Consider the following 144,179-nt stretch of genomic DNA (forward strand, 5'->3'; position numbering starts at 1 on the left):
GCCCCTACCCGTCCCCTGAGGACCGGAGAGGAGCATGGAGGGCGCCGGCGACGGCAGATGCAAGATTAGAGGTCGGTAAGAGAGTGAACTAGGATGTTACCATCAAGGTTGGCTGCAGTAGGCGCCCCAGGGCACAAAGGCTGAAAGTGGCCGGTTGAGGAGAGGGGCGATGGTTCGTTGGATGATCCGGAGGGAGGCGACAGCTGGAGGACCTGCAGCAACTTGGGGCTCACCTGGATCGGGCGCCGTTCCAGAAGACCGATCGCGTAGACAGAACATGAGTTTGAAAATGGCGGCAAAACCTGACAGCGCATGCATGAAGTCTCCATGGACCATTTTAATGCAATTTGTACTAATTGGGGATTGTGCCTAGTTATGCTTTACACAACTGCATGCAACACATTAAAATGTCAATGCACGTCTGTACATGTGATTATAAAGAGCCAGTACATGGTTGTTCCTTCACTGGGACAAAATCCTGCAGATCTCTCCCCAACGCAATGGAGAATAAATGCTTTCTTTATATTTAACATGGCCCAAGAAATGCTATTGTACCATAGAATCCCATGGTGTGATCCATGTGATCTACGTTTCATGATCTCCCCAGGACCTCCAGGAATACCCACTGCTGCTCTGCTGAAAGTGTATGGGACAATAGCAAAGCCAAACCAGCAACCACTCCTCCTGACTTCCATTTACCACAGTGGAAGCTGCCTTCTCCCAAGGTATGGTGACACTGGAGAGATGGTAAGTGACTGAACAGCATAGGTTAAACCATGGTAAACAGGTTCCTTATCCTCCACATAAGGAACTGCAGATGCTAGAATCTTGAGTGGAACACAATAGTTGAGAGGGATGTGGGTCAAACACAGGCAGGTGGGACTAGGGTAGATGGGGCATCTTGGTTGACATGGGCAAGTGGGCCGAAGGGTCTGTTTCTGTGCTGCATGAGTCTATGACAAAGTGCTGGAATTACTCTGAGGATCAGGCTGCATCTCTGAAGGACATAGATAGGCAATGCTTTGGTATGGGGGACTCTTTTTGTCAGAGGGGACTGGATGTGAGGGGGGAGGGGGCGGAGAGAACACCTTTGAGAACACCTTTTACTGATCAAGAACCTATCAATTTCCGCTTTAAAAATACTCAATGCCTCGGCCTCCACATTCATCTGTGGCAATGAATTCCACAGATTCACCATCCTCTGGGTGCAAAAATTCTCATCTCCTTTCCAAAGGTACGTCACTCAATTCTGAGGCTGTGGCCCCAAGTCCTGGATTCGCCTATTACTGGAAACATCCTCTCCATACCCACATCACCCAGTTAGCTCCACAGCACATGCAATGAACACACTCGGACACAACCTTCCCTGTATATTCTTCTTCACTCTACCTACCGTAGTACCTGAGTTTGGCGTGATTGTATTATCTGATCTGTTTGGATAGTATACAAAACAAACTTTTCACAGTACCTTGGTACATGTGATAATAATAAGCCTAACAGAAACGTTGCTACCTATCCCTGAATAATGTGTGCCATACACAAAGGTTTATAGTGTTCCTTAGAAATGATTCTCGATGCTGAATTATCTAATGATGTGAACATAGAACAGTACAGCACAAGACCAGGCCCTTCGGACCACATTGTTTGTGCCGAAAGCGATGCTAAGACCATCACTTATTTGCCTGCACGTAATCCATATTCCTCCATTCCCTACATATCTACGTGCCTATCCTAAAGTCTCTCAAAAGCTACAATCATATCTGCATCCACCATCATCCCCAGTAGCATGTTCCAGGCACTCACCACCCTCTGTTTAAAAACAAAAATTGCCCTGCGCACCTCTTTTAACCTTTGCTCCTTTCACCTTAAAGCTACTCACTTGGCTCATTATGAGCCCATGGCTATGGATTACCATGGGTGTAATTTCACCATCCTCGAGTCTAAGCTATCAGGATAACTAGGGATGGGCATAAAGGCCAATGATACCTACACCTCAAGTCCCAGTCACATGCCAGCTAGTTTAGTTGAGAGGTACACGTGGAAACACAGCCCTTTGGCCCACCGAGTCCATGCTGACCAGCGATCTTCCCTTACACTTGCACTGTCGTACATACTAAGGACAATTTACACAAACCAATTAACCTACAAACCTGCACGTTTTTGGAATGTGGGAGGAAACCAGAGCCGCTGGCCAAAACCCATGAGGTCATGGGGGAATGTATAAACTCCGTACAGACAATACCGAGAGTTAAGATCAAACCCGAGTCTCTGGTGATAAAAGGCAGCAACTCTACTGCTGTGCCACTCGTTCAAAGGGAGAGTGTAATGTGCTGGATAATCAAACTCCTCAAGCACAAAGGATGCAAAGATACAGAAGCTTGAAAGCGCGCACCACCAGACTCGGGAACAGCTTTTTCCCCTCTGTCATCAAGCTTCTAAACAGTACTTACATAAGCTAAGGTATTGTCCGATTCACCTCCATTGCAGACATTGGACTTTGTCTCTGGAACAGATGAGCTAAAATACTGAGAACTATATTCTGCACTCTGTATCTTCCCCTTTGCTCAACCTATTGTACTCGAGTTACACTTGATTGTATTTTGGTATAGTATTTAGCTGATCTGATTGGATAGCATTCAAAATGTTTCTCACTGTATCTCTGTACACGTGACAATAATAAACCTAAACCTAAAATAAATCTTTCAACTGGGAGAGCTGAGACATTAGAGTGAAATACACAATATAAGGTATTAGGCAAGGAATGCGTTTATTTTGTGCTTCTCATGAAATCAGTCAGGGACATTTCAAAAATCAAATGACATAACTGTGCAGTTCTTAAAATGAGACTTGGTCCATATGGTGCAGGAAGTACCAATAAAACAGGTGGTTTTAAGGTAAGACTTGCACATCTTTCGCACGTTGGAGATCATAAATAAATAAGCACAACAGTCAGTGATTTCGTTCGACCATTAAACACCAGCTGGAATCACGAGAGCCATGTGGAGCAGACCTAGCTTGCTCAGGTTTATGGAGAAATGAAGAACTGCATTTGCTGGTTTATACCAAAGATAGACTCAAAGTGCTGGAGTAACTCAGCGGATCAGGCAGCATCTCTGGAGAAAAAGAATGAGTTTTGGGTCGGTCCCTTTATACTCTTTTTAGTATGGAGAAGGGTTGCAGTGAAGTGAAGTCTTAATTGAAACGTCATCAATCCTTTTTCTCAACAATCATTCAACATCTGAAATGTCACCCAAACCTTTGCTCCAGAGATGCTGCCTGACCCACTGTGTTCCACCTGCGCTTTATGTCTGTCTTTGGTCAGCTTTATACCGGGCTAATCTCTTTCTTCTCCATTCATGCAACCCCTATTTGCACAGATTACATGTTTCAGGTGCCCAGGTGGGGGAATCACCTTGTGGATCAGGGTTTAGTAGGGAAAGAGGAGAGAGCCACATGGCAAATAACATCAGGAACAAGTCATGCCGCTGTCAAACTGGCCAGAACTACACCGACCCCTTGTGTCCATCTGCGGTTTGAATTCTGATGTGTGGTGCAAAGAGCAATGCCGTTCCAGTTTTGAGACATAATGTATTACAGAAACAGTCTTTATAAATGCTTTGAATATTCAATTATTACGGAGCGCACAAAAAGACTTCACTACACATAAAAACAAAACATCCCACAAAATAGAAATGGACAAAACCAGGCTGGAACTCAATGGAATCTAACTGTCAGCTAGGTACAACATGATCATGCCTAGTTGAGCCTGAGGGCTTGAAATAAAAAGGCAACCTTTTGCAAGAACCCAAAAGGCCAGGACTCACGGGTACTGAAGTGTCAGGGAGGGTCGCAGGCTGTTTAACAGTTCATCAAAGCGAAACCTTCAAGTATAGGCAATAATACGGCTGGGAGCCGCTAACTGTGGAATTTGGACTAAACTGGGTGTTTCTAACAATGTGGGTTACGGGCACTATCGCCAGAAAGGCAAAGAGCTGTCCCCACGCACTATGTACCTATTGACTGCTCGATAAAAACGACAACCATGGGATTTTACACATCGACTAACACGCTACGTTAAGAGAACCAGCATCACAACCAGCCACTTGTCATTCTTTGCCGAGTCCTCGGACTAATCTGTGAACTTCCTTTATCCATGATTAATTACCAGTGGTTTGAGGGAAAAGGGTCACCAATACTAAATGTTATTCCTAATTTTTTTTCTCAACTGGTTTTATCCATTAATTCTTGCATAAGAGATTAAAGTTCTAAAAAACCCATTCAATTCAAACTCTGAGTTATTTTCCAATAGGAAGCGCAGTTTTCGTCCATGTGCTCCATTTACAAGTCTTTCTTTTCTGCACCATTCCTCTCTGTCCAGACAGCAGGCACCATTGCATCCTACTGCAGTAGGTTCTGCAGCATGGCTGTGGCGTAGGTGGGTCGGGCTTGCTTGTTCTCAATGGCGTTGCGTAGGTAGGTCACGCCGCCGCATCGCTCCCACACCTCCTCGAACTGCCGCGGCAGTATCTCGGCGCCCCGCTTCCGTGTGAGGCCTGTCTCGTCGAGGCTAAGCTCACACATCTCCATGTCGTCCTTGCCTGACACGGAACATGTAAAACATAATGGGTTCAACATAGAACAGTACTGCACAAGAACAGGCCCTTCGGCCCACAGTGCTCGTGCCGAACATGATGCTAAGTTACATAGAACTTTACAGCAAGAACAAGCCCATGCCTAACATGATGCCAAGAACAACTTATCTACCTGCACATAATCCATATTCCTCCATTCCATGCATAACCATGTACCTAACAAAAAGGATTTGGACATGGATTGGAAAGATCTAGAGGAATATGAACCTAACGTGGGTAAATGGGACTGGCTTAGATGGGGCAACTTGCCCACGCCGACCAAGATGCCCCATCAACATTGGTTTCACCTGCCCCTGTTTTGTCCATATTCGTCTCAGCCTTTCCTATCCATGTTCCCTTCCAAATGTCTTTAAATATTGGTATAGAACCTGCCTCAACTACCTCCTCACGGCTTGTTCCATCTATCCATCGAGAATCATTTCTAAGGAACACTATAAACCTTTGTGTATGTCACACATTATTCAAGGATAGGTAGCAACGTTTCTGTTAGGCTTATTATTATCACATGTACCAAGGTACTGTGAAAAGTTTGTTTTGTATACTATCCAAACAGATCAGATAATACTATACAAAAATACAATCACGCCAAACTCAGGTACTCTGTGAAAAACTTGCCCTTCAGGTTCATATTAAATCTTTATCATCTCAAACCTTTGTACGCTGTTTCTCAATTCCCCTGCTCTGGGTAAATGACTGAGCATTCACATAACTATTCCCCTCATATACACCACTATAAGATCATCCTTCATCCTCTCGCGCTCCAAGGAATAAAGTCCAAGCCTGCCCAACCTCCCCTTATAGCTCAGGCCCTCATGTCCTGGCAACATCCTCATGAATCTTTTCTGCATCCTTTCCAGCTTAACAACATCCTTCCTAGAGCAGGGTGACATAATACTCCAAATGTGGCCTCACCAACGACTTGTACAACTGGAACATAACATCCCAACTTCTGTACTCAATATGTGTAAGAAATAACTGCAGTTGCTGGTTTCAACCGAAGATAGACACAAATAGCTGGCGAAACTCAGCGGGACAGGCAGCATATCTGGAGAGAAGGAATGGGTGACATTTCCGGTCGAGACCCTTCTTCAGACTGGTTAGGGATAAGGGAAACGAGAGATATAGATCGTGATGTGGAGAGATAAAGAACAATGAATGAAAGATATGCAAAAAGGTAACGATGATAAAGGAGACAGGAGCTGTTTGTCGGGTGAAAATGAGAAGCTAGTGCGACTTGGATGGGGGAGGGATAGAGAGAGAGAGAATGCCGGGACTACCTGAAGTGAGAGAAATCAATATTCATACCACTGGGCTGCAGCTGCACAAGCAAAAAATGAGATGCTGTTCCTTCAATTTGCGTTCATACCACTGCCTCTCATATATTTTGCTTGGGCAGCTTACAGCCCAGTGGTATGAATATTGATTTCTCTCACATCCGGTAGCCCTGGCATTCCCTCTCTCTCTATCCCTCCCCCACCCAAGGGGCAATAGCTTCTCATTTTCAAGCCTGATTCCTTTATCATCGTTACTTTTTTGCATATCTTTCATTCATTGTTCTTTATATCTCCACATCACTGTCTATATCTCTCATTTCCCTTATCCCTAACCAGTCTGAAGAATGGTCTCGACCTGAAACGTCACTCATTCCTTTTCTCCAGAGATGCTGCCTGTCCCGCTGAGTTTCTCCAGCTCTTTGTGTTTATCTTCTGTACTCAATACCCTGGCTGATGAAGGCCATTGTACCAAAAACCTCTTGACCATCTTACCTACCTGTGACGCCACTTTCAACCTCGCCTGCTCTACAACATTCCCCAAGGCCCTGTCATTCACTGCAAATGACATTCAGTGTTTAACATTTCCGCCATTCATAAAAGGTTCTGATTGCCTACCCTATCAATGACTTTCATAATGTTATATACTTGTATCAGGTCTCCCCTCAGTCTCTGATCCTCCAGAGGAAACAATGCAAGGTTGTCCAACCTCTCATTGTAGCTAATACCCTGATATCCAGGCAGCAATCTGGTAAATCTCTTCTGCACTCTCTACAAAGCCGCCACATCCTTCCTGTGATGGGGTAGCTATTACCCGAGTGTATGCTGTTCAAAGCAAGACCAGGAGGTTGATGCATGACGGGGAGGTCAAAGCAAGACGGGGCAATGCTGCCGTGCGTGGGTTTTGCCCACTGTCCACCTACCAGCTACCAACAGTATGGGTGCCTTGTCTGGGTGCAGCTCCATCTGACGTGCGATCCAAGGCCCATCGAAATGGGCGTACCACCAGCCCTTCTTCTTGTTCTGGGGATCCTTGTACTGGTCGGCTGGCCGGATGAAAGGGATACGGAAGTAACGCTGTGTCCGATTCTGAGTGATCTCCTGCTGCCGACTGTGCAACTGGGGAGGGTTCTGTTCAGCTGTTGGGACCAAACAAAGCACTGAATTAAAGCCCAGATTTCAACTCTAAACGGCACGATGACTGGGGCGATGAAACGATTAACATCAGACACCTGGGTTCAATCCTGACCACGGGTGCTGTAAGTACAGGGTTTATATGTTCTCCCCGTGACTGCGTGGGTTTTCTCCAGGTGCTCCGGTTTCCTCCTACACTCCAAAGACATGCAGGTTTGTAGATTGGTTTTGGTAAAATCGTAGCTAGTGTGTAGAATAGTACTACAGTACGGGAATCACTGGTCAGCATGGACTCGGTGGGACGAAGGGCTTGTTTCTGTGCTGTAGATAAACTAAACTAGAATGAAGTCACCCATAAGAAGTCCCCAGCATCATTCATTGAGCAGGCGAGGACATCATCCCTTGGAGCACAGGAGACTGAGGGGTGATCTTACAGGGGTGTGTAAAATCCTGAGGGGAATTGGTAGAGTGAATACACAGAGTCTTTTGCCCAGTGTAAGAGAATCAAGAACCAGAGGACATAGGCTTAAGGTGAGAGGGGAAAGAGTCACAGGAACCTAAGGGGCAGCTTTATCACTCAGTGATGGGTGGTGGGTGTATGGAACGAGCTGCAGGAGGAGGTAGTTGAGGCGGGTACTGAAACAACATTTGCAAGGCAATTGGACAGATACAAGAATAGGAACATTTTAGAAGGATATGGGCCAAATTCGGGTAAACGGAATAGCTTAGATGTGGGATTTTGGTCCGCATGGACAAATTGGGCCGAAGGGGCTGTTTCCGTGCTATGAATCTATGACCCTGCTGATCAGAGAAAAGGGGACCAGGATAATCAACATCGACAGGGTTTCCATGTGAACAGTTACCACAAGGAGGGAAAAGCACCCTTCGCAACCTCAGGGAGACAGAAAGTGGTTTGCAACCAACGTGCTTCATCCAAATGATGATAAATTGCAGCAGCTGAACTGTGCACGGATAGTTTAGAGGTGGCACGGCTAGTAGGGAGCTGCTCGCTGCCTTAAGGTGCCAGACACTCGGCTTTAATCCTGACCTTGGGTAATGTCTGTACAGAGTGTGTACCCTGGGTTTTCTCCGGGTGCTCCAGTTTCCTCCAAAATCCCAAAGATTTGCGTGTTTGCAGTTAAATTGGCCCAATGTCAATTGCTCCCTCGGGAGAGGGTGAGTAGTAATTCTGGAGAGAGTGAATGGATGTTTTGTGAGACTAACACATTAGTGTAGGATTCGTGTAAATGGGTGTTGATGATCGGTATGGCCTTGGTGGGCCGAAGGGCCTGTTTCTGTGCTGTATCTCTATGTAACTCCCACAACAGGAATGTGACTGAGCAGATAAGTTGTTCTCTTTATGTGACAACACCTTTCTTCTGGAACATCAGAGATTTAGTGGAGACAATAGAAGTATATAAAATGATGCGAGGCGTGGACAGTCAGAACCTTTCCCCCCAAGGTTTACATGTCCAACACTAGAGGGCACAGCTCTAAGGTGAGAGGGTAAAGTTTGATGACGATGTTTCAGGCAAGTTTTTGTTTTCACACAGGGTTTTGGAAGCCTAGAACATATTGTCGCGGGCAGTGGGCGGAAGCAGATATGATAGTGGCGTTTCAGAGACTTTTGGATTGGCACATGGAAGTGCAGGGAATAGAGGGATATGGATCATGTACAGGCAGATGAGATCAGTTTAACTTGGCATCATGTCGGCACAGACATTGTGGGCTGAAGGGCCCATTCCTGTGCTGTACTGTTCTATGTGCAGAAATTATCTTGTTTTTGGTCTAACATAGGAGCATTAGGAGTCAGAGGGAACTCAACAATAGGGGGAGATAGCTTGGAACTAAGATGTAAAAATTGGTGATCACAAGAACACGGTAAGTGCATTCAATTGCCTTTTTTAATGTGGTGCTTACCGTAGTCGGTGATGGACTTTGGTGCCCGCTGCTCAGCCTCAGTGTTGCGCTTTTTGTTCTTGGACTTCCAAGCGTGGTAAACCTTCAGCCTCCGGTGGAACTCTTCCCGGCAGGCTGCCAGGAGCTCGATATCTGCAAGGGCACAACAACCAGTTGCCATAGGCATTAATAGGACACACAAGGAACAGCAGATGCCAAGAAATCTATGAGATAAGATTTTTTTAATGTACAAATAGAGCACATTAAGATCTGGTGTCCCACCAAGTCAAAGGGTGGTGGTCAGGTTCAAGAGCAAATTTCAAAAGGAAACTTGATCGCTAATTTAAAGACTAAGTTTTCAGGATATGGAAAAAAAGACAGGGGGTCAAATTGTGAAAATAATTGGCGCAGCACTAATTGCTGGTTTAAACTGAAGATAAGACACAAAATGCTGGAGTAATTCAGCAAGCATCTCTGGAGAGGAATGGGTGACGTTTCGGGTCGAGACCCTTCTTCAGACTGATGTCTGGGGAGAGAGAGATACATAGATTGGTATGGAGTTTGTGGTTGTTATGGAGAGCCTGCGCCGTGTAGCCGAGGTTTGAGTTTGAGTTTAGTTTATTGTCACATGTAACGAGGTACAGTGAAAAGCTTGTGTTGCGTGCTAACCGGTCAGTGGAAAATCAATACATGATTACAATCAAGCCATCCATACGGTACAGAGATTTAAACGAGTGGAGCGATTATAATTTGTAATTGCAGATCCACTTCTGTGACGAGCACACAAAGTCGCCTGGGTTGGGCGCCATCTTGGATCACTTTGGTCACATATCGACTTCTTACCACAGGAGGTGTTGATGGCATCCCGCAGTTCGGCGTATTTCCATTTGCTGAGGTCGTGTTTCTTGATGCCAGCGGCGGCCTTGGTTGCCTGGACCTGTGGACTTCTGTGGAGAGGAGGAGGAGGAGGCAGGGCAGTGAGACAACATGACAGAGGGACAAACACAATACCAGTCATCAGTAGGAAACCCACAGGCAGGAGGGGCGGGGGGGGACTTGTCTCGGAGAGCGACCAACCAGGTAACAAAGTACCTGAGGCAAGAAAGCACGATTCAAACCTTCAATGAAACGATCAAAGCAGGAGAAAGCGTCAGGCCAACGGGTTAGGTAGGTGGAATGTTGATTTAGCACTGGTGAAACCTTAGTGCCAGAGACCACAGGTGCTGTCTGTGTGTGGAGTTTGCACGTTCTTCCTGTGACCGCGGAGGTTTCCTCCCACATCCCAAAGCCTTGCAGGTTGGTAAGTTAATTGGCCGCCTGTAAAAAATATTGGCTAGTGTGTAGGGAGCGGATGAGAAAGTGGGATATTGCGGAACGAGTGATGGATGGCCGGCATGGACTCGGTGGGCCTGTTTCCAAGCTGCATCTTTAAAAAATATTAAAACCGGAAGTAGGGGGAGAATTTTGTTAAATAAAAACAAAACAAATATATCAGTTATACTCTTTAGACATTTAGGGTTTAACTAACAAACATTGTACACAGCGAGATGTAGACACAGATGCTGGTTTACGCAGTGAAGCAGCTGTATCAGCTTGAGGGTGGCACAGTGGTGTAGCGGTAAAGTTGGTGTCTCATAGCGCCAGAGATCAGGGTTCAATCCCGACCTTGGTCGCTGTCTTTGTGGAGTTTGCACGTTCTCCCTGTGATTTTCTCCTGATGCTTCGTTTCCCCCCCACACTCCAAAGACGTACAGGTTTGTAGGTGAATTGGCTTCGGTGATGATTTTAAATTGTCCCTAGTGTGTAGGATAGTGCTGATGTACAGGTGATCGCTGATCTATGCGGACTTGCTGGGCCGAAGGGCCTGTTTCCGCGGCGTATCTTTAAAACTAAACCAGAAACAAGAAAACTAAAACCAAATAAATCAGTTTCACTACACGAGGCTAAGAAACAACCTCCAAATCCAGAAGGAAGGGATGCCAAGATAAACCCAGCATTTCCAGCAGGACGAGAGCCGGAGAGGCAGAGCAAACTGGAGCTGTACCAAAAGGGAGCACTTGGAGGCAAATGAGCCCATAGTGAACAGTTAAAGATGGGCCCTAGTGCAATTCCAAGCAAAAGGCAGCTTTCAAAAGCAATTCATCAGTTGTTCAAATGTAATTTAAATTGATTGACAGATTCTTGCTTAGTACGGGTGTCAGGGATTATGGGAAGAAGGCAGGAGAATGGGGTTGAGATGGAAAGATAGATCAACCATGATTGAATGGTGGAGTAGACTTGATGGGCCAAATGGCCTCATTCTGCTCCTAGAATTTATGAATAAGCTATCGTTCTGATATTGTTGGATTTTGGAGCGTTATTGGCATGGGTTTAACAGTGAAGATTAAGATACATCAAACTGCCCCCACTCTCTTGCTTGCACACAGTGGAACAGAACACAAGCATGAGGGCCTTGTCCCGTGCTGTATGACGCGATAACTACATTTTTCTCCGACTTTGCATCCACCCACATCAGCTTCCTTCACCTCTGATTTGAGACAAAACCCTTCGCAGCAGACTGGCAAAGATCTGAACGTTAGCAAAGTTAGTGTGTAAATGGTGAGAGTTGTGTGAAGGGATTAACATAACATTAAAGGCCCCAAAGAAGATCTCAATCTGTCAACTGAAAGATCCGGTTAAAAAGGAAGCAATGGCACATGTAACGTTCTCTCATCAGAGGAGAACCATTATAAAGTACTGCAGGCACAAATAACTAACCCACGATCCCCGCCCTCACCTTTTCTCCACTGTGCTCTTCACGCTGCCTCACCTGGATGCACACCTGTTTCTCCCACAATCTTGCCTCCTTTCCCCATTCCATTCCACCTACATCCCCTACTCTGCCCTCACAATTCACATTTCCTTTCTCCGTATCTCACAGCCTTTAGTTTATTTTTCGTCTCTGGCCATTGTCCACCCATCTGCTATTCACCCCCCCCCCCCCCCTCACCTGTATCGACCTATTAGTCTGAAGTAGGGTCCCAAACTGAAACTGTACACCTATCCATGCTCTCCAGAGATGCCGCCTGACCCACTGAGTTAGTCCAGCACCTTGTCTCTTTTCTTTCCACCTATCACTTGCCAGGCTTTGTTCACCTGACCCTTCAAACTTATTCTCCCCAACTACAATCAGCCCGAAAACAGGTCCAAACCCAAAACCTATTCATGTTCCCCTCAGATGCTGTCAAACCCCGCTGAGTTACTCCAGCACTTTGTGTCTTTTTGTATAAAGTATCGCAAATGTCTCAGGAATATCACACACAAGTTCATTGTTCCTTGAAAGTGGCATCACAGTATTGTGGTCTGTTTTGGTCACCCTATTATAGGAAAGATGGTGTCAAGCTGGGAAGAGTGCAGAGGATTTACGAGGATGTTGTCAGGACTTGAGGGCCTGAGCTACAGGAAGAGGTTGAGCAGGCTAGGACTTTATTCCTTGGACGATGTGGGGTGATCTTATAGAGGTAAATCTTTTACCCAGGATATCGGGAATCAAGAACCACACAGGTTTAAGGTGAATGGGAAAAGATTTAGTTAGCTTATTTTATTGTCACATGTACAGAGGTGCAGTGAAGCACTTTTGTTGTGTGTTACCCAGGTAGAATCTAAGGTGCGATATTTGTGTACAAAGAGTAATGAGTATATGGAACAAGCTGCCAGAGGAGGTGGTTGAGGCAGGTAATATAATTATGTTTAAAAAAAACATTTGGACAGGTACATAGAGAGGATAGGTTTTGAGGGACATGGCCAAACACAGGCAGGTGGGACTAGTGTAGATGGGGCATGTTGGTCGGCGTGGGAAAGTTGGGCTGAAGGGCCTGTTTCCATGCTCTTTGACTCTAAGGGAGTTACTGTGTGGGAACACTAATTTTCCACATGGTCAGTGAGACAGAAGGTTCATTATTCCAGCTCTGGAGCAGTGGTTTGGTGGACATTCCTCGTCCCTCCACTTCCTCTCCGCTTTACTGCTAAGCTGCGGTGTGTTTGCTTGGACACGGATCACAAAAACACAACACACGGAGCTTTTGGAGACGTCCACACAAGTTTAACTAGCAGCACTGACAATAAGGAAATGTGATGTTACAGAGATCATCCCATCCAAACCCTCATCTACTTAAGTCCAAAGGAGTTAAAGAGATATACCAAAAGAGATGGGGGAGATATTGAACAGTTTCTTTTCTTCGGTATTCACCAAGGAGAAGGATATTGAATTATGTGAGGTAAGGGAAACAAGTAGAGTAGCTATGGAAACTATGAGGATCAAAGAAGAGGAAGTACTGACACTCTTGATAAATATAAAAGTGGATAAGTCTCCAGGTCCGGACAGGATATTCCCTAGGACATTGAGGGAAGTTAGTGTAGAAATAGCAGGGGCTATGGCAGAAATATTTCAAATGTCATTAGAAACGGGAATAGTGCCGGAGGATTGGCGTACTGCGCATGTTGTTCCATTGTTTAAAAAGGGGTCTAAGAGTAAACCTAGCAATTATAGACCTGTTAGTTTGACGTCAGTGGTGGGCAAATTAATGGAAAGAATACTTAGAGTAATATATATAAGCATCTGGATAAACAGGGTCTGATTAGGAACAGTCAACATGGATTTGTGCCTGGAAGGTCATGTTTAACTAATCTTCTTGAATTTTTTGAAGATGTTACTCGGGAAATTGATGAGGGTAAAGCAGTGGATGTTGTGTATATGGACTTCAGTAAGGCCTTTGACAAGGTTCCTCATGGAAGGTTGGTTAAGAAGGGTCAATGGTTGGGTATTAATGGTGGAGTAGCAAGATGGATTCAACAGTGGCTGAATGGGAGATGCCAGAGGGTAATGGTGGATGGTTGTTTGTCAGGTTGGAGGCCAGTGACGAGTGGGGTGCCACAGGGATCTGTGTTGGGTCCACTGTTGTTTGTCATGTACATCAATGATCTGGACGATGGTGTGGTAAATTGGATTAGTAAGTATGCAGATGATACTAAGATAGGTGGGGTTGCGGGTAATGAAGTAGAGTTTCAAAGTCTACAGAGAGATTTATGCCAGTTGGAAGAGTGGGCTGAAAGATGGCAGATGGAGTTTAATGCTGATAAGTGTGAGGTGCTACATCTTGGCAGGACAAATCAAAATAGGACGTACATGGTAAATGGTAGGGAATTGAAGAATGTAGGTGAACAGAGGGATCTGGGAATAACTGTGCACAGTTCCCTGAAAGTGGAATCTCATGTAGATAGGGTGGTAAAGAAAGCTTTTGGTGTGCTGGCCTTTATAAATCAGAGCATTGAGTATAGAAGTTGGGATGTAATGTTAAAATTGTACAAGGCATTGGTGAGGCCAATTCTGGAGTATGGTGTACCATTTTGGTCGCCTAATTATAGGAAGGATGTCAACAAAATAGAGAGTACAGAGGAGATTTACTAGAATGTTGCCTGGGTTTCAGCAACTAAGTTACAGAGAAAGGTTGAACAAGTTAGGGCTTTATTCTTTGGAGCGCAGAAGGTTAAGGGGGGACTTGATAGAGGTTTTTAAAATGATGAGAGGGATAGACAGAGTTGACGTGGAAAAGCTTTTCCCACTGAGAGTAGGGAAGATTCAAACAAGGGGAAATGACTTGAGAATTAAGGGACTGAAGTTTAGGGGTAACATGAGGGGGAACTTCTTTACTCAGAGAGTGGTAGCTGTGTGGAATGAGCTTCCAGTGAAGGTGGTGGAGGCAGGTTCGTTTTTATCATTTAAAAATAAATTGGATAGTTATATGGATGGGAAAGGAATGGAGGGTTATGGTCTGAGCGCAGGTATATGGGACTAGGGGAGATTATGTGTTCGGCACGGACTAGAAGGGTCGAGATGGCCTGTTTCCGTGCTGTAATTGTTATATGGTTATATGGTTATTTACTTAAATTAACTAATCTTCAACGTCGCGTCTTGTTCAAGGTGTCCCAGCCTATTAACTCTCCTTCTGGTCACTGCAGTAACCCAGCTGACAGATCTGCCTCCCGAGGCTAGGCCCGAGAACTGTGGATCAGTTATCTCCACTGCAACAGCACACCAGGAAAATGTGTCATCCTACAGTACACGCACTTGAATGAGGTGGCGATAATGCATATGTTCATAAATTATAGGAGCAGAAATAGGCCATTCGGCCCACCGAGTCGACTCCGCCATTCAATCATGGCTGATCTATCTTTCCCTCTCAACCACATTCTCCTGCCTTCTTCACATAACCCCTGACACCCTTACTAATCAAGAATCTGTCAGTCTGCGCCTTAAAAATACCCAATGACTTAGTATCCACAGCCGTCTGTGGCAATGAATTCCACAGATTCACCACCCCCTGACGAAAGAAATTCCTCCTCATCTCCTTTCTAAAGCTGCATCGTTTTGTTCTGAGGCTGTGCCCTCTGGTTCTAGACTCTCGTACTAATCAGTCGTACTAATTAGTTCACATTTCAAGTCTCGATGTAATACCTACCTAGCCAGATAATCTGACATTTCTTTGGCCATTTCCTCCCTGCGGCATAAACGAGACTGGGTGTCAATAATCCGTAAATGATTCAACGTGTGTTCATGCATCAAGTAGTTCACCGTTAACAAGCAAAAGCAAAAGACAATGATTGATCTGCACAGATGGCTCCCTGGAATCACCCAGTACACCAGAACCCCTGCACCGAGATCCCAGAAAGTGGCAAACCTATTGAATTAGCAGCAGAGCTATGTTTGAAGCCAAAAGCTGGTGGCAGAGCTGTTTGTATTTCAGAAGCACTTCAGCAAGTGTAGAAATGGTAGAGAAAGTGAAAGAGCGAGGCCCGAGAACTGTGGATCAGTTATCTCCACTGCAATAGCACATCCATACCCGCTGACATCCCAAACTGCGTCAGCCATTACCGCTTGTTTAGAGCACTTCATGTGGCTTCTAAACTCTGGGTGACAAATCGCAAGAGTTTGCACAAAAACGATGTCATGCAGATATAAAGATTTTGTTAAGGCGGAAAGGCTGCAGAGGAGATGTCCGAGGATGTTGTCAGTACTCGAGTGCCTGAGCTATAGGGAGAGGTTGAGAAAGCTAGGAATTTAATTCTTAGAGTGCAGGAGGCCGAGGGGTGATCTTATAGAGGTGCATAAAATGATGAAGGGGATAGGGCGAATGCAGAGATTATTTTACCCAGAGGAGGGGAATCAAGAACATGGGGACATAGGTTTAAGGTGAGAGGGGAAAGATTCAATAGGGATTTGAAGTGCAACTTTATCACTCAGAGGGTGGTGGGTATATGGAATGAGCTACCAGAAGAGATAGTTGAGGCAAATACTTATAACAACATTTTAAATACATTTTAGGTAGAAGGACAGGAAACATTTACAGGGATAAGGGCCAAATGCGGGTAAGTGGGACTAGATGGGGACTTGACTGGCATTTGCAAGTTGGCCAAAGGGTCTGTTTCCGTGCTGCATACTCTAAATATATATTCAGATTGGAGCTGGATTGAGTGTTGCAATTATATACATAGTTCTTTGTTCCAAAATGCGTTTCAATTAACCAAGTCACAACTCTAATCCATGTCTGACCCTCTTCTAAAAATTGCCTGCAAAGTTTTTTAATAACATTGAAATGTTGTAATAAAGGATGAAAGTGATTAAATAAATGCAGTAAATAAAGAATCAACAACCACAACTTCCCGATTGACTTGTATGACAATATTGTGTTTGCATGTAACTTAATATTCACAGCCAGGGAGTTTAATTGGAGCAAGTTGCTTTTACAAACAAATTAAAGGTAGATTGAAAGAGAAGCTCCACAAAAGTATAATTAATATGCAATAGATTAAAAATGTGCAATAGATTCAAAAATAAATATAATCGGATTTAGTAGGAATCTGACGGGCAGCTTATTCACATAGAGGGTATGTGGAACGAGCTGCCGGGGAGGTAGTTGCGGCAGGTACTTGGGGTTGCACAGTAATCCAGAGGTAGAATGGTTGCCTTACAGGGCTAGATCCAGATTAGATCCTGACTACGGGTGCTGTCTGTATGGAGTTTGTATGTTCACTCTGTGACCACACGGGTTTCCTCCCACTTCCCAAAGACGTGCAGGTTTGTAGGTTAGTTGGCTTCTGTAAATTGCCTCTAGTGTGTAGGATAGAACTAGTGTACGGGTGATCCTGTTGGTGCAAACCCGGTGGGCTGAAGGGGCGTGTTTCCATGCTGTATCTCCAAACTAAAAACTATTATAACCACATTTAACAGACATTTGGACAGTTACATGGATAGGAAAGGTTTAGAGGGATATGGGCAAAACGCAGGCAGATGGGACTAGTGTAGTTGGGTTGACATGGAAGAGTTGGGCCCAAGGGCTTGTTATCGCGCTGTATGACTATGATTGCTGGCAAGCAGCTGTCAGTGAAAGTGTACTTGTTATGCAAGTCAAGCCAAGAGTATTAGAGTGTTAACTTTGTGCCTTTTTGTTTGCAGAAGTGAAGATGCAGAGAACCATATCATCCCCTCAAACATCACCCACGTCCGCCCCATCACCAACACCCAACAGTGCAAGTGGAACAAACAAGGGAAAACTCATACATTGTCATTTTGGATTCTGGACGGGCAGATCTGAAAGCAGAACAAATGTTGGTTAGATTCTGCTAAACACACAAACCGCACACCTTCCCTCAAGCAAGACGCCTCAATGCAATTTAGCGGATTAACTTTAAAATGGAGTTCCTATTTCTTCAGATAGTCGTTTGCTGACAGGATAGCACGGAGCTGTACACGTGATAATAATAAACTGAACTGAAACTAAATATTGTCCAAATGCATGCAAAAATCATGATGATCAGGTCACCCCATTCATAAGGTTATTTTGATTCGTTAATCACCCCGATTCTTTGCTAGGGGCCAAACGGTGAAGGAATTCTGCAATTAAGGGAGCATGATTAATGCGCAAGGATGTGATTTATTAAATACATGAGATGTTAGTGCAGGGTACATATCCATACTTGGCAGCAGCAGCAACAGGTTGGACGCGTTTCACTTCAACGCTGTGGAAAAGAAAACATTCTTTGTTAATCTTCTGACATGAACACAGAAGGAATCAGGGGAAGGGGGAGGGCTGTGGAGAGGGTATGAAACGTTTATAACACCCACCTCTTTATCCCGGTGTCCATCGGGGCTTCATCGGCGATTAGATCGGACTCGCTGCGCGCGATCCTCATGGCCAGCTCGCGATCTCGCCGCTCCTGCTCCATCAGAGTCTGTTTAAGAACATCCTCCTCACGATCAGCCGTGATCTGCAACTCCAGCTCAGCCTGACAAACACAAGGAGCTAGCTCCATTAGGCTGCACACACAGGTGGGCAATACGGGTCACACTTAACACGACTAGTCACTGGCCTTAACTTTCCTAAACCCCAGTCACTGGTTTCTATCCAGTTACTATCTTTCACTGCGGGTGTCTGTCTACTCCATCCACATACGTTGTCTGACTCACTGAGGTCCTCTGCTACTTTGTGTTTGCTCAAAATTCAAGTTTAACCTAGTAAGGAAAACAAAGGGATAAATGAGGAGGGGGAAGACATGGCTAATAAGTTAGGGCAGGAACAATTTTCAACAATGGAGGCACATTCTAGATGCCATTGACAGGCCATTCAAATGAGACAGATAAACTCAAAAGGCAACCGGACTTGACGCCAGTAACAAAATTACTTGAAGGAAGTCAGGAGTCATTTCACGAATGGAGACGACACTGTGAAGCACCCGGAGGAAAGTCACACAGTTACAGGGGTGGACGTGCAAACTCCACACAGCACCTGTAGTCAGGATCGAACCCGGGTCTCTAGTGCTGTAAGGCAGCAACTCTAGTGCTGTAAAGCAGCAACTCTACCACTGTGCCAATGTGCCACCTGATAGAGATTTATAAAATTATGAGAGGCATAGATAAGGTAGACAGTCAGAACCTTTAGATAGGCACATGGAAATGCAGGGAATGGATATGGATCACGTGCAGGCATGAAAACAGGCCCGTCAGCCCACACCGCCATTGATCACCCATTCTCAGCACATAAGGATGTACCTTTAGAAAGGAGGAGGAGAAATGTATTTAGTCAGAGGGCAGTGAATCTGTGGAATTCATTGCCATAGATGGCTGTGGAGGCCAAGTCGTGTATTTTTAGGGCAGAAATGAACAGGTACTTGATGAGTAAGGGTGTCATGGGTTATGAGAAGGCAGGAGAGTGCAGTTGAGAGGGAAAGATAGATTATGAAAGGAGCAGGAATGCAGCCACAGTCAATGTTCGTCAGATTTAAGTCTTGCAAAGGACATAAATGAGCTCCTGAGGCAGGAACTTGCCTGTATAAAGGAAGCATTGAAGAAATCAAACTTTGATAAAGTGTAATTGCTGCAAGAAATAAAGAAGCTCAATCCTGAATGAGAATATTCTTGTCAATGCCATGGTGGAGTAGACTCGCTGGGCCAAACAGCCTGCTTCTACTCCCTAGACTTATGAGCTGCACAGTAGTACTATGTCATCTCATTTTCCTGCAGGGGATGGAGGGATATGGATCACGTGCAGGCTGAGGAGATTAGTTGAAATGGGAGTCAATTGCGGCGAGGACATCGTGGGCTGAAGAGCCTGCTCCTGTGCTGCACTGTTCGATGTTTTACATTCTGAGGAGCAGCGGTTTCATATCTCGACAGGAGTCCACACCTGCAAACGGCGTTCCTCTTCCTCTTGTTTCTTCCTCTCCACCTCCTCCTGTTTCCGCTTCATCTCCATCTCTGCTTTCCTGGTGAAAACATAAGGCCAGTTCAGCAAGTTGCAACTGAGAGGTATTGTGTGGTGTGAGAGGTTAGCGTGAGATCAAGTCAGTACTGTGTGGCAAAGCTCCTGGGATCAGCGCTAGTGATTTGTAATCGGGACAAATTTATGTGAGCACACCTGAAATCCCCCCCTGGATGACCCCCCGAAAATATGGTGCCTAGGCCGGGTGAGTAGGAGAATCGAGAACCAGAGGACATAGGTTTAAGGTAATGTGGGAAAGATTTAATAGGAACTGGAGGCGTAAAGGGTCTGTCCCACGAGCATGCGAGTGCATGTGACAAGCGCGACCAAACCGGAAGCGGGGGCCGCGCGGAGGTCGAGTGATCCCCGTACAGGGTCTGTCCCACCAGCATGCGACTGCATGTGGCAAGCGCGACCAAACCGGAAGCGGGGGCCGCGCGTAGGTCGAGTGATCCCGTACGAGTTGACATGAAGTTCGAGCGAAGTCCGCGGGAAGTTCCTGCTAGGCGTTCGCCGTCAAGACGCTGCGTACGCCGTCGAGACGCTGCGCACACTCGTTGAGGCGGTGCGTACGGCCTTAATGCGGCTGCGGGCCGGCAGGCCGTTGCCGCGCGGAAGTTTTGGACAGTGTCAGTTTTTCGGAGCCCTGCGCGATGTCGGGTCCAGCTCCGCACAACTCCATACGGCTCCGGTGAGCGAAGTGGGACCGGCCTCACTAAGCCGTACGGCTCAAGCGAACACGTTAGGTCGCGCTTGCCGCATGCAGTCGCATGCACGTGGAACAGGCCCTTAACTTTATTTTACCCAAAGGGTGGTGGGTGTATGGAATGAGCTGCCGGAGGAGGTAGTTGAGGCAGGTACTATCGCAACATTTAAGAAACATTTAGACAGGTACATGGATAGCATAGGATTATCGGGATACAGTCAATACACAGGCAGGTGGGACTAGTGTAGATGGGGCATGTTGGTCGACGTGAGTAAGTTGGGTCAACAGGCCTGTTTCCATGTTGTATGACTCTACATGGGCAAATATCTGAAGAAGGGTCTCGACAAGTACTCTTGCAAGTAAGAATTTCATTGTTCTATCTGGGACATATGACAATAAAACACTCTTGACCTGAAACCCATTCACTCATTCCTCCTAACCAGAGATGCTGCCTGTCCCGCTGAGTTACTCCAGCATTTTGTGTCTATAATCATTATACAGTATTTAATAGGAACGTGCTCTGTACTTATAACAAATGTGCCTAATATTCACTGAACACATCAATATTCAATATCATTCTGAGAATCTAATCACATCTCCTCAGGGTATATTTTGTCATGTTGAGGTATATTTTACCCAACCAAACATCTGAGGTTTGATTTACAAGAAAGTAAAATATACCCTTTAATGATTAAGGTAATCCTTGATGATTGACATTTATGTTTCATTTATTGCCTTAAATATTGAGTGGAATGAAACACTTGTGTGTGGGAAGGAACTACAGAAGCCGGCTTATACTGAAGATAGGCACAAAGTAATTCAGAGGGTCAGGCAGCATCTCTGGCGAATAGGATAGGTGACTCTGTTACTCACAATCGCCGGTCCTCCTCCTCCTGCTTGTGATGCCTCTCCTCCTCCTCGCGCCTACTGTGCTCCCGCTCCATCTCCTGCTGGATGGCCCGCAGTCTCTCCGCTTCCTCTTCCTCCTGCTTCTTCTTCTGGAGGCCACTGAGCAGCTGCTCGGAGCGTCGCACCAGGCCCGCGTACTCTTTATCGATCTCCACACGGGTCATGATCGTGCACTGAGGAAGACAAGCAGAAGGAAAAGACTGTTCATAAGCTCATAAGTGATAGGAGAAGAATTAGGCCATTTGGCCCATCAAGTCTACTCTACCATTCAATTATGGCTGATCTATATCTCCCTCCTAACCCTATTCTCCTGCCTTGTCCCCATAACCCCTGACAGCAGTCACCTGTTTGGGGCGAGTCTCACTCAGTAAAGGCAACCTGGCAAGAGTCAAGTCAAATAAGACAAGGTGCTAGAGTAACTCAGTGGGTCAGGAGAACATGGATAGGTAATGTCTCGGGTCGGGACCTTTCCTCAACACTTCAGCATTTTATGTCTTTCTTTGGTATAAATCAGCAACTTGGTTCTTGGTTCTTCTTGGTTTCTTGGTCCTCCAAAATATTCCAAATGGAATTTAAACTGGAGGTGGTGAAGGGAGGGCTTAAGCCAGAAAGGGTTATTGGGAAGAAAGAGCTACTTTAAATTTAGTTGCATCTGGTTGGGTAACTAAAGTTGGGTGGAGATTATTCCATGATTTAATTGTGCGGGGGAAGAACGAATTGCTGTACACATCTGTCTTTGTAGTTGAGATCACAAATTGGATCGAATGCCCTCGTCTGCTCCTAATTGGTTTAATAATAATTAAGTCCATTATTATGTTCACAAGTTCCAGGAACAATAATAGGCCCATTAATAATAGGCCCATTAGCCCATCAATAATAGGCCCATTAGCCATCAATAATAGGCCCATTAGCCCATCAATAATAGGCCCATTAGCCCATCAATAATAGGCCCATTAGCCCATCAATAATAGGCCCATTAGCCATCAATAATAGGCCCATTAGCCCATCAATAATAGGCCCATTAGCCCATCAATAATAGGCCCATTAGCCCATCAATAATAGGCCCATTAGCCCATCAATAATAGGCCCATTAGCCCATCAATAATAGGCCCATTAGCCCATCAATAATAGGCCCATTAGCCATCAATAATAGGCCCATTAGCCCATCAATAATAGGCCCGTCAGTAATAGGCCCGTCAGTAATAGGCCCATCAGTAATAGGCCCATCAGTAATAGGCCCATCAGTAATAGGCCCATCAGTAATAGGCCCATCAGTAATAGGCCCATCAATAATAGGCCATTAGCCCATCAAGTCTACTCCGCCATTCAATTATGGCTGATCTATCTTTCCTTATCAGCCCCACTCCCCATAACCCCTGATACCCATACTAATCAAGGATCTGTCAATCTCCACCTTAAAAATATCCATTGAGTTGTCCACTGCCTTCCATGGCACTGAATTCCACAGATTACCCGCTGACTAAAGAAAATCCTCCTCAACTCCTTTCTAAACATACGTTCATCTATTCTGAGATTGTGTACTCTGGTCCGAGACTCTCCCACTAGTGGAAATATTCTCTCCACAACCAGGCCTTTCACTATTTGGTAAGTATGTCACTATATGACTCTGTTTACCTTGATTTTGTTCATGAAATAATCTATCGATGAATCCAGATCCTGGACCTGTTTGTTCATTTCAGCTTTCCCCTCTTTTAGGGCCTTCACCACCTCAATCATCCTGTTGACTCGCTGTTTCAACGACTTTCCCTTTACCAACCCAGCAATGCTGCATGGAAGAAAACACCATTACTGCCAGCAATTCCATCCACAATAGAACATAGAACAGTACATGACAGGAACTGGCCCTTCAGCCCATGATGTCCGCGCCAAAACACAATGCCAAGTTAAACTAATTTGAGGCTCCACAGTTGCGTAGCTGTAGAGTCCTCGCCTCACAGCACCAGAGACCCAGGTTCGATCCTGACTATGGGTGTTGTCTTTGCGGAGATTGTTCGTTCTCCCTGTGAGGCGTGGGTTTTCCCCGGCTGCTCCAGTTTCCTCACACATTCCAAAGACGTACAGGTTGTAGGTTAATTTGCTTCAGTAAATTGTCCCTCGTTGTAGGATAAAACTAGTGCACGGGGTTGACTGGTCAGCACAGACTCGGTTGGCCGAAGGCCCTGAACCAAGCTGTATCTCTAAACTACATTAAACTAATCCCCTCTGCCTGAACATAATCCAAATCCCTCCATTCCCTGCACGTGCCTTTCAAAACGCATCTTAAAGGACACCATTGTATCAGCCTCCACCACCAATCCTCGCAGCGGATTCCAGGCACCCACCACTCTCTATAAAAATAATTGTTCCACACATCTCCTTTGAACTTTGCGCCCCTCACCTTAAAGCTATAGTCTTTGACACTTCAAAAGATCTTAAGATACAGGAGCAGCATTAGGCCACTTGGTCCATCGAGTCAGCTCCCCCATTCGAACATGGATGATCTATTTCTCCCTCTCAAACCCATTCTCCTGCCTTCTCCCCTTAACCTTTGACATTTCCACCCTGGGAAACAGGTTCTGACAGTCTACCCTATCTATGCATCTCATAATTTTACATACTTCTGTCAGGTCTCTCCCTCAACCTCTGACATTCCAGAGAAAACAATCCAAATCTGTCCAACCTTACAGTTAATGCCCTCTAATCCAGGCGTCATTCCGGTAACCTTCTTCTGTACCCTCTCCAAAACCTCCACATCATTCCTGTAAGGTTGCGACCAAAACTGCAATGCTCCAAATGCGGCCTGACAAAGGTCCTACAAAGCTGCAATATGACTTCCTGACTCTTATACTCAATGCCACGAACTATGAAGACATGCATACCATACGCCTTCTTTACCACTCTATCTGCTTAGGAGCTATGGAGTTTAACTTCCCAAAACGTAGCACCTGCACTTGTTTAGTTTAGATACACAATGTGCAAACAGGCCCTTCAGCCCACAGAGTCCACGCTGACCAACAATGACCCATTGACACTATTTTTATCCCACACACTAGGGATAAATTACAGAAGTCAATTAACCGACAAACCTGCACGTCTTTGGAGTGTGGTAGAAAATCGGAGTACCAGGAGAAAAGCTACGCGGTCACAGGCAGAACGTACAAACTCCGTTCAGACAGCACCCGCGGTCAGGATTGAACTCGGGTCTCAGGCACTGTAAGGTAGCAACTCTACCGCTGCGCCACTGTGCCACCCAAATATAGAAACAACTCCAGCCCCAGTGCACAAATATTTAGAGATGAAGAAATCTCACTATGTTAGGCCGTTTATGAAGTGAATCACTCACCGAGGCTTATGCTTCCTTTTACATAACCACATGCGAACAGTCTTCTGCATCTTAATGCAAGCAAGGGCTCGGTAACTCATCTTGTTCTTTACTGTAGTAATAAATTGAGGAAGAATCTGTTCATAAATTATGCACAATTCCATGCTCACATTTGCTCTTTATATCAACATGAAATAACATTCGATTGAACCCGAGTATGAATTGAATTTAATCCAATTTTAATCAGTCTAAATAATGGAGACACTAGAAATTGCCGATGCTGGTTTACAAAATAAAGTTACTCCATAGTGCTGGAGTAACTCAGCGGGTCAGGCAGCATCTCTGGTGAATACGGACAGGTGACGTATCGGGTTGGGACGCTTCTTCAGACTGGTTATGGGGAGCGGGGAGAGGGGCGTAAGCTAGAAGAGAGGAGGGGCAAGACAACACGCGGCAGGTAATAGGTGAACACCAGCGATGCGGATTCGATGGGCAGATGGTTGGACAAAGGCCAGAGATGAATAGACAGATGGAGTGAGACAGGATTGAAGGCAGGTACAATAACAGCATTTAAAAGACATTTGGGCAGGCATGGATAGGAAAAGTTTAGTGGGATATGAGCCAAATGCTGCCAGGTGGGGCGAGCGTAGATGGGGCATCTTGGTGGGCATGGGCAGGTCGGGTCAAAGGGCCTGTATCCATGCTGTATGATTGGGATTCTAAACAGTGGAAACACACACCAGAATGTAAATAGGGAATGTGCCTGATTCCCACTCATTCATGTAAATTCACAGAATTATTTTGCATGACCACATTTAGAAACATATATACAACGTGTGGCAGTTGTGGTGTGCAGCCGTGTTAATGTAATGTGAGGACAGTCACAATGGAACGCTGCACCTACATTTGATGACAGACAGTGAACACCATTGAACCTTCTTCCAACGACTGCATATGAGCCAGTGATTCACCCGTTTCACCAGCACTGCCAGGTGCTCCGGGTCAGACTTCATGATCTGATCGAACTCTGCAAACTGAGCAAAGACAATTCAGTGAAGCCAGCCTCCAAGACAAAACATATAGAACAGGTCGAAACAACAAGCCTTGGCCTACACGATCTCCTGGTTTCCAACCACTTTAACTCCCCTTCCCATTTCCATTCTGACCTTTCTGTCCTGGGCCTCCTCCACTGGCAGTTTACAACCCAGCGGTATGAATATTGATTTCTTCAATTTCAAGTAACCCTTGCATTCCCTCTCTCTCCGTCCCTTCCCCACCCTAGACGTGCTAGTTTCACTGTTGTCCTGCTTAGTTTCACTGTTTGTATCCACTCCTTTTCACCTTCTCCACGGCCAACAATGGACCATTGTGGGCTTCACCTTTCCTTGATCATCATTGCTGGCTCTGGTTGGTCCTTTTGGATACCTCCCATTCATTTGTTTTTCATACCTTTTCTATTTTCCCTTTCCCCTGACTCTCAGTCTGAAGAAGGGTCTTGACCGAAACGTCCCCTATTCTCTTTCTCCAGAGGTGCTGCTTGACCCGCTGAATTACTCCAGCATATTGTGTCTAACCCCTCTCAATATCAGCAAGACAAAGGAGATAGTGATCGATTTCAGAAAGCAAAGCAGTACACATAACCCTGTTTGCATTGATGGTGTCAAAGTAGCGATGGTTGAAAGCTTCACGTTCCTAGGAGTAAATATCACCAGCAACTTGTCCACCCATGTTTAAACATGGCTAAGAAAGCACATCAACACCTCTACTTCCTTAGAAGGCTTAGGAGGTTCGACATGTCCCCAACAACTCTCACCAACTTCTACAGATGCACCGTGGAAAGCATTTTATCGGGATTCATCGCATCTCCCTTCAGCTTTGCTGGTCTGTGTAAAAGACTTGCTCCTCACACCTTCTTTAAACATTGCCCACCACCCTCTTGTGTAAAAAATCTTACCCCCTGCACATCTCCCTTAAACTTTACCCCTCTCACCTTAAACCAGCCATTACATTAAAAAATAGACTATAAAAGCTGACAATTCAGAACAAATGTCAGGTAAAAGGTTTTATTACCTTGCCAGGACGGAAGAAGACCTTGGTTAGACCAAACTTGTAATCATTTTCATTGAGACCCAAGGCTTTGAACAGTGCCTAAGAAAATGAATGCGAAACATAAGACGTCAAGCAATGTTTACATTGATTGGCTGCAATGGCTGCCAAAGTATGGTACATCTGACCTGTTTGGAAAGCATGCAAAACAAAGTCTTTCACAGAACCTCGGTGCACGGGACAATAATAAACCAAACCCGCCATAGACACCAACAGCAAGGAACGATTTGTGTACCGAGGTCTCTGGAAAAACACTGGCTTACTCTTTCATGGAACTACCAGAGTGAACTTCAAAGCTGCATTTTGATCAATACCTTGCAAAAGAGTCTGGGGTCCAGTCTCGTGAGCTTTGCAGGCATGTAATTCTTGTACATGTTGTAAAGTTCATGGAACGGAGCACGTGATGGGAATCCTCCTTGCATCAGGTCCAAAACGGACACCATACCTACACGACGGAGAGAACAGTACAGATTTAGTTTAGTTTGAGATACAGCGTGGAAACAGGCCCTTCGGCCCACCGAGTCCCCACCAACCAGCGATCCCCCCGTAAACTAGCACGAACCTACACACTGGGAACAATTTACAGTTTTACTGAAGCCAATCAACCTATAAACCTGCACAACCGGAGCACCCGGAGAAAATCAATGTGGTCACGGGGAGAATGTACAAACTCCGTACAGATAGCACCCGCAGTCAGGGTCACACCCGGTTATCTGGTGTTGTAAGGCAGCAACTCTACCGCTGTCCCACCGTGCTGCCCGTAATTCACACCATCCTTTTTCTCCAGAGATGCTGCCTTACCTGCTGCATTACTCCAGCACTTTGTGCCTATCTTTGGGGAAAAGAGCAATGGATCGCTCCCGCCTGAAACTGTTCCTCACCTGAACACTGGAGCTGAGAGAGGATTTGTGCCCCTTCGAACTGATGGCTTGTCATTTTAAGGTTGGGCTTGATGCATCGAATGAAGCTGGAACCCTGGTTGTAAAACAAGGTGAGTGGTGTACATCATTGCATGCTTCATTCTAGCAATTTCTCCTCGGTATTGAGAACAAGCCCGAAGCATCATTCCCCCCCACCAGTAACTATCTCCCCCCACAACACGATGGGCCATGGCTCTCTCCAACCCCCTGCTGTCCCTCTGCACCCCAACCAGGGGCTCTCTCCCACCCTACACAAGGAGAATAGACTGGGTGAAAGCACAGTCATAGTCATAGAGTTTCACAGCGTGGAAATAGGCCCTTTGGCCCAACATGCCCACACCGGCCAACATGTTCCATCTACACGAGCCATCTGCCTGCATTTGGCCAATGCCGCTCTAAACGTGTCCTATCCATGTCCTGTCGTATCCATGTACGTGTCTAAATGTTTCTTAAATGGTGCGATAGTCCCAGCCTCGACTACCTCCGCTGACAGCTCGCTCCATACACCCACCACCCTTTGCGTGAAAACGTTACCCCACAGGTTCCTATTAAATCTTATCCTACTCATCTTAAACCTATGTCCTCTGTTTCTTGAATTCCCCTACTCTGGGCAAGAGACTGTGCGTCTACCCAATCTATTCCTCTCATGATTTTGTACCCTATTCCTCTCATGATTTTGTACCCTATTCCTCTCATGATTTTGTACAGAGTCTTTTACCAAGAGTCATAGAGTGATACAGTGTGGAAACGATAGACAATAGACAATAGGTGCAGGAGTAGACCATTCGGCCCTTCGAGCCAGCACCGCCATTCAATGTGATCATGGCTGATCATCCACAATCAGTACCCCATTCCAGCCTTCTCACCATCTATCTATATAATATTAAAACTCAGTGGCTGGCTGGCTGGCTGGCTGGCTGTGTGTGCTTCTGACTTGTGGCTGCCAGCCTTTGATTCGTTGCTACGCCAACGTCAGACCCAAAAACGCCGAGTTTTTTTCCATTTCGGTAGAGATTTCACTTTTCATTCCAAGTATCCACTCCTCATTAAATTTTGTCATGTTTATGTACACATTTTTAATAAAATCCTTCTCCCACCCCCCCCCCCCCACACTCATTTTGTCGCCTCCTGCTGGCCAGTGACCATAACGGCTGCTGGCGCCCGCATCTCGCCTCAAAGACGCTATTTAAAAACAGCCGCACTGCTGATTCCTGAGCCGCTTGAGTTGGAGGACCACGTCTCCCGTGGGGGCTACGGGTAGGGTACGGCTGCGTTGGGGGAGCAGACCCAACTGCACTTGGTCTAGTATCCCTTAACTCCGCTATCTCTAAGAGCTCTATCTAACTCTCTCTTGAAAGCATCCAGAGAACCAGCCTCCACCGCCCTCTGAGGCAGAGAATTCCACACACTCACAACTCTGTGTGAAAATGAAACAGGCCCTTTGGTCCAACTTGCCCACACCAGCCAACATGTCCCAGCTACACTAGTCCCACCTGCCTGCGCTTGGTCCATATCTCTCCAAACCTGTCATATCCATGTACCTGTCTAACTGTTTCTTAAACGATGGGATGGTCCCAACCCCAACTACCTCCTCTGGCAGCTTGTTCCATGCACCTACCACCCTTTGTGTGAAAAAGTTACCCCTCGGATTCCTATGAAATCTTTTCCCCTTCACCTCGAACCTGTCCTCTGGTCCTCAATTCCCCTAGGGGAATCAAAAACCAGAGGACGCAAGTTTAAGGTAAGAGGGAAAAGATTTAATAGGAACCTAAGCAACAACTTTTTCACTCAGCGGGTGATGGGTGTATGGAACGAGCGACCTAATTCTACTCCTGTGACTAATGAACTCATGAACTTATAAACATGTGTTCACGTGTTCAGAAAATGAAATAATGTTTAACGTTTTAGAAGAAATGACTCATATATTGGTGAAACAATGGGGTTGCCTGAAATAAATATTTGTACCAGCATGTACCGTCACAGTAAAAGCACTGTGATCGACAGCATGGCCTCGGTGGGCCGAAGGGCCTCTTTTCATACTGCATCTTTCATTCAATCGATCACTGGTCGCCAACTAGGAAACAAATGCCCTGACCATAAATCACGACCCGTTATCCCCATTTTAAGCAACAGATTAATACATGCACAAATAAATACTCACTGTGCTGCGCAACTTTTCCAGCAACAGGTTCAACTGAGTCTGTGAAATATCAAGGCAAAAGAAAAATTTAGCAATGCACATTTCTGTGGAAAATGGGGTCAACTGTGCTTCATAATGGGTGAAACTTCTGGTTCAAATAATCTTTGCATTTTATTCTTTAGCACCATGTTCAAATAGGTTTTATTTGAAGATGGTGTAAACTGGATTGGCAAAGCATTAAGTTTGCAGAGCTCAAAGCATTAAAATGGCCTTCCACGATTTACAATGTGCAGTGAAGCTCGGTGACAATAAACCTCTTCATAATCGTGTTGTGATGGGACATGCAGCGAAATCGCGTTGGAAATGGAACAAGCGGCTGGACATTCTACACACGGTTACAGAACGGCCGTGAATGACGTGACGACTAACAGAAGCCAAGCATGGCAAGGCCAGACATTAACCCTCTCCACACCAGCTTCACCAGCCTGTCGGTTGGCCACAGCAATGGTCTGGGTGCGTTAGAAACCTTTCCCTTTCCCGCACCCCAACCCAAGAAAGGGCATCATAGAGTTACACAGCACGGAAATGGGCCCTTCAGCCCAACTTGCCTATGCCAACCAAGATGGCCCATCTACAACTTGCCCACGTTTGGCCCATATCCCTCTAAACCATTCCTATCCATGTACCTGTCCACATGTCTTATAAATGCTATTATTGTACCTGTCTCAACTACCTTCTCTGGCAGCTCGTTCCATACACCCACCACCTTCTGTGTGAAAATATTGCCCCCCAGGTTCCTATTAAATCTTTCCCCTTTTACTTTGAAACCATGTTGTTTGGTTCTCGATTCCGCTACTCGGGTTAAAAGAGTACATTTACCCTGCACTCCTAAATCCCTCCGCTCTACAACACTTCCCAGAGCCCTACCATTCACTGTGTAGGTCCTGCCCATGTTAGACTTTCCAAAATGCAAAACTTGACATTTCTCTGTTTTAAACTCCAACCATTCCTCAGCCCATTTGGCCAACCGATCAAGATCCTGCTGCAATCTTTCACAACCATCATCACCATCTGCAATACTGCCCACTTTTGTGTCATCTGCAAACTTGCTAATCTTGCCATGTATGTTCTCATCCAAATCATTGATATAGATGACAAATAGTAATGGGCCCAGAACAGAACCCTGAGGTACACCACTAGTCACAGACCTCCAGTCTGAGAAGCAACCTTCCACCATCATCCTCTGCTTCCTTCCATGAAGCCAATTTTCTATCCATTCAGTTATCTCTCATTGGATCCCATGCGATCAAACCTTCTAGAGCAACCTACCATGTGGAACCTAGTTGAATGCTTTGCTGAAGTCCAAATACACATTCCCAGCTCTGCCCTCATCAACCTTTTTGGTCACATCTTCAAAAAACTAAATCAGATCATGGTTTTGCAACAAGCCATGCAGAGCAATGACTCCCAAACTCCATGCAGAGCAGAGGGACGGACACAGTTACCTATGATTCCCTGGACGTGGAGTGGGGTGGGATGGGGATGGGGACGCAGAACATCACCACGTTTTCCTGCCCAGCGACCCCAACTGGAAGAGCGAGCGAAGAAAGCATTGCCTTCAGATGTGATCATCCCGACACCTCACCCACTGTCAGCACCCAGGGCAAGGCAAGAGAAATGGCCAATTAATTCAGATTTAGTTTAGTTTGGAGATACTGCATGGAAACTGACCCTTCAGCCCACCCGAGTCCACAACGACCAAGTGGACTGAGTTCACACTAGTTCTATGTTATCCCACTTTCCCATCCACTCCCTACATTCCAAGGCCAATTAACCTGCTTGTCTTTGGGATGTGGGAGGAAACCAGAGCACCGAATGGAAACCCACGCGGTCACAGGGAGAATGTGTAAACTCCACACAGACCACAGCCGGGGTCAGGATTGAACCCGGGTCTCTGGCACTGTGAGGCAGCAGCTCTATTGGCTGCATCAGTGTGATGGGATTGCTCAGAAAATTGGCAGAGACCTGAGGGCAAATGTTTTTTTTTTTCCTTCTGTGTGTTGGCGTATGAGAAATAGGCCTATTACCAGTAATTAACAAGAGATTAGGAAGGGGGCAGAGACTGAAAATACTTTACAAACATGCAAAAGCCTTGAGCTTTCTGCAGCACAGTTCAATCTTATCAGTCAGTTGATTTCAACACATTTTTGCATTAGTGTTTCTGTCCCAAGCGAGAACATTTTACTGCAATCGTAAATAACACGGGTGAGGAAAATAAACACTCAGGTGGAATAACTGTTTGCAGCTAAATTAATAAATGAAATATCTTGCAAAAGAATATGATGCTAAGTTACACCTATCTCCTTGCCTGCAAATGATCCATATCCATTTGCTTATGTAAAAGCCCCTCTCGTAACTGGTAAACCTCCTCTGCACCCTCTTCAAAGCCTCCACATCCTTCCTGTAATGGGATGACCAGAACCACACACACAATGCTCCAAATGCGGCCAAACCTTAGCCCGATAAAGCTGCATCATGACTTCCTCACTCTTGTACTCAATGCCACGACCAGTGAAGGCAAGCATATCATATGCCTTCTTCACCGCTCTATCTACTTGTGTTGCCACTTTCAGGGAGCTATGGACAAGAACCCAAAGTACATCAATGCTTTTCAGGGTCTTGCCATTAATTGTATGCATTCCATTACATTTCACCTCTCAAATTTCAACATCTCGCACTTGCCCAGATTATTAAGTCTGCCATTTCCCTGCCCATATCTGTAACTAATCGATATTCTGCTGTATACTTTTGCAGCCTTATTCACCATCTGCAACTCCATCTATTTTTAATGGCATCTGCAAATTTACAATCCAACTCATCTACATTTTCATCCGTCCAACGACAGAGTTTCCACATGTCTAATAGCAGTCAAAGAGCTAGTGTTTTTTCTTGGATTTTACAAATTATAATTGCAAGCAACTTTGAGCCCCATATCAGAGGAGGGATGTGCTGGCGTTGGAGAGGGCCCAGAGGAGGTTTACGAGAATGATCCCTGGAATGATTGGGTTAACGTACGTTGAGCGTTTGACAGCTCTGGGACTGTAATCGCTGGAGTTTAGAAGGATGAGGGGGACCTCATTGAAACTTACCAAATACTGGAAGGCCTAGATAGAGTGGGTGTGGAGAGGATGTTTCCACTAATGGGAGAGTCTAGGAGCAGAGGGCATAGCCTCAGAATAAAAGGGCATATCTTTAGAATGGAGATGAGGAGGAATTTATTTAGTCAGGGGCTGGTGAATCTATGGTGGCCAAGTCGTTATGTATTTTTAAGGCGCTGATTGACAGATTCTTGATTAGTAAGGGTGTCAAAGGTTACGGGGAGAAGGCAGGAGAATGGGGTTGAGAGCACTTAGACACTCAGATAAACATCTCAGATACAGTACGTGTATAGCGTATGTTCAGAAGTTATAGGAGCAGAATTAGGCCATTCGGCTCATCAAGTCTACTCCGCCATTCAATCATGGCTGATCTATCTTTCCCTCTCAACCCCATTTTCTTTCCTTCTCCCTATAACCCTTGACACTCGTACTAATGAGAATCTATCAATTTCCACCTTTAAAATAGCCACTGACGGCCTCCACAGCCTTGAATGAATTCCACAGATTCACCACCCTGACAGCTGAAATTCCTCCTCATCTCGTTTCTACAGGTATGCCCTTTTATTCTGAGGCTATGGCCTCTGGTCCTAGATTCTTGCTCTAGTGGAAACATCCTCTCCATTTCCACTCTATCCAGGTCTTTCACTATTCGCTATAGCAGTAGTACACTGAGACAGTGTACAGTCGCCAGGTTATTGCGCCCTTTTCAAATCCCAGTTTCTACTCATATGACCTATGAACTTCTCACTGTAGAATTTTACAAGGCATGAGTTTTCCAAACAATCTCACCTTGAACTTATTCCCAACGCTGATGAAGCTGAGTTTTCCGGCTTTCTGCTTCGTGTCCTTCATGTTGTTGGTTCCTTCGAAGAGCTTCCGCACAAAGGGGTCCTTCGATTCTGACACCAGGGACTCCAAGGACATGTGCAAGGCATCATTATTCTTCTCCACAAACTTTGACTGTCCGGAGAAGGGGGAAAACAATAAATCAAAATGAGAATTTCAAGTACTATTGCAATTTTTAAGCATTTAGACAGATACATGGAAAGTTCATTAGGAGCGGAATTAGGCCATTCAGCCCATCAAGTCTACTCTGCTATTCAATCATGGCTCCTGCCTTTGCCCCATACTCTTCTTGCCCAGAGTAGGTCCCAGATCCTCCCTCTAGTGGAAGCATTCTCTCCACATCCACTCTATCCAGGATTTCATTATCCGGTATGTTTCAATGAGGTGTACCCCTCATCCTTCTAACCCCAACGAGTACATGCCCAGAACCAGCAAAAGCTCATCATATGTTAACCCATTCATTCCTGGTATCCTCTCGTAAACCTCCTCTGGACCCTCTCCACACCAGCACATCCCTTCTCAGAGATGGGGCCCAAACCAGCTCACAATACTCCAAATGCGGTCTGATCAGCTTCCAAAAGAGGTTTGCACTGACAAGAGATTACAATGTTGGGCTTGCATATTGACAGATTGGACAAATATTGACAAATATTCAGAGTGTGAAGAGGCCCGTATACACATATATTGAAAATGATCAGAAATAACTCAAATAACATCCTGCTTTTTCACGTCTAGGACATGAGAACAGAAATTGGATAGAATTTATGTTCTAGCTGGACAAATCACAGAGAGTCTACATTTGATTTGTGTGTAGAAACAAGGAATTGCAGATGCTGGTTTATAAAAAAAAGACACAAGTTCTGGAGTAAGTCTAAGATAATGGATAACGGTACAAAGGTAAGGCCATTGTTGAGGACTGACTGTTTTGTCTGAATAAGGGTCCCGACCTATAAGCCACCTATCCATGTTCTCCAGGGATGCTGTGTTTCTCCAGCACTTAGTGTCTTTTTTATTCTGCATCTTCAGTTTGGACAAGGCACACAGGACTTGCTTTCTGTGCGACAGCACTAAATGACTACAAAATGTATTTCATTTAAAAGCTCACAGTTTCATAGCAGACGGCGCCGGCAAAGTGCCTGACGATAAACCCCTCATCATCACGGATGTTCCTGTGAACCGTCAGTTTGGACTTCCTGGGGATCTGAGCGATGAAGAAACGTGCGTTACATATATTGCAACAGTGTTTAGAATTTAGTTTAGAGATGCATGTGCCCTTTGGCCCACAGAGTCCGCGCCAGCCAGCGATCACCCAGTACACCAGCACTATCCTACACGATAGGGACAACTTACAATTTTTACCAAAGCCAATTAATCGACAAAACTGAACACTTTTGGAGTGTGGGAGGCCACCAGGGCACCTGGAGAAAACCCACGTGGGCACAGGGACAGACAGCGCCCGTAGTCAGGATTGAACCCTGTAAGGCAGCAACTCTACCACTGCACCACTAAACCCCCCCCCCCCCAAACTGGTGACCGCAAATACTCCCACGACCCTAACCCCCCAACCCCACACGAGGGAAGTAACAGCACACTGGCTGGCTCTGGCGGGGGGGGGGGGGGGGGGGGGTTGCTAGTCCCGGTGCAAGAGAGGGGCAGCGGCCCTCCTGCTGAGTAACTCACGGTCAGTCGGAAGTGATCCTTGTGCTTCTGGTGAACTGCCGACGTGAAATGCTGGTCGCTGGTCTGAGGGAGGCGGTTTTCTTCATCCAGGATATCCAGAATCCCCACTAATTTAGCTTCAATCAAATCTGTTTATTGGCAGAATTTTACAAAATCTGTAAATGGAGTAGTCAAGTCCCCGGCATCACACGCGTTGAGATTTTTGAAATCAAGTACAGAGCTAAACTGAGGGCCAATACACTAAAGGACACAAACATGCTGGAGTGACTCAGTGGGTCAGGCAGCTTCTCTGGAGAACATGGGTAAGTGACATTTCAGATGGAGACCCTTCTTCAGATCCAAAAGGTCATCTATCCATGTTCTTCAGAGATGCTGCCTGACCTGCTGAGTCACTCCAGTGCTTTGTGTCTTTTTATATCGCAACCAGCGTTTGCAGATCCTTGATTCTTCATGGGAAACACTGGTGCTCACCATCCTGTATCTTGGTCAATACTCGTGGAGCCTTCTGACTTTCCCTCTCCGCTGGACCTCCCCAAATCTCAAACCCATCATTCTGAGTATACAACTACTTAGTTTAGTTTAAGTTAGTGTCACATGTACCGAGGTACAGTGCAAAGCTAATCTGGTGCGTTCTTCAGAAACGCGTCATCCCTTCCTGAATGTAAATTGGACTCGAGTTTTATCAGATCTCACTTTAATTGCAAAAATGTCACAATTTGGGATGGAGGCTTTGGAGAAGGTCCAAAGGAGGTTTATCCCAAGGATGATTGGTTAACATATGATGGCATTTGATGGCTCTGGGCAAGTACTCGCTGGTTGAGTTGCATTGTTTAAGTTTAGTTTATTGTCACGTGTACCGACGTACAGTGAAAGGCTTTTTTTGCGTGCTAACCAGTTAAGTATCAAGATAATACATGATTACAATCAAGCAATCCCATTTAGAAGGATAAGGCGTGACCTCATTGATACTTAACGAATAGTGAAAGGCCTGGATCGCGTGGATGTGGAGAGGATGTTTCCAGTAGTGGGAGAGTCTAGGACCAGAGGGTACAGCCTCAGAATAAAAGGACATACCTTTGGAATGGAGATAATGGAATTTCTTTAGCCAGAGGGTAGTGAATCTGTGGAATTCATTGCCCCAGATGGCTGTGGAGGCCAAGACATTGGGTATTTTGAAAGCAGAGATTGATAGGTTCTCTGATAGTAGTTACGGGGCAAAGGCAGGAGAATGGGGTTGGGAGGGAAAAATAGATCAAACATGATCGAATTGCAGATTAGATTTGATAGGACGAATGGCCTAGTTCTGCTCCGATGACATGATAATTACACCCAAAGCATTCATTGGAAACTGACATGGGCAGAATGAATTTCGCTACCCACATCAACTCAGTACATACCAATGCAGTCTTGGTACATACCAGGTCAATTTGACGTACCAATACTTACCAATACAGTCTTGATTGTCAACATAGTACACCTCATTCACACCAAGCCCTTCCTTCTGATACAGCTCTTGTTCCTGAAAGTGGAGAGTTCAGATCAGTGTTGCCTTATTAATCTCAGGATCTCCAGCATAAAGTACAAAAGATTGAAAGCATGCATTATTAGACTTAGGAACATTGTCTTGCCCTCCTTATATCAGGCTTGTGGACAGTCCTTCCAAAAGCTAGGGTACTGTCAGATTCACCTCTATCCCATTGACGACATTGGACTTTGTCTCTGGAACTGGTGTGCTACAACGTTGCGGCACAGTGGCGCAGCAGTAGAGTTGCTGCATTACAGCGCCAGAGACATGGTTTCGATCCTGACTACTGGTCCCGGCTGTACTGAGTTTGCAAGTTCTCCCTGTGACCACGCGGGTTTTCTTCGGATGTTCTCCAGTTTCCTTCCGCATTCAAAAGACGTGTGTTTGTAGGTTAATTGGCCTCTGTAAATTGTCCCTAGTGTGTAGGATAGGACGAGTGTACGAGTAATGGTGGATCGGCGCGGACTCGGTGGGCCGAAGGACCTTGTTCCATGCTGTATCTTTAAACTATATTCTGCACTCTGCATCTTCCTTTGATCTAACTCTTGTACTCAAGTTGGTCTTGATGGTGTCTACATATGGTATATCTAATCTGTTTGGATAGCATGCAAAACAATGCCTTTCACACGTGACTTATAACCTAAACCTAATCGGGGCCCCTATTTAAAACAATACTCAGCAGCTGTTGACCTAGTTATTCAATATACAAATAATTACTTTTGCTGTTAAGTTGTCTAATAGAGCAAATCTAATTGCACGTGTTGCCTATCTGTCTACTGCAACCATCTGTCCCAAATTAAAAGTACGTTAACTTCTCATTGAATCCACATTGAGGCCACATTCAGAGTATTGGGTTCAGTTTTGGACACCCTGCTATGGAAAAGGTGTCATTAAGCTGGAGAGAGTGCAGAGAGAAGATTTCCTATGATGGTGCCAGGACTTGAGGGCCTGAGCTATAGGGAGAGATAGGACTTTATTCCTTGCAGGAGGATGGGTGATAATATAGAGGTGTATATGATCATGAGAGGAATAGATAGGGTAAATTTACACAGCGTAGGGGAATCGAGAACCAGAGGACATAGGTTTAAGGTGAGAGGGGAAAGATTTAATAGGAACCTGAGGGACAAAATTCTCACACAGGGGGTGCTGGTAATATGTAACGAGCTGCCCAAAGAAGTGGTTCAGGCAGGTACAATAATAACGTTTCAAAGATGTTTGTACAGGTACATGGAGATGAAATGTCTGTTAAAGATGAAGCAGAGTCTGGCCTAGTTCCCAGCAGTGAGGCCCGACACTTTTAGTCAATATATTTTGCACGTCTCCAAAACAGTCTTTAGGACCACAACCAACCACTTATTGGCCTGTCTGGAATCATCGAACACAACGAACGCCATCAATAAAATAAATGTTTAGTGCTCGTAACCAGAAACATTCCAGATATCTACTGCCCTCAGGAGCCTTGACAAATAACATCAGCACACAATAATCAATACATTCCCATTTTCTGCCGCAGGTATCAACCAGCTTCTGTTGATAGCCATCCCTTGAGTGCACGCCTGAAATATAAATTGTTATTTTTTATTTTTAGGGATGGCAGGGTGGCACAGCAATAGTGTTGATGCCTTACAGCACCAAAGACCCGGGTGCTGACTGTGCGGAGTATGCACGTTCTCCCAGTGACCTCATGGGTTTCCTCAGGGTGCTTCAGTTTCCTCCCACATTCCAAAGACATGCGGGGTTTGTAGGTTGACACAAAACGCTGGAGTAACTCAGCGGGACAGCCAACATCTCTGAAAAGAAGGAATGGGTGGCGTTTCGGGTCGAGACCCTTCTTCAGATTCATGTCTGAGTCTGAAGAAGGGTCTCGACCCGAAACAAACGTTACCCATTCCTTCTCTACAGAGATGCTGCCAGTCCCACTTTTTTTCCAGCATTTTGTGCCTATTTTTGGTTTAAACCAACATCTGTAGTTCCTTCATATACATTGGGTTTGTAGGTTAATTGGCTTCTGTAAACTGTCCCTAGACTGAGAGGGGGCGTTGTCCTGTACGGCTGGCAGTCCTGCAGCCGTCCGTTTTTTTCACTTCTTTTTTATTATTTTTAGTACATTAAAGTGTGTAGTTGGGGGTCTAATCTTTTTATGTGTGGGGGGTGGGGAGGGGGGAAGGGGGAAATCGCTTTTTCAAGTCTCTACCTGGTCGGAGAGGCTGCCTTCCTCCGAGCAGCACCTTCGACCCATCCTCGCGGCCTACCAGCAAGGCCTGGAGCCGCGTTTCCTGAGGGGACTTGGCCAGAACCTCGGCTTCGGCGGCGGCACAGCGCTGGAGCGCTATCGCAAAGCCTTGCCTGGGTCGCCGCGCTGGAACTCCGGTATGCTGGGATCTGCCGATTAAACATCGCGGAGCTGCGGGTCTGTGGAGCGGCCAGCCGCGGGCAGCAGCGCTGAACTTTACATCGGGAGCCTGGGATCTCGTGCCGAGATGACTGGTGGTGGAGCTCTGTCTCGCAAACGCATGTTGGCTTCGGAAGCCGTGGTCTCCGATAAGGAGGCGGCTGTTCCAGGCATCCCAAGCCGCTGAGAGGGTTCTCCGTAGCGGCGACTGTGGAGGCCTCAATAGGCCCAACTATGGGTGGACAAGAGGATGGGGACTGGACTTTGTGCCTTCCCTCACAGTGGGAACCATTGTGGGGGGATGTTTTTATGTTTTAATGTTAAACATCTTCTTTAATGCTATGTTGTACTTTTATTAGTGTGGTGCAAGGACATCTGAAAAGTATTTATTATTATTATTATTATTATTAGTGTGTAGCATAGAACTAATGTATGGGTGATCGTTGGTTGGCACGGACACGATGGGCTGAAGGGCCTGTTTCCACGCTGTTGCAACTAAACAATTCAACAGGTCTCAATGTGCTGCCATTATAAACTGCAGTAACCACATTGCAATGGAATTTGTCAATGGGAAACCACACTACAACTGTATAATCTGATTGCCAAATGCACATTTTAAAAGCAAAACAGAAAGTGCTGGATTTGATGTATATTATTGGTACACTAATAAGCTGTGTTTTACATGCTATCCAAACAGATCAGATATACCATACATGGATACAATCAGTTCAAACGCAAGTACAATGGACTGGCAGCATCTCTGGAGAGAAGGAATGGGTGACGTTTCAGGTTGAGACCATTCTTCAGACTGGTTAGGGATAAGGGAAACGAGAGATATAGACGGTGATGTGGAGAGATAAATAACAATGAATGAAAAATATGCAAAAAAGTAACGATGATAAAGGAAACAGGCCAATGTTAGCTGTTTGTCGGGTGAAAATGAGGCTGGTGCGACTTGGGTGGGGGAGGGATAGAGGGAGAGGGAATGCCAGGGCTACCTGAAGTGAGAGAAATCAATATTCATCCCACTGGGGTGCAGCAGCCCAAGCAAAATATGAGATGCTGTTCCTCCAATTTGCGTTTAGCCTCACTCTGACAATGGAGGAGACCGAGGACAGAAAGGTCTGTGTAGGAATGGGAAGGGGAATTAAAGTGTCCAGCAACCAGGAGATCGGGTAGGTTCAGGCGAGCTGAGCGAAGGTGTTCTGCGAAACGATCGCCCAGTCTGCATTTGGTCTCGCTGATGTACAAGAGTCCAGAGAGCATGTAACAAGTAGAATGGATAAGGGAGAGCCAGTGGATGTGGTATATCTGGACTTTCAAAAAGGCTTTGACAAGTTCCCACACAAGAGATTAGTGTGCAAATTGAGAGCACATGGTATTGGGGGTAGGGTATTGACATGGATAGAGAACTGGTTGGCAGACAGGAAGCAAAGAATAGGAATTAACGGGACCTTTTCAGGATGGCAGGCAGTGACGTGGGGTGCCGCAAGGCTCAGTTCTGTTTACAATCATATACATTAAAAGTCTGATCTTGTACGTGTATATATGTCTATGTGTGTGTAGACAAAAATGCTGGAGAAACTCAGTGGGTGCAGCAGCACCTATGGAGCGAAGGAAATAGTCAACGTTTCGGGCCGAAACCTTTCTTCAGACTGATGTAGGGTGGGGAGAAGAAAGGAAAAAGGAAGAGGAGGAGCCCGGGGGCTGAGGGAGAGCTGAGAAGGGGAGGAGACAGCAAGGGCTACCGGAAATTGGAGAATTCAATGTTTATGCCTCTAGGGTGCAGACTGCCCAAGCGGAATATGAGGTGCTGCTCCTCCAATTTCCGGTGGTGCTCACTCTGGCCATGGAGGAGGCCCAGGACAGAAAGGTCGGATTTGGAATGGGAGGGGGAGTTGAAGTGCTGAGCCACCGGGAGATCAGGTTGGTTATTGCGGACCGAGCGGAGGTGTTCGGCGAAACGATCGCCAAGCCTACGCTTGGTCTCACCGATGTAGATCAGCTGACATCTAGAGCAGCGGATGCAATAGATGAGGTTGGATATGCAGGTGAACCTCTATCGCACCTGGAACGACTGCTTGGGTCCTTGAATGGAGTCGAGTGGGGAGGTAAAACGACAAGTGTAGCATCTCTTGCGGTTGCAAGGGAAAGTGCCCGGGGAGGGGGTGGTGCGGGAGGGAAGGGAAGAATTGACCAAGGAGTTACGGAGGGAGCGGATTTTACGGAAAGCAGACAGGGGGGGAGATGGGAAGATGTAGCGAGTGGTGGGGTCACGTTGGAGGTGGCGAAAATGGCGGAGGATTATCTGTTGTATGTGATGTCTGGTGGGGTGGAAGGTGAGGACTAGGGGGACTCTGCCCTTGTTACGAGTGGGGGTATGGGGAGAGGGAGCAGTGTTACGGGGTATGGTGAGAGCCTCATCTATAGTAGGGGAGGGGAACCCCCGTTCCCTGAAGAATTAGGACATTTCCGATGCCCTGGTGTGAAACACCTCATCCTGGGAGCAGATGCGGCGTAGACGGAGGAATTGGGAGTAGGGGATGGAGACATTACAGGAAGCAGGCTGGGAAGAAGAGTAGTCTAGATAGCCATGGGAGTCAGTGGGTTTATAGTGGATGTCAGTCAGAAGTCTATCACCTGCGATGGAGATAGTGAGGTCAAGAAATGGTAGGGAAGTGTCGGAAATGGTCCAGGTGTATTTGAGTGCCGGATGGAAGTTAGTGGTGAAGCGGATGAAGTCAGTCAGTTGTGTGTGGGTGCAGGAGGTAGCACCAAAGCAATTGTCGATGTAGCGGAGGTAGAGGTCGGGGATGGGGCCCTGGTACGCCTCGAACAAGGATTGTGTGTGTATATGTGGTTGTCTATATCTTCGCAAAAACACTACGCGGTAATGATTACATTTTTACATATTCTGATTTACATTTTTCCCCTCTAGGCAGAGAACACCTTCACTGAACATTTTATGCTTTTTTTCTCGACATTACTGATTAAAGTTTAAAAAAATCAAAATACTTTGAATTTAGAATGACCAGCTTCAACTGATTACGTCACAATAGCTCGGCTAGCAGTAACGACACAGGAACACTCGGAACTTTTCATCTCAGAGGAGGGGGAGGGCGAATTGCTATTTCAACACGCAGGGGAAATTGTAATTTTTTTTAAAGTTTACTGCTCAGGGAGGCAGGGGAATGCTGGAATCTTACGTTCGGGAATGGCTTGAGTTGGAGGACCACACCTCGCGTAGGGGCTACGGGTAGGGAACGGGTGCGTTGGGGAGCTGCATTTGGTTTAGTACTTATTAAAAGTCTGATCTTGTACGTGTGGGGGCTGGGGAATGGACAGAGGCCGAGGCAAGGTCTGGTGGTGGAGTGATGGTGGGTATAGTTGCATATTGTTAAAAGTTGCATTTATACAGATTTAAAGGAGGCAATTTTTTTCCCCGTAAACTCCATTAACAGCAACCTGAAGGAGAGCTCTGCAACAGCTCAATCAGAGATCAATGTAATATTGGTTTCCATGGTAACATACGACCCTCATCTTCCCTTGCATCGATTTTAGTCTAGGTTAAGCACAAATGTAATAAAGGTGTCTTACCTCTTTGAGGATTCTCTCATTGAAAAACTGCTGCAGCTTCTCATTGCAATAGTTAATGCAGAACTGCTCAAAGCTATTGTGTTCAAAGTATTCTGTGGAGCACAAAACAGAGGAAACACTGAACTGCCGGTAAACAACAACTCTTTCTACAGTCAGACGAGACTTGCAATAACTGATGGAAGTGGAAGATGGTTCGAGTGGAAGCTGCTGGGAGTATCTAAGGTACAGGCAGGTCTTCCAAATCCCTCTGCCCCATTAAATTACAAGCAAGTGTCACAGAGTCACAGAGTCACGGAGTCACATAGCGTGGAAACAGGCCCTTCAGCCAAACCTGCCGACACCGAACAACTTCCCCACATACACCAGCCATACCTGCCCACGTTTGGCCCATATCCCTCTAAACCTATCCTATCCATGTACCTGTACAAATGTCTCTTAAAGTACATGGTAGTACTTCCCTCCACTGCCTCCTCCGGCAGCTCGTTCCACACACCCACCACCCTTTGTGTAAAAAAGTAATCCCTCAGGTTCCTATTAAATCTTCCTACCTCCCTCCCACCACCTTAAAATGCGTGTGAATTCTGGAGTAACAACACCTCATATTGCTCTTGGGTACATACAACCCAATGGTACAAACATTGAATTCTGCCATTTTCGGTAAGTGCACAACCCTCCCCCTCTCCCTTCCATATACACCCCCCACCTGGACACTCAGCAATTTCTCCCCTCCCCTTCCACCTACAATTCTTCCTCCAGCTTCACCACACACAACTCTTAAATCTTTTTATCTCACACCATCTGTCTTTTCATCTCTGTCCTTTGTCCAACCATCTGCCTGTCAAAATGTCTGAAGAATGTCTCTCTCTCTCCAGTTCTGGTTAATTCAAATGATGTTAGTGTATGTCTCCAAAGCAGAATTCTGACATGACGAATTCCTAGCACGCGTTTAGTTTTATCGCTACCATTGGGCTGTAATAGCTATAATGAATAAAACCACAAAATGCAAAGGATCATTAGCAGCTCAAATGTAGACAAAAAAGCTGGAGAAACTGAGCGGGTGAGGCAGCATCTATGGAGCGAAGGAATAAGTGGCGTTTCGGGTCGAGACGCTTCTTCAGACTGATGTGGGGGTGAGGGGGGGGGGGTGAGGGGGGGGGGGGTGGGAAGAGGAAAGGAAGAGGCGGAGACAGTAGGCTGTGGGAGAGCTGGGAAGGGGAGTGGAAGGAGGGAGAAAGCAAGGACTACCTGAAATTGGAGGTCAATGTTCATACCGCTGGGGTGGAAACTACCCAAGCGAAATATGAGCGAAATCCCTCCTTCCCCTCCCCTTCCCAGCTCTCCCATTGCCTACTATCTCCGCCTCGTCTTTCCTCTTCCCGCACACCCCCCCACCCATCAGTCTGAAGAAGGGTCTCAACCCGAAACGTCACCTATTCCTTCGCTCCATAGATGCTGTATCACCCGCTGAGTTTCTCCAGCATTTTTCTATCTTCGATTTTTCCCGCATCTGCAGTTCTTTCTTAAACATTAGTAGCTCATTGTTAGCTTCAGTTACAAACTCTGTTGCAAATAACTCGAGAATTTCTGCCCCAAACAGGGAGAGGACCGAGAGTGTGGAGAGGGGGGGGGGGGGGGGGGGGGGGGGGGGGGGGGGGGAGGGGGGCAGCGAGGTAAGCAGAGAGGGATGGGAGAGAGGGAGATTGTGAAGGGGAGAGGAGATTGAGAGGTAGGACAGAAAGTGAGATGTTATCCCTGAACTGACACAGTTCGCTGCAGCTAAACCCTATAATGTGTAACTATAATATCTCATTTTTATTAACCACAGATATGATTACCTAAACGACCTGCTGTTTCCTTGTGTGTTTTCAACCCTGCACTCTGTGACACTTATTATTATATTTGCAATAATTGATGATTCTGAATAATTTATAAGGATAATAATTTATAAACAGATTTACAACTAATCCCTGCTCAGGAATCTCACCATTATTCCAGAAAGTCGCTAATCTTTAATTTAAAAATTATAGCCTCTGATGACAGGAAACCGATTTTGCAGACATTTTAATGACAGGTAATCTGATGTGTGCTGGCTAGGAGCCTTAATTCAGTAAAAGTTGATTCATTTATTCGATAATTCAAGGTTGTGTTAAATGTTGAATTCCCTTTTCACATGGCCTCGAACAAATTGTAGGATAATTTAAAATTAATTGTATTAAAAATATCATAGGCAGATTGCACCATGGTCAAATAAGCCACGTTTCAGTTAGGCCCTGGAGCGAAGGTGATTGTAAAAGTGGTGAACACTGCCCAGTCCATCACAGGTTTGGACCTCCCCGCGATTGAAGAGGCACCTCAAAACAGGAGCCAGCAGCATCAGAGACCCACACAATCCTGGCCACACTCTGATTTCATTCCTGCCAAGAGCCTGAAAATTGTAACATTCAGAAATAGCTTCTTCCCTGCAACCACCAAGATATGTCCTCTAGTACATTTGGGAGATTGTTTGTGTCTTCCTTAGTGAAGACAGAACCAAAGTACCTGTTTAACCCTTCTGTCATTTCCATGTTCCCCATAATGATTTCACCTGTTTCTGTCTTCAAGAGACCAACATTTGTTATTACTAATCTTTTTCTCTTAACATACCTGAAGAATCGTTTACCTTCCTTCTTTATATTCTTGGCCAGCTTACCCTCGTACTTCATCTTTTTACCCCGTATTGCCCTTTGTAACCATCTGTTGTCCATTGAAAGTTTACCAATCCTCTGGCTTCCCTCTACACTTTGCTAAGTTATACACCTTTTTTTTTTAGTTTTATTCCATCCTTAACTTCCCTTGTCAGCCACGGTTGCCTCTTACTCCCCTTAGAATCTTTCTTCCTCTTTGGAATTAAATGATCCTGCATCTTCTGAAATTCCTGCCATAGCTGTTCCACTGTCATTCCTGCTAGGATCCTTTTCCAGTCGATCTTGACCAGCTCCTCTCTCATGCCTTCATAGTCCCATTTGTTCAACTGCAACACTGACACTTCTAATTTAACCTTCTCCCTCTCAAATTGTAGATTAAAACTTATCATATTATGGTCACAACCTCCTAGCGGTTCCTTTACCTTGAGTTCCCTTATTAAATCTGGTTCATTAGACAACACTAAATCCAGAATTGCCTTCTCTCTGGTAGGCTCCAGTACAAGCTGCTCTAAGAATCCATCTCGAAGGCACTCTACAAACTCCCTTTCTTGGGGTCCTGAACCAACCTGATTTTCCCAGTTTACCTGCATATTGAAATCTCCCATAATCACAGTGGCATTACCTTTGTTACATGCCAATTTTAACTCCTGCTACAACTTGCACCCTATATCCAGGCTACTGTTTGGGGGCCTGTAGATAATTCCCATTAGTGTCTTCTTACCGTTACAATTCCTCAATTCTATCCACTGCGACTCTACCTCGTCAGTCCCTATGTCACCCCTTGCAAGGGACTGAATTTCATCCCTCACCAACAGAGCTACCCCACCTCCTCTGCCCACCTGCCCGTCCTTTCTATAGGATGTATAACCCTGAATATTCAGTTCCCAGTCCCGATCCTCCTGCAGCCATGTCTCTGTAATCCCCACAGTGTCATATCTACCAATCTCCAAGCCTCAAGCTTTACTTCTTATACTTCGCTCATTCACATATAATATTCATATATAATCCATTACTCACCTCAACTTTCACACCGATTCCTATTTCACTTGGCCATACTCTCCCATCCCTTCGTGAGCTTTCTGCCCCACTAATTCTGGTGTCTTTCTTAACTTTTCCTATACTCTCTTTCTCTTGAACTCCATCCTTGTATTTCCAATTTGTCTCCCCCCCCATTATTTAGTGTAAACCCATCTGTGTAACAGTGGTAAACCTGCCTGCCAGTATGCTGGTCCCCCGCCTGTAAGCTGCAACCCGTCCCTTTTGTACAATTCACCCTTACCCCAAAACAGATCCCAGTGGTCTAAGAATCTAAATCCTTGCCCCCTGCACCAGCTCCTCAGCCACATGCAGATCCCCTATCACCATGTTCCTGCCCTCACCAGCACAAGGAACTGGAAGCAAACTGGAGATAACCACCCTGGGAGGTCCTGCTTTTCAGCCTTCTTCCGAGCTCTCTGAAGTGACGCTGCAGAATCTCTTTCCTCTTCTTCCCGACGTCATTTGTGCCGACATGCACTACCACTTCCGCTGCTCACCTTCACCCTTGAGGATGCCCTGCAATTGGTCCATGACGTCCTGGATCCTGGCACCAGGGAGGCAACACACCATCCTTGAATCCCGCCTGTTGCCGCAGAAACCCTTGTCTGTACCTCCCACGATGGAGTCCCTGACTACCACGGCTCTGCCTGACGTCTGTCTCTTCGGCTTTGCTTCAGCGCCACGTTTTGACTCGCAGCCTGCCCGCCGCTCAGAATGGCAGTGCCTTCTGTCCCGACAGCTTCCAAGAGAGTGAACCTGTTTTCAAGAGGTACATCCCCCGGGGTTTCCTGTACCCCAAGCTTCCTTCCTTCCCTTCCTCATCGTCACCCACCTTCTCTCGTATCTTTGGTGTGACGATCTCGCTGTAGGTCCTGTCCAGGAAACTCACGTTTTCCCGGATGATCCTGAGGTCATCCAGTTGCTTTCCAGTGTCCCAACACGGTCCTTCAGGAACTGAACCTGGACACACTTTCCACAGTTGTAGCAGCCAGAGGCACCATCAGTGTCCCTGACCTCCCATGTCCTTCAAGCATCACACCGACTCAGCTTAACTGTCATTTCTTCACTGCATCTCACCTTCTCAAAATTTTGGAGTAGTTTCCTCCCTCAGCCTCCTCGCTGAAGAACATGATACATTGTAAAATCCATAAAACTCAGATGTATACACACACACACACACACACACATGTTTGTGTTTTTATTATGGGTTTTACAGAGTGCCAAGTTTATATATCTGTTGTTCTGGTGCAAGAAACTATTTCTTTGTTCCATTTTATCACAAATGACAATAAGATACTCTTGGCTCCTGAACTACAGGGTAGAAAATGATAATACTATTTGGAAAGGCTGGAGGAATGAAAACTCACCAAAGCCGGCAATGTCCAGAACTCCGATGAAGAAGCTGGAGGTGACAAATGGAAAGCATTGATTGACCCGCTTCACAACATGGTCGAATAGGTGACTGTAAACCGCTTTGGCCAAAGCATCACGAGCATTGTTTGCCTGCTCCACCTTCAGCGGTACCCTGAAAAACAGGCAGAAATATTCCTACATGTCAGCTACCATCATTGTACTCTCTGGCTCATCAACACCTCCAGCCCATCGCACATCTTTTACACCAACAGATCACAAACAAAAGCAAGGAATAGAGCATTCACCTTTTGCTGTTTAGGTTAGAGATACAGCAGGGAAACAGGCCCTTTAGCACACGCCAACCTGTTCACACAGGACCCTGCCTGACCCACTGAGTTACTCCAGCACTCTGTGCCCTTTTGTGTCAACCAGCATCTGCAGTTCCTTAGATAGACACAAAGTACTGGAGTAACTTAGCTGGGTCATGCAGCATCTGTGGAGAATATGGATGCGTGACGTTTTGGGTCAGGACCCTTCTTCAGGCCATTATTCCACAGATAAGCACCGGGCCATTATCTCCCAGATTCTCTTTGATTTTTTTTAAATGTCTTCATCTTCTGCTGTTCCTTGTTTCTCCACTAGTTCCACGTTATCCCACTTTCTCATCCACTCCCTACACACTAGGGGGCAAGTTACAGCGGCCAATTAACCTGCAAACCTGCACATCTTTGGGATGTGGAAGGAAACCGGAGCACCCGGAGTAAACCCACGTGGTCACAGACATACAAACTCCACACAGACAGCACCCGAGCTCAGGATTGAACCCGGGTCTCTGGCTGTGAGGCAGCGGCTCTACCAGCTGCGCCACCGCACTGTCAACTGTGTTTTTTTCCAAACAGGAGTTTTGATGTTGAGTCATTCTTGTCAACATGATCAACCAATCTCCCAGCCAGTTTCACAACAGATTAGGGATGTTTCGTGTCGGGACGGAGTCACTTCTGAAGAAGGGTCCTGACCCGAAACTTCACCCATCCTTTTTCTCCAGAGATGCTGCCAGACCCGCTGGCTTACTCCAGCACTTGGTGTCTCTTTCTATAAGCCAGCATCTGCTTCCACCTATCACTTGCCAGGCTTTGTCCTTTCTCCTCCTCTTCCAACTTTTTCTTTCCCTACTATAATCAGTCTGAAGAAGGGTCCCGACCGGAAACGTCACCTATCCATGTTCTCTTGACCCGCTGAGTTACTCCAGCACTTTGCGTCTATCTTTAATTCCTCAGATGACGGGTTCTGAGGAAGAGTCTTTGACCTGAAAAATTAACTATTTTTTCCTCTCCACACTGCATGGCTTGAGTTGATCCCACATTTTGCACTTTTAAACATTGAACTGCAAGACCCAGATGAGTAATTCTCAAGGGCAAAGCTGCCAAAACTATCACTCGCTCTCGCCTTGAACATGCGGCTGTTTGGTGCAGCTCCATTTATAAGCAGAACGTCAGGTCTCTCTCTTTGCCGTTGACAGGCTCCACAAATGAGCCTCACACCCTGCCAGCAATGAGAGATTAGGCAAATGCAACTGTGGACAGCCAAGTGCTCTCTCAGAATTAAGTTTTGTCCAGAGTTATAAACTACATTCACAAAAGAAAACTTGCATAAAAAGTTGCTGACCAGTTCCCCAGTTCGCAATGACATATCCCTCTTGGGATCACACCATCTCCTAGCCTACAATCAGCTTATCAGGGAACCTAGAAACAAAGAACTGTAGATGCTAGTTTATACCAAATATAGACACAAAGTATTGGGGTAACTATGCGGGTCAGGCTGCATCTCTGGAGAACATGGAAGGGTGATGTTTCGGGTCGGGACTCTTCCCCAGGCTTCTCAAAAGATGTGCAGGTTTTGGCTTCTGTAAATTGTCCCTAGCGTGTAGGATAGTGTTAGTGTGCAAGGTGATCGCTGGTCGGCATGGACTCGATGGACCGAATGGCCTGTTTCCGTGCTATATCTCTAAACTAAACAAAAAGAGTCTCCACTCAGCCTACAATGTTCTTGAGAAAACAATGCAAGTTTATCCAAACTCTCCCTGCAGCCAAAACCCTCTAAATGTCTAATCCCTTGAATGTTGAGTTGTACCCTCTACAAATTTCATGCCACATTAATTTCTTATAATAAAGACGATCTATGGTTTTTGAACCATAAAAATGACTTTGACAATGACCAATATATTACCATTTATTGAAAAATAAATATATTTTGTTCATGATGACATACTTTACGTTTACATTAAGGTTGTTTATTAATTTCAAAGTCACATTAGACTGTGACTAGCAAGTAAGTAATTCCTGAACAAAGTAATTATTTAACTTCAATACGTGCCTTTTGAGTATTTACAAGTGGTACTTAAAGCAATCGATTTGAAATGGTGTGGCTGGTTTCTGCAGCTGTATCCCAGCCTCACGACATATAATTATTCCTGAACAAAATAACTTCTCCTTGGATTTCAAATTTCTGTCTTGTTATTCTTTGAGAAAGCTCAATGCAGGCACCCAGTGGAGACAGGAGGAACTGCAGGTGCTGGAATCTTGAGCAAAACTGGTGCTGGGGGAAGTCAGCAGGTCAGGCAGCATCTGTGGAGCGAGTGAAGGCAACGTTTTGGGACAGGACCGCCTTTAGGCATGAAATAGGGGGAAGAAATCTGGAGAGGTGGTGGGGTGGCACAAAGGCTGGCAAATGGATACAACTGAGGGAGTCGTTTCATCTCTGGCCTTTGTCCAACTATCTGCTTATCAAAAATCCCCATCACCTATATCCACTTATCACTTGCCAGGCTTTGTCCTGCCCCCACCTCCCATTCAGTTTATCTCCCTCCCACCAAAATCAGTCTGAAAACATCGCCTATCATTGTTCTCAAGTGAAGGCTGCCTGACCCGCTGAGTTACTCCCACATTTTGTGTCTTTTTTCGTAAACCAGCATCTGCATTTCTTTGTTTCTCCGAGTGTTTCCGGGATATTAAGGAACAGTCAGCATATTTGCTTCCTTCAGATAAGTAACCAGATATGCTGGTGGACTGATGTATAAGAATACTCACAGCTGCCGTCATTGTGTAAAAGTAGCGCAGCGGTAAGAGTTGCTGCCTCACAGCGCCAGAGACCTGGGTTTGATCCTGACAACTGTTGCTGTCTTTGTGGAGTTTGCACCTTCTCCCTGTGACCACATGGGTTTTCTCCGAGTGCTCCGGTTTCCTCTCGTATTCCAAAGGCATGCAAGTTTGTAGATTAATTGGTCTCCGTACATTGTCCCTGGTGTGCAGGGCAGAATGGGTGTATGGGTGACTGCTGGTTGGCGTGGACTCGGTTGGATGAAGGGCCTATTTCCTCGCTGTATCTCTAAAACTAAAACTACACAATCGCAAGAAAAGAAAACCGATGCGAAGCTGATGGATCCCACAGGGGTTGTGCAGCGTGGAGATTACTTACTTAATGACCGTGCCTTTGGCTCCCCCTGCAGTGGTCAACATTACTCGAGTGGTCAGGCTGACCCGTAAATCATCGCTGTCCAGTCCCAGAAGCTCTGCACAGTAATCCAGCGACTGACTCGATTTATTCTTCAGGACGCACCCACCTGCACAGATAACATAGTCAGCTGGGCTAGCTCAGGAATGACAACATGTAGGAAACAAACTCTACAAATCGAATGTAGTTTAGTTTGTCACGAGGTACAGTGAAAAGCTTTTGTTGTGTGCTAACCAGTCAGCGGAAAGAGTGTACATCATTACTACCAAGGGATCCACAGTGTACAGATACATGACAAAGAGAATAACGTTTGATGCAAGATAAAGTCCAGTAGAGTCCGATTAAAGATAGTCCAAGGGTCCCCAATGAGGTAGATGGTAGATGAGGGCCGCTCTCTAGTTGGTGATAGGATGGTTCAGTTGCCTGATAACAGCTGGGCAGAAACTGTCCCTGATCAGCCCGGGATCAGCCATGATTGAATGGAGTAGACTTGATGGACTGAATGGCCTAATTCTGCTCCTATGCCTCATGATATTAGTTTAGATACAGTACGGAAACAGGCCCTTCGGCCCACCGAGTCCGCGCCGACCAACGATCCCCGTTGACGAGCACTAGCCTACACACCAGGGACAATTTACAATCTTTATCAAAGCCAATTAAACTACAAAGCTATTGGTCTTTGGAGTGTGGGATGAAACCAGAACACCCGGAGAAAACTCACGAGAATATACAAACTCCTGACAGACAGCACCCGTAGTCAGGATTGAACCCGGGTCTCTGCTGCTGTAAGGCAGCAACTCTATCGCTGGGCCACTGTGATCTTATGAAGTGGGTTGAGTACAAGCCTTCAATGATAAATTATTGTGAGAGGACTGCAGGTTGCTTAGAGTAGGGCAGATTGGACTGGGTTTTATGTGGCACTATGACTGTACTCGAGATATTCTATCCAAAGGCAACAAAGCTTCTTCCACTGTTACATAGAAACATAGAAAATAGGTGCAGGAGTAGACCATTCGGCCCTTCGAGCCTGCACCGCCATTCAATATGATCATGGCTGATCATCCAACTCAATATCCTGTACCTGCTTTCTCTCCATACCCCCTGATCCATTTAGCCACAAGGGCCACATCTAACTCCCTCTTAAAAATAGCCAATGAACTGGCCTCAACTACCTTCTGTGGCAGAGAATTCCAGAGATTCACCACTCTCTGTGTGAAAAATGTTTTCCTCATCTCGGTCCTAAAAGATTTCAACCTTATCCTTAAACTGTGACCTTAACTTATCCTTAAACTGTTGGACTGAAGATCCCCAGCTAGTGCTAACTAAGCAAGTTTCCAGTGCCACCTGTTAACAGTTTCAACCAGGACACACGCAGCACTTTATCTATTGAAGTATTATGCCAGATCCTGCTGTTTAAATCTCTGGAGTGAGACTGGAATTCACAATCAGCTGCCTCAAAGGAACGAATCTCACCATTCGGTCAAAGCAACTATGCAAACTACTACACAAATCACTGAGAGGTACAGTCATAGTCATTCATTCCAAACAGGCGCAGTCATAAGTTAGAACCAATAGCAGTCAATTCTCATCAACTTCATGATCATAGAATTGTGGACGCAACCCAGACCATCACACAAACCAACTACCCCTCCATAGCTCCATTAATATCTCACGCTGCCTCGGCACAGCCACCACCATAATCAAGGACAAGTCACACCCCGGTCACTCCCCCTTCTCCCCTCTCCCATCAGGCAAACGGTACAGAAGTGTGAAAATGCTCACCGCCAGATTCAGGGATAGTTTCTTCACAGATGTTATCAGGCAACTGAACCATCCTCCCAACAAGAGCAGACCTGAGGTACTATCAACCTCATCAGAATAGATCAGGTAGACAGACGCACAGAGTCTCTTGCCCAGAGTAGCGGAATCGAGAACCAGAAGACATAGGATTAAGGTGAGGGAGGAAAGATTTAATAGAAACCCGAGGGATAACTTTTTCACACAAAGGATGGGGCGTATGGAACAAGCTGCCGGAGGAGGTAGTTGAGACAGGTACTATCGCAACTTTTAAGAAACATTTAGACATGTACATGGATAGGACAGGTTTAAACATAGAAACATAGAAAATAGGTGCAGGAGTAGGCCATTTGGCCCTTCGAGCCTGCACCGCCATTCAATATGATCATGGCTGATCATCTAACTCAGTATCCCGTACCTGCCTTCTCTCCATACCCCCTGATCCCCTTAGCCACAAGGGCCACATCTAACTCCCTCTTAAATATAGCCAATGAACTGGCCTCAACTACCTTCTGTGGCAGTGAATTCAAGAGATTCACCACTCTCTGTGTGAAAAATGTTTTTCTCATCTCCGTCCTATAAGACTTCCCCCTTATCCTTAAACTGTGACCCCTTGTTCTGGACTTCCCCAACATCGGGAACAATCTTCCTGCATCTAGCCTGTCCAACCCCTTAAGAATTTTGTAAATTTCTATAAGATCCCCCCTCAATCTTCTAAATTCTAGCGAGTACATGCCGAGTCTATCCAGTCTTTCTTCATATGAAAGTCCTGACATCCCAGGAATCAGTCTGGTGAACCTTCTCTGTACTCCCTCTACGGCAAGAATGTCTTTCCTCAGATTAGGAGACCAAAACTGTACGCAATACTCCAGGTGTGGTCTCACCAAGACCCTGTACAACTGCAGTAGAACCTCCCTGCTCCTATACTCAAATCCTTTTGCTATGAATGCTAACATACCTTTTGCTTTCTTCACTGCCTGCTGCACCTGCATGCCTACTTTCAATGACTGGTGTACCATGACACCCAAGTCTCGTTGCATCTCCCCTTTTCCTAATCGGCCATCATTCAAATAATAGTCTACTTTCCTGTTTTTGCCACCAAAGTGGATAACCTCACATTTATCCACATTATAGTGCATCTGCCATGCATTTGCCCACTCACCCAGCCTATCCAAGTCACCTTGCAGCCTCCTAGCATCCTCCTCACAGCTAACACTGCCCCCCAGCTTCGTGTCATCCGCAAACTTGGAGATGTTGCATTCAATTCCCTCGTCCAAATCATTAATATATATTGTAAATAGCTGGAGTTCCAGCACCGAGCCTTGCGGTACCCCACTAGTCACTGCCTGCCATTCTGAAAAGGACCCGTTTATTCCTACTCTTTGCTTCCTGTCTGCCAGCCAGTCTCTATCCACATCAATACTGAACCCCCAATACCTAGTGCTTTAAGTTTGCATACTAATCTCTTATGTGGGACCTTGTCGAAAGCCTTCTGAAAGTCCAGATATAACACGACCACTGGTTCTCCCTTATCCACTCTACTAGTTACATCCTCGAAAAATTCTATAAGATTCGTCAGACATGATTTATCTTTCATAAATCCATGCTGATTTTGTCCAATGATTTCACCACTTTCCAAATGTGCTGCTATCCCATCTTTAATAACTGACTCTAGCAGTTTCCCCACTACCGATGTTAGACTAACTGGTCTGTAATTCCCCGTTTTCTCTCTCCCTCCCTTTTTAAAAAGTGGGGTTACATTAGCTACCCTCCAATCCTCAGGAACTACTCCAGAATCTAAAGAGTTTTGAAAAATTATCACTAATGCATCCACTATTTCTGAGGCTACTTCCTTAAGTACTCTGGGATGCAGCCTATCTGGCCCTGAGGATTTATCGGCCTTTAATCCATTCAATTTACCTAACACCACTTCCCGGCTAACCTGGATTTCACTCAGTTCCATCTCATTTGACTCCCGGTCCCCTGCTATTTCTGGCAGATTATTCATGTCTTCCTTAGTGAAGACTGAACCAAAGTAGTTATTCAATTGGTCTGTCATGTCCTTGTTCCCCATGATCAATTCACCTGTTTCTGACTGCAAGGGACCTACATTTATTTTAACTAATCTTTTTCTCTTCACATATCTATAAAAACTTTTGCAGTCAGTTTTTATGTTCCCTGCCAGTTTTCTTTCATAATCTATTTTCCCTTTCCTAATTAATCCCATTGTCCTCCTCTGCTGGACTCTGAATTTCCTCCAGTCCTCTGGTAGGCTGCTTTTTCTGGCTAATTTGTATGCTTCATCTTTTGTTTTGATACTATCCCTGATTTCCCTTGTTATCCACGGATGCACTACCTTCCCTGATTTATTCTTTTGCCAACCTGGGTCGAGATTGTTCTTCAGGCTGGGTCTTAGCCTGAAGAAGGGTCCCGTCCCGAAACGTCACCTACTTCTTTTCTCAAGAGATGTTGCCTGGCCCGTGGAGTTACTCGAGCATTTTGTATCTATCTTTGGTTTACACTAGCATCTACAATTCCTTCCTTCCAAACTTCCTTCCTTCAAACGTCACTGATTCCTTTTATCCAGAATCTGTGACCCGTTGAGTTAACTCGGCAGCTGGGCAGAAAAACAAAGTGAGTAATAAAAGGTGAGTGAATGCATTCCTGTTTGAATAAGTGTAGGAAGGAACTGCAGATGGTGGTTTACACCAAAGACAGGCACAAAAAGCTGGAGTAGCTCAGCGGGTCATGCAGCATCGTTGAAAAAAAGAGTCTCGACCCCAAGCGTCGCTTATTCTTTTTCTCCGGAGATGCCGTCTGACCCGCTGAGTTACTCCAGCTTTTTGTGTCCATCTCTTGTTTGAATAAGATTATATGAAAATGAACTGATCCACCACCCACTCTTAAAAATAAATCGCCTTTATGTGAAAAATAAAGCAATTGCAAAACGTTGCCAACCCGCAGGGGAATATCCTTTGGGGTCGTTCGCTACCAGCCGCAGTCACGGATAAAACAGTGCAGGATATGATAACGTGGCCAATGATACAGGTGTGAGGCGAGATCCCCAAAATACAGTCTGCCGAGCGATGAATAAATAGGGGTGAGAAATGTACTAACCGTCAGCCTATATATTAAAAAATCCCAAAACTCGGGTTCATTGAGTTTAAAAAAGTACATTAGACAAGCAATCTTTACAAATATGGCAGCGCACACACCTGGTGAAAATGTCCCAAAGGGCGGAAACAGGCCCTTCAGCCCACTAAGCCAGCCGTCAAACACTCATTTACCTCAATCTCATTTCTGCCTGCATTCACATCAATTTCCCACCTGAGCCCCATTCGACCACTCACCGACACATCGGGGGAAGGTGACAGTCCTTCAGGTGTTTTTGCCATTCATTTCTCATCGAGTCATGGGTTCATACAACACAGCAGGTGTTGCGGGGAGCATTCATACAACAGAGCAGCGTGCGGGGAGCTATGTTTCTATTGTGTGCAGTTCTAGTCACCCCATTACAGGAGGGATTTGAAGGATTTTGAGAAGGTGCAGAGGAGGTTTACCGGAATGTTGCCTGGATTAGAGGGCATTAGCGACATGGAGGGGGTTGGACAGACTTGGATTGTTTTCTGTGGAACAGAGGGGGTTGAACGGAGACCTGGCAGAGGAATATGAAATTATGAGAGGCACAGATAGGATAGACAGTCAGAACCTTTTCCCCCAGGGTGGAAGTGCTGGGGGAAAGATAAGATTAGCGTGTTTAAGAGGCTTTTAGATCAGCAAACGGATATTCAGGGAATGGAGCGATACGAGTCATGTGCAGTTATTTAAAAAGGCGAGAGGGACAAAGTTTAAAAAATTTGTGTACAGGTTTTTTTACACAAAGAATGGTGAGTGCCTGGAACATGCTGATCGGGACGGTGGTGGAAATAGATACAATCATAGTGTTTAATAGGCTTTTAGAAAGTCAAGGGAATGGAACAATGCAGATTAATGCAGGCATGGAAATGAGCCCTTTGGCCTGCACTGCCATCGATTATTCTTTCCCACCAGTTCTCACTTTCTCATCTACTCCTTACACGCCGAGGGCAATTTACAGAGGACAATTAACCTACAAGCCCGCATGTATTTGGGATGTGGGAGGAAACTGGAGCACACGGAGGAAGCCCATGTGGTCACAGGGAGAATGTGCAAACTCCATGTAGACAGCGCACAAGGTCAGGATCGAACCCGGGTCTCTGACGTTGCGAGGCAGCAGCTCTACCTGCTGCTCCACCCGGTTAACATACAAGCTGAGGCCCAGCAGCACCACTGGCCACCCACCCGAGATACAAACGGCCTCCCTACCCGAGGTGCTTCCCGTTTCTTCGAAGTCTACGTTGCCGAGGTGCAGAACCCCGGCGACCACGCGGAACAGGTCAAACTTCTCAACGTCGCCCAGGCCTATCTTCTTCATGGCCACGCACATGCGGTTGAAATCCCCGTGGTCATCCAGCAATGGGTCCTTCATGGAGCCTTCCTTGAGGCACTGGGGGGAACACAGCGAGGGGGAAGGCAAGAGTCAGCAGAAGTCCAAATACATCAAAGACACGTTCAGGGAAAAGCTAACAGGCACAGTCAGCAAAGGTAAAAGCAACGATAACATACATGCAACACTAACACATCAACCTCTCATGCAAAAAACCACCAACAAAAAATGGGTGCTTTCCAAATGCATATTACAATTGCAGGTGTTCCTCATTGGTGCCTTCCATGTATCATAAGCAATCTGACTCTTGTCAACTGTGCTCTTGAAAGCATGTTATTTGTGATTACCAACTATCCATTTCCTCTGAAGATAGAAACAAAGTGTTGGGTGTAACTCAGCGGCTCAGGCTAGAGAATAAGGATGGGTGAAAGATATTTCAGTCTGAAGACGGTCCCAATCTGAAACATCACCCATCCTTTTTCTCCAGCACTTTGTGTCAATCTTCGGTATAAAGCAGCATCGGCAGTTCCTTTCTACATCCATTCCCTCTGCTTTGAGCTATAGTAATGTCCAGTCTTAGCTCAGTTGACAAAACAAATTGTTTGTTCTATTGCACCGTGGATTCCAGAAGGTGGCATCCATCTTTCCCATCCACTCCTTTGTCCTTTCTGCAAGTCATCACACAATTAATCCATAATAAAGTCATACAGCTTGAAAACAGGTCCTTCTGCCCAACTTGCCTACACAGAACAACATTTCACATCTACACTAGCCCCATCTGCCTGCGTTTGGCCCATATCCATCTAAACCTGTCCTATCCATGTACCTGTCTGATTGTCTCTTAAACGTTGCAATAGTACCTGCCTCAACTGCCTCCTCTGGTAGCTTGTTCCATACACCCAACACCCTTTGTGTGAAATGTTTACCTCTCAGATTCCTGTTTTCAAGAGGGAGTTAAATTTTACTCTTAGGGCTAAAGGAATCAAGAGATATGGGGAAAAAGCAGGAACGGGGTACTGATCAGCCATGATCATATTGAATGGCGATGCTGGCTCGAAGGGCCAAAGGACCTATTATTCTATGTTTCTATTAAATATTTCCCCCTTCACCTTAAACTTATGTCCTGTGGTTGTCTATCATTGGTGGCAAGGAAATTGTCACTGCTTTAACAGCTCATATCCTCAGGAGCAGCTGAGACAGCTGGAAACTGGTGAGATGAAAGTATGAAGAAGGGTCCCGACCCAAAATGTCACCCATCATTTTTCTTCAGAGATGCTGTCTGACCCGTTGAGTTGCTGTGTGTCTATCTTCGGTATGAGTTAATAAGTTCTAGGAGCAGAATTCATCCATTCGGCCCATCAAGCCTACTCCACCATTCAATCATGGCCAATCTATCTTTCCCTCTCAACCCCAATCTCCTGCCTTCTCCCAATAACCTCTGACGCCCATACTAATCAGCATTAATTACTAATAAATTAATTAATTATTACTATTACCTGTAGAAATCAGCATCCTCAGTTTCTCGTACTAGTATATATACTTACAGTGCATTCATAAAGGATTCAGACCCCTTCACCTTTTCCACATTTTGTTATGTTAGTGTTATTCTAAAATGGATTAATTATTTTTTTTTATCATCAATCTACACACAATACCCCATAATAAAAAAGCGAAAACAGGTGTTTAGAAATTTTTGCGAAGTAATTAAAAAGAAATAACTGAAATATCACATTTACATAAGTATTCAGACCCTTTACTCAGTACTTTGTTGAGGCACCTTTGGCAGAGATTATAGCCTCAAGTCTTCTTGGGTATGACGCTACAAGCTTGGCACAGCTGTATTTGGGTAATTTCTCCCATTCTTCTCTGCAGATCCTCTCAAGCTCTGTCAGGTTAGATGGGGAGCGTCGATGCACAGCTATTTCCAGATCCCTCCAGAGATGTTCGATCGGGTTCAAGTCCGGGCTCCGGCTGGGCCACTCAAGGACATTCACAAATTTGTCACGAAGCCACTCCTGCATTGTCTTGACTGTGTGCTTAGGGTCATTGTCCTGTTGGAAGGTGAACCTCCGCCCCAGTCTGAGGTCCAAAATGCTCTGGAGCAGGTTTTCATCAAGGATCTCTCTGTACTTTGCTCCGTTCATCTTTCCCTCAATCCTGACTAGTCTCCCAGTTCCTGCCGCTGAAAAACATCTCCACAGCATGATGCTGCCACCACCGTGCTTCACCGTGACGAGCGGTGCCTGTTTTCATCCAGATGTGACGTTGGCATTCAGGCCAAGGAGTTCAATCTTGGTTTCATCAGACCAGAGAATCCTGTTTCTCATGGTCTGAGAACCCTTTAGGTGCCTTTTGGCAAACTCCAAGCGGGCTGTCATGTGCCTTTTACTGAGGAGTGGCTTCCGTCTGGCCACTCTACCATAAAGGCCTGATTGGTGGAGTGCTGCAGATATAGTTGTCCTTCTCGAAGGTTCTCCCATCTCCACAGAGGAACTCTGGAGCTCAATCAGAGTGACCATCGGGTTCTTGGTCACCTCCCTGACCAAGGCCCTTCTCCCCCGATTGCTCAGTTTGGCCGGGCGGCCAGCTCTATGAAGAGTCCTGGTGGTTCCAAAGTTCTTCCATTTAAGAATGACGGAGGCCACTGTCTCTTCAGGACCTGCAATGCTGCAGAAATTGTTTTATACCCTTCCCCAGATCTGTGTCTCGACACAATCCTGTCTCGGAGGTCTACTGACAATTCCTTTGTCTTCGTGGCTTGGTTTTTGCTCTGACATGCACTGTCAACTGTGAGACCTTACATAGACAGGTGTGTGCCTTTCCAAATCATGTACAATCAATTTAATTTACCACTTGTGAACTCCAATCAAGTTGTAGAAACATCTCAAAGATAATCAATAGAAACAGGATGAACCTAACCTCAATTTTGAGTGTCATAGCAACGGGTCTAAATACTTATGTAAATGTGATATTTCAGTTATTTATTTTTAATTACTTTGCAAAAATTTCTAAACACCTGTTTTCGCTTCTTCATTCTGGGGTATTGTGTGTGGATTGATGATAAAAAAAAGAATTGAATCCATTTTAAAATAAGGCTGTAACGTAACAAAATATGGAAAAAGTGAAGGGGTCTGAATACTTTCTGAATTGCACTGAATACAATGTTCAGCATTACTCTTCACAGTTGAAGATGTTTTATAGATGTTGGTCACAATCTCCCTTAGCACCAGTCACTGCATCCCTCACCCTGGGCCTCTGTGATTTGACTTCCTAGAACACTGCATCTGCACCAATGCACCCTTGTCCTGTGCTCACATTTTAGTAGACCCAATGTTCCTGCCCGCTCATAACCTACTAACCTATCTCCCCATACCTCAATGCTATCATGTCACCACCTCCTCTATTCCATGATACCTTGCATGCCCTCCACCATTTTGAGAACTTCCCATTCTTTGCTACCTCATCTTCATGATGGACATCCAGTCTTTACGCATCCCCAGACCCCATCAGGAAGGTTTTTGATTGAAAGATACAGCATGGAAACAAGCCCTTTGGCCTTGTGAATTCACGCCGACCATCGATCACTTGTTCACACAAATTCTATGTTATCCTACTTTCTCAGCCACTCCCTACACATTATAGGGCAATTTACAGAGGGCCAATTAACCTCTAAACCCAGACGTTTGTGGGATGTGGGTGGAAACCGGAGTACACTGAGAAAACCCACGTGGTCACAGGATGCAAACTCCACACAGGCAACCTGTCCTAATCATGTCCCTGTCTAAATGTTTCTTAAACGTTGCAATAGTACCTGCCTCAGCTACCTCCTCTGGCAGCTCATTCCGTACACTCACCATCCTTTGTGTAAATAAAAGTTGCACCTAAGATTCCTATTACATTTTTCCCCCCTCACTTTAAATGTATGTCCTCTGGTTCTTGATACCTCCACTCCGGTAAAATACTCTGTGCATTAACCCTATCTATTCCTGTCATGATCTTGTACAAAGGGCAACCTTTGTTTTTTGAATTTACTTCTGCGACTGTCATCTCCATCTTAACAACCCCTCCCGCAAGCACTACTTTGTTTGCTCTCAGTGTTAAATATCATAACTGAGTATCTGTCCCTGCATGCCTTCTGCTCGACCTAAAGAAGCAATGTGGGTGGCATTATATTTGAGGAATGTTTGCAAGAAAACAGTAGTAAAATAGGTGCCTGCAATATAAATCCTCCAACGAATAGCAATAAACACAAAGTGCTGGAGTAACTCAGCCGGTCACGCAGCATCTCTGGAGAACATACATTTAATGTTGAAAAATTAAGACAAAATGCTAGAGTAACTCAGCAGGTCAGGCAGCATCTCTGGAGAACATTCATTTAATGTTTTTAAAAAAAGACACAAATTGCTGGAGTAACTCAGCGGGTCAGGCAGCATCTCTGGAGAATATGGAAAGGTGACGTTTCGGGTTGCAACCAGTCTGAAGAAGGGTCGCGACCCAAAACGATATTTATCCATGTTCTCCAGTGATGCTGCCTGACCAGCTGAGTAACTCCAGTACTTTGTGTCTTTTTTTGTAAACCAAATTCTGCAGTTCCTCGTTTCTACATTAATTTAATGTTCATTGAATTGTACATTGTACTCTGCAGTTTTATGTAATGAATCAACAACCACCCATCCCTTTTTCACCCCACTTGGATGCACACCCATTTCTCCCACTATCACTATGGGACAAAATATTTCTTAAATGTTACAATAGTACCTGCCTCAACTACCTCCTCCAGCACCCTGTTCCATACACCCATCACCCTTTGTGTAATAAACGTTACCCCTCAAGTACCCGTTAAATCTTTGCCCCCTCACCTTAAACATAACTCCTCTGGTTCTCGATTCCCCTACTCTGAGCCAAAGACTCTGTGCATTTAGCCTATCAATTCCTCTCATGATTTCTACACTTCCATAAGATAATCCCTCAACCTCCTGTGCTCCAAGGAATAGGCCCTAGCCTGCTCAACCTTTGCCTATAGCTCAGTCCCTCATGTTTGCCCGTGTTTGGCCCATATCCCTCTAAACCTTTTCTCTACATGCACTTGTCCAAGTATCTTTTCAATGCTGTTACAGTACCTGCCCCAACCACTACACATTAGGGACAAATTACAATTTTTACCAAAGCCAATTAACCTACAAACCTGTACATCTTTGGAATGTGGTCATGAGGAGAACGTACAAACTCCGCACACACAGCACCCGTACTCAGGAACGAACCCAGGTCTCCGGCGCTGTAAGGCAGCAACTCTAATGCTGCGGCACTATGCCGCCCTAAGACATTGCAATTGAAACAGTGGGACAAATCTGTTTACGGTCTCACTAATCGGCCTCATTGTAACACTGGGACTATCTACAATACGTTTTAAAAATAGGTTTATAATGTCAAATAGCACGGAATCAGGCCCTTCGGACACTGAGTCCGCACTGAATGTCAAGCACCCAATTATATGAACCCCATTCTATTGCCTCCACATTCCCATCAACTCCCTGCAAGTTCTACCACTTATCTTCACACACTAAGGACAATTTACAGAAACCAATTGACCTACACCCATTGGTATATAGGACAAAACCCTAACGGTTTTAGGTAGAGTGTAAGAGGGAACTGCAGATGTAGGTTTAAACCGAAGATGGACACAAAAAGCTGGAGTAACTCAGCGGGACAGGCAGCATCTCTGGAGGGAAGGTATGGGTGACATTTCGGGTCGAGAACCTTCTTCAGACTCCTCTCCTCTCCTCTGTAACATAACACACCTGAGATGGATTAACGTAATCAATTATTTCCAAAAAGATATGCAAGAAAGTAACGATGATAAGGGAAACAAGCCATTGTAAACTGTTTGTAGGGTGAAAATGAGAAGTTAGTGTGACTTTGGTGCAGGAGGGATAGAGAGAGAGAGGGAATACCAGGGCTACCTAAAGTGAGAGAAATCAATATTCCTACCACTGGCTGTAAGCTGCCCAAGCAAAATATGAGGTGCTGTTCCTCCAATTTGCATTTAGCCTCAATCTGACAATGGAAGAGACCAAGGACAGAAAGGTCTGTGTAGGAATGGGAAGGGGAATTAAAGTGTCCAGCAACCGGGAGATCTGGTTGGTTCACACGGGCTGGAAGAAGGTGTTCCGCGAAACGATCACCCAGTCTGCGTTTGGTCTCGCCGATGTTGCAAGGGAAGGTACCTGGGGAGGGGGAGGTTTGGGTAGGAAAGGATGAGTTAACCAGGGAGTTGCGAAGGGAACGGTCTCTGCGGAAGGCGGAAAGGGGTGGAGATGGGAAAATGTGGCTAGTGGTGGGATCCCGTTGGAGGTGGCGGAAATTTCGGAGGATTATGTGTTGTATGCGACGGCTGATGGGGTGGAAGGTAAGGACCAGGGGGACACAGTCTATATCTCTTCCCTTATCCCTAACCAGTCTGAAGAAGGATTTCAACCCAAAACGCCACCCATTCCTTCTCTCCAGAAATGCTGCCTGTCCCACTGAGTTACTCCAGCTTTTTGTGTCTATCTTCGGTTTTAGGTAGAGCATGGAAACAAGCCATTCGGCCCACTAAGTCCACACCACCATCGATCACGCATTCACATTAGTTCTATATTATCCCACTTTCGCATCCAACACACTAGGGGGTAATTTACAGAAGCCAATTAACCTACAAACCTGCACATCTTTTGAGTGTGGGAGGAAACTGGAGCACCTGGAGAAAATCCACGCGGTCACAGGGAGAACTTACAAACTCTGCACACAGACAGCATCCGAGGTCAGGATCGACCCCGGGTCTCTGGCGCTGTGAGGCAGCAACTCTACCGATGTGCCACTGTGCCGTGGCCACAGTGAGAATGTGCAAACTCCGCAAAGACAGCACCCGAGGTCCGGATCGAACCCGGGTCTCCCGCGCCGTGATGCAGCAGCTCTGCCGTCCCACCCAAAAATAAAATAATAGGGACATGCAGAGTTGTTATTTGTCCACCCAGTTTGCCCAATTCCACCAACACTATCTAACATCAATACTAACCACCGCTGAATAAAGAAACCCAGTCAAAAAGAAAACACCTTTAAGAATCTACCAATCTTGCACTGAAATCATTGCTTGCTTAAACTAAACACAAAGAAGCGCAATGATTTCAGTGCAAGTACTAGTGCATGCAACTACCACTGCTCACACCACATACGAATGATGCAACCCTCCGGAACCCAATTACTGACGGATGGTTACATCATACAAACTTCAAATACAATAGAGAAAAAAAAAACACTGATCACCTCTTCTTCCTGATATTATATGAAATAAAAAAGGGAAAGAAAACAAGATGATTTGATTTTAATCACTCTGGTCAATTTCAGATTGATTCATACCATTTAAACTGGACTGGTTGAGAGTTGCTACCAACTTCATAACGATGAGATTAGATCAGCGACAGATGGTTGCAAAAGGTCAAAAGGTGTCAACTAAACCTGAATACATAGCTAAAAACAAGAAGTGCTGGAGTAATTCAGCGGGGCAAACAACATCTCTGGAGAAGGTGAATAGGCAGCGTTTCGGGTTGTACATTTCATCATTCAGAATCTGAAGAAGGGTCCCGACCCGAAACGTCACTTATCCATGTTCTCCAAAGAGAGGTTGCCTGACCCGTTGAGTTCCTCCAGTACTTTGTGCCTTTTTATGTAAGTTAGCATCTGCAGTTGCTTGTGTCTACTGAAAACACAGCTAACTGATAAAATCCCCTCTGAGATACAATCATCAACCTGAAGTGAAACTTGTCTTCAGTATTTGAGGTGTACATGGAATCAGGCCCTTCAGCCCACTAAATCCATGTTATCAACCGCCCGTCCTAATACACTATTCCTCCTCTAATACAGGTCCACCAGAGATTTCCCGGCAACTGGTGATCCAGCACCTCCTTTAATCCAGACAAAATCATAAGGGCGCACTTGAAGTTCCACCCAGAATTCACCCCGAAAATGTGGCATCTAGGCTGGATGAGGCGGCCAATCTTGACCTCGTCGGAACATCCGTGGCTAAACAGTGGATCGAATTTCCTCCCTCTGGAACTCCAGCCTGGCCGGAGACGGCAGGTCAGTTCCCATTGCCAACTTCTGCAGCCGACTTTGCTGGACGGTATCTCGGCTCCTCAGCAGACCAGTCAGATACCTTTGGACTCCTCTCTTGGTCCGGCAAAACAAATAATCCAGAAAGCCTCTGGAACCAAAATTGCTGGAAAATTGGTGGTGGACGTGTACTGTCACAAACTTTTTTTTGTGAGAGTGTGCACTGGTACCTCTTAAAAAATTAAATACTAGTTTATTCTAATTTCAGTATTGTTAGTATTACAAAAAAATTGCTAACGTTTAAAAAGCAAAATGTATTAATTAAATTAGGCAGTCGGCCCTTGGACAGGCTAAAGGACAAAAATTCACCATAGACAGCAACAGTAACAGCAAGGAATGATGTGCATATGGACAACTTTTTGACTACAAAAAAAACCACAGACCATTTTATTCTCCCCACATTCCCATCAACTCCACCCCGATTCTACCCTCACTGACCCACGAGGGGCAATTTACAGCAGCCAATTAATCTACTGACCTGCGCATCATTGGAATGAGGGAGGAAACCCATGCGGTCGCAGAGAGAACGTGCAAACACCACACAGACAGCACCGGAGGTCAGGATTGGTTTACAATTATCATGTGTATTGAGATACAGTGGAAAGCTTTGTTTTGTGTGCTATGCAGAAGAAAAAAAACACACCAGGCAGTGTAAAAAGAGAAAGGAAAGCAAGTGCAGAAAACAGTGTTACAGCTACAGAGAAAATGCAGAAGAAAAAGAAATGTACTCGGGTTGCAAAGAGGTAGGTTGGAAGAACGGGAATTCGTCCGTAGCACATGGGAGGTCTGTTGAAGAGTCTGATAACAGCGAGGAGGAAGCTGTGCTTTAATCTGTGAGAGGTCCTTTCAAGCTTTCTGTTTCTTCTGCCTGATGGGAGAGGGGAAAGAGAGAGATGGACAACAGGATGAAATTTCCCAATACAAGGGTTCAGGACAAATACAAGAAGTTTCTTCACCCGAGAGGCAGTGAAGCTTTGGAATTCTCTATTCAAGGTCCGTGTGGAGATTGAGCCCCTCCACGTGTTCATGTAAGATTTTGTTAGAGATTCAAAGGGTAGTGGAGGAAAGTGGTGCCAAGATAAGATATCAACCAGTATTTTACTGAGTAACAGACCAGGTATCTGCAGCCCAATGGCCTAGACTTTAAGCAAGCGAGTCAAAGAATTATACAGAACGGAAACATGCCCTTCGGCCCAACTTGCACATGTCGGCCAAGAAGCCCCATCTACACTAGTCCCAACTGCCTGTGTTTGGCCCATATCCCTCCAAACCTTTCCTATCCTGTACCTGTGCAAGTGTCGTTTAAATATTATTGTAGTACCTGCCTCAACTACTTTACTTTAGAGAAACAGCACGGAAACAGGCCCTTCAGCCCACTGAGTCTGCGTCGGCCCAGATCTTTGGAGCGTGGGAGGAAACCGGAGCACACAGAGAAACCGGGGCACCCAGACCGCGCGGTCACATGGAGAATATGCAAACTCCATACAGACAACACCTACACTCAGGATCTAATCAGGATTTCTGGTGCTGTAAGTCAACAGCTCTACTGCAACTCAACCGGAAGTGGCAGCGCTGCCTGGCAGCTGCGGCTCGCCTGCAGTCCGTCTGTTTTTTCTTTTTTGTTGTTGTTTTCTTTTGTCTGTTTTCGTTAAATTTAGTTTATTAGGTTGTGTAAGTGTGGGGGGGGGCGGGGTGGGAGAACCATGGTTTTAGTCTCTTCCTTCGGGGGGGGTGCGACTTTTTCTTGTCGTGTCCCCCGTCTCCGTCTGCGCTGAGGCCTAATGGCGGCCTCGGGGCTGTGGCAGCGTTCTGGCGTTCCAGCGGCAGCCCGACTTCAGAGCTCTGGCGGCGTTCCGGCGGTGGCGGCGGCCCGACTTCGGGGCTGTGGCAGCGTTCTGGCGTTCCAGCGGCAGCCCGACTTCAGAGCTCTGGCGGCGTTCCGGCGGTGGCGGCGGCCCGACTTCGGGGCTGTGGCAGCGTTCTGGCAGCGGCGACCCGACTTTGGAGGCTCGGCCGCGGGCCCAGTGGACGACATCGTCAGGAGCTCGCAGGTCACAGGTTGGTGACCTGTTCTCCGGAGCTCCCGCAACAACAGCTTCGTCCGCTGGACTGGAGGGCGGCAGCTTCGGCAGCTTCGACCACCCCAGGCCGCGGAGTTTGAACCGGCCCATTCGCGGAGCTTGGTTTCTGCCTCGGGACTTGCTTACCATCACCCGGTGGGGTCACAACATCGGAGGCCTGGATCGCCTCAGCGCAGAGGGAGAATAAGGAGGGAAGAGACAAAGACTTTAAGACTTTTGCCTTTCATCACAGTGAGGAGGTGCCTGGTGAACTCACTGTGGTGGATGTTAAATTTGTGTTTATTGTGCGTTTTTGTTGTTTTTATTATATGTATGACTGCAGGCACGAAATGTCGTTCAGACCGAAAGGTCTGAATGACAATAAAGGATACTTTGACTTTGACTGTGCTACGCCACTGTTCCTTGAGCCTATTACAGAATTCAATTAAAGCAAGACTAACTTCAGTGCCGTTCCTCTGCTTTGCTTGTACATCCTTTGGACACCGTTACAAAACAAAGACCCAAGACTCAACGTGTGTGGACCCATTCCGCTGAAAGCTTTGCTTTATTACTTGAGAGTCTAACTTTACAAGGACGCCACATCATCTTTAACAAAACGATTTGTGCGCTGAATTACTCAAGGCGTCCCAAAAACTAAAACTAGTTTTCATTCCCTCTTAAAATTTTGCTAGTGAAGAATCTTCTACATTCAAAGAGTTGGACATTGCATGCCCGATTCTCTTGTGTTGATCGGAAGCGTTCAGACCAATTGCTGTGCCTAACCAGCTTGCGACACTACATCATGAGAAGAAAAATGGATCAAGGAGAAAAAAGATAGATCAAAGCAAAATTTGAATGTTACCTCTGGACTCTTTCGATTCTGCAGTATCTGCTTGTCTGATTCCTTGTTGGCAAAATACCTGGTACAGCCTCGATTTAGATACTACAGGGAAGAGACAAATTTAGCACAAGACACAAGTTTTATCGCGGGAAGTGAGTAGCATAACAATGTACATTATCTGACTGTACTACAGTGGAAACAAGAATGTCAGAATGACAACAAACAGCCCAACAGGCTGCTGAACTCCATCTCGTTTCAAAAAGTTATATCTTTTTGGGACCTCAATTAAACTTACCTTATAGTGAAAGGCCTGGACAGAGTGGATGTGGAAAGGATGTTTCCACTAGTGTCTAGGACCAGTGGCCATAGCCTCTGAATAAAAAGACGTACCTTTACATAGGAGATGAGGAGGAATTTCTGTAGTCAGAGGATGGTGAATCTGTGGAATTCATTGCCACAGGCGACTGTGGAGGCCAAGTCAATCGATATTTTAAAGTCGGAGATTGAAGGATTCTTGATTAGTAAGGGTGTCAGGGGTTATGGGGAGAAGGCAGGAGAATGGGGTTGCGATGGAAAGATAGATCAGCCATGAATGAATGGCAGAGTAGACTTGATCGGCCGAATGGCCTAATTCTGCTCCTCGACCCCATGATTCTTATGCCTCACAAAGTTCTAATCTCCTCCACCTTTCTCATCAAACTGCCTGAGAAGGCATCCACCTTCCTGCCGTGTCTGTATATCCAATTCCACAATGGCCCAGGACAAACACTAGCTTCAAATGTGATGCCTGTGATGTACATTCACCCTCCTCTGGAGAACTATCTTTATTGTCTCTGGGTTGGAGTGATATTTTCCCTTTGAACTTTTGAATCAAACTCGAGCCCCATCTTCCCTGAACTTCATTGCCACAGATGGCGGTGGAGGCCAAGTCATTGGTATATTTGAAGTGGAGATTGATAGGTTCTTGATTAGTAATAGTATCAAAGGTTACGGGGAGAAGGCAGGAGATGGGGTTGAGAGGGAAAAACAGATCAGCCATGATCGAATGACGGAGCAGACTCAATGCGCCAAATGGCCCGAGTCTGGCCATATTTCTTATGATCTATGTAAAACATGCATCTAATTCTCAATTGGGGGAATGCTGCTCCAACTCTGTCACCTCCTATTTAGTTCTCTTTGCAAACTAGGCTTATGCCCCATCTATCCTTTGCCCGTCGAGATAGAAGCTCCTCAGCAAGTATTGCTGGGGTAAAGGCAAAGGTTCCTGTCTGTGCCAATGTCACCAGATGGACAAGTGGATGCAGCAAAGTGGATGTCAGGAGGGATGTATCTGGATGAGTTCTGGGTACAGACTCACCTGAATCCATGTTCACCAAAAACACTAGAATACCAAACTACCGCTGAAAACGTCAGTAACTTTTGTTGTGAATGCCTTAAAACTGCTCAATTGATTGAAAGATACAGCATGAAACCAGGCCCTTCAACCCATTGAGTCCATATCGACCACCCATTCATATTATTACTATTTTACCCACCTTCTCATCCATTCCCTACACACTAGGGGGCAATCAACAGAAGCCAATTAACTTGCAAACCAGCACATCTTTGGGACGTGGGAGGAATCTGGAGCACCCAGAGGAAACACACAGTCACAGGGAGAACGTGCAAACTCCAGATAGACAGCACCCAAGGTCAGGATCGAACCCGGGTCTCTGGCTCTGTGAGGCAGCAGCTCTAACTGCCACACCACTCCATAGACAAGTACTGTGATGCTCAGTTATCTTTGTTAAATTCTACTCTCACGAGAATGTAATTGTCGTTTTCAAAAGGGGAAGGCAGGATTCAAAGAGCAGAATGTTCAGGTTACAGGAATGTTCAGACTAGGGAGAATACAGAGACCCAGTGCTGACTCAGTGGGCAAAAAAGCCTCCCCTGTGCTGCAGCTTAGGATTCAGGTGAGTCTGTACCCAGAACTCATCCAGATACATCCCTCCTGACATCCACTTTGCTGCATCCACTTGTCCATCTGGTGACATTGGCACAGACAGGAACCTTTGCCTTTACCCCAGCAATACTTGCTGAGGAGATTCTATCTCGACGGGCAAAGGATAGATGGGGCATAAGCCTAGTTTGCAAAGAGAACTAAATAGGAGGTGACAGAGTTGGAGCAGCATTCCCCCAATTGAGAATTAGATGCATGTTTTACATAGATCATAAGAAATATGGCCAGACTCGGGCCATTTGGCGCATTGAGTCTGCTCCGTCATTCGATCATGGCTGATCTGTTTTTCCCTCTCAACCCCATCTCCTGCCTTCTCCCCGTAACCTTTGATACTCTTACTAATCAAGAACCTATCAATCTCCACTTCAAATATACCAATGACTTGGCCTCCACCGCCATCTGTGGCAATGAAGTTCAGGGAAGATGGGGCTCGAGTTTGATTCAAAAGTTCAAAGGGAAAATATCACTCCAACCCAGAGACAATAAAGATAGTTCTCCAGAGGAGGGTGAATGTACATCACAGGCATCACATTTGAAGCTAGTGTTTGTCCTGGGCCATTGTGGAATTGGATATACAGACACGGCAGGAAGGTGGATGCCTTCTCAGGCAGTTTGATGAGAAAGGTGGAGGAGATTAGAACTTTGTGAGGCATAAGAATCATGGGGTCGAGGAGCAGAATTTGATCAAGTTCGATGTAGGGTGCGTCAAATAAACACACACCGCACTTTCACAAAACGTGTATTATTAATTTACAACTTTACATACAAGGGACTCAAAACATAGAGATCTGTGAATTAAATCTGCTGAAACTCCAAGAGGAACAACTAAGGAATAAAGATCACGTCCCTCGTCGTTCAGATGTGGAATCATCACCAGTACACCTGTTAAACCTAAAGAAAGGACAGATTATGCACAACTCAAGCAAATGTTATCAGACGGATACCACAGGAAGGGATACAAAGTGCTGGAGTAACTTAGCAGGTCAGGCACCATCTCTGGAGTACATGCACAGGTGCCTTTTCGGGTCGGGACCCTTCTTCAGACTGATTTAGGGACGGGGGAAGCTGGGAGAGAGGAAGGGCAGGACGAAGCCTGGCAGGTGATCGGCAGAACGTGTAGAAAGGAACTGCAGACGCTGGTTTATACTAAAGATAGACACAAAGTGCTGGAGTAACTCAGCGGGTCAGGCAGCATCTCTGGAGAAAAAGAATGGGTGACATTGAGTCGAGGCTGAAGAATGGTTCAGATCCGAAATGTCATCTATCCATTTTGTCCAGAGATGCTGCCTGATCCGCTGAGTTACTCCAGCACTTTGTGTCCATCTGAGATGGTAGGTAGACACAGGCAGATCATTGGAGCTAAGGCCAGAGGTTAAAACCAAACGTGTGAGACAAATGTGTTGAAGAGCTGCGAATTGTGACGCCAAAGAAGAAATATTGAGGGGGGGGGGGGGGAGAAATAGTACAGGTGGAGAACAGGGGATGAGGGTGGAAGAAGGGAGGGGGAGTGTTTTGCTGTTCCTAATGTTGGAGATATCAATGTTGTAAGCTACCCAAGGCAGGTAAACAAAGAAGGTCTCTGGCACAGTGAGGCAGCAGTTCTACTGTGCTGCCTGGTGTAGTTTCTCCAGCACTGTCTCAATAATACACCCCTGTAGCATTCAGCGAACGGTTACAATAATCTCCCGTGACCTGCTGTGTCTTGCTGCAGACACAATTTCAGCCAAGCAGCAAAACAGAACAGGTCTTGGAGAGCGAGAATACCTACTGGTCGAGTCTGTGGCTTTAAGCACCACCCGCAAGAATTAGGCAAAGAGAATTCACCGGATCCTCGTCGTCTCACTGGTGAGTGTCTGCCACAATATCCCGCAAAGACAAGGGAGAAGATAAAGTTTGGGAGTGCAATCGGCTGATTGAGCGGAGGTTCGGGTACAAACCAGAAAAGGGCAGCGCCTCCCATCTCTTCGTGGAAAGAGAAACAGCGAGATACTCTGAACCAAAGTTGAGAGAAAATGCCTATTTGATCAAGAAACTTGCTCGAACCCTACTCTTATGCTTGCATGTTCTTAGAGTCACAGAATCATAGAGTCATTCATAAAAGCATTGTGCCATTGAGTCATACAGCGAGTAAACAGGCCCTTCAGCCCAACCTGCCCACACCGAACAACATGTCCCATTTACACTAATCCCAAATGAATGTGTTTGGCCAATATCCTTATAAACCTATCCTATTCATATACCTGTCCAAATGTTTCTTAAACATTGCTATAGTACCTGCCTCAACTACCTCCTCTGGCAGCTTGTTCCATAACCTTTGGTGTAAAAAAGTATCCCTGCAGGTTTCTATTAAATCTTTCACCCCTCACCTTAAACCTATGCCCTCTGGCTCTCGATTTCCCTACTCTGGGCAAGAGACCATCTGATCTGTTCATCTCATGTTGGTAGACCCAATGTTTCTGTCTGCTCGACCTACTCAACCTATCTCCTCAATGCTATCATATCACCCTTTCCTACATCCGTGACACCTTGCATGCTCTCCACCATTTTGAGAACTTCCCATTCCTTAGCCAACATCACCTCATTTTCACGATGGGCATCTAGTCTTCGTGCATCCCCAGCCCCCATCATGAATATTTTTGATTGAAAGGTACAGCATGGAAACAGGCCCTTCGGCCCATCGAACCCGCGCCAATCATCGATCACCCATTCACACTAGTTCTATGTTATCCCACTTTTGCATCCACACTAGGGGCAAAATTTACAGAGGCCAATGAACGTATAAACCCACACATCTGTGGGATGTGGGAGGAGAGCAGAGCACAGAGGAAAATTGATCAATTATACACGACAGTCCAAAGAAAGCTGTCTAGTTTATTCTCATAGGCTTTTAAATAAGCACATGATATGCAGGGAATGGAGGGATATGGATCACAAGCAGGCAGAGGGGATTTGTTTAACAGCATCATGCTCTGCACAGCCATTGTGGGCTGAAGGGCCTGGTCCTCTGCTGTACTGCTCTACATTCTATAACACTGATTTAAATGTCAAAGACTAGAGGGTATAGCTTTAAGGTTAGAAAGGTAAAGGAAAAGGAGATGTATGGAACAACTCTTTTTTTTCACAGAGTGGTGTGTGCCTGGAACACACTGCCACAAGTGATGGTGGAGCCTGATAGGACAGGGACTTGTAGATAGGTTCAGGTCCATCGATTTACCAACAACTGGTGTTCCGGCACTTTAATTAACCAAAATGACGAGAGCGCGCTTGAAATTTATAATTATACCAAGCCAATTAGCCTACAAACCTGTACGTCTTTGGAGTGTGGGAGAAAACGGAAGATGCCGGAGAAAACTCATGCAGGTCGCGGTCAGACAGACAGCACCTATGGTCAGAATCGAACCCCGGGTCTCTGGCGCTATAAGGCAGCAAGTCTACCGCTGCACTACAGTGCCGCGGAAGACAGACAGAGGCTCCTGCCTTTTCCCAGATGTTGGAGGGGATGCATTCTGCATGAAGCTGCTGACAGGAAATGACCCCAGACGGAAACTATCCTAGGGACTACAATTAAAGACTCAGTCTCTGGATCCCGACCCCAAATGCCATCTATCCATTCCCCTCCACAATGCTGCCTGACCCACTGAGTTCCTCCAGCATTTTGTTCTTATCTCATGATTCCAGCGTCTGCAGTCTCCCTGTTCCATAGGCTACTCTGGCTTGCTGAAACCTCACCAACACTGCCCCCTTGTGCTGCAAATCCCAGCGACAGCATTATGTTTTAGAACATAATTTCACAAGTGATATGTACAGAATTGGGCCATTCTGTCCATCAAGTCTACTCCACCATAGAATCATGGCTGATCTATCAACCCCATTCTCCTGCCTTCTCCCAATAACCCCTAGCACCCTTACCAATCAATACACTGTCAATCTGTGCCTTAAAAATACCCAATGGCCTCAACATTTGTCTGTGGCAATGAATTCCACAGCTTCACCACCCTCTGACTAAAGACATTCCTCCTCATCTCCTTACTAAAGCTACGTCCTTTTATTCTGAGGCTATGGCCTCTGGTCCTAGACTCTCCCACTAGTGGGAAACATCCTGTCCACACTCTTTCACTATTCAGTAAGTTTCAATGAGGTCTCCCCTCAAACGTCTAAACTCCAGCCAGTACAAGCCCAGTGCTGTCAAAGGCTCATCATACGTTAATCCAATCATTCCTGGGATCATTCCCGTAAATAGAACAAAGAACAGTACAGGAACAACATGATGCCGAGTTAAACTGATCTTATCTGCCTGTACATGATCCATATGCCTCTATTCCCTGCATTTTCATGTGCCTATCGAAAAGCCTTAAACGCCACTATTGTATCTGCCTCCACCACCACCCCTGGCAATGACTTCCAGTCACCCACCACTCTGTGTAATAAAAACTTACCCCCCACACCTCCGTTACACATTCCCCCATTCCCTTTATCGCTTGTCTTTTTCTTTTTTTCTCACTTCTAATTTAATTTTTATTTCAAGTTTTTGTGTACCTTGTTGTGTCTTGTGACTGTCGGCACACCAGTTCCCCTCCAGGGATGAATAAAGTTTTATCGTTAAGTTCTCTAGTGTTGGAAATTTCTACCCTGGACATTCCTACCCTGTCTTTACCACTCATAATTTTTTATGTACTTCTATCAAGTCTCCCCTCAACTCCAAACATTCCAGAGAAAACAATTCAAGTTTATCCAACCTCCTTGTAGCTGAATCCCACAAATCCAGGCAGCATTCTGATAAAAAGGACGACCTCCAATTTGGCATATAGTATTAATGACTCAACGTCCGACGCTCCAGAGAAAACAATGGCTCTTTGGTTCAGAGTATCAGAGTTCACCCATCACCATGGGGCTTGGCTTAGGGAGTTGGGTGGATTTGGAACTTCAATTCCTTTTACCATCGGTGACAATCACAAATTATATAACCAGAATAACCCAGTCTTACTGTTGCAATTCCTTGCAAAGTCCCAATTTCTTGTTACAGTCTATCTCTTTGAATTCGAATGGTTCAGATCCAAGAAGCCATCTCCTCAGTACGTTTCTATCGGGCAGCAATCAAACCAAAAATATTTAAAGAGCCAATGAATAAATTCCAGTCTCAAACTTTAGGTCATCGTAATTGCTGTGGATAAAAAAAACCCATAAAGTGCTGGAGTAACTCAACGGGTCAAGCATGATGACTGACTGAACTTTGTTGCCTTGCGCCACAGTGAGGAATGCTGTGGTGGATGTTTGTGTTAAATTCTATTGTGTATTGTGTGTTCTTTTTAAGTGTATCGCTGCTGGCAAATTCATTTCACTGCACCTTCGGGTGCAAGCGACGAATGAAATTGACTTTGACTTTGATGTGTAGGAAAGAACTGCAGATGCTGATTTAAATCAAAGGTAGACACAATATGCTGGGGTAACTCAGCGGGACAGGCAGCATCTCTGGAGAGAAGGAATCGGGTCGAGACCCTTCTTCAGACTGATTGTAGTGGGGAGGTTGGTGGGGCGAGAGGAGGAACAGGACAAAGCCTGGTGAGTGATAGTTGGATACGCATCATTGGGATGAGGGTTGATCGGCAAATGGTTAGACAAAGTCCAGAGATGAAAAGAGAAAAGGTGTGAGATAAAGGATAGAAGAAGTAAAATTTGAGATGCTAGAGGAAGGAATTTGAGATGGGGAAGGGGAGGGGAACGGGAGAAATGGGCATGAGTCCAGGTGAAGCACAGAGAGAGTGCAGATGGAAAAAGGAGGGGGTGGGGTAGGGAAGGTGGGGTTGTTTGTAGATTAGTTACCTGGAATTAGACAATGCCAATCCGAAATATCACATATCCATGTTCTACAAAGATGCAGCCTGACCACCTAGTTACTCCAGCATTTTCTATTTTGCTCAAGATTTCAGCATCTGCGGTTCCTTGTGTCTCAATAAAGGTACCAATTGTTATTGATAAATTTGTTTATTTTAGTTCAGAGATAGTGAGGAAACAGGTCATCAATCACCCCATATACTAGTTCATTCCTACACGCCAGGGGCAATTTACAGAGGCCAATTAACCTACGAGTCCGCATGTCTTTAGAGTGTGGGAGGAAACCAGAGCACCTGGATGAAATCCACACGGTCACAGGGAAAACATGCAAACTCTACACAGGCAGAACTGTAAGACGGGATCAAACCCTGGTCTCTGGATCTGTGAGGCAGCAGCTCTACCAGCTGAGCCCTTGTGCCACTAGTTGGTAAGGCTACAAATTATATATTGGAGTTACGTAATTATACATTGGAGCAACTCCACCTCCCCAGGTATTTTACAGCGAGGGGTGTTATCCCAACACAAACCTTGGGAGATGTTGAATTATATTCATGTCCAGACTTTGGTCGTTGACCTGATACTTAATGAAAGGGCTTCTCAGATATGCATTCCATCATCCATCAATAGCAATGTAACAATACAATTATGTGCCAAGATAACAATCTTGCTTGAGTGCATTTGCTCTGAAGAATGACTGCCCAAATAATACACAAAACCCCACAATGACCAACATCCAAATCACCATACCACTCCCTTCCACATATAGATGAGGTTTTCAACACAGATTGGGAATGTGGCAAAATAATCACATTGATCAATTATCTGCAGAAACTGCTTGGTGCTGACTTTTAGATCCAGAAAACTAAATAATAAAGACACACAGTCCTGGAGTAACTTAGTGGGTCAGGCAGCATCTCCAGAGAAAATGAATTGGTGATGTTTTGGGTCAGGACCCTTCTTCAGATTGATTGTAAAGGGGAGGGGAGGGGGGGGAAGAGAGAAGGGGCAGCACAAAGGGTGGCAAGTGATGAGTGGATACAGATGGGGGGGGGGGGGGGATTGATAGGCAGATGGTTGGACAGAGGCCAAAGATGATAAAACAAAAGGTGTCAGATAAGGCGAGAAGAGGCGAATTGTGAAGCCAGAGAAAGGAATAGACATAGAATGAGAGGGGGAGGAGAGAAATGTGTGTCGAGGTGGAGCAGAGGGATAAGGTTGGGTGCGGGAAAGGGAGGGAGAAGGTGGGCGAGTTGTTTGTAGGTTAGTTACCTAGAATTGGAGAATCCCGACTGGAAACATTACTTATCCACATTCTCCAGAACTGCTGCCAAGCCCACTGAGTTACTCCAGTACTTTGCGTCTTTTTTTCCGAACGAGCATCTGCAGTTTCTCGTATCTGCAGAAACCACTTGTTTCAGACTTTTGGAACTGGAGAACAAGGAACTAAAAAGACCAGATCAAGATGCTACCTCTCTCTTTCCAGCCTCTAGTTTAGTTTAGAGATACAGCCTGGAAACATGCCCTTCGGCCCATCGAGTCCACGCCGACCACGCTCACCAGTACACTAGTTCTATCCTACACACTAGCGACAATTTACAGTAGCCAATTAACCTCCAAACCTGCTCTAAATCTTTGGGATGTTGAAAGGAACTGGAGCAACCGGTCGGTCCACACGGTCACAGGCAGAATGTACAAACTTTGTACAGACAGCACCATTAGTCAGGATCAAACCCGTTTTTTTTCTGGCGCTGTGAGGCAGCAAATCTAACACGGTGCCGCTTAGAGTCTATGCTCTTAACAACACCTTTGCTGCTAAACCAGAGACGGTGCCGAGTGCCAAATATAATATTTGAGGTCAAGTCATTCTTCAGTAGCAGAAGGAGAGAGGAGAACAAACAATGAGAAAGGCTAGCTATGAACCCAGTTACTGGCATGAAGTCCTTTATCCATTCCAAGAGTGAAGGGAAAGATTCCTTACAGCAACCCCTTTGTTGGAAAAGAGAAGTACAGGTTTGGCCTTGAAGAACCATGACATGGAACTCACCCGGAAATTATCAGGGGAGATCAAGTGAAACTTTTGCCTAATCTCTTCGGGAGCACCCGCACACAGCCTGTAAAAGATGTGGTAATTTCGTTCTTCTTTGCTCTGCATACAGATGCGGGATTTTTCCAACAGGTAGTGGGAGACAAACCCTCCGACGACCGCGTTCTGTGCGGGGGGAACATGGCAAAAGAAAAATGCGTGGGTACACTGTCGGAACTGGCAATGTGGAACATTTTTAGAAAGAAAAGTCAAATAAAACTTTTTTTTTTAATTACCTTCTCGTTGAAATGGATCTCCACAAACTTTCCAAACCGACTACTGTTATTGTTACGCACAGTTTTGGCATTTCCAAAGGCTTCGAGTAAGGGATTTGCTGTTTTGGAAATAATTGATTAAGTTAATCCATCTCAGGTGTGTAAAGTTGCAGAGGACAGGAGAGGAGAGGAGTCTGAAGAAGGGTCTCGACCCGAAACATCACCCATTCCTTCTATCCAGAGATGCTGTCTGTCCCGCTGAGTTACTCTAGCATTTTGTGTCTATCTATAGAAGAGGACAGTCGTGGAGAGTTAGCCCACCAAGGCCGCGCCGACCAGCGATCACTCCCATACACTGCCACTATCCTACACACCAGTGACAATTTACAATTTTCACCGAAGCCAATAAACCTACAAACCTGAAAATAGACACAAAGGCTGGTGTAACTCAGCAGGTCAGGCAGCATCTCTGGAGAAAAAGGATGGGCAACATTTCGGGACCCTTCTTCAGACTGAATGTAGAGGGGAGGGAGCTGGAGGTAAGAAAAGGCGAGAACAAAGCAGGACCGGCAACAGATGGCCAAGGAAGGGTGGAGCCCATAATAGCCCATTGTATTTGGAGTGTGGGAGGAAACCGGAACACCCAGAGAAAACCCATGCGGTCACAGGGAGAACGTACAAACTCCATACACACGGTATCCGCAGTCAGGATCAAACCCGGATCTCTGGCGCTGTAAGTTAGCAACTCGGCCGTTGCGCCATTGTGCCGCCCTTTAGTAACACGATGCTTATAATAACACATGAACGCGTGGATAAAGAGAGCCAAAACCATAGCGATTTACAGCAAAGGTAGACCTCACGTCCTCCTTCATGTGTGATTTTTGTAGTTTTAGAGATACAGCACGGAAACAGGTCCTTCGGCCCACCGGGACCATGCCGAGCATCGATCACCTGTTCATACTAGTTTCATGTTATTCAACTTCCTCATCCACTCCCTACACATTACAGGCAATTTTACAGAGGGTAATTAACGATTAGTTTTACAGATACAGCATGGAAACAGGCCCTTCACCCACCGAGTCCATGCTGCCCTGTGATCACCTGTACACTAGTTCTATCCTACTCACAGGGGACATTAAAACATTTTTTTTACAGAAGCCAGTTAACTTACAAACCTGCACATTGTTGCAATGTGGGAGGAAACCGGAGCACCCGGAGAAAACCCACGTGGTCCCAGGAAAACCCATGTGCACGTGCACAAAGGCCACGTACAAACTCCAAACAGACAGCGCCCGTAGTCAGAATCAAACCCAGGTCTTTAGCGCTGTGAGCCAGGAATTCTACTGCTACGCCGCTCTACTACAGTACTGTAATGCTCCAGTTCCAGTGATATAGTTCGAGTCCTGGATTTTATTTTCAATGCCTCAGCCATCCCTTTTTAACCATCTGGCCTGCTACCTTGAAGGATCTCGAACATGAACAGAACTTTCCATCCTTCATTTATATGAGAGCTTCCTCACTGTTGCAATAACACAGAAAAACTGGTTTCATTTAAAACAGTGCTGAGTACAATTTCGCAGAATGCGTGAGTGTGAGTTGTGTACACACATGCATATGACCAACCAAGAGTACATGCCTCTGCTTGAAGGAATGCCTGGGCTGCGTTGCGGCATGCAATTGACCCACCTTGCACTGGGGAGGTCGCAATGGTCCACGTATGCATGCACGTGTGTATGTGAGGGGCAGCAGATGTCTGGGGGTATGCAAGCCTCCATGCATGCACGTGCAAGCACTGCCTCCTCGGACCGCTTACCTTCCACAATCCTCTCGTCGATGTCTTGGCTTGTCCCATAGGATTCCGTCAAGTACCTGGAGAATGGATGGGGAGCAAAGTTAATCTCGGCCGGCATGATGATATCCGGGGGTGGGAAGAGCAAAGCATGAACAGTCTCTGCAAACCTTCGTCAGGTTGTCGGTGGTTACGGGAAGAAGGTAGGAGAATGGAGCTGAGAGGGAAAGATAGATCAGCCATGATTGAAGGGCGTAGTAGATTCAATGGGCCTAAAAGCCTAATTCTGCTCCTCTGACTTGATATCTCCCTCCCAACAAAACAAGACTACGATACAGAAGAGATTTGACTCTGACATCGGGAGGGGAATGGGGAGTGCAGGGGAGAGATAAGTCTTTGCCTTCCATCACAGCGAGGAGGAGATGCGCTGTGATGGATGTTTGTGTAAATTGTGTTGTGTCTTTGTTCTTTCTTGTGTGTATGACTGCAGAAACAACATTTCGTTTGAACCTCAATGGGGTTTAAATGACAAATAAATTGTATTGTATTGTATAGTATTGTATTTACCTGAATGCCATCTGGATTTGGAAAGTATTAGCTACAAGGAGAGGTTGGAAAAACTTGGATTGTTTTCTCTGGAGGATGAGGGGTGACCTGATAGAAGTATATAATATTATGAGAGGTGTCGATAGGGTAGACAGTCAGAATCTTTAATCAAAGGCGGAAAGGTGGCATAGCTATCTTTAAGGTGAAATGGGAAAAGTTTAAAGGAGATGTGCAGGGCAAGTTTTTGTTACATGGAAAGTGGCGAGTGCCTGGAACGTGCTGCCAGGGGGTGGTGGAGGAGGCATATACGATAGTGACGTTTAAGAGGCTTTTAGCTAGGCACACAAATATGCAGGGAACAGAGGCCTATGGAGCACATACAGGCAGGTACCATGTTTGGCAGGGACATTGTGGGCCGAAGGGCATGTTCCTGTGCTGTCCTGTTCTATGTTCAATGATGAGGTACTAATGCAAAGAAAGGGGACTTGACAACAACAAAGAGTGGGAGTGAAAGGGATGGAGGGGCAAGGGTCATCCAGGGAGAAGAAGGGATGGCAAAGGGTGTGGGAGGAAGCTGGAAAGAATGATGGCAGGGGGGAGAGTTTAGCATGAGGTACACCTGTAGAAACTAAAGCAGGAGTGTGCAGTCATAACTGCTGCAAGATCCATACATACCGAAGGACAAACTTGGTGTTTTCTGTTTTCCCAGCACCCGATTCTCCTGATACAATGATAGACTGGCTTAGTTTGTGTACCTTCATATCACGGTAAGTTTTGTCAGCTGCAAGTCAAGATTGAGAACAGTTAGAAATATGTAACCATGGCCGACATTGTGAGATTCAGCCTCTAAACTGAGTAAAGACAGGTCAAAAAGAATATATTCTCTACACACGGGTAGATTTTTGGAGTCAGAGAGTCATACAGCATAGACCCTTCGGCCCAACTCGCCCATACCAACGATCATGCCCTCATCTACACTTGTCCCACCTGCCTGCGTTTGGCCCATATTCCTCTAAACCTATCCTATCCATGTACCTTTTTTAAATTTATCTTATTAATTTTGTGATGATATCTTATTTTAAGAGAATTCAACGGAAGAATAACTTATCTCTTAAATGTGTTCCCAGACTCATTTTAAAGGCCAATATCATTTGAAATTATTTCATTTTACATCAGAGTACTCAATAGCTTCACATATCAATTACAGAGTAAAAACAATGCACTCAAACTTTTAAGACCTTTCTAACGTTCACTGTAAAATATATGAATTAATCCTGAAGATAGACAAAATGCTGGAGTAACTCAGCGGGTCAGGCAGCGTCTCTGGAGAAAGGAAATGGTGACATTTTGGGTCGAGAACCTTCTTCAGACCCCAAAACACACCTATTCCTTTTCTACAGAGATGCTGCATGACCCACTGAGATACTCCAGCATTTTGTGTCCATCTACGATGTAAACCAGCATCTGCAGTTTCTTCCTACACCTATAAATTTATCCTGGTTTGTTCAGCTTTGGTGTTGCATGCACTGGCAATCTGGCAGCTGACTGTTCAAATGTCTGGCATCTGTCTCTCTCATTGTCAGAGAGTAGCTGGGGAGGGACTCGAGACCTGAGGGACCTGAGTGGACATGGCTGGTGTAAGGGCAGATCTGAGGCCCAGACGGCCCGAGTATTTCTCACTGCTTAAACTCAGTGTTCAAATTTATTATAATACTCAAGATGGTGCAGCAGTGGAGTTGCTGCCTTACAGTACCAGAGACCCGGGTTCGATCCTGACTACGGGTGCTGTCTGTATGGAGCTTGACCATTGTGACCATTGTACGCTTCCCCGGGTGCTCCGGTTTCCACCCACACTCTGAAGACGCACAAGTTTATAGGTTAATTGGCTTAAGTAAAGATTGTAAATGGACCCTAGTGTGTAGGATAATGTTAGTGTACGGGATGATCACTGGTCGGCGTGGACACAGTGGGCCTAAGGACCTGTTTCTGTGCTGTATCTTTAAACTAACACGTTAAAGTGCGAAATTTAAATATTTGTTAAGACATTTGGACAGGTACGTGGATAGGAGAGGTTTTGAGAATTGAGTTTAGAGATGCAGCATGGACACAAATGCTTCCACAACCCACAGACCTTATTTTCGACGAGATTTGCAGTGTGGAACGCCGACCAGCAATCACCTCATACACTAACGCCATCCCACACACTGGGGACAATTCACAATTTTTTACCAAAGCCAATTAACTTACAAACCTGTACTTCTTTGGAGTGTGGGAAGAAACTGGAACATCTGGAGAAAACCCATGCAAATACGTGGAGAACGTACAAATTCCGTACAGATAGCACCCATAGTCAGGATCGAACCCGGATCTCTGGCGCTATTAGGCAGCAACTCTACCGTTGCACCGCCCTGTGTGGGTTTATAGTTTAACTGACCTTTGCAAAATTGCCCCTAGTATGTAGGGAGTTAATGACATATTGGGCAACATTGAACAAGTGTGAACTGGTGAACGATGGTCGGTGTGGATTTGGTAGGCCGAAGAGCCTGTTTCCATGCTGCATCTTTAAAAATAAAAACAACCTGAATATGCAGCACAAACTAGAGGAGTGTTTAGCAGGAGATAGACACAAAAATCTGGACTACTCAGTGGCTCAGGCAGCATCTCTGAAGCAAAGGAATAGGTGACATTTCGGGTCAATACCCTTCTTCAGACTGAGTCAGGGGAAAGGGAAATGAGAGATATAGATGGTGATAAGGAGAGATATAGAACAAATGAATGAAATATATGCAAAAAGTGACAATGATCAAGGAAAGGTCGGCCTCATAATAGTCTGTTGGCTCTTGGATAGGTGTGAACGAGTTATACAGACAGCGAAACTCAACAGGATGACAGTGAAACTAGTACGACAACTAGGGCGAGGGACGAATGGAGAGGGGATGCAAGGGTGACTTAAAGTTAGAGAAATCAATATTAATAGCACTGGGTCGCAAGTTGCCCAATCGAGATATGAGGTGCTGTTCCTCCAATTTGCGTTTGGCCTCACTCTGACAATACTCCAGCTTTTTGTGTCTATCTTCTGTTTAAACCAGCATCTGAGTTCCTTCCTACACGCGTTTAGCAGGGATAGACAAAACAACTCACCGATGGCAAAGACGTGCGGTGGAAGAGTGCCCAAGGACTTCCCTTTGTACTTCTGAATGGAATTGGATGAGTAGAGTTTAGGTATGTCAAAGTAGGGGTTGATGGCTATCAGGATGTTAGCGACATAAGTCTGAAATGGAAGCAGAAGAACAAGCACATGAACAAAGCTGAAGATTCACTCAGGTACAGGCTCACCAAAGTCATAGAGTCATACAGCATGGAAACAGGCCCTTCAGCCCAACTTTCCCACGCTGACCAACACTAGTCCCACCTGCCTGCTTTTGGCCCATATCCCTCTGAACCTGTCCTATCCATATACCTGTCTAAATGTTTCTTAAACATTGCATAGTACCTGCCTCAACTACCTCCTCTGGCAGCTCATTCCATACACCCAACACACTTTGTGTAAAAAAGTTACCCCTCAGGTTCCCATTAAATCCTCTCCCCCTCACCTTAAACTGATGTCCTCGGGTTCTCAATTCCCCAACTCGGAACAAAAGACTGTGCAATTACCTGATCTATTCCTTTCAGACAGCACCTGTAGTCTGTCTCTGGGTCCGGGTCACTGGCATGGCAAGGCAGCAACTCTACTGCTGCACCACTGTGCTGCACTTGGACAGGAGCATGGATCGGAGAGATTGAGGGATATGGGCCGAAAGGGGGATAATGGAACTGTATAGTGTGGAACATAAGAGGGATGAAGAAATGGAGGCACAAGGAACTGCAGATGCTGGGATCCAGCTTAGAACACAAAGGATCATGCAGCATAAATTATAGGAGCAGAATTTGGCCATTCGGCCCATCAAGTCTACTTCGCCATTCAATCATGGCTCAACCCCATTCTCCTGCCTTCTCCCCATAACCCCTTTGCATCTTGGGAGAACATGGAGAGGTGCCATTTCAGATTGGGACCCTTCTTCAGACAGATGGGGTGAAGGCTGGGGCCAGGACAGTCTGGCAAGTGATAGGTGAATACAGATGAGGGAGGGGTTGATTGGCAGATGGGTGGACAAAGGCTAGATATAAAAAGGAGACCAAAGGGTGTCAGATACGGGGGGGGGGGGGGGTGAGTGAGTGAAGGAGGAGTGTAAAATGAGAACGTAGGATATAGGTGAGGAGGACGGGGGGAAGGTTCCATGATGTTGAAAGAAATGTGCGCATCAGGGTGGAGCACTTGAAGAGGGGGAGGAGTGTTATCTAAAATTGGAGAATTCAATGTTCATAACACTGGGTTGTAAGCTGCCCAAGTGGAATATAAGGTGCCGTTCCTCCAGTTTGTGTGTGGCCTCACTCTGGCAATGGAGGCGGCCCGGGTTAGAAAGGTCAGTGTGGGAATGGGAAGGGGAGTTAAAACGGTTGTCAACCGGGCGATCCAGCAGGCCTTGGTGGACCAACCACAAGTGTTCAGCGAAACAGTCGCTGAGACTATGCTTGGTCTCACCAATGTAAATGGACGAAGATATGGATGTGCCTGGAATGGAGGATAGGCAGGTACATAAGAGTTGATCGGCATCATGTTCAGCACAGATAATAAGTTAATAAGTTATAGGAGCAGAATTAGGCCATTCAGCCCATCACGTCTACTCCGCCATTCAATCATGGCTGATCTATTTTTCACTCACAACCCCATTCTCCTGCCTTCTCCCCAGAACCTTTGACACTCGTACTAATCAAGAAACTGTCAATCTCCACTTTGTCAGTCTGAATAAGGGTCTCGCTACCCATTCCTTCTATCCAGAGATGCTGCCTGTCCCGCTGAGTTACTCCAGTATTTTGTGTCTATCTTCGGTGTAAACCAGCGTCTGCAGTTCATTCCTACAAATCTCCATTTTACAAATACCCAATTACTTGGCTTCCACAGCTGTCTGTGACAATGAATTCCACAGATCCGCCATCCTGTGACTGAAGAAATTCCTCTTCACACCATGGGCTCTCATCTTGTTTAGCAGCCTCACATGCAGCACTTTATTAAAGGCCTTTTGAAAATCCAGGTAAACCACATCCACCATCACTCCTTTGTCTATCCTCCTATTTACTTTCTCAAAGAATTCTAAGAGATTTGTCAGGCGAGATCTTCCCCTTCACAAAACCATGCTGACTTTGGCCTATTTTACCACATGGATCGTGAATCTGTGGAATTCACTGTCACAGGCAACTGTGGAGGCCAAGCCAATGGGTATTTTTAAGACGCAGATTGACAGATAGTTGATAAGTAAGGGTGTCAGTGTTTATGGGGAGAAGGCAGGAGAATGAGGTTGAGAGGGAAAGATAGATCAGGCATGATTATTTGGCCTAATTCTGCTCCTATAACATGAACATATGTGCTTTTAAGTACTTGGAAACCCCATCCTTTATAATGGACTAAAATCTAACCAACCAGGCTAACCGTTATTTACTTTATTGTTTTAACCGTTATCGGGCTATAGTTTCCCCTCTTTTGCCATCCTCCCATCTCGAACATCCGCAATTTTCCAGACTTCTGGGTGTCCATCCCTGACTCTAGTGACTCTTAAAAGATCACTACTGATGCCTCCACAATCTGTAAAGCCACCTCTTTCAGACATTGTGGGCTGAAGGGCCCATTCCTGTGCTGCATTATTCCATGAAAGGTCCATCCACGGAGATAAAAAGGAGCTGGCTGGTGCCTGTACTCTGGGCTGATCTAACAGCACATCCCAGTAGGGGGCAGTACCTCCCAAACTGTAGTCATTCTGCTCTCCAGCTACGTGAAAGGACAACCCAGTGATTTCAAAGGAACTAATTAAGTAACATGATAGCAGAACAAGACATTTTAATGAGACCTTCCTGAAAAGGAATGAATTAAAAGATGAATACATCCTGTCTTCGATAGAAAGAGGGGGCAGATGATAATAGCTGTTACTAATCGAGCAATTATAAAACTGCCAAAGTTAATTCCCAGTAAGCGAACACAACAATGTTTACAAACCTGTTGTGTGCTGGTTTACTTTACTTTACTTTAGAGATACAGCACGGAAATAGGCCCAACGAGTCCGCACCGACCAACGATCACCCCATACACTAACACTGCCCTACACACTAGGGACATATTTTTACAACTTACCAAACCCAATTAACCTACAGACGTTAGACACAAAATGCTGGAGTAACTCAGCAGGACAAACAGAGAGGTAGGGAGGCCCTTTCAGAGTGTGTGCATGTGCGAGGTCTCGGGCCAGCGAGGCCTGTGGAATCAGCGATATTTTCCAGATGCTTTGAAGTTATGTATTACAGAAATGAGGTGCTTAAAGCTTAATAAAGTTTAAGTAAATTACCAGTAGCGTTAAAGTTTAATTTGCCTCACAACAATTTAAGCAACTCAATCTCAGAAGTTAAGCAGTGTGACATCGAGATGAGAAACTATTGAAACCACAACGCTTGGATCTGGATCCCAACTCACCTACTGGTGCAAAGGAATGGAAGCACTGGCTTTGTACACTAAATAACTTATTTGATGAGGGTGACGACAATGCACCAGATAAATTCAGGACATCAATAAGCTCTGTCTCTTATGACGTATATGTATTTCGATGTATTTTGAAAAATTTGTGTAGCGATATAATTCTAGGTCAGGATTTTCAGAAACAGCACCGATCACTTCAAATAATGTATGAAGGAACCATTCCTGATCTTGTATTGTCAACGCCACCAGCATTGTGTGTTTTTTCTGCTGCAACTGTTGAATGTCCTTCATTATTCACTAATTTATCCTCTAAGTGCAAGCCAATTGCTACAAAATCAAGACATTTTAGTAAAGATGACAGAAACTTTATCAACACAGAAGTAACTAATCTTTTACGAGAAGGTATCATAGAACCCAGCTCTTCCCCTTGGAGGGCACAAGTTGTCATGGTTAAGGACCACTTGGAGAGACATAGAAAGAGACTCTGCATTGATTACTCTCAAACTATAAACCAGTTCACAGAGCTTGATGCATATCCATTACCTCATATAGAAGAGATTATCAATACATTAGCTAAGTATAAGATATTCTCTACTTTTTACCTAAAAAGTGCTTACTACCAAATTCCTTTGAAAGAATCAGAGAAGAAATAAACTGCGTTTGAAGCAAATGTGAAATTATACCACTACTGCAGAGTTCCTTTTGAGGTAACTAATGATGTGGCTGTTTGTCAGAGAGAGATGGACAAACTTGTTGAACAGGAAAACTTTAAAGATACTTTCCCTTATCTTGATAATATAACTATTGCAGAAAAAGACCAAGCTGAACATGACGAAAATGTACAACGGTTTTTAGAAGTTGTACATTCTAAAAATCTAACATTAAATGAGGCTGTCAATAACATCAGTGTCATCAATTAATATTCTTGGTTATTGGGTTGGAAATGATATAATCAAGCCTGATACAGAAAGACTCCGGCCACTCCAAGAGATACCTGTTCCAGCTACATTAAACTCTCTACGAAGGGTTCTTGGTATGTTTGCAAATTATGCTAAATGGACATCAAATTCTTCTGACAAAATTCAACCTTTGATTAGAGCAAAATCTTTCCCCCTTGACTCTACCGCAATTGGTGCCTTTACTTCTTTGAAGAAACAATTGGAATCTGCAACATTATACGCCATCGATGAGGATCTCCCCTTTGTTGTTGAATGTGATGCCTCTGATTTAGCAGTATCAGCAACATTAAATCAAGGAGGACAACCAGTGGCTTTCATGTCTCATACTCTCCAAGGTAGTGAATTGCACTACCCACCCGTCAAAAAGGAAGCTACAGCAATTATTGAAGCAGTGAGAAAATGGAGTCATTTCATTGCTCGCCAGCACTTCACTTTGATAACAGATCAGCGCCTCTACTGTCAACTGCTACCAATACTACTCCACATGAGCGGTTCTTTAACTTCAAACGGCGTTCTTCTAGTGGTACTTCTCTGCCATCATGGTTGACTAGCCCTGGGCCTGTGTTGCTTCTTGGAGTGTCTTGAAGTGTGGGAGGAAACTGGAGCACCCAAAAAAAATCCATGTGGTCGCAGGGAGAACATAAATCTCCATACAGACAGCTCCCTTAGTCAGGATCAAACCAATGCCTCTGGTGCTGTAAGGCAGCAACTCTACCGCTGCACCACTGTGTCACCCTCAAATTGTGTTGGATGGAAGTCAGGTTTAAACTGTCTGTGTGCTTGGCATGGACACTGTGGGCCGAAGGGCCTGTTCCTGTGCTGTAGTGTGTTATATGTTCTATTGCAAACTCAATGGCAAGTTGAGCCACGTGTAGATCCTGCAATACTGTAGCCAAATCATAGAATGAAAACACATAAAGCACAAGATTCAAATCACACCCAACTGGATTCACTTCACACCCACCTATGCAAAAATGAAAACAAACAACATGTTTAAGATAAAACTGGGAGGAAATGCCACTCCTAGGCAACACCCAGAGCACGTGAGCAACCTATCCCTGCAGTCAGTGACATTTCACCATTAGTTTTCCAAAGCCGATATTTAGGCTTTGGTTCATTTTTATCCCCTGTACCGAGGTACAGTGAAAAGCTTTATTCTATCTTCAAATCAGAAAATACGATAAATATAAATATAATCAAGTTAAACTCAAGTATAATGGGTAGAGCATAGGGGAAGGTACAGATTGCAGAATATAGTTCTCATTAATTTAGTTTCGAGATACATCGTGGAAACAGACACTTCAGCCCACCGAGTCCACGCTGACCAGCAATCACCTGTGGACTAGTTCTATCCTATACACTAGGGACAATTTACAGAGGCCAATTAACCTACAACCTGCAGGTCTGTGGAATGTGGGAGGAAGCCGGAACACCAGGAGAAAACCTACATGGTCACAGGGAGAACGTACAAACTCTGTACAGATAGCACCCTCTGTACAGATACAGGATCAAACCTGGGTCTCAAGTGCTGTAAGGTAGCAACTCCACTGAGGCTCCGAGCATTATAGCACACCAGTTCCATAGACAAAGTCAAATGTCCTCAATGGAGTTGAGGTGAATTGGACAGTACCCTAGCTTATGGAAAGACCATTCGGAAGCATGATAAAGGGCCTGTCCCACTTTCACGGCCTCTGCCGAGTTTACCCTTGACTCATACTCGCAGCATGGTCGTCACGAGGTCGTAGGGGGTCGTAGCAGGCCGTGATGCTAGTCGTAGGTACTCGTGGCATCAAGTAGGTCGGGGCGTTTTTTCTAGCCTGATGAAAAATGTCCACGAGTAAAAAAGGTTGTGAATTAGGTCGTGAAAGTGGGACAGGCCCTTAACAGATTGCAAGAAGCTGTTCCTGAGTCTGGTGAAGCGCGCTTTCAAGCCTCTGTATCTTCTGCCAGACAGGAGCAGGAAGAATCCCGCAAGCATTGCCACTTTCATTTCACTGTACATCTTGTATGTGTATGTGACAAATAACGTTGACTTGACTTGACTGGGCTGGGACAAGTCTTTGATTATGTTGGCTGCTTTTTCAAGGCAGCGTGAAGTGTAGGTGGAGTCAATGGTGGGGCTTCTGGTCGGTGTTATGGACTGGGCTACATCTACAACTCTGCAATTTAAGGTATACTGAAAAACTGTTGTGTGTGGCCCTCATCTCTCTAAACCCTTCCTATCCATGTACCTGCCCGGGTGCTTTTACTTGCCGTTATAGAATCTGCCTCAACCACCTCCACGTTCCATACATTCTGTAATTTTATTGGCGCCAGAAATGTGGTGACTATGATTGTATGATTTTACGGGGTTGTATGCAAAAAAAGAATTTCACTGTATGTAAGTACATGTGAAAACAAAGTATCATTGAATATACTCACCACCCTCCGACCCCTCAGGTTCCTATTAAATCTTTCCCCACTCACCTTAACCCTATGTCCTCTGGTTTTGATTCACCTACACTGGGTAAAAGTCTCTGTATATTTTCCCTAACTATTCCCCTCATGATTTTATACACTTCTAAGATCACCCCTCATCCTCCTGCACTCAAAGGAATAAAGTCCAAGCCAACCCAACCTCTCCCTATAGCTCAGGATCTAAAGTCCTGGCAGCATCCTCAAAAATCTTCTCTGCACTCTTTCCAGCTGAATGACATCCTTCCTACAGCATTAGGAAATCTGTAGCACAGGAAGAGCTGAGAATTGAGTTGGGACTTACGTAGATCTTGTCCTTGCTGTAACGTACTCGGATGTTGTTCAGGAGCGTAGCTTCATTCAAGTACATAAGGCCACCTGAAAGTAATTGGAAAAGGAAACCAATGAGGTCAAGCCAAAGACGACAACATGTTGGAGTAACTCAGGCAGCAGCATCTCTGAAAAACGTGGATAGGTGACGTTTCAGGTCGGGACCCTTCTTCAGACTGATTGTAAGGGGTGGGGAAAGAAAGCTGGAAGAGAGGAGGGCCAGGACAAAGCATGTAGGAAAGAACTACAGATGCTGGTTTAAATCGAAGGTAGACACAAAATGGTGAAGTAACTCAGCGGGACAGGCAGCGTCTCTGGAGAGAAGGAATGAGTGACGTTTCGGGTCGAGACCCTTCTTCAGGACAAAGCATGGCAGGCAATAGGAGAACAAAGGAAAAGGGGCAGAGGGTTGGAAAGAGAAGAAAAAATGTGTGATTCTGCAGGATTAAAGAGTTGCGAATTGTGAAGCCAAAGGAAGAAATGTAGGTGGAGGGAAAGGGAGAGGGGAGAAATAGGTATGAGTGCAGGTGGGACACAGGGAAGGGGGGATGGAGGAAGAAAGGGGGGGGGGGGGGGGGGGGCGTGGAAGAAAGGGAAGGGAAGAAAAGGAAGGGGGTGCTAGAGGTTACCTAAAATTGGAGAATACAATTTTCACACCATAGTTATAAGCTACCCAAGTGGAATATGAGGTGCTGTTCCTCCAGTTTACATTTGGCCTCACTCTGGCAATGGAGGCGGGCCTGGACACAATGGTCAGTGTGGGAATGGGAAGCGTAGTTAAGATGGCTGGCAACCGGGAGATCCAGCAGGCCTTGGCAGAACGAGCACAAGTGATCGGCGATCAAGCAGATGGAGCATCAGCTCAGCCTCGTGGCCAGTGTAGATCAGTAACTGGAACTCAAAGCCTGAGCAGTCGTCTCGAATGAACCAGTACCTGCATCACATGCACTCAAACAAACAAGGTGCTGGAGTAACTCAGCAGATTGGGCAGCATCTCTGGAGAACATGAATGTGCAACATTTTAGGTCAGGTTCTTCTTCAGACTCCACAAAGTGCTTGAGTAACTCAATGGGTCACGCAGCTTCACTGGAAAACATAGATTAGTGACTTTTCGGGTCAGGCAGGTGGGACTGGTGTTGTTGGCGCATGTTGGTCAGTGTAGGCAAGTTGTTTCTTAAACATTGCGATAGTACCTCCAACTTCTACAAACTTTCCCCTCTCTCTCCCCTTCTCTCCCTCCCCCCTTTCTTCCACCCTTGTGGTTTAACCAGTTTCACAATCTGCAACTATTTATCCTTCTTGGGATCACACATTACCTAGCCAACAATTGGCCAAATGGCCTATCAGGGAACCACCCTTCCCGAGGTCTTTTGTTGTCTGGTCTTTTCTTGCCCCTAGTTCTTCCCCACCTTGCCACTTTCAGTCTGAAGAAGTGTCCCGACCCGAAACGGCACCTATCCATTTTCTCCAGAGATGCTGCCTGTCCCGCTGAGTTAGTCCAATACTCTGTTTCTATCTTTGGTATGAAACAGCATCTGCAGTTCCTTCTTATTACAGCAAACTTCCTAGTTCTTCCAGTTTTTCCACATTCACAGTTATATGCTGGCACGGAGAAGTGCTTCCAAACATTCCTTCCATTCTGACGTCCTTAAGTAACTCTCTGAACGTGGTGATAAATGGATGACGCCACTTATTTGGCTCATGTAAACAATATCATTATCGCAAGATTATCCACTCTGTATCTAGCAACCAATTTGGATTCTCTAAGAGTCACCGCAATAGACAGGAGGGAAAAGAAAATCATGTCATACCATTAGCAGTAAAAGTGATAAAATGCCAGTGTTTCACAAAAGAGTAGGCTCCGACCATGTTAAAGCCAATAGAAGCTGACTCTGACAGTTGTGAACATAAACAGAGTGCCCTGGAGCGCAGGAGGATGAAGGGCGATCTTATTGAGGTGGATAAAATCATGTGGGGAAAAGATAGAGGTGAAAGCCTAGTCTTTTACCCAGAGTAGAAGAATCACAAACCAGAGGACAAAGGTTCAAGGTGAGAGGGGAAAGATTGAATAGGAACTAATAGAATTGGAGGGTGGTGGGTGTATGGAATAAGCTGCTAGAAGAGGTAGTTGAGGCAGGTATTATAACAACACTTAAAATACATTTAGCAGGTACATGGACAGGAAAGGTTTAGAGGGATATGAGCCAAACTTGACAGTGATTTTGACATGCAAGAGAGAAAGAGAATGGAGGCACCAAGTTCAAAACCAAGGTAAGAGTTAACTTCAGATTTTAAAAAAAAATTATGGAGTGGCAATCTGGGGATTAAATTAGAATTCCCCGTAGAAGAAGAAGCTTATTAAGTGGTTTCAGTTTGAGAAGAAAATCTTTGAACTGTTAATTACAACATGACTACTAAGGTGAATCAATTGCTGGTGAGATGTGAGAGAGTGCGTTTCAGGAAGTGTTTTCAGGCAGGTGTGTCTCCTGCGTGTTATTACAACTATGAAGGTCATTGGTGTTGTGTAATTGTACAAAGGTTTACTAAATATTGCGCACTGGGTTAAGAGTTCAAGCTGCTCGAAGTAGGTGTAAATCCTTGCTGTACTGAAGATAGAACAGTACAGCATGGGAACATGCCCTTCGGACCACAATGCCCCACAACAGGACATAGGTTTAAGGGGAAAGATTTCAGTGGAACCCAAGGGTTAATTAGTTTTTTTTACTCAAAGAGTGGTGGGTGTATGCAACGAGCTGCCGGAGGAGGAAGTATCATCACATTTAACAGAGAGTGAGAGAATCAGGCGGAAAGAGCATGGATGGGAACGGACGAGGGCTGGAAGATGAGCCAGAGCACAGGATAGTTTCAATATGACCTTCACCTTTCACAGGCATTCAAGCAATCAAGTACTTGGTACTAGATCGAGTACCAGAATCAATGTGATTATGACCGGGCAATTTAACGTTGACGTTCATTAATGGGCAAATATTAAGATTATTTAAAGGACTCCTGCTTAAACTTTGTGTCCTGGGGTCCTTCGCATCTGCTTGGTGGTGCCGGAGGTCAGACGGGCCCCGCGGTGGGTGCTGGAGGTCGGTCGAGTACTCGCCACTTAGAACAAACTGGTGTTGGGGATCGGCGGCAAACAAAGAGGGACCCGGCATGGGGGGCCGCTGAGAGAACAGAGGGACCCAATTGGGACTACACTGAATACTTTGTAACTTTGTCAGCGTCCTTTACGTGGTGACTCTTTGTATACTTTGTGTATGGCATACAAAACAAAGAGTTTCACTGTGACACATCACATGCGATAATAAGGTATAATTCATTCATGCATTTGGACAGGTACATGGATGGGATGGGTTTGGAGGGTTATGGATCAGGCGCGGGCAGGTGGGACTAGTGTAGATGGGGCATATTGGTCGGTGTATGCAAGTTGTGTTGAAGAGCTTGTTTCCGCGCTGTATGACTTTGACTATTACTCTAATGTCCATGCCAAACGTCATGCCAAGTTCAACTAATCTCCTCTGCCTGTAAATGATCCATATCCCTCCATTACCTGCATATCCATGTGCCTATCTAAAAGCCTCCTAAACATCACTATTGTATCTGCCTGCACCATTTCCCCAGCCAATGCGTTCCAAGCACCCACCACCCTGTGTAAAATAAATTGCCCCGCACATCTCACAGAGTATGGAAAAAGGTTCTTTGATCCCTTGCCCATGTTGACCAAGATGCCCCATCTACGCTTGTCCTAACTTGCCTACAACGACCAACATGCCCCATCTGCATGAGTCCCAACTTGCCCATGCCGACCAACGTGTCCCATCTACACTAGTCCCACTTTCCCATACCGACCAACGTGTCCCATCTACATTAGTCCCATCTCCTTTAAACCTTGCCCCTTTCACTCTAAAGCTATGCCCAAATGCTCAGCAAACCATTTTAGACTGCAGGAACGAGCTGGTATTAATCCCACACCCAGAGGCACACGTTTTACTCACAGTTATCCTCCACATCCTTTTTACTGTCCTCTTCTGCAGAAAAAACTTGATTGACAGGAGCTAGGAAGGTCTGGGGTGGGGAAAAAAATCAGCCTGTCAATTCATTGCAACATAGAAATGGAAGCTTTCAGAAATGAGATAATATTTGCCATAAACAATACGATCCAGGGACAACAGGAAATGTGATCGCCAGTTGTCCCTTCTTGTGGCTAATTGTTTTTTTCAATGTCTACTCAACAAACATCTCCTCCCACCCCCACTCCTCAATGGAAGTCTGTGGATCTCAAATTGGATTAGATTTAAGTTTATTATTGTCACGTGTACCAAGGTACAGTGAAAAGCATTGTTTTGCATCCTTTCCAAACAGATGATATAACACTGTACATAGATACAATTAATTCAAACTCAAGTACATCAGATAGTGGGGCACATAAGGACGGCTCAGTGGCGCAGTGGTAGAGTTGCTGCCTTGGTGCCAGAGACCCGGGTTTGATCCTGACGATGGGTGCTGTCTGTACGGAGTTTGTACATTCTCCCTGTGACCGCATGGATCATCTCCGGGTGCTCCGGCTTCCTCCCACACTCCAAAGACTTCATTAAAATTGTAAAATTGTCCCTGGTGTGTGGGATGGTGTTAGTGTACGAGGTGATCGCTGGTCGTTGTGGACTCGGTGAGCCGAAGGGCCTGTTTCCGCACTGTATCTCCAAAATCCAGAAATCGAAACCATTAATAAAAAGATAGGGCAAAGGAGAAGATACAGAATGCAAAATATAGTACTCAGCATTGTAGCACATCAGTTCCATAGACAAAGTCCAATGTCTGCAAAAGGGTAGGAGTGAATCGCACAGTACCCTAGCTTATGGAAGGACTGTTCAGAAGCTTGGAGGGGAAGAAGCTGTTCCCGAGTCTGGTGGTGGCACCTTCTGCCGGACGGGAGCAGGGAAAAGGAGGAATGACCAGGGTGGGACAGCTTTGGTCACTTTTCCGAGGCAACGTGAGGTGTGGATGGAGTCATCGGAAGCAATCCAGTCACTGTGGCTCTCTGGAGGACCTCGGGAACTGCTGGGCATCAGTGGGCAGTCTGCTCCCTCTCCGGGGTCAGCTACAGCCTTTCAATCGGAACAACTAGGGGGAGGGGGTGTGGAAGGAGAGGCAAACGCGTGCTGTGAGGCAGAAGGAGGGTCAAGACAAGAGTCGAGAGTGTTTCATTGTTATACGTCCCAGACAGGACAATGAAATTCTTACTTACAGCAGCACGACATAATATGTAGTGTGTGTTCGTGTGTGTTGTGTGTGTGTGCGTGTGCGTTCGTGTGTGTCAGTGCATGTATGCGTGTCTATGTGTGTATATATACATATATATATATGCCCCTAAGTCTATGTAGTTCAGAATGTATTTGGAGGTTGTAGTGTTTAATAGCCTGAAGGCTGTAAGAAGTTGTCCCTGAACGTTACAGTTTTCAGGCTCCTGTAAGTTTTAAGGTTCTTTTTCAGGTAAGTGATGAATCACGTCTGGACGGAGGATGTGATGCAACCACCCAGAAAATGCCACCTTAAATTCTAGACCTCTGCCATCCCAGCTGGAGATTCAACTGGGACAGAGCTGTGGAGAGGTCAGCCTGTCAGCAGAATTCCAGGACATAAAGGAATCTGGCTCTCTAGTCCAATTCCTGTCTCCCCCAAGTTCCTGGTGCCATAAGAATAAGAGCCAGTGGACCACAAGACGTGCCAGGAAAGCCAACTCCACACAGACATCGAACTCGGGTCTCTGGCGCTGTGCTGTCTGTGTGGAGTTTGCATGTTCTCCCTGTGACCGCATGGGTTTCCACCGGGTGCTCTGGTTTCCTGCCACATCCCAAAGACGTGCAGGTTTGCTGGTTGATTGGACGGCGCGCACTCAGTGGACCGAAGGACCTGTTTCCATGCTGCATCTCTAAAGTCTTAAGTAAAGACTAAAGTCTATGGAAGGGTGACCAAATCTGAACACATAATGACTCCAAATAAAGATACAAAATGCTGGAGTAACTCAGCGGGTCAGCAGCATTGCTGCAGAACATGGATTGGTGACGTTTCGGGTTGGGACCCTTCCTCAGATTCTAAATGTGGCCTCACGTACAACTTATGTGAAAAAAACTCAGCTCAACACAACTTGCTTATCAAACACTGCATCGTGTCAACAGCTCTCAAAACAACTGAAGGTTGGCCTCATAATAAGGGAAAACAAAGCAGGGCACGTATATGTTGCTGAGTTGTACGACCAATTCTCAGGAGTGAGTCAGTGTATTTGATCAGTGAACTCATCTGTGAATTACCTTGGGCAGTAAACAACTTGTATTTCCGTGCAGTACCCACTCCAGACATAAAATGCCCTTTCCTAAAACAAGGGGGCAGATTATTATCTCAATGGGGTTAGGTTAGGTAAGGGGGAGGTGCAGCGAGACCTGGGTGTCCTTGTACACCGGTCACTGAAAGTTGGCGTGCAGGTACAGCAGGCAGTGAAGAAAGCTAATGGAATGTTGGCCTTCATAACAAGAGGATTTCAGTATAGGAGTAAAGAGGTTCTTCTGCAGTTGTATAGGGCTCTGGTAAGACCACATCTGGAGTATTGTGTACAGTTTTGGTCTCCTAATTTGTGGAAGGACATCCTTGTGATTGAGGCAGTGCAGCGTAGTTTCACGAGATTGATCCCAGGGATGGCGGGACTGTCAAATGAGGAAAGATTGAAAAGACTAGGCTTGTATTCACTGGAGTTTAGAAGGATGGGGGGGGGATCTTATAGAAACATATAAAATTATAAAAGGACTGGACAAGCTAGATGCAGGAAAAATGTTCCCAATGTTGGGCGAGTTCCAGAACCAGGGGCCACAGTCTTAGAATAAAGGGGAGGCCATTTAAGACTGAAGTGAGAAAAAACTTTTTCACCCAGAGAGTTGTGAATTTATGGAATTCCCTGCCACAGAGGGCAGTGGAGGTCAAATCACTGGATGGATTTAAGAGAGAGTTAGATAGAGCTCTAGGGGCTAGTGAAATCAAGGGATATGGGGAGAAGGCAGGCACGGGTTATTGATTGGGGACAATCAGCCATGATCATAACGAATGGCGGTGCTGGCTCGAAGGGACGAATGGCCTCCTCCTGCACCTATTTTCTATGTTTCTATGTTAGTGCAAAGGAGAAGATACAGGGTGCAGAATTGAGTTCTCAGCATTATCCAACCAGATTTCAAGCAAAACAACCCTTTCACTGTACCTCAGTACACGTGACGATAATAAACCTGAACCCACTGACAGGCCTAACAGATGAATGCATTGCCAATGTTCTCTTTATATCCGAGACAAGGCCCAAATTGTTCCCAGGTTTGAATAGTTTAATTGCAAAAGAAATAAATCAAGAATCGCATCATACTAAAATAGATTTTCTCCCCTCAATCAAACAAAGCGGAAAAATTAGTTTAACATTAATCATATGGTGATGTCCTTTATGAACGTTTCATGTACGTAGGTAAAAGAACATAGAACAGCACGGCACAAGAACAGGCCCTTCGGCCCACACTGTCCATGCTGAGCATGATGCCAAGACCAACTCTTATCTATCTGTACATAATACAGACCCCTCCATTCTCTGCATATCCATATGCCTATCCAAATGTCTCTTAAATGTCACTATCGTACCTGCCTCCACGACCACCTCCAGCAGCACGTTCCAGGCACTCACTACACTGTGTAAAGATCTTGTCCCGAACATCTCTTTTAAACTTTGCCCCCTCTCACTTTAACACTATGTCCTCTCGTCTTTAATTTTTCTATCCTAGGAGAAAGGTTCCGACTCTCTACCTCATCCCTGCCTCTCATCATTCTATATGCTTCCATCAGGTCTCCCCGCAACCTCCGTCATTCCAGAGAAAACACTCCGTCAGTCCGACCTCTCCCTGCAGGTGAAACGCCCTAATCTCGGCAATGTTCTGGTAAAACATCTACATTTTATAGATGTATCACTTTCCAAATAATAAACCTTTTGCCTTTGAGAATTGATTTGTACCGGGTTGTCGCTGTATAAATATTCTTAAAACCACCTCCCTCCACCAAGGTCATGGAGTCATAAAGCGTGGAAACAGGCCCATCAGCCCAACTTGCCCACACCGACCAACATGCCCCATCTACACTAGTCCTATATGTGATTGACCCATATCCCTCTAAACCTGTCCTATTCATGTACCTATCTAAATATTTCTTAAACATTGCAATAGTACCTGCCTCAACTACCACCTCCAGCAGCCCGTCCATATACTGACCACCCTGTGTAAAGATACCCCTCAGTTTGCTCTTAAATCTTTCCCCCCTCGTCTCAAACTTATGTCCCCTGATGCTCGATCTGGGCAAGAGACTGTGGAATTACCTAATCTATTCCTCTCGCGATGTTATACAGTTCTATAAGATCACACCTCATCCTCCTGCATTCCAAGGAATAGAGTCCTAGCCTGCTCAACCGCTCCCTGTAGTTCAGGCCATCGAGTTCTGGTAACATCCTCATAAATCTTCTCTGCACCTTTTCCAGCTTGGCAATTTAAATTAATGTCCATGAAGAACACATAAATATGCAGTGAATGAAGGGATAAGGACTATATGCAAATCATTTTTAATCTAAGTATCACTCCGCTGATTGGTTAGCACGCAACAAAAAGCTTTTCACTGTACCTTGGTACATGTGACAATAAACTAAACTAAATTTTACCGAAGAAACGAGGATGCAGGTTTCAAAAAAAGGACACAAAGTGTTGGAGTAACTCAGTGGGTCAGGCTGCTTTTCTGGAGAACATGGAGAGGTGATATTTTGGATCGGGACCCTTCTTCGCCCCATCTTCAGTCACATGAAGCCTCTAAGTAGAATAGAAGATAAACTCATGTGGCTTAACCCTTATCAAGCAGTGACCAGCAGGTGGTTTTCTTTGCCTTTGAAGCTCCCCACGGAATGTCAAAATGGTTTGAGCCAATGAGTGCCACCCAACAAAGCAGTTGGCTTCTCAAACATTGAACAAAAATGAATGACCAGAACACTTGCTTTCACTTAGTTATAGAGATGCAGCGTGGAAACAGGCCCTTCAGCCCACCAAATCCACGCCGACAAGCAATCAGACAGTCTGATAAAAAGGGACCCGAAACGTCACCTATCCATGTTCTCCAGAGATGCTGCCTGACCCACTGAGTTACTCCAGCACTTAGTTCGCCTTTTGTTTTAATGTAGACTTCTCCCATAGTCATTTATTTTCTATGAATGTGAAGTGTCATCTCCTGTGGACGTGTGGACAGTGCCTTGGCCGGTGCTAGCTGACCTTGTCCCATTGCAAGATGAACGAGTTTTAATCTCCATTTATCACCGAGCCTGATAATACTCTTATTTCAAGTAATCTTATGTTGATTACTCTCTCACACGCTGCTTCAGCAAACAGCAACCCACATAAAATAAGTGAAATCATGCAAAGATTAAGTGGGAGTCAGGAATTTTGACTGCATAATTGAACTAATAACTCTGAGAACATCATTACAGGACACTTCTGTTCAGGGTGACCTTTCCCCATCTCAAAACACAACTAGGTCACCATTTACATTAACATAACATTTTCAGAGCTGTGGAATTTAAATGAAACCTGCTAACAATTTTGTTCAAGAAATATTGAACGTGAGCAGTTTTTAAAGAGTTCAAGGCATAGATCGGGTAGACAGTCATAACCTTTTTTCAGGATGGAAAAAGCAAATACTAGAGGGCATAGCTTTAAGGTGAGAGGAGCAAAGTTTAAAAGAGATGCACAAGGATTTTCTTTCTACAGAGGGTCGTGGTGGGTGCCTGAAACGTGCTGCTGGGGGTAGTGGTGGAGGCAGATACAATAGTGGCATTTAAGAGACTTTCGGATAGGCATTTGGATATGCAGGGAATGGAGGGATATGGATGAAGTATCGGCATAGATAGAGACAGTCAGACCCTTTTTCCCCAGGGTGAAAATGTCCACACGAGAGCATAGCTGTAGGGTGAGAGGGGGAAAGTTTAATGGTGATGTGTGGGGCAAGTCCTTTATTAGCACATAGTGGTGGGGGCCTAGAATGCACGACCAGGGGTGGCGGTGGAGGCAGATGCAGCGCTTAAGAGGAAATGCAGGGAATGGATGCATATGAATTATATGCAGGCAAATAAGAATTGGGTCTTGGCATCATGTTTGGCACAGACATTGTGGGCCGAAGGACCTGTTCTTGTGCTGTTATGTGCTATGTTCATTCACCCTTAGGGAGGATAGCACGAGGTGGATGACCCAGAACACAGACAAGTACAGAACAGGAAGAGGCCAAACATGATGCCAGGTTAAACTAATCTCAGACACAAAGTGCTGGCTGGAGTAACTCAGCAGGTCAGGAAGTAAACAAAAATGTGTAGGAAGGAACTTCAGATGCTGGAAGATAGATGCGAAATGCTGGAGTAACTCAGCAGGTCAGGCAGCATCTCTGGAGAAAAGGAATAGCTGACGTCCAGACCCTTCTTCAGGCTGAGAATCAGGGGAGAGAGAAACTAGAAGTATAAAAAGGTACCGAACATATCAGAGATGGCACCGATGACCATCTTCAGGTCAGGAAGCAACACAGGAGAACATGGATAAGTGACGTTTCGGGTTGGGACCCTTCTTCAGACTGATCTCATCTGCTTGCAAGTGATTTATATCCCTCCATTCCCTGCTTAACAGTGTCAAATGTAAACCAAAGGCAATCATCGGTAAACACTGGCAGCATAATTATCTTCTCCATAATACTATGAGCAGTGAGCTGTCCCTATTGTAATGTAAAACCGGATTATGTGCAGGAAGGAACTGCAGATGCTGGTTTAAACCGATGATAGACAAAAACTGCTGGAGTAACACAGCGGGACAGGCAACATCTCTGTAGAGAAGGAATGGGTGATGTTTCGACCCAAAAGAGTCTGTAGAAGGTTCTCGATCTGAAACGTCGCCCATTCCTTCTCTCCAGAGATGCTGCCTGTCCTGCTGAGTTCTCCAGCATTTTGTCCCTATCTTCAGTATAACTGGATCATATCACTGCCCCAGAGGCGTTATATTCACTATGGTCACTGCTAGAAGGCAGGATGAAAAATAATGGATCCATCATAAACACGATAAAATCTAATGTCATTTAAAGAAAGCTCAATGTTCCTCTGAAGTGATTGCAGCAAATATAAGGGCTGTATTCACAGACGAATGCCAGCAGATGGAGAGATGGGTGGAACACTACTCCGACCTCTACTCGAGAGAGAACACTGTGTCCCCCTCAGCCCTTGATGCCATCGAGTGCCTGCCGACCATGGATGAGTTAGACACAGAGCCGACGGTAGAAGAGCTCAGCAAGGCCATTGACAGCCTGGCCTCAGGCAAGGCCCCATGCAGCGACGGGATTCCCCCTGACCTGATCAAGCATTGCAAAACTACCTTCCTGCTTCCTTTGTATGAAGACCTCTGCCAGTGCTGGCAAGAAGGAGCTGTACCGCAGGACATAAGGGATGCTACGATCATCACGATCATATCCTGGCAAGACAAAGTGTCCAACGCTGAGATCCTGTCTCGTGCTGGCCTTCCCAGTATGTACACTCTACTCTGGCAGCGCAGACTACGGTGGCTGGGCCATGTCCACCGCATGGAGGATGGCCGTATTCCAAAAGACATCCTCTATGGAGAGCTGACATCTGGGAGGAGAACCATCGGCCGCCCCCAGCTACGTTACAAGGATGTCGGCAAGAGAGATATGAAGGCGCTAGACATCGATGTGGAGTCCTGGAAGAGCCTTGCAGCTGACCGCACGAGGTGGAGAGGTACCCTGAACCAACATCTCAAAGTGGGGGAAGAGAAACTGTTGAACGCAGCGGCAGACAAGCGGGCACGCAGAGAGGAGTGCAGCAACTTCAATAAACCAGAGACCACACACAAATGTGACCTTTGCGACAGAGACTGTCACTCCCGCATTGGTCTCTTCAGCCACAAGCGACGCTGCTCTAGCCGAGGTTTGGAGCAAGCAGCCAACAACTAGGATGCATCACCCATGGTCAGTCATGACCGAGGGGGGCCTACGATTAAAACCAGTATAGTCACATTAGAAGAATCACTTTTGATTCAGTATACCATCAAAATAGGGATGCATCATAAAGTACCAGAAAGAGGACAGTTTTTCGGAAAGAATGGGGTAATAAGAGTTAAGTTTCTTCCTATAGAGGGACAGATAAAATTGGACATGGTCCCGAGTGTGTAGGATTGTGCTAGTGTATGGGTGATCGCCGGTTGACTCGGACTCAGTGTGCATAAGAGCCTGCTTCTGTGCTATATTTCTAACGTCTAAAATCTGAAAAACACCACCGTCCTGATTGTGACTCGAAAACCGACTGTGCCTCAGCCCACAGATGCTGCCTGACCTGCTGAGTTCCTCCAGCAGTTTATTTCCTGCTGGAAGACAAACCAATATGCTACTCACCTTGTTCTTCTGATTCAACGGCTCAATGGTTAATGTGTCAACCCCAATGTCAATGATGGAACCCAACTGGAACCCATCCAGTTGGTGTGGAGCCCACACTGCCTTCCCATCCTCCATTTTGTTTTTTCAGAAACTTTCCACGATGCCCTTGTTGGAAAAGAAAGAAAAAAAACACCAAGTTCAGACATTTCTTCTTTGTAAAAACATAGTACATGATCTTGAGGAGAATAGATAGAGTATAGTCTTTTACCCAGAGGAGGGAAATTGAGAACCAGACGTCATAGGTGTAAGGTATGGGGGGGGAAGGATTTAATGAGAACATGAGGGGCAACTTATTATTTTACATACAAAGGGTGGTGGGTGTATGGAACGAGCTGCTGGAGGAGATAGTTTGGGCAGGTACTACTGTATCACGTTTAACAAACATTTAGACAAGTACATGGACAGGAAAGGTTTAAAGGAATATGGGCCGGTTTATACCAAAGATAGATACAAAATGCTGGAGTAGGTCAGCGGGTCTGAGTTACTCCAGCATTTTGTGCCTATCTTAGGTTAGCAGTTTCCACAGATGCTGCCTGACCAAGTGAGTGTTTCCAGAATACTCAGATATTTCAGTTTTTCAGCTCCTGCAGTTTTTTTATCCTCATTCGTGTCACCTATCCATTATTACTTCTTCTCTCTCCCCTCTCAAGTGATATTCCTCTGCTTACATTCAATGCGTCACAGTAACCCATTTTATCTGGCCCGCTAATAGATTAGTTTGGTTTACATCATGGAAACTGGCCCTTCGGCCCACTTGGGTTCCATCAACTAGTGATCACCCTGCACACTAGCACTATCCTATAAATTCGGGACAATTCACAGAAGCCAATTAACCTACAAACCTGTATGTCTTTGGAAATGGAGAGGAAACATGAGTACCCGAAGAAAACCCACGTGGTCACATGGAGAACGTACAAACGTGCAGATAGCAGCCATGGGATTGAACCCGGGTCCCTGGCGCTGTACGGCAGCAACTCTACCCCTTCGCCACCTTGCCGCCCATACAGATGATCTACATTTTAGAACATAAAACTTCAAACAATACAGCACAGGAACAGACCCAAGGGCCCACAATGTCCATGCTAAACATGATGTCAAGTCAAACTATCTCATCTGCTTGCACGTAATCCATATCCACCCACTCATCAGTCTGACGGGTCTTGCCCCGAAACTTCACCCATTCCTTCGCTCCAGAGATGCTGCCTGTCCTGCTGAGTTACTCCAGCATTTTGTGGCTATCCATGTCCCTCCCTTCCCTGCATATCCATGTGCCTATCCAAAAGCTTCTTAAACACCACTATCCTATCTACTGCCACCACCATCCCTGGCACACCTCCTTAAGACTTTCCCCCTCTTCCCTTAAAGCCTTGCCTTCTGGTCTTTGACATTTCCACCTTGGAAATAAAGATTCTGACTGTCTACCCTATCCGTGCCTCTCATAATTGTATATACTGTTGACAGGTCTCCCCTCAACCTTCAACGCTCCGCATTGTTCCACACTTAGTGAAACGGACAGGAACTCAAATTCTCATTGAAAGATGAAGTCACAAAAAAACAGATTCATTGACATTATCACTGTCCATTTAGTTGTTGGAAATGAAACAAAACCACACTAAATGTGAAGAACTATGTTCGTATGCTGAATTCAAATCAGATGTAAAAGAGTTAACTTCTAAGTTAAGGAGGAGGAGCCATCTTGGTGAACGGCTGCTAGCCAGCAGCCGTCCGTTTTAAATTCGTTTTTTTATAGTTTTTAGTTAGTCCTGTTTTTTGTTTGTAGGGGATATGGTCTTTTTAATGTGTGGGGTAGGTGTAAACTTTATTTCTAGGTCCCTACCTGGTCGGTGTGGCAGCCTTTTCTCCGGGCTGCCCGTCGACCCGTCCTCGTGGCCAAAGATCTTATAAGATCTTTGCTCGTGGCCTACCAGCGGGCTTGGAACGCCGTTTCCTGGCGGGGACCCCCCAGCACCTCGGCGGCGGCACAGCGTTGGAGCGCTGGAGCGGAGCGGAGTGGAGCGGGCGATGCCTTGCCTGGGTCGCCGCGCTGGAGCGACGCGCTGGAGCTCTGGTGAGCTGGACCGCCGAGAGCAACATCTCCGGGCTGCGGGTCTGCGGAGCGGAGGGGCGGCGTGTGGAGAGGCGGCGCTGACTTTTTCATCGGGAGCCTGGGAGCTCCAAACCGGCGCGGCCTTGTCGGCTTCGGCAGCCGCGGGCTCCAACCAGGAAGCGGCCGTTCCAGGTGGCCCAGCCGCCGAAAGGACTCTCCCGACACCGGGGCAAGACCACCCGGTGAGAACGGCCAGGGACATCGGGCCTCCGTAGAGGCAATTGCGGTGGCCTCAATAGGCCTGACTTTGGGGTGAACTTGGGGTGGGGACTGGACATTGTGCCTTCCCCCACAGTGCTACCCACTGTGGGGGGATGATTTTTTTGTCTAATTGTAGTCCTGTAGGTCTGTGTCCAAGATGGCTGCCGTGAAGAGAAAGTGGACGCTGGCGCGCTTTGGCTGCCGCTGCTCTCTCTTCACACTGTGTTTTTGATTTTCTGTTTTTGGATTGAATTCTGTTTTTAATTTGTGTCTCTGTGATGTCTTTATTACTTGTTATATTCCGATTATATGTTTTTATTCGGATTACTATGTAAGGTGTCCTTGAGATGTCTGAAAGGCGCCCATTAAATAAAATTTATTATTATTATTATTAAGTGTATACCATGAAGACCTACGGTAGGAAGCAAGCTGAAACAAGTCCTGAAACATCTGCTGCTCAATTCAAATCGTTCGTCTTGCACTCAAAACAAAATAACACAAATCAAACTTTCATGAGGTAACTTGAAAAATCGCATACTTTTGCAACTGTGAGAATACCAGTAAAGCTAACTCAAACGTCCAAATATGGAATGAATGAACTGCATATGTTTAAGAAGGAACTGCAGATGCTGGTTTAAACCAAAGATAGACACAAAAAGCTGGAGTAAACAAGCGGGACAGGCAGCATCTTTGGAAAGAAGGAATGGGTGACGTTTCGGGACGAGAAGAAGGGTCTCATGTTGCCCGCCCTCTATCCTATCACTCCACTTGCTACAGCTGGCCTTTCTGTATTAGACAAAGGGTTCTTGTAGAAACAAGGAACTGCAGATGCTGGTTAAATACACATGGACACAAAGTGCTAGAGTAATCTCTGGAGAACATGGATAGGTGACGTTTCAGGACCCTTCATCAGACTTACTGTAGAAATGTGAAAAAGCTGGAAAATAGATGACGGAAGAGAATTTGTTTAATGTATGATGAGCGTTTGACTGCCCTGGGCCTGTACTCGCTGTAGATTAGAAGGATGAAGGAGTCCTCATTGAAACTTATCAAATAGATAACTCTGTGAATTCTAGTGAATTACCTGACGAGAGTGGATGTGTAGAGGATGTTTCCACTAGTGGGAGAGTCTAAAACCAGAGGGCAGAGCCTCAGAATAAAAGGGCGCATCTTTAGAAAGGAGATGACAAGGAATTTCTTTGGTCAGAGGGTTGTGAATCTGTGGAATTCATTGCCACAAACGGGTGTAGAGGCCAGGTTATTATGTATTTTAAGGTGGAGATTGACAAATACTAGATTGGTACGGTGTAAAACTTTATGGGGAGAAGGCAGGAGAATGGGTTTGAAAGGGAAAGATAGATCAGCCATGATTAGATGGCAGAGTAGACTCGGTGAGCTAAGTGGCCTAATTCTGCTCCTGGGATTTATGGACATGAAATTACTGTGAATCTTGCTCTGAATCTCAGTAAGAATAAGGAGCTGATTGTAAACTTTAAAAGGGAAAACTCAAGGATCCACAAATCTGTCTTCATCGACAGGTTGGAGATGCAAGGAACGTCAGATGCTGGTGCACCATAAAAAAGATGCAATGTGCTAGAGTAACTCAGCGGTTCAGGCAGCATCTCTCGGAGAACATGGATTTATTTTTAATGTTGAATGTTTTATGTGTCATTCCTAACTGCCACTGTATGTCATGTTGTCACTTGCAGACAGAGCACCAAGGCAAATTCCTTGTATGTGAATACATGGCCAATAAACCTATTCATTCATGTATTCATTCATTCATTCATTATTCATTCATAGGTGATGTTTCGGGTGGGAACCTTCTTCAGACTGTTAGTATCACAGGGGTAAAAGCCGGTAAAGAGGTGATGAGAGGGAAATGACAGTCTGAAGGAGGGTTGCGACCTGAAACGTCACCAATCCACATTCTCCAGAGTCTGAAGAAGGGTTTCGGCCCGAAACGTCGCCTATTTCCTTCGCTCCATAGATGCTGCTGCACCCGCTGAGTTTCCCCAGCAATTTTGTGTACCTTCTCCAGAGATGCTGTCTGACCCACTGAGTTACTCCAGCACATTGTGACTATTTTCACCAATGGGTTGGCAGTGGAGAGAGTCAATGACTTCAAGTTCCTGGGCGTGCATATCTCCATTTAGGAGATCTCATTTAAGATCTATCCTAAACCTAACGCAATGATCTAATCAAACAAAACCCCATCAATGGCTCTACTTCCTGAGCGTACGTACGTATTAATTGACTCATACACAATTGATAGACACAAAAAGCTGGAGTAGCTCAGTGGGTCAGGCAGCAACTCTGGAGATGGTGTCTATCTTTGGTTTAAACCAGCGTTTGCAGTTCCTTCCGACACATCTTGTACGCAATACCCTGACCCATGAAAGCAAGCATACCACATGCTTCCTTTATCACTCGATCTACGTGTTGCAACATTCAAGGAGTTATAGACTTGGATTCCTTATTTTCCTTTCATCATCACATTCTTGCAAGTCAGAGGGCCTTAGAGTTGGAGTCATACAGTGTGGAAACAGGCCCTTCGGCCCAACTTTCCCACGCTGATCATGTTGCCCCAACTAAGCTATTGCCATTTGCCTGCATTTAGCCCATCTCTCTCTAAACCGTTCTGACCCATGTAACAGTCCAAATGTATTTTAAATGCTGCCAAAATACCTGCCTCAACTACCTTATGCAGCAGCTCATTCCCTACACCCACCACCATCTTCATGAAAAACGTGTCCCTTAGGTACCTATTAATCTTTCCCCTCTCACCGCAAACCTATGTCCTCTGGTTCATGATCGCCCTTCCCTGGGTAAAAGACTGTGCATTCCCCCTATTTATTCCCCTCATGATTTTACACACCTCTATAAAATCACCCCTTGGCCTCCTGTGCTCCAAGGAATAGAGTGCTAGCCTTCCCAACCTCTCCCAATCAATCAATCAATCAATCAACCTTTATTGTCATCTTGCAAGCAACAGTTGTACAGTGCAAAATGAAAAGACGTTTCCCAGGGTATAGCGGAGCATCGCACATGAAATTAAAAAAATTTCACACATAATAACACTAAAAACAATCCAGTCCCTGATGGAACAGTATAAATAGTTAAAAGCAGGTAAAACACAACGTTAAAATACAATAACCCAATCATAAAAATGTCCGGGGCAGCTGATTTGAGTGCAGCTCCCTGCAGCTCATGCCCTCAAGTCCTGGCAACATCCTCTTAAATCATCTCTGCACTCTTTCTCGCCCAAATGGAAAAATAGTAAATGGGGAATAATGCCACAGCTGAGTGCCATGACAGCTGAGGCACATCTGCCAATATGCAGCTATTACATTTGTAGGGAGCAAGAACCTGGAACTTCAAGGTCACAGATATCTCAGGGGAACACATCAACAAGTTTCCACAAAAGTGCAATAAAAAAAGCTGCAACCCAAGTGCATGAAGAGCACCAAACAGATTAATTTCCAATCTTTCAAAAGGTTTTGACGATGTCCATTTGGCTGCACTTTACTTTAGACTAACAGGCCCATCGACCCATAGAGTCCACGGTGATCATCCCGGACAGTAACACCATCCTGCACACTGGGGCAATTCACAATTTTAACAAAGCCAATTAACCTACAAACATGTATGTCTTTGGGATGAGGGAGGAAACTGGAGCAACCGGAGAAAACGTATAATTCAATTCAATTCAATTCAATTCAACTTTATTGTCATTGCACAAATACAAGTATAGGTACAACGAAATGCAGTTTAGCGTCTGGTCATAGTCATAGTGCAAGATAGTAGAAGTAAAAATAAAAATACAAAGTTGGCATACAATAAAAGTTAAAAAAAAATAAATAAAAATACTGGTTAACAACTCCACACAGACAGGGTCTCTGGCACTGTAAGACAGCGACTAAACCGCTGTGCCACTGTGCCGACCTATTGCATTAAAATATTTAAGTATTTTATTTATATTCAAATATTTTAAAAAATACCTTCACCCTTGCACCAAGATAAATGTTCAGTTTGGAGATACAGCATGGAAACAGGTTCTTCAACCGGCCAAGTCCATGCTGACCATTCATAATCCATTCACACCAGTTCTATAGGTACACACAAATGCTGGAGAAACTCAGCGGGTGCAGCAGCATCTATGGAGCGAAGGAAATAGGCGACGTTTCGGGCCGAAACCCTTCTTCAAACCACACCATTCACACCAGTTCTATGTTATCCCACTTACACATCCACTCCCCACACATTAGGGGCAATTGAAAGAAGCCAATTATTCTCAAACCCGCACAATTTTGGGATGTGGGAAGAAACCGGAGAACCCGGAGAAAACTCACATGGGTAACGGAGAACGGGCAAACTCCACACACAGATGGCACCAGAGGTCAGGATCGAACCCGAGTTCCTGGCTCGACCAGCTGCGCCACTGTGCAGCCCACTGCAAATAAACACAACAGGCGTTGCAGAGCAGCCCTGCAGTCCGTCAGTGAAGATACAGCCATCTCACCAGCACTGCTCTCTCTCTTTCAGTGAATTTCAGCTGGATATGCCCCCACCACTTTCAAGCAATGCATTTGAATCTCAATAACGAGCTGTGTGAAAATAATTCTCACTTCCAGCACAACCCCTCACCCACCCACACACCCTCTGGCTACTTCGCCAACATAACAGTATGGTGGCGCAGTGGTCGAGTTGCTCTCTTACCAGAGACCCAGGTTCGATCCTGACTACCGATACTGTCTGTAAAGAGTTTGTACATTCTCCGTGACCATGTGAGTTTTCCCCGGATGCTCCGGTTTTCCTCCCACACTCCAAAGACGTGCAGGTTTGTAGGTTAATTAGCTTTGGTAAAATTGTAAGTTATCCCTAGCGTGTAGGATAGTGCTAGTATAATGGCTGGTATAATGATCGCTGGACAGTGTGCCGAAGGGTCTGTTTCCATGCTGTAGTTCTGATGCCTGTCTAAAATTACTTCTTTTAGAAATAAGTGCACTTGTTTATTTTATTTTTACGAGTCTGGTGTTTTTTTGCTGGGGGGTTAGGCCAGAACTGGCAAGGGTGTTTACGTGAGTGATTTTTAAATAGAGCCAGCTTCTTTATTCAAGTTTGTTGACCCAAGGAAAGTGGATGTTATCCAGCAAGCATTCCTTCCGTCCGGTATTGTGTTGTGTACTCACTGCCAGGACAGTAGACCATTATTTCCTAGCGGCTTGCCTTTGCTGTTTCCTGTGTGACTAATTTTGAACCATTCTACCCTTCTCCTGCCCCCTTCCAAACTCTGGCTTTACATTTCACTCCTCTTCTCTCATTATCTGACACCGTTTTGCCTCCTGTGTAGGAAGGAACTGCAGATGGTGCTTTAAACCGAAGATAGACACAAAGTGCTTGTGTAACTCAGAGGGTCAGGCAGCATCTCTGGAGCGATAGAATAGGTGACTTTTCGGGCCGCGACCCAGATATTTTGTCTCCATTTCATAGAAACATAGAAAATAGGTACAAGGGCCACATCTAACCCTCTTAAATATAGCCAATGAACTGGCCACAACTACCTTCTGTGGCAGAGAGTTCCAGAGTTTCACCACTCTCTGTGTGAAAAATGTTTTTCTCATCTATGTCCTAAAAGATTTCCTCTTTATCCTTAAACTGTGACCCCTTGTCCTGGACTTCCCCAACATCGGGAACAATCTTCCTGCATCTAGCCTGTCCAACCACATAAGAATTTTGTAAGTTTCATGTCTTGCCTTTGTTCACCCCCTCTGCCAATCAACCCTCCCCACTCCCCCCCCCCCCCCTCACCTATCCAGGCTTTGTCCCATCCTCAGTTCTTTTCCACTATTCTCCTCTTTCGTACAATCTGTCCAAAGGGTCCTGACCCAAATTGCTGCTACTCCATTCTTTCCACATATGCTGCCTGACCTGTTGAGTTCCTCCAGCACCTTGTGCATTGCTCAAGATTCCAGCATCTGCAGTTCCTTGCATCTTTCATTGGAGTAACCGAAGGACATAGGCCTAAGGTGAGGGGAGGGGGAGGTTTTAATGGGAACCTGATGGATAACATTTTTTGTTTTTTGTTTTTACACAAAGTGTGGTGAGTGGGTGGGTGGAACTCACTGCCTGAGGAGGTAGTTGAAGTAGGTGCCACTGCAACATTTAAGAAACATTTGGACAGGTACATAGATAGGACAGGTTTAGACCGATGGGCCAAACACCGACCGGCAGGTGGGAAGTATAGACGGGACATGTTGGTCAGTGTGGGCAAGTTGGGCCGAAGGGCCTGTTTCCACACTGTATGACTCTATGACTGAGTGGATGCACTACAGAAGAAACCATGAATTATATAGGAGATAAAACATCTGTACTATGTGTCCCATTGTATTGAATATCGGCATTGCAGGCTTTTAGCAGTATATTGCACCTTATCTCATAATCTATGACAGTTGCTAATATTGTGTTGCTGATCCAATCAAGGGGTTTCGGATGTCAATCGCAAATCACAAGACTGAAACCGGAGTGGTGTACAATCTCCAAAAACTTAAGACATCAGCAGTGAAGCACTTGCTAGCAGCCACTACCTATATTTTTCACTTAGTTGGTTTGGTTTATACAGAAGATGGACACAAAATGTTAGACTAACAGCAGGTCAAGCAGCATTTCTGGAGAAAAGGAATAGATGACATTTCAGGTTGAGACCCTTCTTCAGACTCAAACATCAGAAAAGGGTTCATGGCCCGAAACGTCACCTATTCTCTTTCTCCAGAGAAGCTGCTTGAGCCGCTGAGTTACTCCAGCATTTTGTGTCTACAATCTTATAATTAGTGGCCAACACTTCGCTGTTCAAAAGGGAGTTGGCTTAGGGTGGGGAAGGTCAGGAATCCGATGGAGAATCGTCATCATATGACAAAACAAAAACCTACAGAAAGTGGAAACTTAAAATGAATAATTTCTATTAATTTTTTTAATATTTGACCAATCAGTTGGACCTGGGAAAATTACTGGGACGATGTCATTTCATTGATGTTAAAAACCTGGCCCACTTTGAAACAGCGATTCAGTGCATTGATTGGAAGATGCAGCATGGTAACAGGCCCTTCGGCCCACAGAGTCCACACAGACCATTGATCACTCAGTCAGTCACACTAGAAGGCGGCCGTTCCTGGCACCCCAAGCTGCTGGGGGTTCTCCCGACGCCGGAGTACCATCACCCGGCGAGAACATCGGGCGCCGTGGCAGCGACTGTGGAGGCCTCAATAGGCCCGACTATGGGTGGACAAGAGGATGGGGACTGGACTTTGTGCCTTCCCCCACAGTGGGAATCACTGTGGGGGGATGTTTTGGTGTTGAATTTCTTTATGAATACTGTGTTGTATTTTTATTAGTGTGCTGCAAGGACATCAGAATTTCCCCTGAATAAGGGGATTAATAAAGTATTTATCTATCTATCTATCTATCTAGTTCTATGTTATCCCACTTTCTCATCCATTCCCTACACCCTAGGGACAATTTACAGAAGCCAGTTAACCTACAAACCTGCACGCGTTTAGGATGCGGGAGGAAACTGGAGCACCTGGAGAAAACCTACGCAGTCAGAAGGAGAACGTGAAAATTCCACACAGACAGCACCCAGAGTCAAGATCACACCTTCTGCTCCTATCTCTGGTCTTTATACCACAGTCAGCCGATCAAACTTGCCCCTCACCTGTCCATGCATTACCTGCCTCGTTTTGTCCAGCCTCTCCCCTTTTCCAGCTTTCTTCCACACCTCCCCCCCCCCCCCCCCCAACAACCAGTCTGAAGGAAGCTGCCGATCTGAAACTTCACTAACCATGTTCTCCAGCTGCCTGACCTGCTGAGTTACTCCAGCACGGTGTCCTTTATCGTTTCCTCACTGTGGATAAATCATAGCACTGCCATTGCTTGTCCAACACCACAGAGGGAGTAACTCAACAATGGAGAAATTCCACAACACTCAGCACCTCCGCAACCTCCTCAGGGCAAACCTGTTCACATTCCAAAAAAAAAATGATTCAGACAGGTGATCCACTAAAATTACCTGTCGTGGTTAGACCTGTACTACCACTTAACTAGAGAATGTTTGGAATACAACCTGATGAGTTTCATCTTTAATTGTTTCAATTGGGTTAACAATAGGCTCCATTTAGGTTCAGGTTCAGCAGCTAATACAATGAGGATGCAATTCCTCCTGTCCAAGATCACAGCATACGGGAATCAAGAGTCAAGAGTGTTTCAGAGTTCAGACTTCAGAGCAGAAACAGGCCCTTTGGCGCACCGAGTCCACGCTGACCAGCGATCACCCCGTACACTAGTTCTATCCAACACACTGGGGACAATTTACAACTTTACCAAAGCCAATTTACACACAAACCGGCCATCTTTGATAAAAGGGAGGAACCCGGAGCACTCGGAGAAAACCCATGCGGTCACTGGGAAAACGTACAAACTCCGTACAGACAGCACCCGTAGTCAGGATCGCACCCAGATCTCTAGCGCTGTAAGCCAGCAACTCTGCCCTGCACCACCGTGCCACCCATGTTCATATGTCCCGAAACGAAACAATGAAATTCTTACTTGCAGCAGCATGATAGTTATGTGAACATAGTTCTCCGTAAACACCACAATATATATTTATTTTAATATATAAAACCAAATAATTAAAAATAGTGAAAGACAAAAACAATGCCCTCAAGTCTATAGGTGTAGGAAAGAACTGCAGATGCTGGTATAAATCAATGGTAGACACAAAATGCTGGAGTAACTCGGCAGGACAGGCAGCTTCTCTGGAAAGAAGGAATCAGTCTGAAGAAAGGTCTCGACCCGAAACGTCTCTCATTCCTTCTCCCCAGAGCTGCTGCCTGTCGCGCTGAGTTACTCTAGCATTTTGTGTCTACCCCCAAGTCTATGCAGTTTGTAGCCTATTTGGAGGTTGCAGTGTTTAATAGCCTAATGGTTGTAGGGAAGAAGCTGTTCCTGAACCTGGACGTTACAGTTGCAGGCTTCACACTACCATACAAACAGACTCACTGTTGTTAGGGGACTTTGCGACTGTGTCATACTTCAGCCTGACATGCCCACTCCGACCAACATACCCCATCTACACATCCCACCTTCCCACGTTTGATCCATATTACTCTGAATCTTTCCTATCCACATGCCTGTCCGTGTGCCTTCAAGTTCAAGTTCAAGTTGAACTTGTCACTACCACTTTAAATTGTTGTTAACAGGGCTCGAAATTAGCGGTTGCCCGGGTGCCATTGACCACCCAAAGTGCCGCCGGGCAACCTAATTTTGCCCGGCTTGGCACTGCAGATACTGGTTTATACCGAAGATAGACACAAAAAACTGGAGTAACTCAGCGGGTCAGGCAGCATCTTTGGAGAAATGGAACGTGACGTTTCGTGTCGGCAACGGCTGTAGTGCGGGGCAAAGATACCAGGCGACGAAGGGTCGGAACGAATGACGGGCCCCGCACAGCAGCAGCAGCGGCCGCGACAGCGGCTCTACCCCCTCATCCCCCTCCACCCCTCTTATCCTGAGACCCCTCCTCTCCATCCTGCACTGATCCCCATTCCCGCCTCTATTCAGCCCTCACTGACATTCCCTGTACTCCCCTCTCCATCTACCCCCCCCCAATCTATTCATCCCGCGCTGATCACCCTATCCACCTCGCATTGATTCTCCTGCCACCCCCCATTCATCCTATACTGACCCACCCTCCATTTATCCTGCACCGATCACCCCCCCATCCATCCTGTAGTGATCTTCCCATTCATCCTGTACTGAACCCTCCATTCATCCTGTACTGATCCTCTCATTCATCCTGTACTGATCCCCCCATTCATCCTGTACTGATCCCCCCATTCATCCTGTACTGAACCCCCCATCCATCCTGTACTGAACCCCCCCAATTCATCCTGTACTGAGCCGCCCATTCATCCTGTACTGATCCCCCCCATCCATCCCGTACTGATCCCCCCCCATTCAACACCCCCCCACCACCCCCACCCGCCATCTACCCACCTGCACTGATTCACACACGTCCCTCCCTGACCCTATTGTGCTGGAAATGTCTTCAGAGCGAACATTGACTATGTTTGATAACGGAATGCAATCAAATGTGTTTTAATTCCCAATGTTATTATTTGTTTTAGTCCATAAAGATGGATTAATTAAATTGTGAACACGTGAAACATTAAAACCGCAGTTACACAAAAATGCTGGAGAAACTCAGCGGGTGCAGCAGCATCCATGGAGCGAAGGAAATAGGCAACGTTTCGGGCCGAAACCCTTCTTCAGACTGGGTTAAAACCGTAGTGTTCGATTGTCACTGCTACCGTTGACACGTTATTACAGAATTCATTTTAACGGCAAATCAAGGCTCTTAATATGGAGTATCAGTACTGTAGTTATTTAATGAGCAACATTCACAACTATTCGTTGGATTTATCCAGGTTTTACTTCTACAGTCAGTCATACACATCACAAATTTGGTCAGGAGATATTTCAGTTGAAATTTTAACGTTAATTCTGAAGTGGGAATGATGGAAACAGTGTTTATCAATAAAAAAAATTTAGATCTGGTGCGTACAAACTGGGTATCTTCATTGCTGTTCACAACACGTACATCTAATATGAATGTCCGGTAATGTGCCATTTTGACACCTTTAAACATATTACCAAAAGAACATTTGCTGCAGTTATGTCCTTTGGCCATCTCTTGTCAGTTAGTGTAATGTTTAACCTGTCAGATGGGTATAGTCGGTTTTAACAGCTATTATCATAAAATGCCTTTAGAAATTTCCATGCAACCTGTATATTTTGTTATGGATAAATTATGTGGGAAGCGAGAGTGTTTCTGTAACAATAGCAATAACGACCCATGCTATGGCCATGTCATGGTAATTTTCGGTCCTTCACTGAAAACATGCTTGCATCAATCTGTAATGTGCATGGTTAAGCATATATATATTACCATGTTACAGGATTTATTGACACAGGTTAATCATACGCTGAATAATCCAACCACATTTTTGTTTGGAAGTGGAAAGATCTAATAGAAATAGCATTAATTGCAATGTGTAAAAAGAGTTGAGATACTGGATTATAATTTTGCTGCATGTCATTGTGGTATATATCATGTCTTGATTGGTGAATATGTTTAGTTTGTGACTTTATTTGAAGCAGAAATAATATGTGAATGCTTCATTGAGCATAATTCCGACTGGTAACTACGCACTTCGTCCGAGCACATTATCGCACGCGTCATGGAAACCGTATTAAATGACCACCTAAACAGTCATTTGGCAACCTAAAAAGCTGCCTAGGTTGCCCGGCTGGCAACAGGGAAAAAAGGTTAAGTGAGAGCCCTGATTAATGAACCTGCCTCAACTACTTCATCCCTAACCAGTCTGAAGAAGGGTCTCGATCCGAAATGTCACCCATTGCTTCTGTCAAGAGACGCTGCCTGTCCCGCAGAGTTACTCCAGCTTTGTGTCTATCTTTAACTACCTCATCTGTCCACTTCCCTCCATAGATGCTGCCTGGCCCACCGAGTTACCTCCAGCAACTCTCCTTTTTTTGCTATACATTCCAACATCTGCAGTCCCTTGTGACTTATGAAAAAAAAATTCAATTGCCCCACTAACCACAATGAACCCAACGTTTTTTTTTTTGCAATCCTGTATTCCATGCTGTTCCATCAAAACTACTCATAATTCTCAACGTTCAATAAATAGAAAATGTGCTGCCCCTTTCATAACCAACTCTAACAGCTCTCTACCCCCACAGACTTCAGCTCTTCGAATGGAGTGGACGTCAGCCAAGATCTGGAACATTCCTGAACAGTTTCAATGTTGTCTTTGAAGTTGCTAACCTTGGACACCTACACCACAAAAAAATCTTTGCACAATGTTTCAGAACTGTGAACTGATCAAAGGGAAAGATAGACCAGCCATGATTGTATGGCAGAGAAGACTTGATGGACCAAATGACCTAATTCTGCTCCTAGAACGTATGAACTCCACACAGACAGCACCGAACCCTGGTCTCCGATGCTGTGAGGCAGCGACTACCAGGTGCGCCCCCCTGATGATGAATCACTGCGCTTGGCCTCATTAGTGGCAATGGATGATTAGGTAGAGGAGCGAGTGGGGGAACATTGCTTCAGGTGCATCGGTAACCAGAAAGTCCTCAGAGAACATGTCCTCCAGCCCAACGTCCTGAATGATTTCGTGATTGTTTTCAGATTGCTCTACAGGTTAATGATCTTCTGTCGACTGAGCGCTGGAGTGGTGCCAACACTATGTGGCTTTTCAACAGCTTTTATACAGTGACCAGCATCCTTAGTAAGCAGACACTAATAAATTGCTGCTGCACCCAGTTTCTTTATGAAGGGACAGCAAGTGCTGGAGTAACTCAATGGGTCAGACAGCATCTCTGGAGAAAATGGATAGGTGATATTTTGGGTCGAACCCCTTTTATCTGTTTGTAAGGGGGGTGGGGGGGGGGAGAAGAATGCTGGAAGAGGAGAGAGGCAGGACAAAACATGGCAATGTCACTCTTTAAAAATGAAAATATGTTGGTTTATACCAAAGATAGACACAAAGTGCTGGACTAACACAGTGGGTCAGGTAGCATCTCTGGAGAAAATTGATAGTTCATAAGCTAATTCTAGGAGCAGAATTCGGCCATTAGGCCCCCGCAAATCTACTCCGTCATGGTTGATCTATCTTTCCCTCTCAACCCCATTCCTGCCTTTTCCCCATAACACCCTTACTAATCACAAATCTGTCAACCACCACCTTAAATATATCCATTGACTTGACCTCCACAGCCATCTGTGGCAATTAATTCTACAGATTCACCAACCTTGACTAAAGAAATTCCTCCTCATCTTTCTAAAGGTACATCTTTTTATTCTGAGGCTATGGACTCTGGTCCTAGACTCTCCCACTAGTAGAAACATCCTCTCCACATTCACTCTATCCAGGCTTCTTCCAAAGAGTCCCAATCCGAAACATCACCTACCCAGAGATGCTGGCTGCCCCACTGACTTACTCCAGCATTTTGTGCCTCTCTGTGGCAAGTAATAGATGGACAGGCGAGGAGAGGGTTGTTGGACTAATTAGTAGATGGTTGGAACAAAGGCCAGAAATACAAGCAGAAGGTGTGAGATAGGATTGAAGAGTTGTGAATTGTGAAGAAAGTAGGCGGGGGGAGGAAGAGAGAAGTAGTTGGGAGTCCAGTTGGGACACAGGGAAGGGGGTAGAAAGGAAAAGTGTGGTTAGTTAGTTAGAGGTGACGAAAATTGGAGAATTCAACGTTCATACCACTGGGTTGTAAGCCATCCACGTGAAATATGAGATGATGTTCCTCCAGTTTGTGTGTGGCCTCATTCTGTCATTGGAGTCGACCCAGGACAGAAAGGTCAATGTGGGAATGGGATGGGAGTTAAAATGGTTAGCAACCGGGAGATCCAGCAACCTTGGCACACCGAGCGCAAGTGTTCAGCGAAACGGTCAACGAGTCAATGCTTGGTTCCCCACTCCATACTCGCCTAAAACTTGGAATAAATTAAGGAACAGAATTGGTCAATGATTAGTTCAGGAGCAAAGTTACATATGAATCATAGAGTCATTTTCTGATTCTGTCATGGACATGATCCTGACTGATCACTCACTGAGTGTGCTGCAGTGAACCGTTGTCAATGGTCAAGTGTGTTTAATTGTAGGTAGACACAAAATGCTGGAGAATCTCAGCGGGACAAGCAGCATCTCAGGAGGGAATGAATGGGCGACATTTCAGGTCGAGACCCTTATTCAGACTGATGTCAGGGGAGTGGGCGGAACAGAGATAAAATGTAATTGGAGACAGTAAGACTGGTGGGAGAACTGGGAAGGGGGAGGGGATGGAGATAGAGGGAAAGCAAGGGCTACTTGAAGTTAGAGATGTCAATGTTCATACCGCTGGGGTGAAGGCTACCCAAGCGAAATATGAGGTGCTGTTCCTCCAATTTGCGCTGGGCCTCACCCTGACAATGGGGGAAGGCCAGGATAGAAAGGCCAGAATGGGAATGGGAGGGAGAGTTAAAGTGCTGAGCAACCGGGAGATCAGGTAGGTTTAGGCGGACTGAGTGGAGGTGTTCAGAGAAACGATCTCCGAGCATGCGCTTGGTCTCGCCGATATACAGGAGTTGACACTTGGAACAGTGGATGCAGTAGATGAGGTTGGAGGAGGTGCAAGTGAACCTCAGCCTCACCTGAAAAGACTCGGGGTCCTTGGATGGAGTCCAGGCGGGAGGTGTTGCATCTCCGATGGCTGCAGGGGAAAGTACCTGGGGAGTGGGTGGTTTGGGTGGGAAGGGACGAGTTGATCTGGGAGTTGCGGTGGAAACGGTTTCTGCGGAAAGCAGAAAGGGGTGGAGATGGGAAGATGGGGCCAGTCGTGGGATCCCGTTGGAGGTGGCGATAATGTTGGAGGATTATATGCTATATGCGACGGCTGATGGGGTGGAATGCGAGGACAAGGGGACTATGTCCTTGTTACGTATGAGGGGAGGGGGAGCAAGAGCGGAGCTGCGGGATATCGAGGAGGACCCAGTGAGAGCCTCGTCTATAATGGAACTCCTGTTCCCTAAAGAATGAGGACATCTCCAATGACCTGGTATGGAAAACCTCATCCGGGGCTTCATAGAGTCGGAGGGCAGGAGGATCGTAGAACCGGAGGGCAGGAGTGTTTAATTGTAATACATACCAGCAATGGAAGAATATAATTCTCTTGCTGCAACTTTACAAGCCAATGAACCGCGTCCACAACGACAATTGATCACCCGTTCACACCAGTTCTCGGCTTGTAAAGCTGCAGCAAGAAATGATTTGCTATTGATTCATTTGTTTTTAATCTCATTCACTATCTGCTCTCATTTCACAGCCTATGCTCATTTCATCTCCCAATGTGTATCCTTTGACCTTTAAACCAGATAACCTGAACAACTTATACCCTCGGCAACCCTGCCCTCACCCTATCACAGACATTCCTTTTTTCCTATCCATCATGCCACTAACCTTCTCTGCAGCATGTGTCTTCAATTGAAAACATTACCTCTGTCTCTCTCCACAGATGCTGCCTGACCTGCTGAGTATTTCCAGCATTTTCTGTTTCTGTACCGGATTTCCGGCATCTGTAGTGTTTGCACCTCTTCACTTGCCAAGCTTAACAAAGTCAGCAGTTCATATGTCATTCGGCCCGAGTCTACTACGCCATTCAATCATGGTTTGATCTAACTTTCCCTCTCAACCCCATTCTCCTGCCTTCTCCCCACAAATTTTGACACCATTACTAATCAAAAACCTGTCAATCTCCGCTTTAAAAACACCAAATGAAAGATCCCTCACCAATCCCCCACCAATGAGTACGCCTACAGGGATGAGGTGGAGCAGCTGACAGTGTGGTGTGGAGAGAATAACCTGCTCCTCAACACCTCAAAGACCAAGGAGCTCATAATAGACTACAGGAAGAAGAAAACGGACATTACACCATTAATCATCAGAGGGGACTGTGTGGAGAGGGTGGCGGATTACCGCTTCCTGGGAATCCACATTGAGGAGGACCTGACATGGAGCGTGAACACCTCTGCGCTGCTGAAAAAGGTCCAGCAGAGACTGCACTTCCTGAGGGTGCTCAGGAAGAACAACATCACTCAGAGACTGCTGCTGTCCTTTTATCGGTGCTCCATAGAGAGCATCCTAACATACTGTGTATGCGTGTGGTACACCAGCTGCACAGCGGCTAAGAGGAAAGCGCTCCAGCGGGCTATTGACAACGCCCAGAAGATTGTCGGCTGCCCTCTCCTCACCTTGGAGGACCTACACAGTTCCCACTGTCTCAAGAAATCTCAGAACATTGTAAAGGACATTTCCCACCCCGGACACTCCCTGTTTGAACTGTTGCCGTCAGGCAGACAGTACAGATCAATGAGGACAAGGACGAACAGACTCAAAAACTGTTTTTATCCCACAGCAATAACTACACTTAATATAGCCACCAAATGAGCGCAGGTGCACTACATACCAAAGGGATTGTGCAATCGACAGAAGAATGTATGGTTGTGTGTTTATGCTTGTTTTTTTTCATGTTATTTATTTTAGTTGTTTATTTCAGATATTCTCTTTTACGTATCGTTAGCTTTTAGATAATGTGTGAATGGTGCACTGACTGGTTGGCATAATTAATTTTGTTGTACATGTTTACATGTTATAATGACAATAAAGAACCTATCCTATCCTATCTTGGCCTTTTTTGAGAATCTTCACTAAAAGTGCCGGAGTCTGTGCTTTCATGTTTCGTGCTAGATTCTCCCATTCCTATCAATGCCTTGAATGGTTACAAACTACACCCGAGGCTACGAGAGAGATGGTGAATGTACAGGTCTGACAACTGCAACAAGCCGTGCTCAGAGAAGTACAATTACAGTCAGATTCCAGTCGTTGTTCATCTTGCACTCTGGCTTCTGACTTAATGGAAGGAAGTGTGCACAGACTCATCCGAATCCTGCCCCTTGCTACTATTCCAAACAAAATACGCAAAGTAGAATTCTTTGCCGAGCTTGTAAGTGGAAAGACTTAATGCAGGTCATGGGAATACTCGAGAAACAGACATATCTCAGGACAACGCACTCCCTCTTCTCCCCTCTCCCATCAGGCAAGAGGTACAAAAGTGTGAAAACGCACACATTATTCCCTTTATCCTGTATCTGTACACTGTGGACAGCTTGATTGAAATCATGTATAATCTTTTTGCTGACTGGATAGCACACAGCAATGAAAGTGTTTCACTGTACCTCAGTACATGACAATAATAAACTAAACAGTTGAGTATTGGTGATTTTGTCAATGTCATCTAATTACATTTTGAAACCAAGGGAACAAAACTGTTCCATTCCAATCTACATTCTGTACACCCCGCCCGCCTCTCTCTCCCCCACCTATGTTCCCTCCCTCTGGTTTTATAATTAAATTATCTTCTTCCCTCACCTCACATCTTTTGGTCTCCTTTTCATCTCTATCTTTTGTCCACCCTTCTGCCCCCGACCTGCATCCACCTATCACTTGCCAGGCTTTGTTCCACCCTCATCTTCCCCCCTACGACAATCAGTCTGAAGCAGGATAAACCATAGAATATATATATACACATAAATAAACAGAGAAAGTGCAATAGGCTGTTATAGTTCAGAGTTTGTTTGAAGTTGTGTTTAATAGTCTGATGGCTGTGGGGAAGCAGCTGTTCCTGAACCTGGATGTTGCAGATTTCAGGCTCCTGGACCTCCTACCTGATGGCAGCGAAGAGATGAGTGTGTGGCCAGGATGGTGCTTTCTTTATGATTGTATCAGTGTTCTGGGACCAGGAGAGATCTTCGGAAATTTGCACGCCCAGGAATTTGAAGTTCTTAACCCTTTCCACCATCGACCCGTTGATATAAACGGGACCGTGGGTCTCCATCCTACCCCTTCCGAAGTCCACAATCAGTTCCTTGGTCACACTGATCTAATCTGTTCTGTATTTATGCCTACAATATTCTGTTGTGCTGCAGCAAGCAAGAATTTCATTGTCCTCTCTGGGACACATGACAATAAACTCTCTTGACTTGACTTGACATGAACCAGACCCTTCTTCTTCTTCTTCTGTCGTATGTCTTAAGGACCTGCAGCTCCGTTGAGGCGAGCCAGGCTAACGTGTCATCGTCCAGGTCAATCAGACCTCGTTCACCATTCGGTGGCCAGTGTTTGGGGCAACTGGTGACTATGTGCTCCACTGTCTGTGTTGGGTTCCCACACTCGCTGGAGGCGCTGTCCACGAGGCCCCACCTCTTCATCGCTACTCCATAGCATCCGATGCCTGTCCTCAAGCGGTTGAGGGTTGTCCACTGCTTTCTGGGCAGGTCCTGGCCAGGGACGTCCATGGGGTCATTGATGTAATGGTGTAGCCTAGATGCTTCCGCTGACTTCCACTGGTCTCTCCATCTCGTCTTGACCCAGGCGGCCTTAGAAGCGCCAGCCGGTGTTGTGCAGAGCAGCTCTTGGGTTTGTGTGGCTCTTGGGTGCCGTGACTTGAGGTGAATTGTCGTGGATCTGATGGAGGAGGTGGGATTCACTGGTCTGTGCCTTTTGAGAGAGGGCCAGCGTGGCTGCTTCTCGTCTGATGTTGGCTGGGGCGATGCCAGCGAGGACGGGCAGTTGGTTTACTGGGGTGGCTCGTAGGCATCCGGAGACAGTCCGCAGGGCGCTGTTGAGGGCAGCATCCAGCTTCTTGGCATGAGGGCTACGGCACCAGACCGGGGCGCAGTACTCGGCGGCTGAGAACACCAGGGCCACTGTGGACATGCGCAGTGTCTTCGTCGTGGCTCCCCATGTGGTGCCGGCTAGGTGGCGTATCAGTGCGGCTTGTCTTTGCCTTGGCACCTTCCAGGTGTTGTTTGAATGACAACGTTCTGTCGAGCTTCACGCCGAGGTACGTGGGGACAGGCTGGGACTGTAACCGGGCGTTATCCACCATGACGTTCATCTCGCGGGTCGCTTCCCTGTTGTTGAGGTGGAACATTGAAGATGTTGTCTTACCCATGCTGAGCTTAAGGCGCCAGTTCCTCAGGTATGAAGACAGAATGTTCATGTCTTCAGAGAGGCCCTCTTCTGCTGCTTCCCAGGATGGCTTACTGAGTAGGATGGCCGGATCATCAGCATAGACATACTTCTTAGACTGGGTTGCAGGCAGGTCATGGATGTAGATGTTGAACAGCATTGGTGCCAGCACTGAGCCCTGTGGGACGCCGTTCTTACGTTTCCTCACCCTGCTGCATTGCCGATTGCTGGTGTATAGCCTGAAGCTGCGACTATAGTTCCACTGCAGGAGACTTACATCGAAAACAAGAACTTCCTGAAACTTCCCGGGTATACCCTGGCCGGTCACACCGCCGACAAACATCATGGCTTAGCTACGTTTGTTCGTAACGACATGGCCTGGTCAGCCATAGCACAGTCCGCAGAGGATGCAGAGGTAGAATGGATCACAACCAAAGTACAAGACACTACCATCGTCAACATTTACAAGCCGCCTCCGAGCAGGTTGATCCCAACATCTTTGCCAGATGTCCCAGCCCCTGCCGTGTATGCTGGTGACTTCAACAGCCATCATACACACTGGGCATACAGCAGCTCCAACGCTGACGGCGACTTCCTGGCAGAATGGGCCTCGACCGCCGATGCAACACTCCTATACGACCCAAAGGAGCCACGCACTTTCTACTCTGCACGCTGGAACAGCACCACCAACCCGGACCTGGCCTTCGCAAAATGTCGCAACAACGAACCGCTCCCAGTAAGATGCATCCTGGACAGGTTTCCCCGGTCACACCATCGACCATCGCTCATAACCATTCCATCTCTCGTCCAGCCCGTGGAAGGGAAAAACGTCAAGAGGTGGAACTTCCGGAAAGCAAACTGGGTCGGCTTCACACAACAAGTGAATAAGGCAGCCGTTGGCCTCCCACACCCACGCCCCACCAACCTGAACAATGCCTACGACTCATACTGCAAGATGCTGCTGGCCGCATCCCCCGCTCGCGGTGTACGTAAAGCCTATGTTCCTTGCTGGGATGACGAATGTGAAGACCTACTTCGCGCCCACACAGAATCACAAACCAGCAAAGACAGGGTCAAAGCAGCGAACTACCTAATCTGCAACTAAATGAGAAACGCAGGCAAAGATGGACAGAGACAGTGGAATCAATTGATTTCACACACTCCAGCCGCCAGGCGTGGCAGACCATGAATAAGCTGATGGGCAGGTCGACAACCCCAGCACAGTGCCCCATCACTGCAAATTCCATCGCATCGCTCCTGCTGAGCAATGGCTGCTTCCCCAACGCAGACAAGGACATCACCAGAACAACATCGGCGAGAGTCCATGAGCTACACAGGGCCCCGAGCTGCGACTCCAACCTATCCCATGATTTCACAACACAAGAAATCGAGCAGGCCATCCGACGGCTGAAAACCGATAAGGCACAAGGCACCGACGGCATCCACACAGAATACATAAAACACCAAGGCAAGAAGGCAAGTGACTGGCTGTGCTCCTTCCTCTCCACGTGTTTCTGCTGCCTGAAGCAGCCAAAGATCTAGCGCCGTGCCAAGGTGATCGCTCTGCCGAAGCCAAACAAACCTAGCGATGACCCCAAAGGGGTCATCAAAGATGACCCCAAAGTTTATCCCAAAGTTTACGCCAATTCGTAACTTTACGAATTGGCGTAAAGTTAAAGCTTTCAATTAGAGCCCAAATAATCTTCTGTCCAAGGTCAATTCCATAGGAAACTTAGATTTAATACAAAATGCTGTGATGTAAAACTTTTTCCCACACTTCATGTTCAGAGAACTGATAATTCAGCAAAAAATGAATTAAGATGTAGCATCACAAAATGTATTGTAGAATTGTCATTTACAAAAGTCACATTATGCAAAAGATATGCAATTAAATTGATTGATTGGCAGAAACAGCATGGAAACAGGCTCTTCGGCCCGCCGAGTCCACGCCAACCATCAATCGCCCATTCACACAGGTTCTACGTTATCCCACTTTTGCATCCACTCCCTACACACCAGGGTTGATTTACAGAGGCCAATTAACCTATAAACCCGCACGTCTATGGGATGTGGGAGTAAACCGGAGCACCTGGAGAAAACCCATGCGGTCACAGGGTGAGCGTGCAAACTCCACACACACAGACAGCACCCGAGATCTGGATCGAGCTAGGGTCTCTGGCGCTGTGAGGCATCGGCTCTGTTCAAGAATAAGTTTAGAAGGAAACTTAGATTTAATACAAAATGCTATGATATAAAACAGTTTTCAACACTTCACATTTTACAAAGCGACAACAGGTGATACAGCAACAAATAAAGATTTCACATCATTACGTTTATTGTAGAATTGCTATTTATAAAAGCCATGTTTTGCAAGAACTATGCAATGAAAGAAACTTATTGCAATCATTCCACATCTAATAGACCAGAAACTAAATGAGTAAATTACAAAACATTCCAAGCTTCATTGTATATCCCATATCTCTAGCCTGCAGAAAATGTCCAACAAAGTATAAATATTGGCACTTGAGTGATTCCCAGATAACAATTTTTTTCCCCCAGAAAGTAAATGGTTATACAAGTTCACCGCCGAATTTCAGGCACTCTTGGTTCCAGAGCATTTCTGGATTATCCATTTTGCTGGACCATCAGAGGTCACGGCCTCCAATAGGAGTCCAACGATACCGGACCGGTCCGCCTAGGCCGTCCGTCGAGGTGCCGAGATACCAGCCCGCAAATCTGATTGAACCATATTATCTCCGCATTGAGGTCTCTGTTTCAGTGCATTCAACAAGATCGTTCCCTTTACAGGGACTCGGCAGTAGCGATGTAAATACCCACAGGAAACCCACAAAAACCAGCACCGCTTCCTCAATGGCACAAAAGAGGATGTGGCTTTTCTGAGTGTTTCGTTTTTCGTTTGGTTTGGAGATACAGTGTGGAATCAGGACCTTCGGTCCTCTGAGTACACAACAACCATCGATCACCTGTTCACACTACATCACTACATGTTATCCCATTTGCATCCACTCCCTACACCCTCGGGGCATTTACAGAGGCCAATTAACCTACAAACCCCCACTTGTTTGGGATGTGGAAGTATTTAGTGAAAATACAACCAAAATAGACGTTGCTATCCACACCACCTAATTAACAAATGGGACTTGTTTAGATGGCGCACCTTGGTTGACATGGATAAGTTGGGCCAAAGGGCCTGTATCCTTTCCACTCCATCACTCTGAAGAATTTGCTTGGAGGTGGAGTCAACTTGGATACTATGATACCACACAAATGACCACAGTAGTTGCAGTTCGTTGTGTAAAGTGCACGAGATAAGGTTTAGAACACCTTTCACATTTTTCACAGCATAACCTTAGGAGTTCATGCAGCATTAATCCCCCAGTCTGAATTGTTGCACCAATATTCAAAATAGAGAAATATAAAACATAATTCACTATGTCAGCTTCACTAAAACAAAACAAAAGTTGCTTGCCCCACCAGTATACCAACACAACCCATGAGTCATTAATACAATATGCCAAATGAAAGCTAGTCCTACATTTTACCAGAACGCTTTATGGAATGGAGGGTTTCAGCTACAAGGAGAGGCTGGATAAACTAGGATTGTTTTCTCTGGCACATCAGAGGTTGAGGGAAGACAATAAAAGTACCGAATATAAAATTATGAATTATTACTACAGCATAGTATCATGCTGAAGTCCGTGAAGCCACTAAATCATGGGCTATGGCAGGTAGACCTAGACAGGGGCCTGTGTTTGAGTACAAGAAGCTCACTAATGCAAGATATAAGTATGCTGTTCGCTTCATCTGTAAAAATGAGCAAGCTATGAGGGCTGATTCCATGGCTAAGAAGCTGCTAAGTAACAATGATACTGATTTTTGGAAAGAAGTGAGAGCTCTTAACAGCTGCAAAACATCTCTACCATGCACTGTAGATGGAATCTCCGGAACAGCTAACATCGCAGAGTTATGGTGACAACATTATAGTATTTATTCAACTGTGTCCAGGGTGATTTGTATAGGGTGGACAATATTGAGAGTAATGACTCAATGGTGATTATGTCACATGAGGTGTATCATGCCATGAACAAGCTGTCCAACAACAAAGCAAGTGGCTTGGATCATATTTCTGCTGAACATCTTAAGTATGTGAGTATGAGGTTAGCTCCTCTCCTTGCTATTTGTTTTACTGGCTTTATGATTCATGGCCTGTTACCAGACTCAATGTTGTCTGTTCTGCTAGTGCTGTCATTAAGGACAAAGCTGGTAAAGTAGGCAGCCTAAATAATTACAGGCCCATAGCTTTAGCCTGCATATTGTCAAAAGTCCTGTAAAGAATTCTGCTGGATAGAGTGAATGAGTTTGTTAACTCCACAGATAACCAGTTTGGTTTCCAAGCTAAACATGGCACTGACTTGTGTATATATGCCCTAAAGGAGATTGTAAACAAATATAGAGGTAAAAACTCTTCAATTCTTATGTGCGTTATTGATGCTTCCAAAGCCTTTGATCGTGTTAATCATAGAAAGCTGTTTGTTAAAATGAGTCAAAGAGGGGTGCCTAAATACATTGTGAGAATTCTGGCTCACTGGTATGCCCACCAGACTATGCAAGGAAAATGGAGCAATAGGCTCAGCCCCATTTGGGGTTAGCAATGGTGTTAGACAAGGGGGAATTTTGTCCCCAGTCCTTTTTAATCTTTATATTGATGATCTGTCCAAGCAATTGAAAGCCTGTAATACTGGGTGCATGATTGGTAATATTTTAGTGAACCATATTATGTATACAGATGATCTTGGGGTCTTTAGTCCATCTAGCGCTGGTCTCCAGCAGCTCCTTACTATATGTTCTGTGTATGGTGTGGAACATGATATTAAATATAATGCCTGTAAGACTGCTGTTATGATCTGTAGAACCAAAGAGGATAAATGTCTAAAATTTCCCGATTTTAAATTGTCTGACAATAATCTTAGTGTCTGTAAAAAGGTAAAATATCTTTGGCATTTTATTACAGAACAGGCAACGACGTGTGCTGTATGTACAGGCGAATATTCTCTTGCGTAAGATTGGTGCGTGTACAGATATGGTGAAGATGTCTCTTTAGAACATATTGTACACCACATTATACTGCACATCTGTGATTAAACTACGGAAATACAAGTTTGCAGAGACTAAAGGTGGCTTATAATGATGCCATGAGAACACTGCTAAGGAAACCTAGATGGTGTAATGCTAATAACATGTTTACGGCTGCAGGAGTCAGTAATTTAGAAGCTATCCTAAGAAATCATATGCATAAATTCATTTGCAGATAAATGACTCTAAAAATCTAATTATAGTGGCCTTGTATACTTGTAGGTTTAGCACTACACGCTACGAATTCCAGTTGTGGAGACACTGGTATCACAGTCTCGTTGTAGGACATTGATCATTCTTTTTTATTCTGGATTTTAATACATGTGTTTTTTTAATATATAATTTATGATGCTTTTATAAGTGATATACTAAGATTTCATATGAATGTTATGGTGTTTTTATATGCAAAGTATTTTATGTAATGTTGTCCCTTGTCTGGACCTTGAGTCCGAAATAAAATTTAATAATAATTATAATAATGAGAGGCAGTCAGAACCTTTTTTCCCCAGGATTGAAATATCCAACACATGAGGGCACAGCTGGAAGGTGCGAGTGTAATGGAGTTCAATGTTTAATGGAGATGTGCGGGACAAGTTTTTATTTTACACAGAATGGTGGGGACCTAGTTCAATAGTGCTTTATTTGTCACGGGCAACTGCAGAGTGAAATTCTTATTGCGTATTTACACATGCACGCGCCGCCATGTTTTGGCACCCACCCGCCCACCCGCATGCTCAGTCTTCTGGAGCGGCTCCTGACCCAGGTTCCTGCAGGCCCTTCCTCCGTTGCCTTCATCCTGATCGCCCCGCAAACCATCGTCCCTCTTCTGGAGCACGTTGCCAGGTGTGGTGGTGGAGGCACATATGATAGTGGCATTTAAAAGGCTTTTAGATTAGCACATGGAAGTGCAGGGAATAGAGGGATATGGATCATGTACAGGCAGATGAGATCAGTTTAACTTGCCATCATGTTCGGCACAAACATTGTGGGCCGAAGGGCCCGTTCCTGTGCTGTACCATGCTGCGTGCTCGTCACTAACAGAAATGTTCAGTCTCATTACTGAACCAACAATGATCTTGCTAGAAATTTGCTAAATGTTGCCAATGTCTAACACAAAACATATCTTTGAAATCTAAAAATAGTGATCTTTTCATTCATGTATAAAAAGGGCTGTATTGTCTTCCGTTCCCAATGTTTCATCCAGTTGCCAAACCACGTGGCACTTTTAAAAAGAGGCTATCTAAAGCAGTAGTCTGAGTATCTTCAGCAGAGAATATAAATCTGACCTCAAAAAGCAAGTATTTCTGGGGAAGTTGATCAAAATTTTCTCTTCTTACACGATGAATGAGTGAATAAATGCTTGTGCGTTTCAAAGCAAAGATATCAAAATTTTAGAGATACAGCCTGAAAATGAATCCAAACCAACCATTGATCACCGGTTCACACTACTTCCATGTTCGATGCTATCTCACTTTTGAACCCTACACACTAAGGGCAGTTTACAGAGCAATTTACAAGAGCCAATTATCCAGCAAACCTGCACGTCTTTGCGATATATATAGAACATAGAACAATGCAGCACAGCAATGGGCACTTTCCCCCACGATGTTTGTGCTGAACATGATGCTTTAGACGAGTTTACAGATACAGCACGGAAACAGGCTCTTTGACCCACCATGTCCGTGCCGACCAGTATACTAGTACTATCCTACATACTAGGGACAATTTACAATGTTTTTACCAAAGCCAATTAACCTACAAACCTGTACATCTTTGGAGTGAGGGAAGAAACCACAGCACCCGGAGAAAGCCCACGTGGCCACAGGGAGAATGTATAAACTCCATACAGACAGCACCCATAGTCAGGATCAAACCTGGGTCTCTGGCGCTGTAATGTAGCAACTCTACAGCTGCGCCACTGTGCCACCCTGAACTTGCCTAGTTAAACTGATCTCATCTGCCTGTATATGATCCATATCTCTCTATTCCCTGCACTTCCACGTACCCATCTTACACACCACTATCGTATTTGCCTCCACCACTACCCCTTGCGATGCGTTCCAGGCCTCCACCACACTGTGTAAAAAAACTTGCCTCACACGAGTCCATTAAACTTTCCCTCTCTGTGGGAGGAATACATGCAGTACAGGGAGAATATGCAAATTCCACACAGGCAGCATCCGAACCTGGGTCCCTGGCACCACTGTGCCGTCCAGTGTAAGAAATGTTAAACTGTGCTCAAACAAAGGTGGATAGAACTGTATATTCTATGAGATCAATGTGAAAGGAGAGATAGATATGTTGTCATCTTCACCAAAGAGACTTTAGTACAACTTCGACAGTCATTAACAATTCATCTACTCGGCTAATGAGTAGAGTATAATTTGTGCTGCTAAATCAACTTGGATGTTGTCAATCCAAGGCATAGCCCTGAACAAGCGCATGGGCCCTATCTATGCCTGCTTCTTTGGAGGGTACATCGAACAATCCCTGTTCCAGGCGTACACTGGCCCTATCATTGAACTCTATCTCCACTACATTGACGACTGCATCAGTGCTACCTCCTGCACCCATGCAGAACTCATGGACTTCACTACCAATTTCCATCCAACACTCAAATTGACTGGGACCATCTCCAAGGGTTCCAACCCCCATGTCACTTTATCCCAAGTTTGGTATTTTCATGGTATCCTGTCAATATTTATCACTCAACCAACATTAGTCAGAGGGGGGTGAATCTGTGGAATTCATTGCCACAGATGACTGGAGGCCATCATTAGCTATTTTTAACGTGGAAATTGACAGATTCTTGATTAGTAAGGGTGTCAGGGGTTATGGAGAGAAAGCAGGAAAATGGGGCTGAGAGGAAGGTAGATCAGCCATGATTAAATGGCGGAGTAGACTTGATGGGCTGTTGGGCCTAATTCTGCTCCTCAAACTAATGAACATTACTAAAATAAAGATCAGATTATTTGATCTGAATCACATTTCTGCTTGTGGGAAATTGCAAGGTGCAAATTGTTTTACATTTTTTTAATTCACTGCCTTAGGCAGGCAAGATCAGCGGGCTTAAAAGGAAGCCACCGGAGGAAGAGAGGGAAGGAAGCTACCAAGCCCGGCCTCTGTTCATCCCCTGAGGAGAGGAGGACGGAAGTAGCCGGGGACGGCAATTGCAAGAGTCGGTAAGACAGTGAACCAGTGACAGTGACTGTCTTACTTTCCGCGCCCTCAAGGTTGGCTGTGGGAGGTGCCACGGGGCACAAAGGCTGAAGGTGGCCGGGGGAGGAGAGGGGCGACGGTTCACTGGATGATCCGAACCGAGACGACGGCTGGAGGCCCTGCAGCAGCCTGAGGCTCACTTGGATGGGGTACCGCTTCAGAAGACATAGCGCGCAGACGAGACTCGACTTTGAAAATGGCGCCAAAACCTGCATGCGGTCTCAGTTGACTATTACTATGCACTTTCTATTAATAAGCGAGTTCGGTATTTCAACTGCGCGTGCCCAGGTCATGGGTCATTCGGGATAAACATTCTCGCCAGCTGAGCTACTGTGTGTGTACGGACCTGCATATTCATTTCAATGAGCTTTATAAATAAATGTATCCGTCAAATATGTCTGCAGTAGACCACAGCGTACTGCAGGATGCACAAATTGTATCTATTTAATTTATTGGCTCAATACAGCACCAGCCTTGAAAACGCAAGAATGCCTGGAACTAACCCGTCAATTATCAAATCCCTGGCATTAGCCTGAGTCACAGCCATTCAAATTCAATATTGATTTACACGAATTACAAGTTGTGTGGTCAACCAATTTGAAACAGTCCTTACATTCCTATCTGAACAACCTTCCTGGATTGAAGGATACTAGGAGAATGTGCTTTGTGTGGGTAGGTTGGAAAATTCAGATTGGATTCGAACAGGCTGTTTAAACGTTCGAGGTAGGTGGGCTTAAGTAAAGATACTGTCGCTTTAATTTCTGGGGTTGGTTCCAGTCTGTCAGGGCACACAGTTGGGAGCCAGATCTCGGTGATAATTATGAGAATTTGCAGCCATTTGGACCGCAGCCAAACTGGAGGCTTCACTCATGAGTGGGTTGCAGCTCCGAGCTGACGGGACCTGTTCTCGCTCTCTTTGAAGGGGGCGCCGTCCGCCCCAGTAAGTGGGCAAACGCGGAGCCAACCAATAATATGAGTGGGTAGACAAAAATGCTGGAGAAACTCAGCAGGTGAGGTAGCATCTATGGAGCGAAGGAAATAGGCAACATTTCGGGTTGAAACCCTTCTTCACACTGAAGAAGGATTTCGGCCCGAAACTTTGCCTATTTCCTTCGCTCCACAGATGCTGCCTCACCAGCTGAGCTTCTCCAACATTTTTGTCTACCTTCGATTTTCCAGCATCTGCAGTTCCTTCTTAAACATAATATGAGCGGGAGCATTTTCACAGTCAGACTTTGTCAACAGTTGGGGTGGGGGATTTGGGAGAGAGAAAGCTGGTGATGCCGCACAGACGGAACAGTTTAATGACGACCCATTAAAATCTGCCTTTCGGCCACTCTGCAACCAGCGCTGATCTGATCTGACAGCCCTCTCGCTAGCTCGCTGCGTGCCCGATCCTAACGCAGAACCTCCACAAAACCTTTGGGCTTCAGGTAACACCTGCACAAAGAGCCTCTGCTAACAAGGGCTGGCGAACTGTGCTGGTCAACGTGCGTTGGGCGAGATGGCTGGGGGAACACACCGCAATCACCGCAAACTTGGTACAGCACAGACCCTCCACTCAATCTATCCAATGCTAAAGGGCAGGTATTTTGCAGTTAAATGTCTTATATCGGATTGGCGGCTCCTTCACAGGGCCAACCATCTACTCAGTTTTACTCGGAGATGAATCTTTGCCTTAACAGTACATTCACACCGCCTGTGGGTAAAGCATCAGCCCACATCACACTGATACAGTCGCTGCCTGCCTCAGATTAAATATATTTTTACACATAAATTATGAAGAAGGATAAGCAAAATGTTTCAAAGATATGGAATATTTTCTTATTCCAGTAGCAAACACATTAATGATTAAATGAAAATAATAAATTCTTTAACTTTTTGAATATCTCATAATTGCAGATTAATGAACTGAACTAGAACTGGGACTGTGTAAGTAGTGTGTGAACAGCAGAACAAGAAAGCAAGCTACTGTGTTGATACAATTCTAGATTAATTCCTTGGTAGAATAGCTAACAATTTATACAGTTTATACAGCGCTGTGTTCGCTTTTTTCTTATCCCGAATGACCTTTGACAAATCCCACGAGGCCTTGTGTTTATCAAAATACCGAACTCGCTTATTGGGGATTGTGTTTAGGTATGGCAATACTTTACTGAACTGCATGCAAAAAAAGAATTTCACTGTATGTGTGATAATAAAGAACCATTGAACTATTGCAGCTCAAGATCTGTTTCTTAAGTTGCAAAGTACTTTGGTCTAATGTCAGGGCAGGCACTACATCAAAACAGTGGCTTTATTTCTTGCTTTATTACAAAAGAACAGTCTTTCTTATGCTTGTGTAAAAAACAACAAGAAGCAAGCACAACGGCAGCAGAGATCTTTGATACAGAGATACAGGTTTAAGGAGAGAGGGGAATGGCAATAGGAACTTGAGGCCAGAGAGGGTAGTTGTGGCAGGTACAATAACAAAATTTAAAAGACATTTGGACAGTTACGTGGAAAGGAAAGGTTTAAGGGATATTGGCCAAATGCCAGCAGGTGGAACAAGTGTAGATGGGGCATCTTGGTCGGCATGGGTGAGTTGGGCCGAAGGGCCTGTTTCTGCGCTGTATGAGTATGTAATCAGCAAAGCTCTGCTACCTAAACCTGTTGTAAGAGATACTTTGCTGCTGTCTTTGGACCAACAGAGGCTTCCAGCCAACACATTAAATACTAATCTGCCTCATGGCCTCCATCTAGCACATTAATCTTTCATTAATAAAACCGCTTTAAATATTAATTACGCTGCATAAACCAAACAGTAATGTTTTTCAGGTGTGTAACCAGATCTCACTGCTGCCGATCCTGTTACATCACACTCCTTTTAAAAGCCACTAGATTATCTTTGAACGTGCAAAGCAAAGCTGACATAAAATGCATCTTTAGACTTTAGAGATACAGTGCAGAAACAGGCTCTTCGGCCCATTGAGTCCACACCGACCATCCATCACCCTGTACACTGGTTATATCCTACACGCTAGCGATAATTCAACATTTTACTGAAGTCAATAAACCTTCAAACCTGTACGTCTTTGCAGTGTGGGAGGAAACCGGAGCACCCTGAGAAAACACACGCGATAACAGGGAGAACCTACAAAACAGACAGTACCTACAGACGACACTGGTAGCCAAGATCAAACCGGGGTCTCAGGCGCTGAAAGGCAGAAATTCTACCGCCGTGCCACTGTGCTGCCCTGAGTCTTATAAAGGGAGTTAAGACTTAAGCTGCTCAATCTTATGTAAACAGAGACATAAAGGGCTAGAACTGATGGATTAGGGATGAATGATTACATTCTAACGATGGGAAAAGGACTCAATAAAGCTCAATCAGGGTGGCACAGTGGGTAGAGCCGCTGCCTCACAGTTCCAGAGACCCAGGTTTAATCCTGACTTCGGGTACTGTCTGTGTGGAGTTTGCATGTCCTCCCTGTGACCAGTGGGTTTTCTCCAACTGTTCCGGTTTCCTCCCACATCCCAAAGACGTGCGGGTTTGTAGGTTAATTGGCTTCTGTAAATTGCCCCCAATGTGTAGGGCGTGGATGAGAAAGTGGGGTAATGAGGAACTAGTGTGGGTGATCAATGGTCACCAAAGAATTTCACTGTACGTCTGTACATGTAATAATAAAGAATTAAAGAGCTATTTAAGTAGCCATCACTAACATGAAGGACTGAAGGGCCTTCTATTGTGGATTAGGAGTACATTTACAGAATGGATCGGTCAATCTATTCAAGCCACTTGTATTCACTGTTAATGTTGCCATAGAGACAGAATGGCAAAGATTGATGTAGGAAATTTAAACTGCAAGTCAATACTGGCAGGTCATAGATGCAGCAAATTCAGGGGGTAGTCAGCCCACAACTCAAACCCATTCTCAAGAATAGAAGGACAATAGATGTTCCTTTTGCCAATGTTTAACCTGAAGGGGAAGTGGTGCAGGTGCTGAATCTTGAGCAAAAACACAGTGCTGGAGTAACTCAGAGGGCCACGCAGCATCTCTGGAGGAAGAGGATGGGTGACGTTTCGGGTCGGGATCCTTCCTCAGACTGATTGTAAGGTGGAGTGGGGATGTGGGAGAAAGAAAGCTGGAAGAGGGGTGGGGCAGGACAAAGCCTGGCAGGTAACAGATTGATAGACACAAAATGCTGCAATAGCTCTGCGGGTGAGGAGCATCTCTTGAGAAAAGGAGTAGGTGACGATTCGGGTCGATACTCTTCCTCTGACCCGAAACATCACCTACTCCTTTCACCAGAGATGCTGCCTAACCTGCTGAGTTACTCCAGCCTTTTTTTGCTATCTTTGGTGTAAACCAGCTTCTGCAGTTCCTCCTACAGGTAATAGGTTGATACAGGCGAGGGAGGGTTTTGATGGGTAGATGGTTGGACAAAGGCCAGAGATGAAAGCAAGTCTTCACACTGATGGAGTGGGGGGGTGGGGGGGACAACGCTGGAAAAGCCTGGCAAGCTATGTCTATATAGGTGAATGGAGCTTTGATTTGTAGATGGGCGGTGAGAGTGACAAAGGCTAGTGATGAAAAGCAGACTAAAGGGTGCCAAAACAAGGAGAGAAGCAGAGTGGAATGTAAAGCCAGAGGGAGGGGTATGGGTGAAAGGGAACAGGATTGCACAATTCTCTTTAAGGCCTCTTCAACCAGCAATCTAAAGCACCAGAGGGGTTCCAGTATCCCCAGAATTATAACATATCAAAGGGTCAACATTTTATGGCAGAATTTTGAATTTAACTAGTTGATCAGTCATTCTTCTTTCAGTTTAACACAACAGCCCTTACATAAAACATTCTCCCGCTTCATAGGGATCTACGGGAAACAATTCCATCATTCAATGGTACTTTTTGTCACATGTGTCTAGGTACAGTTACATTTTTTTGTTTTTGTATATAACCTGGTAAAATCATGCAACAGACCTCACGTAGGCAGTACACAAATAGTCGCTACTTTTCTGGCGCTGACATTCCAAAGTTCTTCGTATGGTCATCTTCTCACAGTGGCGAACCAGGTCTGCAGTCTCACGTGGCTGGAGGAGGCCCGCCGGGTCCCCCTTCATTGACGGTGCGCCACCCCCCCACCCCCCCCACCACCGGGTCCCACTTCATTGTCGGTGCCCCCCCCCCCCCCCTCCACCCCACCACCGGGTCCCCCTTCATTGATGGTGCGCCCCCCCCCCCCCCCCCCACCACCGGGTCCCACTTCATTGTCGGTGCCCCCCTCCCCCCCCTCCACCCCACCACCGGGCCCCTCTTCGTTCTCGAATTTTAGCCTAGGTTAGTTTAGAAATACAGCGTGGAAGGTCCTTCCATTGAGTCCACGCCGACCAGCGATCACCCCGTACACTAGCACTATTCTACACACAAGGGACATGACTATCGACCAGTGGCACTAACGTCTGTGGTGATGAAGTGCTTTGAGAGGCTGATCATGGCGCAAATCAACTCATACCTCGACAAAAACCTGGACCCACTGCAGTTCGCTTACAGCCACAACAGATCAACTGTGGATGCGATCTCACTGGCTCTCCACTCCGCTCTGGACCACAAAAACTCATATGTCAGGCTGTTATTCATTGACTACAGCTCGGCATTTAACACAATCATCCCCTCCAAGCTGGTTACCAAGCTCACAGAACTGGGTCTCTGTGCATCCCTCTGTGAATGAGGAAGTCGAGGATCCAATTGCAGAGGGATGCAATTGGATCCTCGACTTCCTCATTCACAGACCACAGCCTGATCGTATTGGTGGAAATGTGTCAGCCTCGATAACAATCAGCACGGGAGCACCTCAAGGCTGCGTGCTCAGCCCCCTGCTGTACTCACTCTATACTCAGGACTGCATAGCCGGTCATAGTGCGAACTCCATCATCAAGTTCGCCGACGACATCACTGTTGTGGGACGTATCACTGATGGAGACGAGTCAGAGTATAAAAGTGAGATCGACCGATTGTCCAAATGGTGCCAGCACAATAACCTGGCTCTCAACACCGGTAAAACCAAGGAATTGATTGTGGACTTTGGAAGGGGTAGGATGGGGACCCACATCCTATATCAACAGGTCAAAGTTTATATCAACAGGTCAATAGACAATAGGTGCAGGAGTAGGCCATTCAGCCCTTCAAGCCAGCACTGCCATTCAATGTGATCATGGCTGATCATCCACAATCAGTACGCCGTTCCTGCCTTTTCCCCATATCCCCTGGCTACGCTATCTTTAAGAGCTCAATGGTCAATGGTGGAAAGGGTCAAGAACTTCAAATTCCTGGACGTGCATATCTCTGAAGATCTCTCCTGGTCCCAGAACACTGATGCAATTATAAAGAAAGCACATCAGCGCCTCTACTTCCTGAGAAGATTAAGGAGAGTCGGTATGTCAAGGAGGACTCTCTCGAACTTCTACAGGTGCACAGTAGAGAGCATGCTGAAAGGTTGCATCGTGGCTTGGTTCGGTAACTTGAGCACCCAGGAGCGGAAAAGACTGCAAAAAGTTGTAAACACTGCCCAGTCCATCATCGGCTCTGACCTCCCTACCATGGAGGGGATCTATCGCAGTCGCTGCTTCAAAAAGGCTGGTAGCATCATCAAGGACCCACATCATCCTGGCCACACACTCATCTCTCCGCTGCCTGCAGGTGGAAGGTGCAGTAGCCTGAAATCCGCAACATCCAGGTTCAGGAATAGCTACTTCCCCACAGCCATCAGACCATTAAACTCAACTCAAACAAAAATCTGAACTTTAATAGCCTATTGCACTTTATCTGCTTATTTATGTGTGTGTGTGTGTGTGTGTGTGTGTGTGTGTGTGTGTGTGTGTGTGTGTGTGTGTGTGTGTGTGTGTGTGTGTGTGTGTGTATATATATATATATATATATATATATATATATACACACACACAATGGTATATGGACACACTGATCTGTTCTGTATTTATTTATGCCTACTATATTCTGTAGTGCTGAAGCAAAGCAAGAATGTCATTGTCCTATCTGGGACACATGACAATAAACTCTCTTGAATCATTAATCTTGAATTTACAGAGGCCAATTAACTTATAAACTTGCACGTCTTTGAAGCGTGGGGGGAAACCGGAGCTCCCGGAGAAAACCCACCTGGTCAAGGGGAGAATGTGTGAGCTCCATAAAGACAGTACCCGTAGTCAGGATCAAACCCGCATCTCTGGCGTTGTGAGGCAGCAACTCTACTGCATGCGCCACTGTGTCGCCCTTTTTACAATTTTGTTGTAAATTGTCTCATTGAAACTGGATGAACAAAGGTCTGTGTACACAGATAATAGTTGCCAGCAGGCAAGCAGGATGTGTTGTGGGTATTGTTTCTAAATTAAGTGAGGGTCATAAGGACAATGGCTGGGTTCAAACAAACACCTTTAAATGTTTGTGCTGAGTTAGCACAACTGGTTTGAGTGAGAGGAAGGAAATCTGCACAAGGGCTGCTAACAAACCAGTGGTGCCGGCATTGGACCCACTGCCTCACAACCCCATGACCTGGGTTTCAACCTGACCTCCGGTACTGTCTGGGTGGAGTTTGTACATTCTTCTTTTGACTGCGTGGGTTTCCTCCAGGTGCTAGTTTCCTCCCACACTCCAAAGATATACAGGTTTGTAGGTTAATTAGCTTCTGTAAATTGTAAATTGTCCCTAGTGTGTAGGATAGTGCTAGTGTACGGGGTGATCGCTGGGCGGCTCTGACTCCATATAACCATATAACAATTACAGCACGGAAACAGGCCATCTCGGCCCTTCTAGTCCGTGCCGAACACTTATTCTCCCCTAGTCCCATCTACCTGCACTCAGACCAGAACTCTCCATTCCTTTCCCGTCCATATACCTATCCAATTTATTTTTAAATGATAATCAATGGATTACTTAGTTAGTTCTACAGTTTGTAAAGCTATAACTTCTTTACGTTTAACGTTTACTGCAAGATAAATCCTGATTAAAGATAGTTTGAGGGCCTGTTAATGACTCAGTGGGCCAAAGGGCCTGTTAATGACTCGGTGGGCCAAAGGGCCTGTTTCGCTGTATCTCTAAACTAGACAATTAAGCTCCATCACCTCAGCTTTGAAGAGTTCATCGTGCTACATGTGCCAGTTTGAAAAAACTGATGAGGACACAAACAGTGGGAGCATCATTACTCACTGGGCAAAGTCCTTAAATCGGGCGATGTAAAATAAACTCATTCCAGGGCAAGGCAGCTTTTACAAGAATAATTATACAGGCAGATTGGAAGAACTTCCTGAACTTCACACTTCCTTGAGCAAAGGTTAATTGTTAGCAAGATGGTTATCTAGAACAGAACAGCTCAGGGACAGGCCCTTCAGCCCACAATGTCTGTGCTGAACATGATGCCAAGATCAAGTCTTATCTCCCTACATATGATCCATATCCCTCCATTCCCTACGTATGCATGTGCCTGTCCAAAAGTCTCTTAAACACTACTATCGAATCTGCCTCAACCACCAGGCATCACGTTCCAACCTGGTCTGCACATCTGCTTCTGAACATTACCTGGTCTGCACATTACGTTTCTCACCTTCAAATGTTGCCCTCTTTTCACTGCACTTCGGTACACATGGCAATAAACTAAACCCTCTAGTATTTGGTATTACCATCCTGGGAAAATGTTCACCCACTTAATTCAACGCCCTCTTCTCCCCCCTCCCATGTAGCAAGAGGTACAGATGTATGAAAACGCACACATCCAGATACAGAGACAGTTTCTTCCCAGCTGTTATCAGGCAACTGAACCATCCTATTACCAACTACAGAGCAGCCCTGAACTACTAACTTCCTCATGGGAGACCCTCAAACTATCTTTGATCGGAATTTATCTTGCAGTGAACGTTAAACGTAAAGAAGTTATAGCTTTACAAACTGCAGAACTAACTAATTAATCCATTGATTAGCTTGGTTTTTTTTTCCTCCAAATTTAAATAGTTTATTTATCTCTGCAATTAATAATACAGAAACTAATTGAATATTTGTGATTCTGATTGTACATACAGTGTGTAGGGCAGCACAGTGGTAGAGTTGCTGCCTTACAGCACCAGAGACACAGGTTCGATCCGGACTACAGGTGCTGTCTGTACGGAGTTTGGACATTCGCCATGCGACCATGTGGGTTTTCTGCGGGTGCTCCGGTTTCCCCCCCACACTCCAAAGACGTACAGGTTCTGTAAATTGTCGCTTGTGGGTCAGATAGTGCTAGTGTACAGGGTGATCGCTGGTCGGCTCAGACTCGGTGGGCTGAAAGGCCTGTTTCCACGCTGTATTTCTAAAGTCTAAAGCATACCCATGTTGTAGCAGTTCAGTTTACAGAAATGCACCCTTACGGAGTTCACAAATCAATACCAAAAAACATTGAGATATGGAATAAAGAACTTACTCTGACAGAATTTATGAGAGAACTGAGGGACAAGGAGACAGATGAGATTGGTTTAAATAAAAATAATGTACGGCACAGACATTGTGGGCTGAGGGGCCTGTTCTTGCACTGTTCTACGTTCTATGTCAAAAAATAACTAAATTAACTCAAAATAACCATATAACCATATAACAATTACAGCACGGAAACAGGCCATCTCGACCCTTCTAGTCCGTGCCGAACACGTATTCTCCCCTAGTCCCATATACCTGCGCTCAGACCATAACCCTCCATTCCTTTCCTGTCCATATAACTATCCAATTTATTTTTAAATGATAAAAACGAACCTGCCTCCACCACCTTCACTGGAAGCTCATTCCACACAGCCACCACTCTCCGAGTAAAGAAGTTCCCCCTCATGTTACCCCTAAACTTCTGTCCCTTAATTCTCAAGTCATGTCCCCTTGTTTGAATCTTCCCTACTCTCAGTGGGAAAAGCTTATCCACGTCAACTCTGTCTATCCCTCTCATCATTTTAAAGACCTCTATCAAGTCCCCCCTTAACCTTCTGCGCTCCAAAGAATAAAGCCCTAACTTGTTCAACCTTTCTCTGTAACTTAGTTGCTGAAACCCAGGCAACATTCTAGTAAATCTCCTCTGTACTCTCACTATTTTGTTGACATCCTTCCTATAATTAGGCGACCAAAATTGTACACCATACTCCAGAATTGGCCTCACCAATGCCTTGTACAATTTTAACATTACATCCCAACTTCTATACTCAATGCTCTGATTTATAAAGGCCAGCACACCAAAAGCTTTCCTTATCACCCTATCTACATGAGATTCCACTTTCAGGGAACTGTGCACAGTTATTCCCAGATCCCTCTGTTCACCTGCATTTTTTCAATTCCCTACCATTTACCATGTACGTCCTATTTTGATTTGTCCTGCCAAGATGTAGCACCTCACACTTATCAGCATTAAACTCCATCTGCCATCTTTCAGCCCACTCTTCCAACTGGCATAAATCTCTCTGTAGACTTTGAAAATCTACTTCATTATCCACAACCCCACCTATCTTAGTATCATCTGCATACTTACTAATCCAATGTGAAGGAAACAATAAATGTTGTCGATTGTCAAGAGT

The 144,179-nt window shown here is 45.5% G+C and overlaps 1 protein-coding gene across 4 annotated transcripts; it reads right to left on the minus strand.

The window, feature by feature from the left end:
* Positions 1–2,743: 2,743 nt before the first annotated feature.
* myo6 (myosin VI) lies at positions 2,744–104,368 on the minus strand. Of its 4 annotated transcripts, XM_033025662.1 has the most exons (35): positions 104,217–104,368; positions 95,723–95,792; positions 91,693–91,766; positions 84,555–84,684; positions 82,089–82,194; positions 80,892–80,947; positions 79,100–79,197; positions 78,825–78,989; positions 68,968–69,048; positions 65,200–65,208; positions 57,777–57,957; positions 51,600–51,744; positions 48,140–48,297; positions 43,051–43,142; positions 36,983–37,055; positions 35,537–35,664; positions 34,962–35,057; positions 33,800–33,970; positions 29,874–29,912; positions 27,674–27,767; positions 27,107–27,237; positions 26,757–26,834; positions 25,591–25,720; positions 24,708–24,798; positions 23,000–23,150; positions 21,329–21,537; positions 19,675–19,753; positions 18,117–18,277; positions 17,969–18,010; positions 17,553–17,582; positions 15,454–15,492; positions 9,800–9,903; positions 8,978–9,109; positions 6,847–7,062; positions 2,744–4,598 (listed from the first exon to the last, which is right to left on the minus strand). In XM_033025662.1, exons 1-35 carry the CDS (start codon positions 104,331–104,333, stop codon positions 4,399–4,401), a joined length of 3,876 nt encoding a protein of 1,291 aa, XP_032881553.1. In that variant the 5' UTR covers positions 104,334–104,368; the 3' UTR covers positions 2,744–4,398. The 4 variants fall into 4 exon arrangements, with proteins under 4 accessions (XP_032881553.1, XP_032881554.1, XP_032881555.1 ...); XM_033025663.1 differs by lacking the exon at positions 65,200–65,208; XM_033025664.1 differs by lacking the exons at positions 15,454–15,492; positions 17,553–17,582; positions 17,969–18,010.
* Between the last annotated feature and the right edge of the window lie 39,811 nt (positions 104,369–144,179).

This window comes from Amblyraja radiata, chromosome 8 (genome assembly GCF_010909765.2).
Source record: "Amblyraja radiata isolate CabotCenter1 chromosome 8, sAmbRad1.1.pri, whole genome shotgun sequence".
Lineage (NCBI taxonomy): Eukaryota > Metazoa > Chordata > Chondrichthyes > Rajiformes > Rajidae > Amblyraja > Amblyraja radiata.

What these genes read in the sequence shown, in the direction of transcription:
- myo6 (XM_033025662.1), bottom strand. Translation starts at nt 104,333, where the DNA reads ATGGAGGATGGGAAGGCAGTGTGGGCTCCACACCAACTGGATGGGTTC. An exon ending in CTCTCAGCTCCAGTGTTCAG is followed by an intron (nt 27,238 to 27,673) that starts GTGAGGAACAGT and finishes TCCGTCGTGTAG; the next exon opens with GTATGGTGTCCGTTTTGGAC. An exon ending in ATGTCAGATTATCTGGCTAG is followed by an intron (nt 9,904 to 15,453) that starts GTAGGTATTACA and finishes TCCTCTCCACAG; the next exon opens with AAGTCCACAGGTCCAGGCAA.